The sequence below is a fragment of the Hemiscyllium ocellatum genome, chromosome 10 (genome assembly GCF_020745735.1).
Source record: "Hemiscyllium ocellatum isolate sHemOce1 chromosome 10, sHemOce1.pat.X.cur, whole genome shotgun sequence".
In the NCBI taxonomy this organism is placed as follows: Eukaryota; Metazoa; Chordata; class Chondrichthyes; order Orectolobiformes; family Hemiscylliidae; genus Hemiscyllium; species Hemiscyllium ocellatum.
This window is the reverse complement of record NC_083410.1, coordinates 4996996-5141174: the sequence shown is the minus strand read 5'-3', so window position 1 is coordinate 5141174 and position 144179 is coordinate 4996996. Positions and strand designations below refer to the sequence as shown.

At 44.0% G+C, this 144179-nt stretch overlaps 2 protein-coding genes across 2 annotated transcripts; one reads left to right on the top strand and one right to left on the bottom strand.

Moving 5' to 3' along the window:
- Positions 1–41086: 41086 nt before the first annotated feature.
- On the bottom strand, positions 41087–94491 carry LOC132819619 (butyrophilin-like protein 2). Its single transcript, XM_060831201.1, has 6 exons — positions 94361–94491; positions 75086–75144; positions 55503–55850; positions 49939–50220; positions 47396–47519; positions 41087–44892 (listed from the first exon to the last, which is right to left on the bottom strand). Exons 2-5 carry the CDS (start codon positions 75141–75143, stop codon positions 47425–47427), a joined length of 783 nt encoding a protein of 260 aa, XP_060687184.1. The 5' UTR covers position 75144; positions 94361–94491; the 3' UTR covers positions 41087–44892; positions 47396–47424.
- An 80-nt stretch (positions 94492–94571) lies between these two features.
- Positions 94572–127867, top strand: LOC132819618 (V-set domain-containing T-cell activation inhibitor 1-like). The gene is made up of 6 exons (XM_060831200.1): positions 94572–94673; positions 121772–121842; positions 123090–123437; positions 124824–125108; positions 125756–125869; positions 126803–127867. The coding sequence occupies exons 2-5, from the start codon at positions 121773–121775 to the stop codon at positions 125845–125847; spliced, it is 795 nt and encodes a 264-aa protein (XP_060687183.1). The 5' UTR covers positions 94572–94673; position 121772; the 3' UTR covers positions 125848–125869; positions 126803–127867.
- Positions 127868–144179: the final 16312 nt, after the last annotated feature.

Genomic DNA, 144179 nt, shown 5'->3' with positions numbered 1-144179 from the left:
ACCCTGCGGACTCCCTCAGTGATGTTGTCAGGGACAGTGTGTCTCTAGGACCCTGCGGACTCCCTCAGTGATGTTGACTGGGACAGTGTGTCTCTAGGACCCTGCGGACTCCCTCAGTGATGTTGTCAGGGACAGTGTGTCTCTAGGACCCTGCGGACTCCCTCAGTGATGTTGTCAGGGACAGTGTGTCTCTAGGACCCTGCGGACTTCTCGCCCGTTCACCGCGATATTTCCCAGGATCCTTCGCGTGTTTACCGGAAGTGATGTCACAGCACGAGGCAGCAGCGGGTGAGTTTATTTGAAAATAACGAACGATCAGATTTAAACTTGGACAGTTTTAACTTGAACAAGTTGATCAGAAACTCCGACACTGACCGATCCCCGGGAACTGTTGGCGGTTTGTGATAGTCTTGACCCTTCCCCATCAGTGAGGGAGGGGCGCCATTCCTGCTCAGCTTCTGGAAGTTTCCCTGGGCCTTGACCAATCAGGAGACACCGAGTTAGTTGGTTTGCTCACCTTGATGGTGTGGATGGTCTCTTCACAGTCACCCCTCCCCTGCTTTCTCCCCCCCTCCTCTCTCTCTTCCCCCTCTCTCCCCTCCCTCCCCTACTCCCCTTCCCCCCTCTTTTTCCCCCCCCCTCTTTCCCCCCTCTTTTCCCCCCCTCTCTTCTCCCTCTTTCCCCCCTCTCTTCCCCCTTCTCTTTCCCCCCTCTCTTTCCCTCACTCTTCCCCCCTCTCTTTCCCCCCTCTCTTTCCCTCCCTCTTCCCCCCTCTCTTTCCCCCCTCTCTTTTCCCCCCCTCTTCCCCCCTCTCTTTCCCCCCTCTCTTTCCCCCCTCTCTTCCCCCCCCTCTCTTCCCCCCTCTCTTTTCCCTCCCTCTTCCCCCCTCTCTTTCCCCCTCTCTTTCCCCCCCTCTCTTTCCCCCCTCTCTTTTCCCCCCCCTCTTCCCCCCTCTCTTTCCCCCCCTCTCTTCCCCCCCTCTCTTCCCCCCTTCTCCCTCTTCCCCCCCTCTCTTTCCCCCCTCTCTTTCCCCCCCTCTCTTTTCTCCCCCCTCTCTTTTCTCCCCCCTCTCTTTTCCCCCCCTCTCTTTTCCCCCCCTCTTTTCCCCCCCTCTTTTCCCCCCCTCTTTTCCCCCCCTCTCTTCCCCCCCTCTTTCCCCCCCTCTCTTTTCCCCCCCCTCTCTTTTCCCCCCCCTCTCTTTTCCCCCCCTCTCTTTCCCCCCCTCTCTTTTCCCCCTCTCTTTCCCCCCCTCTTCCCCCCCCTTTCTCTCTCTCTCTCCTTCCACCCCCCCCTGCTCTCTTTCCACCCCCCCTCTCTTTCTCCCTCTCTCCCCTCCCTGTGATGGGGCTGCTCTGGGAGGTGGGTTACTGAGGTACCTCTGCCCTATGTCTCCTGTTAGCTTTGTAAGAAATGGGGAAGTGTGTTTTTTTTTGTAGAAATAGAAAAACAAGAGAATGTATGTGCAGAAAAGGAGTACAAGAAAATTATCAGCTAAGCGAGCATTAGGGAAGTGTGTCTTTATCGTTAATGATAATTAAATACTCACTTTAGTGCAGAATTATTAGGGTAAATAATTAAATAATAGTCTCAGCAAAATAGCTGAGACAACTGAAACGTATAAACCAAGCAAGAAAAGATTCATTATTAAAACGTATGTTCAAGAATGGAATGTACTTATGAACAATGGAAGATGTTCCAAGCAAAGTAAAAGAACATCAAGATACAAGTTTAGCCTTATGTCAGCACTTAGAGGGAAAGATTGCCAATTTGGAAAGAAGGGGGCAATAAGGGTGGAGCATGGATGGACAGTGGCAGAATACTAAGAAAGGTTGGGTAACATAAGAGTCGGGAGAGGTGACCTCACGCAACTCAAAAGTATAACTGTGTACTAGTTTGAATGTTCATTGCTCATTTGCTTATGCAACTCAAGCCCTTACTTGCAAGTTGTAATAAATTGTCTTGTTACCAGATTTGTTGGTCTCATCTAAATTTTATTAAGTTTGTTTCTTACAGCTTTGTGACCTGAGCTCCCAGGAAAATTACTGACACAGCCCAGTGTACCAAGTAATCAAGAAAGCTGATGGAATATTGGCCTTTATATCAACAGGACTGGAATACAAGGACACTGACGTTACCCTGCGGTTATACAAAGGGAGAAAGTGGGTACTGCAGATGCTAGGGTCATGAGCTGTGGTTCCTCCAGTGCTGAGTTCACAGTTCTTCCACCTGCCTCACTGGTAGCCTCACACTTCCCCCATCCCTGACCACTGATGAAAGTCAAGGTATTTAATTAAAGGGATGGGACTACCTCCTGATATCCAGGTAACTCTTTCCCTTCCTGATGAGTTAGTGTTTGGAACTCAGCAACTCTGAGTCGGAGTTCCTTAAAGCATCCAATACTTACTGCAGATTGGTCAGTATGAACCATAATGGCGTCCACCAGCTCCTACCACCTGGCCCTCCAGCTCGGTTTTTGTTGTGAGTATATATGTTGGTATTCCCATTGAGTTGGTATTTCTTGTGAATTGTCCTGATGAATGTAAGGTTAAAAAGCTTCAACAAAATGCCTCTTTTATTCAGCAGTACTGAAGTTTGTTAACTTGTATCCTGTCTCCTTTCAAAGGGAGATGCCTCATTTTGGAACATCTCGGAGACAATGGAACGGATTACTTTGCTTAATGAGACATGTGAATTGTCCTGATTGTGGCAGAAACACAATCAGTTCACAGAATGAGAATGAGGATACTGTATCCCAGTTCAAGAATACAACAGGATTTCTAAACAGAAGCATTCCTCTCAGTACTGCTTCACACTTGACACAGCGTGTTGGTGAAAGAGAGGTTGTCACTTCCAGCAGCTTTACTTTCCTTTGAAAAGCCTTTCATCCAGGCATTCCATCCTGAAATATTCCTGTGGATATGGGTTGTGAGACAGGAATGTGTCTAGACAGGAAAAGCTCTCAAATACCCAACATGTGCTTCAATGACCAGCTTTATTGGCCAGAAACAATAGACAGTTGAGCAAGAGCAGGAACAGCCTTTTGTATTGTGTAGATTGTTAAAATCATGATAAGCATTCTTGTGTTACAATTCAATGATAACAAGTACAAAAAAAATCCCAAAATGTTATTGCTGGAGCAGCAGGCTGAGGGGCTGAATGGCTTCCTCCTACTTGCCCATATGTTTGTACAAATTTCATTCCAAATCGATCCTGGACTGAGTCATTATTCATGAGGAACAGTACTGGGAACGTTCAGTGAGTTGTTCTCCATTGTCCCTCTGTATGTTCAGTATCAACAAAACGTACGTATTGAAGAATCCATGATTGAAAGGATGGCTTAGGACCAGATAAATCCTGGAGAAGATTTCAAATCCTGAAGAGCTGAGTGAATGAGCAAAGACCTGCTGCATAATCAGTTGCCTGTCATGTGGGTGTGATCTCCCCCTCCCTCAGGGCTTGTGGTGAGAACAGGAAACAGTGGGGTGAGTGGATGTTGGAGAGCAATTCCGTCTCTTCTGATCATACCCAGTCTCATTACATTCTGGGCAGGAAGATCCATGAGCCACTGTCTCAGCCTGGCCCAATGGAGGTGCTGATGTACTCGTTCTATCACCACTCAGAGACCTCAACCCACCATGTCCCTGACCACCATGTCCCTGGCTTGCTGGGTGAGAAATGTAGCTCTGGTTGGGAAAGGGGAGGTGCCAGGGTGACCAGCCTGCCAGGCAAATGATGAGGGGCTGAATTTACCCAAATCTCAGGACGTTGAGTGGAATGGATGGGAGAAGCAAGGGGTTTGTCCCTGGAAGCTACCTCATTGCCCACTCCCCCAAATCGCTCATAACCCCCTTCTCTCTCCATAATCTCCACGACAGTTGGATGGCAGGCTCTGGCAGCTGGAAACACCAGTGTTGAGGTCTGTGATTGGATAAGGTAGGTCATCCACAGGCACCTGTCAGTTTTTAATAAACTGATTGACAGGTGCTGAGGGGACTCATCATATTGGGAGGAGTTAATATTCTCTGTGCTAGCAACCGCACTTCCCTTCCCGCTCAGATTTAAATTGAGACAGGACAATTTTGCCAATGGTCTCAGGGCCAAGAAGAGAAAGGTCGGGTTTGTATTCTCCCTGTCAGCACTGTCTACAAGATCGCAATTCCATGAGGCATTTTACAGAGGCAATTGTACGGTGCCTATGGGACAGTGTGTGTTATCACCCCCCCCCCCCCCCCCCCCCCCCCCCCCCCCCCCGCCCCCCCCTCCATCAGCTAGATTTAGCAAAGTCTTATCCAGTTACAAGGATGTTTTTGGTGTTTTGATTGACAAATCCTGAAAAGTTTAAGTCCACTATTTTGGCTTTCTGTATTTCTGCCAATAGCAGACCACAGCGATTTCCCCCAAACAATAGGTCAGATCTAAACTCTGCAGTACTGCCACATCCAGTTGTGAATGGTGCTGGACAATTAAACAACTCTCTGGAGGAGGAAGCTCCACAACTATCCCCATCCTCAATGATGGAAGAGCCCAGCACATCAGCTAAAGATACACCTGAAGCATTCGCAGCAATCTTTAGCCAGAAGTGCTGAGTGGGTGATCCATTTCTGCCTCCAGTGGTCCCCAGCATCACAGATATCAGTCTTCATTCAACTTGATTGACTCCATGTGACAGCAAGAAACTGGAAATGTTGAGGCATTGAATACAACACCATCTTGGTTCAAACATGAACAAAAGAACTGAATTCCAGAGGGTGAGGTGAGAGTGACGGCCCTTCACATCATGGCTGCATTCCATAGCGTGTGGCATCAAGGACCCTGTTAAAAACTGGAATGAATGGGAATTGAGGGAAAGGTCTGTGCTGGTTGGAATCATAGATGACTCATGGGTAGGTGATTGGAGGTCAATCATCTCCGCTCCAAAGCATCTCTGTAGGGGTTCAGGACCATTTGTGATTCCTTAGATACTGAAGCAGCCCATGTTGAAATGCAATAAGATCTGGACAATATTTGGAGTTGGGCTGAAAGGTGACAAATAATGTTTATGCCACACAAATACGAGGAAATGACCATCTCCAATCAAAGACAATGTAACCACTGCCCCATGACATTCAATGGCATTCCCATCACTGAATTCCTCGGGATCAAAATGCTTGGGGGTTGCCATTGATTGGAATCTGAACCAGGCCAATATAATTTTGGGCGGCACAATGGTTAGCACTGCTGCCTCACAGCACCTGAGACCCGGGTTCAATTCCCGCCTCAGGCGACTGACTGTGTGGAGTTTGCACGTTCTTCCCCCTGTCTGCGTGGGTTTCCTCCGGGTGCTCTGGTTTCCTCCCACGGTCCAAAGATGTGTGGGTTAGGTGAATTGGCCATGCTAAATTGCCCGTAGTGTTAGGTAAGGGGTAAATGTAGGGGTATGGGTGGGTTGCGCTTCGGCGGGTCGGTGTGGACTTGTTGGGCTGAAGGGCCTGTTTCCACACTAAGTAATCTAATCTAATCTATAAATGCAATTGTTACATGAGCTGGTCAGAGGCAGGGAATCCCGACTCCCCACAGGCTGTCCATCATCGACAAGGTACAAGTCAGGAGTGTGATGGAATACTCCCCACTTGCCTGGGTGGGTGCAGCTCCAACACTCGAGACACTTGACACCATCTGGAACAAAGCAGCCCACTTGATTGGCACCACATCCACAAATATTCCACTCCCCCCAGCACCATCGCTATTCAGTAGCAGCAGTGTGTAATATCTACAGGATGCATTGCAGAAATTCAACAAAGCTCCTCACACAGCACCTTCTAAACTCACAACCATTTCCATCTAGAAGGACAAGGACAGCAGATACATGAGAACACCACCCCCTGCAAGTTCCTGTCAACTCACCATCCTGACTTGGAAGTATATTGCAGTTCTTTCAGAGACACAGGGTCAAAATCCTGGATTTCCCTCCTTAAGGGCATTGTGGGTCAACCTACAGCAGGTGGACAGCAACAATTCAAGAAGGCAGCTTACCAACATCTTCTCAAGGGCAACTAGGGACGGGCAGTAAGTGTGACCCAGCCAGCGACACTCACATCCCACAAGTAAATTGAAAAACGATTGACGGACGTGCACTTGTAAGCATATGCAATCCGGGAAAGAAACAGTGATAGGGCAAAAAAGACTAAGACACCCTTCGATCCACTAAGTAAAAATTAGAAACATGTAAACTTTTGGGACTGATTTTACACACAAGCACATTTTTGTCTCCTTTTTCCGTCTCTTTCTTTATGATATAATGCAACCTGATTCCCTGATTCCCTTCTCATCGTTGCATGCTCTAGCTTTTGTTTGTGTTGAGTAACTTCCATTAGTTTCATTTGGGATTCAGTTTGTTCTTCATCATTTGCATGAGTTGTTCCATTTTTTAAAATTATTTTGTGTCACACTTGGCATGATGTCTTTCATTGTTTGCATCTGTTGCTCCATTGCAGCCTTCTGGAGCTCTGTCTGGGCCTTTCTGTCTTCCTCAGCTGCAAAGGCTTGAAAACTTAATCACTTGGACGTTTTTAACAACATTGTCTGCAGCGACTGTAATTCAATTTCAAATTTGTTTTAAAATGAAGAAATAAAAAGGGAGGAAGAGGGGATAAGGGAGAATAAGATTGGAAGGGAGAGGAGGACGGAAGAGAGAGAGGGAGGAATGGGATGAATACGGAGGGGGTGATTGGCAATGGGGTGGGGGGCTAGGGGAGAGAGTGTGATGGGAAAGGGAGAGGAGGAGAGAGCAGAAGGTGGAAGAAGAGGAATGAGGATGTGAGTTGGGGCATGGGGAGGCTGGGGAGGGGACAGGGAAAGGAATGGTGAGGTAGGAAGGAGAGGACATTGTTAGGAACAAGGAGGGGAGAGAAGGAGGCTGGAGGATCAAAGAGGGAGGGAGGAGAAGCTGTGCTGCAGAGCTACCTGCCAGTTTGACAAGACTGGCAGGGCTGGGGGATGGAGTGTGTACGGGGGGAGAGGACTGAGTATGTATGTGGCGGGAGGAAGGACGGGATGGAGGGAGGGAGGATGAGGGAGGGAACAAAGGAGGACAGGGGAGGGAGAGGACTAAGGGGAGAGAGGGAGAGGACTAAGGGGAGAGAGGGGGAGGACAAAGGGGAAGGATGGCAGGGGAGGGAGGGATGCAGGAGTAGGATGAAGTGGAGGGAAGGGAGGACTGAGGAGGTGGGAGAAGAGAGGGGATGAGGAAGGGGTTAGGAGCGAGGGGGAGTATGGGGGAGGGAGGAGTGGCATCACAGTAGAGAGAGGGGTGGAGGGAGGGGGAGGATGGCGGGGGGAGTATGGTGAAGTAGGGGTGGGAGATGGGGAGGGGAGTACAGGGGAGCATGGTGTGGGGAGAGACATGGGAGTACGGAGGAGGGGAATCAGGGAAATATGGGTGGGTGAGAGAGGGGTGTTTGGGGGAGAGTAGAGATAGGAGAGTACAGGAATGGGGTGGGAGGATAGGGGCAGAACTCCACTGGCTGACATCCCATCACCAATCACACTTTATTTACAAATGCACAGCCTTTGACAATAGCACAGCCTCCAACAGAGTCAGGCATTGCAATATTCCAATCTCCCTGACTCTGGCTCTTTTATGTCAGTCACCATTCTCCATCTTCCACTTCCTATACCACATTAAACACTGATACAAAATACTCAAATTGTAAATCACCCATTTCCTGCTGTCTGCATCTGATACATGCTTCCTTCTTTTTCTTTACCAGAACCTCAGTTTCTCTCGTGATCCAGCATTCTCTATACCTACCCAGCCTTGCCTTTCACCCTAACAGGAATATTCTGTCTCTGGATTTTTGTTATCTGCATTTTGATGGCTTCTCATTTTCTAGCTGTTTCTTTATTTACAAATAGCTGTCCCCAGTCAACTTTTGAAAGTTCATGCCTAATACTGTCAAAATTGGCCTTCCTGCAAATTGGAAATTTAATTTCTCAATCAGGTCTATCCTTTTCCATCACTATTTTGAAACCAATGGAATTATGATCACAGGCCCCAAAATTATCCCTCACTGACACCTCAGGCACTTGCCCTGCCTTATTTCCCAAGAGATGGTCAAATTTTGCTTCTTCGCCAATAGCTGCACCCACAACCTGAAAAAGAATAGTTTCCTTTACACACTTAATAAATTCCTTTCTATTTTCCACCTTAACACTATGGCAGGCCCAGTCTATGTTGGGAAAGTGAAAATCCCCTACCGTTAACCACCCAATTGAAATGTTTTTTCCGTGAGGAGTGTTAGGAAGTCAAAAACATATATGTTCACTTTAAAAGTGAGAGTGTTTTCTAAATATTGAAGTAACCTTAAAGTGCAGGCTCAGCTGTCTGAATGAAAAGGTAGGAGACAGGCTGTTTCTGAATAGATACATGTATCCATTGGCTGTTAAAAGGATACCTGAGTTTTGGTTGTTGTTTTGACAACAATTCAAATTTAACCAATTCATTTAAATCATGCCCAGGATACGAGAAGTCAATGGAATTTGAATTTTATTGTATTAACACCTGGAAATCAGTCAAATTATAAGAATTTAATGTGTCAAGTGGGATATATAAACCCGGCATTTGGAAAATTAGGGAGAGAGCAATTGCCATCCATCAGCCGATAACTGCCATAGAACTGGAGAGCTAGCTGCTCTCAAACAATTTAGAAGATGCTCTTTCAAAGGTACCTTTTCCTGTAAAACACATTCACAGTAAAAAGGGAAGATGACCCAGGGAGATCAGCAGATGGAAGGTTGAAGATCGCAGAGAAGACAAAGGCTGTGTGATCTTGAGATTATTTAAATATAATGTTTAACAAGTGTGTTATTGGAACAGTATATTTTTAATAGAATTGGGGTCAGATAGTAAATAATTAAGAAAAAGGGGGGCTTGGACTTGTTAATAATTATTATTTAGTCTTCACTATTAGAATTAGGAAAATAAATAGTTTTTTTTCTTTGAATAGTGAAAATTAGGAGTTCTCTGACACTCATATTTTAACAGATTACGAGGCAAGGTAAGCTTTTCTGGGTGTTTGGTTTTAATTAACAGAGGGGTTCACCCTCTATGTCGTAACATGTCATTAGGATTTGCAAATCTGTTTGAGAGCAAAGCATTCAAGTGGGAAATTCTATGATGATGATGATTCTGTGATGATGATGAATATGGGAAATAGTGGAAAATGTAATGATACAGATTGCGTTTTGGAAGGACATGCACTAATTTGAACTGAATGTGAGTATGATAAAAGAGCTTATGTTAATGACATGATGATGTAGCACTGAGACAAGCAGTGACACACCATCGATCCCTGAGATTTGAGAATGGAATAATTTGTACTGGAGACTGTAGTCAATGTTCTGTGTAATGGTGCAGAAATAAGGCGTTGTCAGGACAACTGTGCGTCAGACGATGGCTGTTGTAAATAAAACAAAGACCTTGATGTTTCAGACTTAGTGAAGACCGTATAGTTTAATGGAGCAGTGCCTTAGCAGCGTAGGATTGAACTCAGAGTCCCATTTATTGGTGCCTTGATCATGGCTAATATCATGTGATTCAAAACCATACTGCTCCTTGGGTGTAGGAGATGGAGTTGTTGGTTTTGAATTCACTTGGTATATATTTCCTATAACTCACCCCCCCCACTCCTGTGCTGGCGGGTTGCATCCTCACACATTTCCCTTAGAAGTCATGTGAGGTGATGCATTTTGGAAGATCCAATTCAAGTATGAACTATACAGTAAATGGTAAAGTCCTGGGGAAAGCTGATGTACAGAGACATCTGGATGTTCAGGTCAACTGTACCCTGAAGGTGGCATTGCAGATCAGTAAAGTGGCATGCTTTCCTTCATCGTATGGGGTATTGAGTACAGAGTTGGCAGGACTTTGTTTTGGCCATGTTTAGAATACCATATACCGTTCTGGTCATCACATTACCAAAAGGATGTGGCTGCTTTGGAGAGGGTGCAGAGGAGGTTCACCAGGATGTTGTCTCGTATGGATCACGCTAGCTGTGAAGAGAGGTTGAGTAGATTCGGATTATTTTCATTAGAAAGACAGAGGTTGGGGGGGACCTGATTGAGGTCTACAAAATCATGAGAGGTATAGACAGCGTGGATAGGAAGAAGCTTTTTCTCAGAGTAGGGGCTCAATTACTAGGGGTCATGAGTTCAAAGTGAGAGGGGAAAAGTTTAGGGGAAATATGTGTGGAAAGTTCTTTATGCAGAGGGTGGTGGAGGCCTGGAACGCTTTGGCAGCGCAGGTGGTCGATAGCATCACTTAAGATGTATCTAGACAGGTCCATGAATGGACAGGGAGCAAAGGGATACAGACACATAGAAAATAAGTGACAGGTTTACATAGAGGATCTGGATCAGCACAGGGTCCATCCTGTGCTGTAATTTCCTTTGTTCTTTATTCTATTCATCTCTCTTTTGAAAGTCTCCCACGTTTCATAGAACATAGAACAATACAGCACAGAACAGGCCCTTCGGCCCACGATGTTGTGCCGAACATTTGTCCTAGATTAAGTACCTATCCAATTGCCACTTAAAGGTCACCAATGGTTCTGACTCTGCCACTCCCACAGGCAGCGCATTCCATACTCCCACCACTCTCTGGGTAAAGAATCTACCCCTGACATTCCCCCTATACCTTCCACCCTTCACCTTCAATTTATGTCCCCAGATTACCCACCAAAATCATTTCCAATCAACATGCTGCAGTTCAACTTTCAGAACCCTGAACTCTGCCCTAGTCCTGTCTGGTATTTCATCCTTCCCTGATTTTTATCCTTTTCCAACTTGATATTGAACCTTCTTATATCACGTCTGCTATTTCCCAAATGCTCCCCCACGCAGACGTTGTCCACTCAGCCTGCCTCATTTCCTTCGACCAGACCCAGCTCCCTCCCTGGAAGGACAAGAAATATACTGTTCCAGAAAGTTCTCCACACATTGCAGAGGTTTCTTCCATTTTGTACCCCCACACTCTACCCTTTACCCCAGTCTGTCTGACGGTAACTGAAATCACCAACTATCACAATCTACCTGACAATAATCTGCTGATAAATGCTCTCTACTTCCTCCCCATGATTTGGAACTCTATAATAAAGACTTAACAAGGTCACTGCTCCTTTCCTGTTTCTCACCTCCTACCATGTAGATTCTAATTCAGAAACTGTATCTCACTCAAGGGCAATGATACTGTCTTTGACCAAGCCCACTACACCTCCTCAGCATTGACCCATCCTATATAAACAGGGATGTTCAGTTTCTAGTTTTGTTCTGGCATGAGCTATGCATGTGTCAATGCTTCAGATTGGTTTCACAGTTCAGCGTGGCATGTACTGCTCTGTGATATTCTACGTTCTATGTACTAAAACTAGGCCCAATAGTAAACCTAACCCCTGCCTTACAAATTTAAATCTGTTCCCATTGCAATATTTACTCTCATACTAATGCCTTGGAGGAAGAAAGTGAATGTACTGTCACCAAATTTACAGCCAACACTAAAATAAGTGGAAAGGCCGATTGTGTGGAATACAGCAGCTCACCCAGAGATATGAATAGGTTAAGTAAGTAGACAAAAAATTGGCAAATGGTGTATGACATGGTAAAATACAAAGTTATTCATTTTGGAAAAGGGAATAAACGAACAAAAAGAAAAACTGCAGAAAGCTGCAACTCAAAGGAACATGGGGGCACTTATGCAAGAAATACATAAAGCTAGCACACAGGGGCAGCAGGTAATCAGAAAAGTTAATGGAATGTTGGCCCTTATTTCAAGGGGTTTGGAGCATAAGAGTAGGGATGTCTTAATGCAACTGGACACGGTGCTGGGGAGCCCACAGCTGGAGTACTGTGAGAAGGTCTGGTTCCTTTTGAGAATTTCATTCGAGGCAATTCAGAGAAGGTTCACAAGGATAATCCCCTAGTTTGGAGGAATTATCTTAAGAGCAAAGACCAAACAGGTTGGGAATCTACTCTGTTGATATTCAATATGATCATAGCGGATCATCCTCTGTCCCTGCTTTCTCCCTCTACCCTTTGATCTATCGCCAGAATATCTTTCCTCAGAAAAGGAGATGAGAACCCCAGACAATATTCCAGGTGCGATCTCATCAAATCCCTGTATAACTGCAGCATGACATTATTGTTTCTGTAATCGAGCCCTCTCACTGGGAAGGACAACATACCCTTTACCTTTCTCCCTGTCTGTTGTACCTGCAGGCTTACCTTCAGTGACAGGTGTACAAGGACTCCCAGCTCCCAACATTCTCCAAGCTATCACCATTCAAACAGTAATCTGTACCAACCAGGATCCCCAGGACATTGCCTGAGTTTCTGGATTAACAGACCAGCAATAATTCCACTAGGCCATCGCCTCTTCCCCCCCCCCCCCCCCCCCCCCATCCCCCATGGCGGGGTGGGTGGTCACCATGCCAGGCTGGGAGGTAAACAGCCCTGGAAGTTGCCAGGCTGGGAGGCTGCCACACCAGGCCAGGAGGTCACCACACCAGGCCGGGAGGTCACCACATCAGGCCGGGAGGCTGCTACACCAGGCCAGGAGGTCACCACGCATGGCCAGGAGGCTGCTACACCAGGCCAGGAGGTCACCACGCCAGGCCGGGAGGCTGCTACACCAGGCCAGGAGGTCACCACTCCAGGCTGGGAGGCTGCTACACTAGGCCAGGAGGTCACCACACCAGGCTGGGAGGTCACCACGCCAGGCTGGGAGGCTGCTACACCAGGCCAGGAGGTCACCACGCCAGGCCAGGAGGTCACCATGCTAGACCGGTTGGCTGCTACACCAGGCCAGGAGGCTGTTACACCAGGCCAGGAGGTCACCACGCCATGCTGGGAGGCTGTTACAGCAGGCCAGGAGGTCACCACGCCAGGCTGGGAGGCTGTTACGCCAGGCCAGGAGGTCACCACGCCAGGCTGGGAGGCTGTTACGCCAGGCCAGGAGGTCACCATGCCAGGCTGGGAGGCTGCTACGCCAGGCCAGGAGGTCACCACGCCAGGCTGGGAGGCTGCTACGCCAGGCTGGGAGGCTGTTACGCCAGGCCAGGAGGTCACATCGCCAGGCTGGGAGGCTGCTACACCAGGCCAGGAGGTCACCATGCCAGGTTGGGAGGCTGTTACACCAGGCCAGGAGGTCACCACGCCATGCTGGGAGGCTGTTATGCCAGGCCAGGAGGTCACCACGCCAGGCTGGGAGGCTGTTACGCCAGGCCAGGAGGTCACCATGCCAGGCTGGGAGGCTGCTACACCAGGCCAGGAGGTCACCACGCCAGGCTGGGAGGCTGCTACACCAGGCCTGGAGGTCACCATGCCAGGCCAGGAGGCTGCTACCTACCAGGCCTGGAGGTCACCATGCAGGCTGGGTGACTCGGAGAAAGTGAGCACTGCAGATGCTGGAGAGCCAGAGTCAAAAAGGGTGGCGCTGGGTAAGCACTTTTCGGTCATCAGCCCTTCATCAGGAATCAGGACGGGAGGACCCTCTGTCATTTCTGCGCTGAGGCCAGGAGAGAAGATGGGAAAGAAAACATCAAAAGGGAAGAAAACAAAAGAGAAGGAAAAAGATGAATGGATAAAAAGGATGAGCTATGGCTGAGATGCCCTACCCGTTGGCATTTCAGATCAAATCAGAATATTGAATCAAAGGGGTTTTCAAGACAATTGATGGTAGTTTCATGGAACTATCACTAACAGCAGCTCGATATTGCATGTTTGCAAAATTAAATTCCACCATCTACTACAGTAGGATTTGAAGCCAGATCCTCAGGGCATTAGCCTGACACTCTGGAGTGTTCGTCATGTACTACAGCACGTCTTCCCTTTGAAAATTATTAACTGATAAAGTAGGTTTTTCCTGGACTCTGATAAATGCCATTTTAACTGTTTCTCATTTTCATTCTACATTGCTGTTTGCAATCTCTTCTGTCCATTTTACTTTTCCCTGTTGTGCTCACTCCTCAAAAATGTCGCTAATTAATTGACAGCACATCCACACACACCCACTCCCTCCACCACCAATGCTCAGTTGCAGCAGTGTGTGCCATCTACAAGATGCACTGCAGAAATTTACCAAAGATCCTTAGCACCTTCCAAATCCATCACCACTTCCATCTCGAAGGACAAGGGCAGCAGAGAAATGGGAACACCGCCATGTGTAAGTTTTCTTCCAAGCCACTCACCATCCTGACTTGGAAATACATCACCGTTCCTTCACTGTCGCTGGGTAAAAACCCTGGAAATCCATCCCATTGCTCAAATTATTCCTTGTTATGTGCTTTAGTTTACAACAATACAAGAGGAAGTAGCATCAAAAACGGTGCCAGATATTTACTGTCATTTCGAATGAACACCATATTGAAGGATACTTGATGTCCCAGTAGAGCCTGTTGGTCGATAGTTCCTTTGCTGTTGTACACAAACATGCTCCTCAGCAGAACTGCAAGTTCGAATATCTTATTATCATTGCTTTCATTTCCCTGCAAAACAGAGAAAACTAAGATGAATGTAAACTATCATGCCACATTTCATGCATTACAATTGAATGTTTCATGTTGAACTCTCAAGTAATAAAAGGCACCTGCGAGAGGAGAGTTTCCAATGAACTGACTGAAACAATGAACTGACTGAAACTGAATAAAATAAATTGGTGTGTATGTTTCTGAAAGCCGAGGCAGAGAGAAACAGGCTGAATTCTTTCATCTCTTCATCCTGTCTCTGTAACTGAGTAGTATGTTGAAAAAGTAGTGGTGTGTTCCCCAACCTCTGATTGTGGGTTCAATTTTAACATCACATGTAGCAACCTTTAACCGTATGCTTGAGAGTGTGGTGCTGGAAAAGGACAGCGGTTCAGGCAGCACCCAAGGAGCAGGAGAATCGACATTTCAGGCATAAGCCCTTCATCAGGAATGTGATGCTGTTGTTTTGGGAGTCTCGGTTAGCTGATGAGTGGAGTATAATCCACAGTGACTCTGACAGCACAGGTTCAATTCCCATACCAGCTGAGGTCCCCATGAAAGACCCACCTTCTCAAACCTGCCCCTCCCCTGAAATTGGGGGATGATCCTCAGCACCAGTTGTCTCAGAACATGAGTAGGCCATTCAGCCCCTCAAGCCTATTCTGCCATTCCACAACATCATGGCCTATTCAATGGACCTGCTTTTGCCCATATTCCTTTACACTTCCTTCAGAAGTGATTGTAGCTCGGAGAGGGTTGGTTCATTTGGTGGAGAAGAGGTGGGGAAAGTGTGGTGATGGAGCCCAGATTAAATAAAGAAGTTGAGCAGACAAAGGAATGGGTAACTGTCAGCCTGGGAGAATGAGTAGTTGTGAATGGGGACAGTTTGTGGCTGACAATGGGGAGTGTGTAGTAGCAGGACACATGATGACAAGGCCTGGTGTGTGGGTTCGGATAAGGACATAGGAGAAAGTGCTCAGGTTCTAAGATTACTGAACTCAATATTGAGTCCAGAGGAACAAGATAACTTTAATATGGGACTTCTCACTCTCAAACTGAACATTAAATTATGTCATATCACGATCACTACTTATCTTTCCTATTCATCTACTTATCCAAATGTGTTTTAAACATTACAATGGTACCCACACCCACCACTTCCTCAGGAAGGTCATTCCACACACGAACCACCTTGTGTAAAAGGTTTGCCCCTCATGTCTTTTTTAAATGTCTCTCCCCTCACCTTGGAGATATGCCCCAGACTCTTGAAATCCCCCATCCTAGGGAAAACACAATTACCATTAACTATCTATACCCCTCATTATTTTATAAAATTGTCCAAGGTCACCTCTCAACCTCATATGTTCCAGTGTAAAAGTCTCAGCCTTCCCAGCTTTGCTCTACCTCAAACCTTCTATCCTTGGGGATCTTTACTCCGCAGTCCTTTATTAAACCTGTCTCTTTACCCATTACCAGACCCAGCATTGCCTGCTCCCTGGTTGGCACCATGACATACTGCTCTCAGAAACGATTCCCAATGTACCCTGTGAGTTTTTTGCTGCAACCACCATTTCCAACTTGTTTGGGCTAATCAGCTAGAAGCTTAAAGTCACCCTTAATGACTACCCTGTTCATTTGATCAGCTCCTATTACCTATTGACTTATACCCTTTCCAACAGTGTAGTTACATTACAGTCCTGATGAATCACATAACTAGGGCTGCAGATAGAGCTTTAAACTAAGTTGTGTGGTAATGGTTCGTTTACGTGGAAAAATTGAAAGGATGAGAAGGTTCAGCAGAGGTTATTAAGGTTTCTGGAGCTTGCAATAGGACAGCAGAGAAGGGACAACTATTAAAAGTCTGGCTGTTAAATGCAGGACTGAGGGTTCTACTTAAATACCACAGCATGTGAAACAAGGTAAACGAGTTTGTAGTGACAATGAAATTGGTGAGTATGATGTTGTGTACAAAGGCTGAACCGAAATCTTCAATAACAAATGTATGTGTATAAAGATGAATGACTACTATGAATAAAGCATACATTTAAAACCAGAAAAGTTATGTGTATTACAGAGATATGGCTGCAAGGGATCAGAACTGGAAACTAAATATCCAAGGCTGCATGTCCTATTGAAAAGACAGGCAGAGGGAGCAAGAATGTCTTGTTCATAAGAAATGAAATTAAATCGATAAGAAGAAGAACAAATCAAAAGGCATAGAATCAGTGTGGGTGGAGTTGAGGAAAGGCAAAAGAAAGATGACCCTGATGGGAGTTATGTACAGGCCTCTGAGGAGTAATCAGGATGTGAGGAAGAAAATAAATCAGGAGATAAAAAAAAGGCAATTACAAAAGGCAGTATTACAGTCACCGTAGGGTCTTCAACAATAAGGTGGACTGAGAAAATCAGTTTGATATTGGATCTCAGAAAAGGAAACCTAGCAAAGGATAACGAAGAAACTAATAAAGGTAAAATATGAAATATAAGAACATTGGAACAGATAGCATAAAAGTATATTGCAAAAGACTTTTGTAGATTCCTAAAAGATAAAACATAGAGACAAGAGTAGACATGGGAATGCTGGAGAAGTGGCAATGGGGACCAAAGAATTGTGGCGGGACTGAATGGACACTTTGCATCAGTTTCCACAGTGGAAGATACCAGCAGAATATCAGAACATGAAGAGGGTCCGGGGTCAAAGGGGAGTGCAGTGGCCATCACGAAGGAGAAGGGACTGAGGAAGCTGAACGATCTGAAGGTGGATAAATTACCCAGACCAGATGGACTATCTCAGGGATCGAGAGGAGATAGCTGAGGAGATCACAGAGGCATTGGTGGGGAACTTTCAGGAGTCACAGAAGGGCCCAGAGGACTGAAAAATGGTTAATGTAACAATCCTGTCGAAGAAGTGGGGGAGGCAGAATGTAGGAAACTATTGGCCAGTTATGGTAAAATAGGGTGAAGTCAGCACAGCTTTGTCAAGAGTGGTGATGTTTGACAAATATGTTGAAATTCTTTGAGGAGGTAACTAGGGAGGTGAGAGCCTAGTGATCTTATCACTGAACTATTAATCCAGGGACCCAGGTGCTGTTCTGGGAACCCTGGTTGAAGTCCACATTGGCATTCAGTGAAATTTGAATGCAATGAGAATCTGGAATTGGGAGTTTAATGATGGTAATTATCTGTTATTATAGTGTCATGGAGATATACAGCACAAAAACAGACCCTTCAGTCCAACTCATCCATGCTGCCCAGTAACGCAAATCTAATCTAGTCCCATTTGCCAGCACTTGGCCCATATCCCTCTAAACCCTTCATCTTCATATACCCATCCAAATGCCTTTTAAATGCTGTAATTGCACTAGCCTCCACCACTTCATCTGGCAGCTCATTTCATTCATACACCACACTCTGCCCCTTAGGTATCTTCTATATCTTTTCCCTCTCACCCTAAACCTATGACTTCTCGTTCTGGTCTCCCCAACCCCAGGGAAAAGACTTTCTCTATTTACTCTATCTATGCCTCTCATGATTTTATAAACCTCTATAAGGTCACCCCTCAGCTTTCGATGCTCCAGGGAAAACAGTCCCAGCCTATACATTCTCTCCCTATAGTTCAAATCCTCCAATTCTGGCAACATCCTTGTAAATCTTTTCTGAACCATTTCAAGTTTCACAACATCCTTCCAGTAGGGAGGAGACCAGAACTGCATGCAATATTTCAAAAGCAGCCTAACCAACGTCCTGTGCAGACCAATGTGACCTCCCAACTCCTTTAGTCAATGCTCTGACCAATAAAGGAAAGCATACCAAACACCTTCTTCACTATCCTATCTACCTGCGACTCTACTTCCAAGGAACAATGAACCTGCATTCCAAGGTCTCTGTTCAGCTCAGACCTTACCATTAAGGGTAGGAGTCCTGCTCTAATTTGCCTTTCCAGAATGCAACACCTCACATTTATCTAAATTAAACTCTATCTGCCACTCCTCAGCCCATTGGCTCTTCTGATTAAGATGCCATTGTAATCTGAGGTAACCTTCTTCGCTGTCTACTACACCTCCAATTTTGGTGTTATCTACAAACTTACTAACTATACCTCCTATGTTCACATCCAAAATCATTTATATAAATGATGAAAAGCAGTGGACCCAGCACCGATCCTTGTGGTACACCACTCCCCATGGACCTCCAATCCGAAAAGCAACTTGCCACCATCACCCTCTGTCTTCTACATTCGAGCCACTCCCTGTATTCTATGAGATCTAACCTGTTGTTGATTGTTGGAAAAATCCATCTGGTTCCTTCAGGGAAGGAAACTGCCATCCATATCTGGTCTGGCTTACATGTGATTCCAGACCCACAGCAATGTGGTTGACTCTTAACTGCTCTCTGGGCAATAAATACTGGCCTAGCCAATGCCACCTTCATCCAATGAATGAAAAATACTAAGTTAGCTAAAGAAGAGCCAGTAGGTGTGTTTTGTTTGGATTTCCAGAAGGCCTTTGACAAAGTGTCACATAGGCAGCTGCAAAGTAAAGATAACAGCCCGTGGTATTAGACCGTGTGGGACTGGCATGGAGACAGGGTTAGCTGTCTGGCAGAAGGCAGTGAGTCAGGACAAAGGGGCCTTTTTCACAACAGCAGCTGGTGACTAGTGGAGTTCTGTAGGGTTCAGTACTGGGACCACATCTATTCACATTACATATTCATGATCTGGAAAAAGGAACTGAAGCAATTGTTGCTAAGTTTTCAGGTGACACAAAAATTGCTGGAGAGACAAATCATGTTGAGGACACCAGAGGCTGCAGAAGGACTTGGACAGGCTCGGAGATGGGGCAAAGACATGGCAGATGGAATACAATGTGGGAAAATGTGAGGTTACACAATTTGGTATGAAGATTAGAGGTGCAGACTATTTTCTAAATGGGGAAAGGCTTTGGAAATCTGAACTATAAAGGAACTTGGAAGTCTTAGATTCATAGAGACGTACAGCACAGAAACAGACCCTTCGGTCCAACCCGTCTATGCCGACCAGATATTCCAACCCAAACTAGTCCCACCTGCCAGCACCCGGCCCATATCCGTCCAAACCCTTCCTATTCATATACCCATCCAATGCCTCTCAAATGTTGCAATTGTACTAGCCTCCACAACTTCCTCTGGCAGCTCATTCAATACACATACCACCCTCTATGTGAAAAAGTTGCCCTTTAGGTCTCTTTTATATCTATCCCACCTCACCCTGAACCTATGCACTCTAGTTCTAGACTCCCCCACTCCAGCGGCTTAGTTCAGAATTCTCTTCAGGTTAAGATGTGGTTCAGTTGGTAGCTGGGAAGGGAAATGAAACGAGAACATTCATTTCAAGAGAACTGGAATACAAGAGCAGAGATGTACTGCTGAGGCTAGACAAGGCTCTGGTAAGACTATTGGAATTTGGAATATTGTGAGCAGTTTTTGGCCCCATATCTATAGCAGTATGTGCTAATGTTGGAGGGGGTTCAGCGGAAGCTGTGTCTGTACTCAATGGCGTTTGGAAGGTTGAGAGGGGAATATCATTTAAATTCACAGGATACTGAGAGACCTGGATACAGTGTTTCCACTGGTAGGAGAAACTAGGACCAAGGGTGCAGCCTCAGGGTGAAGAGATGACCATCTAGAACCGAAATAAGGAGGAATTTCTTCAGCCAGAAGGTAGTGAATCTGTGGAACTCATGGCCACAGAAAGCTGTGGGGGCCAAGTTATTGAGTGTGTTTAAGACAGAGATAAATAGGCTCTTGATGAGTAAGGGGATCAAGCGTTGTGGGGAGAAAGCAGGAGAATGGAATTGAGAAACGTATCAGCCATGGTTGAATAGAAGAGCAGAATTGATGGGCTGAATGGTCTAATTCTGCTGCTACATCCTATGAACTTGTGGTTATTGTTTGAGGCTCCATACATATGTCAACAAATGTCTTCTTGTTCTTAGTGTTATTTACCTCCATCCAAATGGACTCTATATTACCTGCGGCTCAATCATCTCTCATAGCTATCCTCATTTCATCCTTCACCAATAGTGCTATCCCACAAGCATTTCCATCTCTCATGTCTTTCCAAAAGATCAAACATCCCTAAATGTTCAGATCTCAGCCTGATCTCCTTGTAATCATGTCTCCATAAGGGCTATGACTGGTAGGGGTATGGGTGGGTTGCGCTTCGGCGGGTCGGTGTGGACTTGTTGGGCTGAAGGGCCTGTTTCCACACTGTAAGTAATCTAATCTAACCTAATCATATCCTTTTACTACAAGTTGTATCATTAGTTCATCGATCATATTCCTAATGTTTCATGCATTCAGACAGATAGTCTTTAAGCTTGTTTTTATCCCAGTTTTAATCATTGTATTTTTTTCCTTGGACTGTGGCCCTGTTTGCTTCTTGCCCTTGAATAACCAGTCTACGTTGTTGCATTTTACCACAGCCTTTTCCTTTTCTGATTTCTTTTCCTCTTTTTGTCCTAAGTGGCAAGTAACATTCACGCCATATAATTCCAGGCAATAACCATCTCAAACAAGATACAATCTTACCATCACCGACAACATTCAATGGGACTGAATCCTCCACAATCAACATCCTGGGGGTTACCATTTCTCTGATAAGAAACTGGATTAGCCGTATGTCCTGTCTCTGCAAGATCAGTTCAGAGAATGGGAATATTGCAATGAATAACTCACCTTCTGACTTCCCAAAGCCTATCCACTATCCACAAGGCACAAGTCAGGAGTGTGATGGAATACTCCTCACTCACCTGGATGGGGGCAGTTACAACAACACTCAAGAAGCTTGACATCATCCAGGACAAACAGTCAGAGGCTGAGGAATGACCTTACCGAAGTTTATAAAATCATGAGGGACATGGATAGAGTGAACAGCCAAGTTTTTTTCCCCGGGTAGGGGAGTCCAAAACTCGAAGGCATCGGCTTCAGGTGGGAGGGGAAAGATTTGAAGGGATCTAATAGATACGTTTTTTTTCGCAGAAGGTGATGCATGTTTGGAATGAACTCCAGAGGTAGTGGTGAAGACTGGTATAATTACAACATTTAAGAGGCTTCTGGATGAGTGTATGTGTAGGAAGGGTTTGGCAATGGAACTAGATTAATTTAGGATCGATGGTTGGCATGGACAAATTGGACTAAAGGATCTGTTCCATGCTGTATATCTCTTATTATTCTATCCAGCCTCCCTAGTACTGACACTCAGTGATAGCAGAGTGTATTATTCTCAAGATACATTTCAGAAATTCAGCAAAGATCCTCAGGTAGCACCTTCCAAACCCGTGACCAATCCCATCTAGAAGGAGCAGATACATGGGAACTCCACCTCCTTCAAGTTCCCCTCCAAGCTACTCACCATCCTGACTTGGAAATATATCGCTGTTCCATCAGTGTGACTGGATCAAACCCTGGAATTCCCTCCCTCAGGGCATTGTGGAACTATCTCCAGCAGCTGGACTGCAGGAATTCAAGATGGCAGCTCAAGGAGCAACTAAGGACAAGCAGCAGATGCTGGCCCAGCCAACGATGTCCACATGACTTGAGTGAACAAAACTATTTGCCAGAGATCACAGCAGGTCAGGCAGCATCCACAGAGGGACAGCAGAACTTTGATGAAGCATTGTCCATACTCACAACTTCAGCTTGCTCTTTCCATGGAGTCACCCAAATGTAATCTCCAAATTTACAGATGATAAAGCTGGGTGGGAGGGTGAGCTGCGAGGACGATGTAGAGATTCAAGTGATTTGGACAGGCTGAGGGAGTGGCGAATACATTATAATGGGGATAAATATGAGGATATCCATTTTGGGAACAAAAACAGAAAGGCAGCTTATTACCTGAATGACTACAAACTGAGGCAGGGGAATGTGCAGAGAGTCCTGGATGTCCTTGTACATCATTCACTGAAAGAAAGCACATGGGTGCAGCAGGTAGCGAAGGAGGCAAGTGGTATATTGGCCTTCCAAGTGAGAGGATTCGAGTACAGGAGCAGAGGCACCTCGCTGCATCTATCCAGGGGACCTGGATTCTGGATTCTGGATTCTGAGGAACGATGATCTGGTCATGGAGAGAGTACCAACAAATGTTTCCCAGGAACAGGGAGGTATGGGGTATCTCAGCACAGATCGTGAATAGAACCCTATAAAAAGGGGTATTATACACAGCTTTGGCAATACACAATATCTTTAATTCAATAAGAGCCCTGTACAATCCTGTTATCCAGAGGCATTCACTGTGTTGATGAAGAATTACATTGAAACTGTGAATGTCTGACTTGCTTTTGATCAATTCCATGAAGGAATCACACTTTTCAAAATTACCTGATCACTTTTCCTCACCTTACCCAGAGTCAGGCATCCTCCAGTGTTTGCAATGACATGGCTGTCCACCCAGAGTATTTAAATAGCCTTTAGTCCGAGCAATGGAATGGGAATAACAGAGCAAATTCAGGTGCACTGTCCTCATTGTCTGAACATAGTGAATACAGGCCCTGACTGATCGTATTCCTGCCCAGGGAATGGGTGACCATTCATTAATAGGACATTCCATGTGTTAATGCTATTCTTCATGTGGCTGTGAAAGGAAACAGTTTTACCTTTTCCACATCCTCCCCTGTAAACCCCTCTCCCACTGCTGCTCCCTCCTCTGTAGCCCCCTCTTCCAGTGCCACTCCTTCCCCTGTAGACCCCTCTCCCAGTGCCATACTCTCCCCTGTAAACCCCTCTCCCAGTGCTGATTTCTCCCCTGTAGACCCCTCTCCCAGTGCCATACTCTCCCCTGTAAACCCCTCTCCCAGTGCTGATTTCTCCCCTGTAGACCCCTCTCCCAGTGCCACACCCTCCCCTGTAAACCCCTATCCCACTGCTGCTCCCTCCTCTGTAGCCCCCTCTTCCAGTGCCACTTACTTCCCTAGAACGACAAACAAAAATCAAAGAACATGACAGCACAGGAACAGGTCCTTCGACCCTCCAAGCCTAGGCCGATCCAGATCTTCTATCTAAATCTGTCACCTATTTTCTAAGGACCTGTGTCTCTCTGCTCCCTGCCCATTCATGTATCTGTCTAGATACATCTTAAATCACACTATACTGCCTGCCTCTACCACCTCCACTGGCAACACGTTCCAGGCCCCCACCACCCTCCGCATAAAAACTTTCTGCACATATCTCCCCTGAACGTTTCCCCTCTCACTTTGAACTCGTGACCTCTAATAATTCAGTACCCCACTCTGGGAGAAAAGCTTCTTGCTATTCACGCTGTCTATACCTCTCATAGTTTTGTAGACCTCAATAAGGTCCCCCTTAATCTCTGTCTTTCTAATGAAAATGATCCCAATGTATTCAACCTCTCTTCATAGCTCTCGCCCTCCATACCAGGCAACATCCTGGTGAACCTTCTCTGCACCCTCTTCAAAGCACCCACTTTCTTCTGGTCATGTGGAGGGAGTGGCACTGGGAGAGGGATCTACAGGGGAGGAATTGGCACTGGGAGAGGGGTCTACAGGGGAGGGAGTGGCACTGGGAGAGGGGTCTACAGGGGAGGGAATGGCACTGGGAGAGGGGTCTACAGGGGAGGGAGTGGCACTGGGAGAGGGGTCTACAGGGGAGGGAGTGGCACTGGGAGAGGGGTCTATAGGGGAGGAATTGGCACTGGGAGAAGGGTCTACAGGGGAGGGAGTGGCAATGGGAGATGGGTCTACAGGGGAGGGAGTGGCACTGGGAGAAGGGTCTACAGGGGAGGGAGTGGCACTGGGAGAAGGGTCTACAGGGGAGGGAGTGGCAATGGGAGATGGGTCTACAGGGGAGAAATCGTCACTCAGAATACGGAGTATTCCAAATTGGCCGAACCAAATGTTTATACAACTTAGATTAGATTAGATTAGATTACTTACAGTGTGGAAACAGGCCCTTCAGCCCAACAAGTCCACACCGACCCGCCGCAGCGCAACCCACCCATACCCCTACCAGTCATAGCCCTTATGGAGACATGATTACAAGGAATCAGGCTGAGATCTGAACATTCAGGGATGTTTGATCTTTTGGAAAGACATGAGAGATGGAAATGCTTGTGGGATAGCACTATTGGTGAAGGATGAAATGAGGATAGCTATGAGAGATGATTGAGCTGTCACATGACCTACCAACTCTTGTACTCAATATCCCATCCGATGAAGGCAAGCATGCCGTATACCTTCGAGACCACTCCATCGACGTGCGTTGCCAACTGCAGGGAACAATGTACCTGAATATCCAGATCTCTCTGTACTCAATTTCCCAAGGACTTTTCCATTTATTGTATAGTTCAGTCATAATTAGATCTTCCAAATGCATCACCTCACATTTGGCTGGGTTGAAGCCCATCAGCCATTTCTCTGCCAACTCTCCAATCAATCTATATTCTGCTGCATTCTCTGATAGTCCCCTTCACTGTCTGGTGGTCCACCAATCTCAGTGTCATCCGCAAATGTGCTTATCAGGCCCCCTATACCTTCTTCCAAGGCTGTACAGGACATTGGTTAGACCAGTGTTGGAATTTTGTGTGCAATTCTGGTCTCCTCCCTATCGGAAAGATGTTGTGAAACTTAAAAGGGTTCAGAAAAGATTTACAAGGATGTTGTCAGAGTTGGAGGAATTGAGCTATAGGGACAGGCTGAATAGGCTGGGCTGTCGCTGTCGGAGGCTGAGGGTGACCTTATAGAGGATAAATAATTATGAGGGGCTTGGATAGGATAAATAGCCAAAGTCTTTTCCCTGGGGTTGGGGAGTCCAGAACGAGAGGGCATAGGTTTAGGGTGAGAGGGCAAAGACATAAAAGAAACCTAAAGGGCAGCTTTTTCGCGCAGAGGGTGGTATGTGTATGGAATGAGCTGCCAGAGGAAGTGGTGGAGGCTGGTACAATTGCAACATTTAAAAGGCGTTTGGATGGGTATATGAACAGGAGGGGTTTGGAGGGATATGGGCCGGGTGCTGGCAGGTGGGACTAGATTGGGTTAGGATATTTGGTCAGCATGGACGGGTTGGACCCAAGGGTCTGTTTCCGTGCTGTACATCTTGATGACTCTATGACTCTAAATCATTTATATACATCACAAACAACAATGGACCGAACACTGATTCGTGGGGAACATCACTGGTCACAGGTCTCCATTTTGAGAAACTCCCTTCCATTATTACTCTCTATCTCCTGTCGCCCAGCCTGTTCTCTATCTATCCAGCTAGGACACCCTGGACCCTATGTGACTTCACCTTTTCCATCAGCATACCATGGGGAACGTTATCAAACGCCTTACTAAAGCCCATGTGTATGACTTCAAGAATCCTTCCCACATCTATCAACTTTGTCACTTCCTCAATGAATTCTATCAGGTTTGTAAGACATGCACTTCCCTGCACAAAACCATGTTACCTACAGCTGATAATCCCATTTCATTCCAAATGTAAACCCCTCTCCCAATGCCACTCCCTCCCCTGTAGACCCCTCTCCCAGTGCCACTCCCTCCCCTGTAGACCCCTCTCCCAGTGCCATTCCCTCCCCTGTAGACCCCTCTCCCAGTGCCACTCCCTCCCCTGTAGACCCCTCTCCCAGTGCCATGCACTGCCCTGTTGACCCCTCTCCCAGTGCCACTCCCTCCCCTGTAGACCCCTCTCCCAGTGCAACTCCCTCCCCTGTTGACCCGTCTCCCAGTGCCACTCCCTCCCCTGTATACCCCTCTCCCAGTGCCACTCCCTCCCCTGTAGACCCCCCTCCCAGTGCCACTCCCTCCCCTGTAGACCCCCCTCCCAGTGCCACTCCCTCCCCTGTAGACCCCTCTCCCAGTGCCACTCCCTCCCCTGTAGACCCCCCTCCCAGTGCCACTCCCTCCCCTGTAGACCCCTCTCCCAGTGCCATGCACTGCCCTGTTGACCCCTCTCCCAGTGCCACTCCCTCCCCTGTAGACCCCTCTCCCAGTGCCACTCCCTCCCCTGTAGACCCCCCTCCCAGTGCCACTCCCTCCCCTGTAGACCCCTCTCCCAGTGCCACTCCCTCCCTTGTAGACCCCTCTCCCAGTGCCACTCCCTCCCCTGTTGACCCGTCTCCCAGTGCCACACCCTCCCCTGTAGACCCCCCTCCCAGTGCCACTCCCTCCCCTGTAGACCCCTCTCCCAGTGCCACTCCCTCCCCTGTAGACCCCTCTCCCAGTGCCATGCACTGCCCTGTTGACCCCTCTCCCAGTGCCACTCCCTCCCCTGTAGTCCCCTCTCCCAGTGCCACTCCCTCCCCTGTAGACCCCTCTCCCAGTGCCACTCCCTCCCCTGTTGACCCGTCTCCCAGTGCCACTCCCTCCCCTGTATACCCCTCTCCCAGTGCCACTCCCTCCCCTGTAAACCCCCCTCCCAGTGCCACTCCCTCCCCTGTAGACCCCTCTCCCAGTGCCACTCCCTCCCCTGTAGACCCCCCTCCCAGTGCCACTCCCTCCCCTGTAGACCCCTCTCCCAGTGCCACTCCCTCCCCTGTAGACCCCTCTCCCAGCGCCTCTCCCTCCCCTGTTGACCCCTCTCACAGTGTCACTCCCTCCCCTGTAGACCCCTCTCCCAGTGCCACTCCCTCCCCTGTAGCCCCCTCTCCCAGTGCCACTCCCTCCCCTGCAGACCCCTCTCCCAGTGCCACTCCCTCCCCTGCAGACCCCTCTCCCAGTGCCACTCCCTCCCCTGCAGACCCCTCTCCCAGTGCCACTCCCTCCCCTGTAGACCCCTCTCCCAGTGCCAGGCACTACCCTGTAGACCCCTCTCCCAGTGCCAGGCACTACCCTGCAGATCTCTCTGGCAATGCTGCTCCTTTAAATGTTGATTGTTTTGTCCAAGTCCTGTTGGCTCTTTACTCAGTTTCACTCTGACTGTGTTGAGTAAAGAAATTTTTGTCCACAGTGAATTTCCAGGAAAAACCTGTTTTCCCAGCAATCCCGTTGTTTTCAGTGCAGCGTTCACCGGGTCTCTGCTTCCCCCTGCAGGCATGAGTTGCACTGAAATAAATGCATGCTTAAAAACTGTTGAGTAAAAAATGAGGTCTGCAGATGCTGGAGATCACAGCTGAAAATGTGTTGCTGGTTAAAGCACAGCAGGTTAGGCAGCATCTCAGGAATAGGGAATTCGACGTTTCGAGCATAAGCCCTTCATCAGGAACCGACACCAGCATTGAAAATAGTTGGACAGAAGACTTGCCTGGTGAAGGATGAGGTTTCAGAGACTATTTTAAATGAAGAAAGTGAGGGTGAGAGGTTCAGAGAAGGATTTCCAGAGAGTAAGGTCCAGGCAGCTAAAGGTACAGACACCAGCGTGAGAGAGATTACAAAGTGACAGTTTGCTGTTGTAGCCTTAAGAATACTCTTAGTAGTTAGTGGAAACATGTTGCAGTTATTCTTAGAAAACTATTTTATTTAGAAGTGAAAATCACCAACATTTCAAAGTTTCTTTTCTGAAAGGTAACACAATCTGAATTTCCATGCTCATTTTTCCCACACTATTTAATATCCACAATTAGATTTTCAACCCCTACATAACACTGAAATAGCCCATAAAGACAAGCCATAGACAACATCCTTTGACTTCAACCCTGCTGTGTTATCCAACCCTTTCCACTCCTTTTACAACCCTTCACAATATTCCAACTTACCATCCTTTTCTCTGTTGCCCAGTTTGTTGCGATAATCACATTAATTATTGGAACAGCAGCTTAACTATTATTAAAGATTAATACTTAAAAACCTTCTTTAAAAAGAGCAGACTGGATATTCCACGCGATTAGCCCATAAATAAGCTGAAATATAAGGGTTTAATTATTTCTCTAATCACTTTGCTTATCATGAGTACCTCATTATATTGCTCATACCAGTCCTATAGATAGTGGAATGAATTGATAATGTTGGACTTTTAGCTCTGTTAAATGTACAGCAACAATCATTTTCTTGCAGGTTTAAATGTCAGCTGTTTTTGGTGTGAGCTAGTCTTAAAATTAACAGGTCCAAAGCTTTTGTCAAGGGGAGAACACTGTATTGTTAAAATGATTAATTTCAACACCCATCCTCTCCATTATCAACACAATTTATGACTCAAGGGATTGTGTTATCGAGCAGCAAAAGTTCATATCAACAGTTCTAAACGTGGAATGATATTAGCCCTAAAACATCAGGCCACGAAATTTGTCCCTGAGTGTTCCTATGGAGCAGTAACATAAACACAGGAAAGAAGGTAATATAACATGCAAAAAAACCCAGAAAAACCCAAATGTGAATGAAGTGGGTATGATCTGACAGCACAGGGAGTCTGCACTCGTACAAAAGCACCACGCAATTCATGGTCAACCCCAGTGATGAATGGAGAGTCAGGACTAGAATATCTTAGATCGAATTCCAATCAATACAATCATTCTTTTCTCGAATGGTAATTAATAGAAAATAAAAGATAATATTTAACAAAAGCACTGATGGATTAATTTTAGAAATGCATCAACACATCTGAATTAAATATTCTTTAAAAATAACTGTCATACTAAATTACATTCGAATTGTTGTTACAATTACAATTCCCATTCCATCAACCGAGCATTGAAGACAAAGGAAAAAAAGACAAAAGCCCCTTTGCACTCCCAGAATAATTTACATTGGAATAGAATGTCAATGTAAACTCCTGCATTGTCGGCTCAGTTAGGACAGGTTTATTTTTCCTGCTTTTTAACAAATTTAACCAGAGAAATGTATTGAACTTATTGTAACTAAATCCTTCTTCAGAGACACAAGGAGGGAATCAACGAAGTGATATCTCTGTGTCAAGGAGCTACACTCTATCTCAGAAGCTTCTAAAAAGGGAACCTGGTGAAGTTCTTGCTTTACATCATCAGTCAGTTGGAAACCTGCTTCTCACATCACACCTTCCATTCACACAGCCCATTCTGTTTTCTATTTTACTAACTTGGTACAATATATAACATTTCTCAAATAGAAAGGTTTTCTATACTTTTAAACATGTTGTGAATATACACTGTCCTTTTGTTCAATATTTAGTGTCACAGTATCCATAATCATTCATAATCTAAAACAGAAATTGATCAATTCCCCCTATAGATGATTTTTACATTCAGGACATTAATTGTTTATACCATCCAGACTTTGTAATAAAACACTTCCTCACAAACATCATTTAGCCTTTTTATTTGGAAAAGGCGAGCTCAGTTTGGCAGGCATAAACGATAGATGTTAGGATGGAAAGTTTTGTTGCAAAAGGGAAAGTTTCCCTCAAGCTGCTTCACATTACTGATGGTAGGCAACAAGGTTTACCTCAGACACGCTCCGAATTTAAACCAAAATCTCCATACCATCTACAATTACCAATTATTCCTCCGGCTACTGACAACTGGGAGTCTGAATCAATCATTTGTAGGTAATCTATAAGACACAAGAAGTGACAACTTTCAGATTAAAGAATCCAAAAGTAATTCACAAAGGCTTCCGGAAGAAATGTGAATGCTGTGCCAAAGATGTGACATTAGGAGTAAGAAAAGCAAAGTTTCTTGCGGGAGAGTGAGACATTTCAAGAATATCGCACCCAGGTGAATGAAGGGATGAGGGCAGCAGAGGATGACCCAAGCAGAGGAAGGGAGTCTGTTGGCTGAGAGCGAGGTTGAGGGAAATAAGGGTTTTGGGAAATCACCGAGACTGGAAAGGCTGGGCCATGAAGGGGATAAAAGTCAGCATGGATGAGCTTTGAAGGAAAACAATTAAGCAAGAGATGACATGGAGATTGGCTTCAGGCAGCAATAATTGTGTTTGAGCTGAAACTGAAGGATGACAAACCAGTTTGCAATAGTAAAGACCAGAAGAGGTAGCAAGAAGTTTTCCATAACAGAGAGAATAAGGGAGAAGGTGGTCATATGATACCCAGAATTATATACTCAGTCAGAACTGATGAATTCTGTTGAAGATGCAATCTATGGGATTAAGTAAATTGCCACAGAATTTACAGATCCTGTTAATTTTTTTGTCGGAATGTCATTATTTATTTCTTTTTGGTTTGAATAATTTATGTTTGCAAACTAAAGAACATCCAATGAGGTCAGTAACTTTCTGCTGGTACCACAACTTTCCAAGCAACTCAAATAAATCCAGCCAAGTAAATATTCACCATTCAATCCAATATTCTGACAAAAAGCATTGTATTTAGTAGTGAAATTCAGATTTGATAATCCCAAAATAAACATTAACAAACTTGTATGAGCCCAGATTTGACACCACAGACCCCAATGTGAGAATGATTACAAAGTGACAGGAATTTCTTGAGACAAACATTTATGAAAATACTGTACAATGTTGTTAAGTTGCCATAAACTGGAACCATTTTAATGACATGTTATAAAAAGAAATAAATCATACAAAGTTAGGACAAAGTTCAATTTTTATCTCATCCACAGCTTTATGGGTCAATTTATTGTCATGTGTATCTTGTCACAAAATATAGTGTGAGGTGTTGTATAATGTTGTCACTCTCCAATGCCATTTTAAAACCCAGAAAAGTAAACCAAAACAAAGCAGAAAAATTAGAAAATGAAATGTCCAACTTTACAGTGCTCTTAATTGTCTTCTCGATTTCCTAAGTGCCCCTAGGAATCCCCCAGAGTCTACAGCTGACAGACCGTTCCTTTCCCTTGGGTCACAACAGCATGAGGAGTCACGCTGAAACAAGCCCAGCCACATCAGAGATGGATAGGAGACCGGAATTAGAGGGATTCAGATCTCAGGAGAGTCTTTCCAGGATGATTCCAGAGAAAAGAGTGAGAATGAGAATGTGATGGGATTGGAATATGGGAGTGTTAAATTGGAGTCTTGCCAAGTCAGAGCCAGAGTAAGAGACATTCATCATCAGAGAATGTGAGGTACCAGCAGAACTTTGACTTTTGACTCTTCAGTCAGAGTCCAGCCAGGCTCCCTCCTGCTGATGCAGAGGATGAGAAGCATCAGGAGGGTTTGAGAGTGAGGTCAGTGGGGGCCCATTGGGAAGAGATTCATCAATGACAGTTTCATTGTGGAGACTCTCAGAAGTTTGAACAGGCCGATGGAGGGCAGTGGCAGGAAGAGAGGAGACATTTCGAGGGGACACAGGGCTGCTTACAGAGACAGGTTAGAAAACACTCTGGGAAAGTCCCTTTGTCACTTTAACCCCTGAGCTCACTGATTTACTTTAGCGCCTGGTAAAGCAGGGTGTTCATCATTGTATTCCCAATCTGGTTTTCAGATCCCTAAATGGCCTTACTCCTTATTTCCTCCGTAATCTCCTAAACCCCCCACAGCCCTCAGAGCTCTCTGCAATCTTTTACTCCGGCCTCCATTACACCGCTCCCACCCCCCTGATGTTATTTATTTCACCAAGAGTTCACTTACCTCATCCTTAAATTCAAAAATTCACTCCTTATCTCTTTCCCTCTCTTACTTTCCTGTTTTGTATCCCTTTGATCAAACCTTGTATGTATCAAACCTATTATCTCCTGACATGGCTCGGTCTCATGTTAGATCGTGTTCCTGTGAAGCAGCTTGGGAAGAGTGATTGTGTTAATTGTGCATTGACATAGCGCTATGTTGTTGTTGCTGTTGCTCACTCCCTCTCGAACCCTCTCCCAGTGTTGGTGTTTTCCCTGCTGCTTTCTCCCTCTCAGTGCTGCTGTCTTCTTTATCAGCTTCACCCTTTTCTGTTTGAAGCAAGTAACATGTTTCTGAGCACAGTAAGAATTTCCGATTCCCCTCTGTATTCCAGGAAACCACATGATATTTTCTCAGTGCCTTTCTCCTGCTCTCTGGTTCCCTCTGTGGGTTGGAGCCCTGAGTCAAGCTGAATTGTGAAAAACCCACATTCAGCGAAAGTGTAGAAGGGCTTTGGATTTTCTATCCCATCTCAAATAGCTTCTCTCTAACAACACAACCCTCCCTCAGTGCTGTCCTGGATTGTGAGCTCCAGACTCTGGAGTGGGTCTTGTTCTCTCAGCAGCTGAGTCAGAGCTCAGAGAGCTCCCCCTCAGAGCTGAGCTGCAGCTCACTGGGACACACTAGCATGGCAGGGTCAAGTAGTTGTGTGTTCAAGAGCTACTCTGAGATCTGAAACACAGGAATCAAAAACACTGACAGTTCAGTGCGACACTGTCGGAGGTGCCAGTAGTTGGACATGTTATGAAACTGAGGGCCCATCTTCCCTGACAGCTTCCAGGTCCTGGGGCTATAATTTGAAGAAGGCCTGTAGGGTTTTCTGTCGTGTCCTGGACAATATTTGTCAATGAATCAATGCAATAGAACATAGAAAAGTACACTCCAGAACAGGCCCTTTGGCCCACGATGTTGTGCCAAGATTTAATCCTACTGTAAAATATAGTAACAATCTATGCACCCCTCAACGCACTGCTATCCATGTGCATGTCCAGCAGTCGCTTCAATGTCCCCAATGACTCTGCTTCCACCACCACAGCTGGCAATGCATTCCATGCATTCACAACTCTCTGTGTAAAGAACCTACCTTTAGCGTCTCCTTTATACCTTCCTCCTAATATCTTCAAACTATGACTTCTTGTACCAATCAATCCTGCCCTGGGGAAAAGTCTCTGGCTATTGACTCTATCTATTCCTCTCATTATTTTGTTCGCCTCGATCCAGAGAGAAAAGTCCGACCTTATTCAACCTTTCTTCATATGGCAAGCTCTCCAGTCCAGGCAGCATCCTGGTAAACCTTGTTTGCACCCTCTCCAAAATCTCTGTATCTTTCCTATAGTAGGGCAACCAGAACTGGGCACAATATTCCAAGTGTGGTCTCACCAGGGACTTGTAGAGCTGCAGCAAAACCTTGCAGCTCTTAAACTCGATACCCCTGTTAGTGAAAGCCAAAACACCATATATTTTTTTAACAATCCTATCCACTTGGGTGGCAACTTTGAGGGATCAGTGTACTTGCACACCCAGATCCCTCTGTTCCTCCACACTGCCAAGAATCCTGTCTTTAATCCTATATTCAGCATTCGAGTTCGACCTTCCAAAATGCATCACTTCGCATTTATCCAGGTTGAACTCCCTCTGCGATTTCTCAGCCCAGCTCTGCATCCTGTCTATGTCACGCTGCAGCCTGCAGTAGCCCTCGATACTATCAAAGACACCTCCAAACTTTGTGTCATCTGCAAATTTATTAACCCACACCTCAACCTCCTCACCCAAGTCATTTATGAAAACTACAAAGAGCAGAGGCCCCAGAAGAGAGCTCTGCGGGACTCCACTCAACACTGACCTCCAGGCAGAATACTTTCCATCTACAACCACTCTCTGCCTTCTGTCAGCCAGCCAATTCTGAATCCAGATAGCCAAACCTCCCTGTATCCCATACTTCCTGACTTTATGAATGAGCCTACCATGGGGAACCCTATCAAGTGCCTTGCTAAAGTCCATATACACCACATCCACTGCTTGACTGTCGTCGACCTGTCTTGACACCTCCTCAAAGAACTCAATAAGATTTGTGAGGCATGACCTGCCCCTCACAAAGCCCATGCTGACTGCCTTTAATCACACTATGATTTGCCATATAGTCATAAATCCTATCCCTCAGAATTCTTTCTACAACTTTGCTGACCACAGACCTAAGACTGACTTGTCTGTAATTGCCTGGGATTTCCCTATTACCCTTCTTGAAAAGTGGAACAACATTCATCTCCTTCCAATCCTCCGGTACGACCCCCGTGGAGAGTGAGGAGGCAAATATCCTCGCCAGCAGCTTAGCAACCTCCTTTCTCATTTCCCGGAGCAGCCTAGGATAAATCTGGTCTGGCCCAGGGGACTTATCAATCTTAATGTTTTCCAAACTTTCTAGCACATCAACTTCATCAATCTTGATCTGGTCAGGACTGTATCCCAGCTTCTTAAGTTTTCATTTACAAAAAGTTCCCTTTCCTTGGTGAAAACAGAAGTAAAAAACTCATTTAGGGGCTTCCCCTATCTGCTCAGACTCCATGCACAAGTTCCCTCCACTATCCCTGATCGGCCCTACCTTCTCCCTGAGCATTCTCTTACTCCTCACGTATGAGTAAAATGCGTTCTGGGTTCTCCCTAATCTGTCTTGTCAAGCTGTTTTCATGCCCCCCTCCTGGCTCTCTGCAGTCCATTCTGAGCTCCTTTCTAGCAAGCCTATAATCCTCTAAAGCTGTGCTCGATATTTGCTTCCTCCACCTTACGTAAGCTACCTTCTTCCTTTTGATGAGACGTTCCTCTGTACTCGTCATCCAAGGTTCCTTAATCTTACCCCTTCTTACCTGTCTCAGAGGAACAAATTTGTGCATCACTCACAACAACTCACCCACTTAAAAACTTCCCACAAGTCCTTCACTCCTCCCTTGCAACTCTCGGCAAATAGAAAGATATTATTATCTGGTCATGATCCCATCACTGTTTGTGGGATCTTTCTGTGCACAGACGGCCTGCTGCTTTTCCTTAACAGCAGTGAGTCAAAGACTGTCACTGTTTGTGAAGCAGTTTGGGATGATCTGTGGTGAAAGGTGCTGTCATAAGCTGAGTATGTGTAACACTCACTGAGCCCCAGCGCAGAGAATGGGAAAAGGGAGCACAGTGTGGGACGGGGATCCCAATTCCCCCTTCATCCCTCCTTTTCTCTTCATTATGAAGATGGCCAGAAGCTTTATTTTTACAATTTGGCCACAATAGTCAGTCAGACACTGAACATGTCCACAAGAGGGTGCCAATATGTTTTTAACCTTCAGAACACTGACATTTATTTCAGTCAGGTGCAAACAGCACATTGCAGTGTCAACAATCCAAACACTAGGTGGGAGAATCTGATGACCAGTCTCAGGAATAAAGCTTGAACATTTTTACTGTCAACGTGTTGAGTTAGTAAATTTGCAGATAACACAAAGTTTGGTAGTGTGGATAGTAAGGAGGACAGTTTCAGTCAACAGTCTGATATTGATCACTTGTAAATTGGGCAGAGCAATGGCAGATGGAGTTCATATTCGATACTCTGAGGTGATGCATTCTGGGAGGTCCAATAAGGGAACGATATACACAATGAATAGTATGTCCTTCAGGAGTTCTGAGAACAAAAGGACCTTAGTGTACACGTCCAGGTATCCTTGAAGGTGTCAGCACAGGTGGACAGGGTGGGGAAGAAGGCACATGGGCTGTTTGCCTTCATTAACCGGCACGTAGAATGTTGGAGTAGGGAATTCCTATTGGAACTTTATCAAACATTGGTTGATCCACAGATGGAGGTCTGTGTGTTGTTCAGGTCCCCAGGTTATCAGAAGGATGTGATTGCGATGGAGACAAGTGTAGAACGTTCCAGGAGAAATGTGGTAATATTCCTGATGAAGGGCATATGCCCGAAACATCGACTCTCCTGCTCCTCATATGCTGCCTGACCTGCTGTGCTTTTCGAGTGCCACACTTTTCAATTTTAAATGTAACACCAACACAGGTTCAGTTCCTGATCCAGCTGATTTTAACACCAAAGTCTCACCTTCTCAACTTTTCCCCTTGACTGAAGTGGAGCAATGCTTGATTAAACCACCACCAGTCATCTTTCTCTCACGAGAAAGCAGTTCCGTGGACCTCTTTGGATGACTTTACTTCGGTATCAGTTGGTATTGTGACAAATGAGAAATGATTAGAGAGCACTTTCTGGAAGAGTGATATAATCTGGTTTGTATGAGAGAGCAGGTGAGTGCAAACCCATTGGATTTATTGGAAGACACTTTATACGGTGGGGTCTGGAACAGAGGCACTGAAAGCATTGGCTTGCTTTTGGATTAGACTAATCTAGGATTGATTTTGCTTATAAAACATGGAGGTTGAAAACTTTTGGAGCAGTTTTTGAAGAAAGCTGACTTGAAATCAGGAGCAAATACTGATGGAAAGGAATACAGGGGCATCCATGAGAAAGTGCACCTCTGTATTTACACATGCTTAGTTTGAAATCTGCACATTTCTAATACACTGAGAAAATTCTAAGGTTTCCTTTTAGTCTAATTAAATTATGGACTTAAATAAAAAAAGAGCTGTTTTATAACCGAGGACTGCTGCATGACTGGACAGCAAGCAAGCTGACACTCACTGTGAACAATTACGACCAAGTCAGGATTGCAGCTGCTGGCGATCAGAGTCGAGTGTGGTGCTGGAAAAGCACAGCCAGTCAGGCTGAAGGGCTTTTGCCCAAAACATCGATTCTCCTGCTCCTCGGATGCTGCCCGACCTGCCAGCACCACACTCTCAACTCTTTGTCAACAATGTTTACATTGCTGCTGGTTCCAGCATAAGTGTAGTTTGCAGATGAGGTGGAGCCAAAGGTTTGTGTACAAATGGAGCTTTGATCAGTAACAGTACCTTAGAGGTCTGTGAACTAGGGACCAGATAATGATGGCAAAAGCCTTCTGCCTGCCAACAACTTTTATGATTGGTTTTCAGATCGCTGAACAGCTTGGGACTGTGAACTAGACGGAGAAAAGGTTTTAGATTTCAAGTAGCTCAGGTGCTCTCTGTGTTCCCTGCTTTCTTCAGGCTTAAATGAGCTTTTACTGCAAGATTATTTTTCCTCCAGCAGTTGCTGTAAGCTGTGATTTTTAATAAGTCGTAGCCCTTTTAAGGGTGAACCAGCCACTGCATGTCCTACAAACCCGTGAAAACATCTGCAGAATAAACACAGATATGCAGCATTATGATCAGCGCAAGAACCATATCAGCAGATCATGTGAACAGAAATCATTGAAATGCTTTCCCAGTTTTCCCTCCCATGACATCCACGTTTTATTTTGTGTGTGTGCACATGTGTAATTGGTTATTTATAATGGGATTAGAGATTTAACTAGCAGTTTTGTGCAAACTTTCTATATTTATTTCAAAATTTCCAACATCCACAGTATTTCACCTTTACTTGAGACTCATATTAATGTCGCCTGAAGCCTGACCTCCTCTGTTTGGCTGTCCTATTATATCAGGAAACAAATTAACCACTGCAAATCACCAAACAGTTATTAGAATAAATTTAAACACCGTCTCTTTAAGTTACAATAAAAAATAAACTATATTTTACATTATTAACATTGTTTGAATAGTGTCAAAAATGATGCATACTAAATGTTCCTCTTTTAATCAAGTGCACTTGCAGGTCATCTTTTACCTGATAATATTCCTGTGAATCATCTTTGGATAGTTCACTCGTTTGAAGAGTTTAATTAAAATTAGAATTATAGAAGCAAATGTGTTGCTGGTCAAAGCACAGCAGGCCAGGCAGCATCTCAGGAATAGAGAATTCGACGTTTCGAGCATAAGCCCTATTCCTGATGAAGGGCTTATGCTCGAAACGTCGAATTCTCTATTCCTGAGATGCTGCCTGGCCTGCTGTGCTTTGACCAGCAACACATTTGCAGCTGTGATCTCCAGCATCTGCAGACCTCATTTTTTACTAGAATTATAGAAACTCACAAGAAGCCATTCGACCTATTTTCCTATGCCAGGTCTTTGAAAGAACCATGGTGTTTAGACTCACACCCTCATTGTTATTTCCTGTGAGACCCTCATCTTCAAATGTCTGTACAATTCATTTTCAGAACTTATTTATGGAGTCTGCTTCCGACATATTTTCAGATAGAGTGTTCCATTCCCAATAACTCTGAGTGAAAACATTTCAATTCCATCTCCGTGCTTTCCTCAATGATCTTGGTTCTTGACCCACTTACCAGAGATAGTAATTATTCTCCATCATAACCTTTCATCATATCAAAGACCTCAACTCAGTCAATTTTTAACCTTCTTCATTCCAAGAACAGGACTAATGTTTCCATAATCTCCTCAACCTGTACTATTTCTACAACTTCTTTCCCAAAGTAGTGCCCGCAACTGTCCACAATACTCTGGTTAACACTTAACCAGTGTTTTAGAAGATTCCATTCCTCACTTCCCAAACAGAAATGATTCAAGTGTTTTTTATATTATTTTTCTTCCCAAGTGTTTTTAATCATATAACCACCCAATCAACTTAAAGTGCCACTGTTTTAAGGCTTTGTGTAAATGGAGGTCAAGATGTTTCTGGTCAACACTTTTCAAAGTCAAGTCACTTTTAGTGTCCTGTATTTCTAATTAACCCTAATTTGCCTAATTTACCAATTGATCTAGGCTACTGATGTCTGTGACTAGCCTTATCAACTATTTCACTTCTGTATTGTCTTTAAACTTTATTTTGCTGCCCCTTACACTGGAGTCTAGGATAAACAGACGATTTTTCCTGGGGTGGGGGAACTCCAGAACTAGAGGGTATAGGTTCAGGGTGAGAGGGTAATGATATAAAAGTGACCTTAGGAGCAACTTCTTCATGCAGAGGGTGGTTTGTGTGTGTGTGTGGAATAAGCTGCCAGATGAAGTGGTGGAAGCTGGTACAATAACAGTATTTAAAAAGCATCTGGATGGGTATATGAATAAAAAGGTTTTAGAAGGACAGGGGCCAAATGCTGGCAAATGGGACTAGATTAGGTTAGGATATCTGGTCAGTGTGCACAAGTTGGATCAAATGGTCTGTTTCCATGCTGTATCTCTCTATGACTCGATATCAGCTTAGTGTCAGATTTGGAACTTTTTGTATTCCGACACATTCACTGCCCATGCCCTTCTGGCTGGCTGGGATTGTAGATCTGGACCATTGTCGAAGGCAGCTTGATGAGCTGTTGCAGTGTGTCTTATAAATCACACACACACTGCTGCCATTGTGCATCTGTTTGGTGTGGATGGGCTGAGTGTGCAATGTGTTCAATAAACTGTGATGCTTGATCCGAAAAAGGTGTCAAATTAAAGCTGCATCCATCCAGGCAACGAGGGGTATTCTATCACTATTCTCTCTGGTGTCTTGTTGGTTTTGGACAGGCTTTGGGGAGTCAGGTGGTGAGTTACCTGCAGCAGAATTCCCAATTTCAGATCTGCTCTTGGAGCCATTGTGTTTATGAGGCTGGATCAGTTGCAGATCTGGTCATTGCCAGCGATGACAGGAAGGTTACATGTCATCTAACAGCTGAAGCCTGGCTATTAGCCATATCTTGTTACACAGCCAAACTTAATTGCTCCAGCATCTTAGAAACTGCAAATTGTCCTGAACATTGTGCCAATTCTACCATACCAATAGAGGGAAGTGTAACTGAAAAGCAGCTGAAGATGGTTGGCCTACAACACTAACCTTAGGAACTCCTGCAGAGGCATCATGGAACTAAGATGACTGACCTCCAGCAACCCCATCCATCTTCTTAGGTACCAGGTATGATGCCAACCACAGAGTTTGCCCTCTGATTTCCATTGTGTCCAGTTTTTCTATGGTTCCTTGATGCCACACTGGCTGAAATATTCCCTTGATATCACTCTAAGATATGACTCAAGTTCAGCTTATTTGTGTTTTGAAAAAGGCTGTCGTGAGGTCTGATATCAAGTGATTCAGATGGAAACCAAACTGACTGTGACCTACAGCTTACTGATGATTTAATGTTGCTTGGTAGCACTGTCACTGTCATTGGGAACATTTCTAGAATCTCTAGTGTGGAAGCAGGCCATTTGGCCCATCATGTCCACATTGACACTCCCACCCATACATATACTGCAATGCTATCCCTGTAACCATGTATTTCCCATGGCTAACCCACCTAGTTTACGTATCCCTGGACACTATGGGCAAGTTAGCATGGCCAATCCACCATCATTGTGGTGGGGAAACCAGAGCATCCAGAGGAAACCCATGCAGATACAGGGAAAATGTGCAAAGTCTACACAGACTGATAGTGGAATTGAACCAGGTCCCTGGTATTGTGAGGCAGCAGTGCTAACCATTGAGCCACCGTACTGCCCGATGATCAAGACTGGCTGAACTGGATATTCTCCTGCTTTGCTGAGGACCCACCTGAGCAATTTTCACTTGGTCAATGCTGTTGCGCTTGGGTAGAGCTCAGCCTGTCCTGGAGCACGCTCTGAATAGTACAGCTGACATAATGTCAGAGACCTCTGCCTGAGCATCACGTTGAGTGAACTGGCTGACAATTGCCATCTGTGTTAATGGAAACCTCAGCAGGAGCTGCAGAACCAATGACAGCACATGGCAAACACAGGGACCAGGGTAAGGTGACCACAGCAGATTTTCTTTTTTGGGGATTAAAGATTTCCAGCAGAACACCACAAGCAAAACCCAGGAAAATCACAGGCACTTTTTTCCAAAAAAAAATACCGTTTGTTTGGAATGCTCATGAATAGTTAAAGAGAGAGAGAGATATGGCTTAAGAAGTTGTTTGAATGATTTTTGACTGTCATTCAATTTTGAGAGTTTGATTATTTTCCAATTGAATGGTGAAAGATGAGCCAAACTGAGAATCAGCAAAACATATCTCAATGATGGAACAGTAGGGCACAGGATGGCTGGAGGAGGAAGGTATCAGAATGGAACCTTCCAGAATGTGCCTTTCCAGTTAGCAACCCGATCAGGTACACAGGGTCAATCACAGTGAGAATATTCCAGTCACTTCAGGCTTTTGCAGAATTTTTCATTTTTATAGACGTTATAATGAGCATTAACAACGGACATTTAAAACAAGTAAGTACAATAATGAAGGTCAATATCAGACATTTTCCTGATAGCTTCACCTGAGCAAACAACCAAATGACCAGGCGCCTGAGGTCTCCTAACTGATAACTTTTGTTTGCAGCTTGAACCACTTGACCTGGGAAACTGACAATGTCTGGGCTTTGGTGACTAAACTAAAAAGCGTTAAGTTTGAAGCTTGAACTGAGCCGAAGCAATTAGTAAACTATCAAGTGTAAAAACACAATGAGTCAGTCATAGAAATTTTGGCCAGGGTGCGTTTCTTTTTAAAAAGGGATTGAAGGGCAAGTTTGCATTCAACTGGAAGCTGCTGATGAAATGCGTGCAGTCTTCCATTGGGTAAATTCTGCAAGGAGCAACTCCCTGTCTGAAGCTCAGTGTATCCTGTTTGTTACACTCCCAATGTTCTGCTGCTGTTCCCAGCTGTAAGATATACCCCCACTTAACACAACAATAAGAGTTATCAGCCACTCACTCCCTATAAAAATAAGATCAAGTGGAATTGAGTGGTTAAATTTAAATTGTAAACATGATTCATGAACTCAACCTTTAAGCAATGAAGAAAGATCCATGTTATTGCATTGACCTTTAGTAGATGTTGGATTGAAAGTGGTACACCAACCAGTCAGTGCTGAGTTCACCTGTTTTCCTCAAAAAACTGCATTTGTATAGTGCTATTAAGGGCCCATAACATCCCAAATTACTTCATAGCCAATTACATTCTTTCAATGTGTAATCAATATTATCAATCTTATACCTCCAGAGGGAATTTAGGGCTTCAGTTTAATAAATATCTTAAAAATTAGCACCTTTGACCATACAGTGCTCCCTCAGTACTGCACTCCAGCATTAGCTTCAGAGATATCCTCATCATTGGATTTGAAGCTAAAATCTTTCTCTCTCTCTCTCTCTCTCTCTCTCACAGGGAACAGGCTACCCACTGAGCCATGGCCAACAGCTGTAAATGTAAGATCATACTTTATGCAGGTGATTATTTGGATGACAGTGTGGAACCTCACCTCAAAATTCAGTGATGGCACAAAAGTAAGAGGCTTGTTAAAAACAGCGAGGTAGGCTATAGAAGATTTCAGGAAGACATGGAATGGGAAGACATATACAGAAGTGCAGAGGCATGAGGGAATATACCATTGTGTGATCTAAGTATTGAGTGAGAGGGAACACAAGATAACAGCAGTAGGAGTGGCACAAAGAGATACGGATGCAGAAATGCTTAAGGTGCTGAAAGGGTTAGGGCTGATAGATAAGGCAGAATAGGAGGCAACAAAATCTGGGACTATAAAATTAGCAGTGTGGTTAGGTATTGGACTGCTAACGCAGAAAACAAAAGCTGAAATCCCAACACGGAAAGATGATTTTATTTTCAAATTAAATCAATAAATAAAAAGGAGATATAGCAGTAAAAGTGATGTTGAAACTTTAGATCATCAGAAAAGCTGATCAATCTATTTGTGCGCTTTAGAGAAGGAAACCTGGCATCCTTTCACAATCTGCCCATCCGCAGTTGACTCAAACTGCCATCTGAAATAGGTTGGCAAACTGTTCCGATGTTCTGAACTGTCCAAGTACTCTAATACCATCACCACTACCTTGAGATAATAGGGGATGGCAGTAACTAGCTGCCCTGTCAGTCACACCCACATCTCAAGAATTAATACTGAATTTTCTTAACCTGGTGAGAAATTTGATAGGTCACAGCACAAACCCAGTCTTTGGTCTTGGGGGATGTCATTGCAGATTATTAAAGTGGTGGGGAGTGTCATTCCCCAGAAACCACAGGCAATCATTGCTGTGGGGAGAGACTTCAGGTACACATTTTTCACTCAGTTTAAAAAAGACTATATAATTTTCTCATTCTTGTTCATCAGATACATTAAGGGATGTGGACAATGGCAAGTAAATGTAGTTAGGGCACAGACTGACCATCACCAAATCATCCAGGCAAACAGACATCAGATACCTCAATGGCACATTCCTGATCCTTTATTCCTAATGCAATTCTCACTGAGCTGTATCTTAATGTCAGCTGACCACCTTGTTTCTGGAAACCATAACAACAAACCTGAAATTTTGAACTGACTCTAAGCTTCAGAGTGTTTTGAGAAGATGCTCCAGGTTTCCAACAACCAATGTGTGAAGACGTGCTTCTTACAATCAGCCTTGAACAACTTCACTCTAATCTTAACCTGCTGATATTTTGCTCTGGACCTCTTTATGAGGAAATAGGATTTATCTGTCTACGCACTATAACTTTTAATAATCTTGAGCAGTCAATCAGATCACAATTTAATCTTTTAAACTGAAGGAACACCAAATTTAACTTGTTTTTATCATTACTGATCAACCAGGACCGTCTCGATTAATGGAATAGCTCAAGGGGATAAATGGCCTACTCCTGTTCCTATACACACACTGCTTTCAATGAAGTGTTAACAGATAAATGTTTTAAAAATTATTTTAAAAAGGCAACAAGGGAAAGATAGTTTCTGTTGGCTGGAGCGCCAGTGATTAATTATATTAATCATAGATGGTGGAAAAGGTTAGTTGTTTCAGGAGTTGGTACAGTGTTATAGGGAATAACTTTTTTTTAAATAAAAAGGAGATCTGGATAAATATTAGAAGCAAGGTTAGGTACAGGGGTATGTGGATAGAGAGGAGGGCAGTTGGATTTAGTTTTACAATGGGCTACAAAACTGACTCTAAATAGCATGGGATAAATGGCCTCCTCCTGTCTAGAAATCTCCAAGCAATTAAGCTCATCACAACATGAGAGGGACTGATGTCGTGGTGCTTGCAGCTTGTGTGACGTAATCTGTGAATGCGGAGTCAGATAATACCCGTATGAAGAAAGTTCACAAGAATTCTCACTCCCAAATGGTTGCAAAATAAAAGGTGAGGCAGATCAACCAGGAAAAACTACAGGCTGCCTGACAATTAAACTCCAAAAATACAAACACTCTGCAGATGGGATTGAAGTGAGATTGATGGAAAGTGTAACAATTGCAAGGAGAAGTGATCACCCCACAACTGCTTTCTTGCTGGCATCATGGGACCTGCCCATCTCCACAATATAGACTTGAACAAAACAGCAATGTCTTAATGGATTTGCTTGGATTAGTTCTAAAGATTTATCATCGTACCAGTTTAACCTTCCTCAGGGCATGAATTAATCTGACCGGAATCCAGTGAAATCTGTTCATGGCTCCTTGGAAGTGGGTTACTCAATGCTATAAAACAGACTTTCATCAGTGTACTTAACAACTGTTGCTTAAAAGGAAAAAAGTAAAGCCATTGCTATACAACATGCTAGATAGAAAGTGAGAATTGACCGGTTAAATTATACTCTCGACCTGCAAAATCCCTGATTGTAAAAGTCAGTTTTTTTTTCTTTTGCAGCAATACATCATTGAACTCTTGACACACAGCGCAAGGACCACACTGTAAAGTGCAAAAAAATAAACCCATTAAAATAGCACCAGTCTTTTTGTTCCTTTCTGACTGCATGACAGCCTGTGTGGAGCAGAACGCTGTAACACCTGCACTCAGGAAGGTTGAACACTGGAACTCAGTTGGTTCTGGTATCTTCTAATAGGAAAGAAGAGGAGTCCTTATTTGGTACAGGGTGGAAACAAAGTCCTTTTCACCCAGTCCAGCTTGTCTTGTATTCACACCTTTAAACCAACAGAGTCTTCAGTGGTAGTTACACAGGGGGAACCTGGCAAAGAAAACACAATTTAATAGTCACTCCATTTCATGCACGGACAACATCCGGGGGTTAACTGGCATCAATGTTCTTTTTAGGTTGCACAGAAATTGGGAAACTATCACACAGGGAACAAACAGCCTGAACCATGGAACTGATTGGCGGACTGGCAGAGGCAAAGAGTGGGGGTAAAGTGGTCTTTTTCTGGATGGCAACCGAAGACTAAGACAGTTCCGCAAGAGTCAGTGTTGGGACCACAACTATTCGTGCTATATGTTAATGATTTGGATGAAGGAACCGAGGGCATTGTTGCTAAGTTTGTAGAGGATACAGAGATAGGTGGAGGGGCAGATAGTGTTTAAGAAGTGGGCAGGATGCAAAAGGACTTGGACAAGTTAGGAGAGTGGGTAAACAAGTAGCAGATGGAATACAGTGTGGGAAAGTGTGAGGTTATGCACTTTGATAGAAAGAATATAAGCATAGACTACTTTCTAAACAGGGAAAGGCTTTGGAAATCTTAAGTACAGAGGCACTTGGGAGTCCTAGTTCAGGATTCTTTTAAGGTTAACATCGAGATTCAGGTGGCAATTAGAAAAGCAAATGCAATGTTAGCACTTATTTAAAGGAGGCTAGAATACAAGAGCAGAGATGGACAGCTGAGGCTGTATAAGGCTCTGGTCAGACTGCATCAGGCATATTGTGAGCAGTTTTGGGCCCATGTCTAAGGATGATACCTCTGGCCTTGTAAATATCCTCTGGACTGCCTCAAAGAACAATCCCAAGGATATGGCAAGTAGGTAAGAACTCTGGGTCTATGCTCAATGGAATTTAGAAATATGAGGGAGGATTTGACTGAAACTTACAGAACACTGAGCAGCCTGGATGCAGTAGATATGGAGAAGATGTTTCCACTAGCAGGAAATTGATGGAGGCGTGGATAGAAAGGAAGGATATTGAAAGACATAGCAGGATATAAATCAACTGGGAAGTTGGGTGGAGTTATGGCAGATGGAATTTAATCCAGACAAGTGTGAGGTGATGCATTTTCTAAGGTCAAATGCAAGAGGAAAACAAACAGTAAATCTCCAGACCCTTTGGAGCACTGATGTGCAGAGGGATCTTCGGGTGCAGATTCTTACCTGCCTGAAAGTGGCAACACAAGGGGGTAAGGTGGTGAAGAAGGCATATTGCATGCTTGTCTTCATCACTGGGGCATTGAGTATAAAAGTTGGCATGTCATGTTGCAACTGTATAAGGCTTTGGTCAGGCCATGCTTGGAGTATTGCATGCAGTTCGGGTCATTACGCTATAGGAAGGATGTGGAGGTTTTGAAGAGGATGCAAAGAGGTTTACCAGGATATTGTCTGCCTTGGAGAGTATTAGCTATACGGGAGAGGATGGACAAACTCGGAGAGTCAGAGACTGAATGGGTGACTTGATGGAAGTAAATAAAATTATGAAGTGGTTGGTTCGGGTCTAGGAAGTTTAGGGTTGGTGGGGGGGGAAGAGTGTAAACAAAATGTGTGAGGAACGCTATTGTAAACACGGAAGCTGCCAGGGGAGATGGTGGAAGCAGATAGCAGCGTTGAACAGACAGAGACATGAGCAGACAGGGTATAGAGGGGTATAGACGCATGGGCAGGCAGATCGGATTAGACTAGAATAGCATCATAGTCGGCATAATGGGCTTGTCCCTGCATGTACAGTTCAATGCTTTAGGAGGGCACAACCACAGAGTGAAGGGACAACCCTTTAGAACGGAGATGAGGAGGGATTGCTTCAGGCAGAGGGATAGTAAATCTGTGGAAATGATTGCTGCAGAGGGCTGTAGAGTCTCTTTTAGACAGAGATAAATAGATCTTGATTCATAAGGGGATCAAGAAGTACACAGAGAATTACATGCAGACTGAGGCTGAGAAACATATCAGACATGATCAAATGGCAGAGCAGTGACCTAATTCTGCTCCTATATCTTGTGGTTCACTTTCCAATGTATGGGCGATAAAATAGCAGTAATCTCACTGAATCAGTAATTCAGAGGCTCAGCTGAATGCCCTGGTGACGTGGACGCCAAATCCTACCACAGGAGCTGCTTGGAATTTAAATTTCATCAATCAATTAATAAATACAAGTTAGTATTGCTGGACAAAGAGCATGTGACATAGGTTTTCACTTTGCATTCATCAGGACAACTCGTAAGAATACTGACAGTAAAATGGGAACAACATTTACATGAGAGTGCCGATTGATTGACAAGTGGATTCTGATTGGTAAAACTGCTACCTTGGATAATAAGGATCGAAAGTCAACTGCCAGGCTCTGTTTAAATTTTAAACCAGGCAGTTTGACGCTGATCATTAAAAGCATTGCTCACAGATTCTTTTTTTCTGGACAATTACACTGCCATGAAATATCACAGAAAAGAGATCAACCAAATAGACACAGATTGGAAAGATCATATCTGTTGCTTCAGCTTTTCAGTTTGCACTGCACTGGGTGTGTATCAGATACTTACCACAAAATCCCAATCGTATCACTTGCTTGTTACCACCAGCTCCAACAGACAGCGACAATCAGAATGAAAGCACAAACGCTTGCACCAGTCGCACCGATGACTGTACCCAATGGTACCCTGTGAACTGTAAAACATTCAGACATTGCTGTGATATTCACGTCTACTCTTAGTCCCACAATGCAAGAATCTCAGAGCTGCTTTCTGACCACTGCATTTAAAACATTTACCTCTTAAATCAGCCACTATCTATTCTATGGAATCTCAGTAACAAGGATTCTTAACCTTGTTATGAAATGCCTCCAAGATCCTTGCTCCTTCTTGTGATCTCCTCCAGACCTATAACAAAGTTCTCTGGCATCATGTGCACCCCTGAGTTTCACTGCTCCTGTGTTGTTGGCAAAGCTTTCAAACTGCTTAGGCTTTAACCTCCAGAAATTCCTGGCTCTGCCCCCCACTTCCCTGATGTACTTCCTTGTCCCTTTGACCAAGTTTCCATATGTGGCTCTATGCTGCAAATGTGTTGCTGGTCAAAGCACAGCAGGTTAGGCAGCATCTCAGGAATAGAGAATTCGACGTTTCGAGCATAAGCCCATGCTCGAAACGTCGAATTCTCTATTCCTGAGATGCTGCCTAACCTGCTGTGCTTTGACCAGCAACACATTTGCAGCTGTGATCTCCAGCATCTGCAGACCTCATTTTTTACACTACTATATGTGGCTCTATGTCATCCTTTGCTGGATGACTCTCCTGTGAAGCCCCTTGGATGTTAAAGGTGCTACAGAGATGCAGGCTGCAGGTGAACTATCACAGAATTCCTACTCTGCAGAGCAGGCCATTTGGCCCCTCGAGAAATATCGACCCACCAAAGACCATCCCATCCAGACCCTCTTCATCCCTGTAACCCAGCCTTTCCCAAGGCTAACCTACTTAGTCTGCAAATCCCTGGACACTTTGGGCAATTTATCTAGTCTGCAGATCTTTGAACTGTGCGAGGAAACCTACGCAGACACAGGGAGAATATGCAAACTCTACACAGACAGACAGTCACCTGAGGCTGGAATCAAATCCAGATCCTTGGTGCTGTGAGACAGCAGTGCTAACCACTGTGCCACTGGAGTCTGTCTCCTCGAGTTCAAGGCTGGGGCTGTGTCAGTCTTTCAGACTTCCTCACTGCCACTAAAGTGGGCCCACTGAAGTCTGTGACCTGGCTATAAGGTGCAAGCTCTCAAGTGGAAATCAAAGTTCACTAGAGGACAGCATTCCTTAATCTGCCTTAGAGCTGGTCACCAGTCCAAGTTAGTTGTCAGAAGGAACTGGAAATATCACATGTCCTTTTAAAATGTTGCTGACAGCAATGTAAAACTACAAGTTCAATACACTTCAGGGAAGGGACTAGTGTTAAATGGAGCCTATATCCCAGAAACAGCATTAAAAGATGGTTGCTGCCATCCTCCACTCCTCCCAGAGCAAACCGGCTCAGAGACTCCCCAAATGGCTGAAGCGAAGCAGGGCAGGGATTGTGAAGAGGTCACTCCATGGAAAGTTGAGATAGGTTCGGGGTTAATTTCTTTCATCAAGTCTCTGGCTTCCAACTCTCACAACCATCAGAGGCAGTTCCAAATGATAAGAGTTGCTCAAATCAACGATGGTTTAGTTCAACTTCCATTCTCAAAGAATATGATTACAGTTACTGCTGGAAGCTAGGCTTACTCCAGACACCTCCCTAAAGAGACGTGTTGATATCCGAGACTGCCAAATGAACAATGAGACCAGGAGACTAACACCCAGGGGCACAGCCTCAGAGTGAAGGAATAACCCTTTAGAACTGATATGAGGAGGAATGTTTTCATCAAGATGATTCTTAATCTGTGTAACTCATTGTCGTAGAGGGCTGTGGAGACCAAGTCATTAAATGTTTTTAACACAGTGATAAGTAGGCTCTTGATTAGTAAGTGGGTCAAGGATTACAGGGAGAAGGCTGGTGAATGGGATTGAGAAACATATCAGCTACAATCAAATGGCAAAGCAGACTCAATGGGCTGAATGGCCTAATCCTGCTCCTATATTTTATGGATTGGGGGGGGGGGGGGGGTGCGGCGTGGACTTTAAATAGAAAACATTTCATTGGGCAGAAATTCAGAACAAAAGAAGCCACTCTGCCCATTGCACTGGTGCTAGCCCTTGGAAAGTGCTGTCCAATTGGTTCCACTCCTCTGTCCTCTCCCTCTAGACTTGTGAACGCCTCCTTTTCAAGTATTTATCCAACTCACTGCACCACCACCACTGGGGCAGGCTGTGTACCCTAGATCATCATAACTCAGTGTAAATTAAACCTCTGATCTCGCCCCATCCTTATTACCAACTGTCTTGCAAGCTTTGAGCACAGACCCCCCCCCAGAAAACAAAAAGAAAAATCAAAACAGAACAAACTGCCGAATTGAATTGGGTTTAATTTTTCAGGCCACGTTAGACAGTTTCACGGACATTATCCATTTCACACAACTTTACTGCAATATTGCAGCAATATTGCTCGCCATACTCACTCAGAGTGAAAGTAGACGACACTCCCTCATCCAATTCCTGGTCCCACATCGTGCACGTGTAGTTGCCGGTGGGCCAGTTATCCATTTCTAGAGTGCTCTTCACACAGACACTGCCACCCTTGCAGTTAGTTAGCTGTGTGTGCGAGTAGCTGGTCAGATTCTCGCCGAGTCCATTTTCCCAGGTCACGCTAGGAGCCGGGTACCACCCTGAGGACTCACAGACCAGCATCAACAGGCCCAGCTCATCGGAAGGTGAATGAATGACAGGCTGCGTGCCAAGAGCTGCAAAGCAAAAAGTAAACAATCTGAACTGAGTCAGCAAGGCAGATGAAACCTTACCTCATTGAGTCTTCTTTAAAACACCAGCACTGCTGTCCACTGGGGCTCTCACAGGACAACTGCTTGAGAATCGATGACCCTCTTTATGGCTACAGTTATGAGGTGGGAATAGGGCAGGGAAGACCAGAAGAGAAGGGGACGGAAGCAGAGTCTTGTTGAAGTTGAACCGGCTTCAGTAATTGCCTTTAACAACAAGTTGACGTGCCATGTGATCCTGGGGCTTTACGAACAGGGACAAAAGAAAGGAAATGATGGTTAACCTTCAAAAAAATAACAGTTAGGCCTCGACTAGGATCATGTGTCCAATTCAGGCAATTAATCTCAAGGAAGCATAAGAAGACCGTGTACGAAATGCAGAGGAGATTTATTTAAGCAAGACCACGGCTGACATATAAATAAATGCTAAATTCTGCAGATGCTGAAAATCTGGAATAAAAATAGAAAGAGCTGGAGAAACACAGCAGGTCTATCAGCATCTGTGAAGAGTGGCACCCAGTTAATGTTTTGGAGGTCAGTGTGGGTTCTGAAGAAAAGCCATTCTAGACTCAAAAAGTAAACTCTGTTTTTCTCTCTCCAAAGATGCTGCCAGGCCTGCTGAGGATTTCAAGCATCTTCTGTTGATATTCCACAGATGACACTCTTCATTTTGATAGGTGGCGGGGTTGGGGGTGTTTACCTTTGCATAGAGAAGATTAAAGGGTAGGGGGAAAAATTGACACAGATTTTAATAATTAAGAGTTTGTCGTGAAGGAGTTACTGTTCTGGAGGCAGGAGGATCAGAGACCAGAGTTAGCACATTTGGAAACAAACTGAAAAAGGAAAATTGTTTTCTTAATTGCAGCATATCATTATGATTTGGAATATGCAGCTGGAAAAGGCAATGAAATCAAATTCCATGATGACTTTCAGAAAGGAATTGGATAAACACACAAAGGGAACATAAGAAGAGATAGGGGTGACTAGGCAGGGCAGTGGGACCAATTAGGGGGTTGTTTTTCAAAGAGTTGGAACTGGTTCTAATAGGACAAATAGCATCCTCCTGTGTTGTACAATTCAACGTAATTCATGTGCATACAAAAGACAGTGACACTGGTGGGTGGGTTACATCAAATTGAACATTCTTCAGTAAACCATATCTTTATTCACTCAATGTTCCTAATACATGACACCATTTATTTGGCTGATCTCATGGTCAAATTAAATTCCAAGACATTTATAACATCAGGTAGTCTAAGGCAGAAAATGAAAAGTTCAAAAGTAAGAACCAGGTTGTTGTATTTTCCAGGGATGTCCAGCTAAAAAGATACTTGATATTAAAATTTCTGCATGTTGTTCAATCACAGATTTTTTTTTCCCAGGCCCCACCATCTTCACGGTGCCCTGAAAACTTGGCCCTTTGAATCTTTCAGTCATGGTTCAGGGATGACTCTCTCATCTCCCAAGTAAGAAAACCAGGGATCAGTGTGGAAGGTGACCTGGAGCAGAAAGCTATGTGCTCCAGTATAAATCATTGACCTCGCACAGTTAAAAATCTAAAGGGAAATAAATTTCTATAAATTCTGGTTATTTTTCCTTTATTCACCAGATTGATTGCACTGCAGAACAGACAGAAAGCAGGCATCAATTTCCCACCATCCATCTGCACCTTTAACAATCCCAGTCACTACAATAGTCCCCTCAAAAGTCTCAGAATCCCTACAGCGTGGAAGCTGGTCATTTGGCCCTTCAAGTCCACCCCAACCCACCCAGAAACACTCCCCTACTGTATCATTCTAACCCTGCATATCCCAAGAATCCACCTAACCATACATCCCTGAACACTACGGGCAATTTAAAATGGCCGATCCATCTAACTTACACATCTTTGGACTGTGGGAGGAAACAGGAGCACCCAGAAAAAACCCAAACAGACACAGGGACAATGTCTGTGTGGAATTTGCACAGTCACCAAAGGTTGGAATCGAACCTGGATCCATGGTGCTGTAAGGCAGTCGTGCTAACCACTGAGCCACCATGCCAGCCCAAAACTATAAGGTCACAATTAAAACTAAGTGTGGGAGCATAAGCTGTAGGAGCAGAAGTAAAGCATTTAGCCCATCGAATCTGTTCTATCATTCAATTAAATCATGGTTGACCCAATAATCCTTCCATTTTCCTGCCTTTTCCCTATACCCTTGATTCTCTTACTAATTAAGTGTATTCAAGGCTGTGATAGATTTTTAATGACCCAGCCTCTGCAGTAAAGAACTGCACAGATTCACTAGCCTTCAAGAAGAAATTCCTCCTCATCACTGTCTGAAAATGGTCGATCCTTGTTCTGAAATTAGACCCTCTGGTCTAAGACCAGAGTCCTAGGGGAAACAACCTCTTCACAGCTGCCTTAGAAGTTCACTTATGCTGCTTGGGAGATGACAGTAGCTTCACTCAGTGCTCTACCTCTCCACAAGACTTCACCATCTCTTGTCACCTGAGTAATTGAATTTGTTAAGAAACATGAGGTCTTAAAGAAGTTCTCATTGCAGCGGGCATAGAGAGGAACCTCGATTATCTGAATATCAATTATCCAAATATCGGATTATCCGAAGGAGATCTCAAGATCCCAACAGAAGCATTACATCAAAAACGCATTTCCAATACTGATCGCGTCTTTCGTTTACAGTGATTAAAAGTGAACTTAGCTGACTGAAATGCTGCCAAGAACAGTCCTGGACAGATGAGAGCCCAGGCACCGTCTCCAAATGATTGACCTCCCCTGCCAACCCTCCCCCCCACCCCCAACACTTTCCCTGGAGTTCTATACAAGTGTGCACCTAACCCCCCCTTCCCCAGATAATCTTCTAATATTGTCCTATTCAGGACAAAAGGTGGAACATATCAAAAAGTTGCAGTAAAAGGTGTGTGTGTGTGTGTGTGTGTGTGTGTGCGCTCACGTTCTATTTGGAGACTTGGCCAGAACATGACACTTGCTGTTATCAATTACTACTTGTGAAAGCTTGCTGAATGTCAATTTGCTGCTGCACTTTCCATGATACAACAGCAACTACAAATCAAAAATATCTTATTATTCTGTAAATTGTTCTGGATATAATAAAAGATGCTGTATAAATTCTCGCTCCCTGCTCCAAAGGGATTTGGAAATTGAACTCCCTCCAGATGCCGTTATTCAGCTATCTCACTAAGATAGCTTGTCTCAACCCTGCACCTGACCCAGCACTGAAAACTCATTGGAGAAGCTCAGTACTTCCAAGTAACTATGTGGTCCTCAGCCAGTATGTTTCCAGTGAGGATGCTGTGGCTTTAAGAGGTGTGTTTTGTCCTGGTTTCTTTGAGAGAGATTGGGGGACAACCACCGAGCAGTCTATGAGAAGATAAACAACCAGTGAAGCCTTGGGGTTTTTTCTTAAGAAGTTGGTACAATAGAAGCAGCCTGAATGGGTGTAGTCAAGCTTCCACCCACCTAACCAAGATTTTTAGTTTTCAGTAGCAGTTGTTGGTGAGGTCTTGAAGAAGTGAAAGCCATTTGTTCCTCTCTCAAATTACAGCTAAAAGTTGGGTATTCTCTTCCTAGGCATGGGAGACAAATCAGTTTGTCTAAATTTGCCTTTTTACTAAAGGGTGTGTTTATCAATGTTACTATGCTGGAACAGTTAATCAGTAATAGTTACTGTATTTATTCTGTTAGGTTTTCCAATAGAGTTAAGCTATTCCAAATTTTTCTTTCTTTTGTTGTATTTTAACTATGGTGTTTGAATAAATTGTGTTTTGTTTAGCATCGAGTACTTTGATCAACTGAATTGCATCTGAAACATGGAACTTGATGTAAGAACAAGTTGGGTCAAGGCTACTTTAATATATTTTAAGGGGGGTTGTTCTGGTCTATAACAGTACTCTGGCTTAGTGCCTCTGATCAGTATCCCAGGCTATAAAAGAGGCAGATCCGGTAGAGCTACTGTTTTATATTTTCAGTAACTGGCAAAGACTTGAAACTTTACTCCATTGCAGAGAAGGAACTAACACCATTACTAGAATGAGAAAGGCAAGATAAGTTAGCTGCACAGATCCGACCCCAACCTGAGCTGCTCACCCCAAATCCCTCATGAAGACCCAAGATGCCTACTTCTGCTCCTCCATAATATAAACCATCTCCACACTTCAGTTCAATTGGCTACACGGCCAGAGCTCGATGTAGCATGGCTTTTAATGTGGAAATCAGAGTCCACAACACGTTCTTGCTTTGTCCACAGCTTAATGTGCAGTGGTATGTAACCAACTCACTCTCTTTCTCTCTCCCTCAAACCGGGGCAGATGCCTGTGGGATTTCTTGTGAACGATGCAGTTACCACACAACTCAGCCCATTTGCTGGGGAAACGTGCCCATGGTTGTGTTATCTATCTTAGCATGTGGAAAACTGTACTGCCCAAATCAAAATTCCCATTCTTTGATTACCCTTCCAGGAATTAAATCTGGGTGTCTGAGAGACTTCAACATGTTTGATCCTCAACAGACTCACTTCAGACCGTATTTATTTCATAGGACAACTACGGGGATGGAAAACAGAAGTCCACCTTGCCAGAAACTCCTCCATTGCACAAAACAGGATGATAATTATCATTATTAAAGACTCTAGTCAGAGAGGGGTCATCACCCATTAATATTCAGCAGATCAAATGTGCACCTTATAACAACGAATGAGACGATTACGGTATATACGTTACTTTTATCAGCCCAACGAGATGACAGACAATGCATTCCAAGGCAGAGGCATCATACACGTTTTAAATTACCTTGTCCAGATGGGAGCAGCAGTACTTCCAGTTGAAAGTACTCCTCTCCAGATCCCTTCTGCTTTTAAAAAGCACTGATGAATAAGGAGGCAGCAATGTGGCACATTGTGTTAGAGCTCTGACATACGACCACAAGTAATAGCAAATGTCTCAAGCCATGATCCCAATCCCACACACGATGATTTCCTGGACTCGCTTGAGCTGCTGTGGAAAGATGCTGGGCGCAGATTGAGGGAAGGAACACAAACAAAGCCCAGGACAGGATTTAATTTTGATTTTTAAAAAATATATATATCTGTATAATAAATGCTTTTAGTATCCAAGTTTAAATACTGCTTTTCTCCAATCATGATCAGACTGACACCTGTACAAGAGTTTCTGAAAGAAGCAATGAATCCATTTTTGTTTTGGTCAACAAGACGAGAGTTGCCTATTCTTACCTCTTATACTGAGCAAGACCTGTGTCTCAGTGGTTTGGGATCGGGTGGCAACGGAGAGTTTGTAGATACCAGAGTCAGAGAGAGTCACGTTCTTCAATCTAAGGGACACATTCCCTTTCGGAATTTCATTGTCAAAAACCTCGGCTCTGTCTTGGTAGCTGGGTTCCTGTTCCTCCAGGCTGCTGTGGCTCATCGTGTAATTGTAGATAATCACTGGAGCATCCTCCTTCTTCCAAACGAAAGCCACACTGCCAACCTTGTTTCTGGAATAAAATCGGCACTGGATGATGTCATCTTCACCAGCCTTGGCTGTGATTTGCTCCTCTTTACATCTCACTTTAACATGACCTGGAGATTGAGATATTAAAGAGGGATGATTAGTTCATCACTGTGGACAATGTACCAACCGTGAACACCAACACCAAATACCTTACAACGTGCTCAGGAACCTCAACAAGAGGCCATTCGGCCCCTTGGGACTGGCCCACCATTGTCTCCAATCATAGCGGATTTGCACCTCGATTCATACAAACAAGGAGTCTGAGGCGGCCATTCGGCCTCTCGAGCTCGCTCCACCATTCAATGAAATCACGGTTAACCTGATGGCAATCACAAATCCACATTCCCACTTACCCTCCCGCAATAGCCTAACTAAAGATCTACCCTTCTCTGATGTAAAAATATTGAAAACGAACTCCATTGACATACCTCTGCTTCCCACCCAATTGAGAAAAGCCTCTTTCGGAGAGCAGGATGACAGTGGATTGGACAGTGCCCTTTCAAGCCTCTGGTACACAAACCTGGATTTACAGCTGAAACGTCACTGCAGGTGAAAGGATCCAATCTGGCTAGTGTGAGCCCCAGGTAAAGAAAGCTAATTAGCATCTCAAAGAAAAACACACACCAATGGATGTGTTTCATTCTCAACATTGGGTTCAAGCGATTTTACTTTGTATCGAAATGCAAGAAAATTGATTCACTGAAGCTCTGAAGGTTAGGGAAGAATTTTAGTTAGCATCACATTCACAAACACTGACACTCTCCAATACCAACACTCAATCGCAGCAGTGTGTACCATCTACAAGATGAGCTGCAGAAATTCACCAAAGATCCTCACACAGCATAACCACCTCGACCTAGAAGGACATGGGCAACAGATACAAGGGAACACTACCCCCTGCATGTTCCCCTTCAAGATACTTGGAAATATATTGCTACTCCTTCAGTGTCACTGGGTCAAAATCCTAGAATTCCCTCCCTAAGGGCATTGTGGGTCTATGTACCGCACATGGACTGCAACAGTTCAAGAAGGCAGCTCATCCCCACCTTCTCAAGGCGGCAACTAGGGACGGGCAATAAATGCTGGGCCCAGTCAGTCCCACGTCCGAAGAGTAAATAAAAACTGTTGCATAAATAACCTTGGAGACTCCTCTTGCACAGAGTGGCAGACCATCAGTAACCATCTTCACTTCCCCCAACACTGACCATCAGCCCTTAACCTTTACATCTGACCTCACCCCAAAATCTCTACACTTAATACCCCGATGAAGAGCTTACACTCAAAATGTCGACTCTCTTGCTCCTCAGATGCTGCCTGACCGGCTGTGCTTTTCCAACACCACATTTAAAAACTGAAAATCAATGTATTTCAGTCAGTACAAGGAACTTCGGCTATCTCTCACTTCGAGTGGTTCAGATTATCAGAAGAGGGTGAGCTGTCATGTTCTGAGTGATTCAGTCAGCAATGATTCAGGTAGCTGTTTCACTACAGTACATGTTTTGCCGAATGTCAGTTTGCTATGGCTGCTTTATGATGCAGAGTGAAGCCCAACAGGGTGGGTTCAATTCCTGCAGCACCAGAGTTAACATTTGGGTTGGCAGCGGCTCAGTGGTTAGCACTGTTGCCACACAGCACCAGGGACCCAGTTCGACTATCTGTGTGGAGTTTATACATTCTCCCAGTGTCTGTGTGGGTTTCCTCTGCGTGCTCTGCTTTCCTCACATAACCCAAAGATGTGCAGGTTAGGTGGATTGGCTATGCTAAATTGCCATAGTGTTCAGGAATGCATAGGTTAGGTGCATAAGTCAGGGGAAATGTCGAGTAATAGGAGAATGAGTCTGGATGGGTTACTCTTTGGAAGGTCGATATGGGCTTGTTGGGCCGAAGGACCTGTTTCCAAACTGTAGGGATTCTTTGAGTCTATGATGAAGATCCTACCTTCCCAACCTTGTCCAAAGCATGGTGACCCTCAGCTTAAACTCACCATCAGTCATCCCTCTCAAACAGTCCTGTAGGACTTTGGTGATTTTACCCTTACATACTCCATCATCAGGCAGCACAAGGTGCTAAGACAGACTGTCCAATGAACATTTAAGTGTAACCACCTCTAGAAGGCGTTCAAAGACAAAATCCTGTCTTCCAATTTGATTCACATGATTCCCCCAAACATCCACCCAAATTCCCAACTAGAAATCAGAGAGCAGGTCAGGGGGGCCTCAGGATAGATTGTGATATTTAAACCAAGACTTGTGTCACCTTCCCCAATAAGGCCTTTCATGGCTTAATGTCAATTTTTTGATTATCCTCCTATGGAATGTCCCACAAAGTTTTGTGCTACAATTAAAAGTTGCTACATAAATGTAAGTTATTATTGTTGCATGACACGTCTTTCAAGCCAAAGTTTGAAACCAAAAAAAGTCTGACTCATCCAGCACTGACTGGTTAAAAGGGGAATGCTAAGAGCATTCAGAGTTAGAGCCAAAAATCATGGTATCACAGCAAAGCAGCTGATTAGGAAATCACTGTTTATCTTGTTTGCAAAATATAGCATTTTACACACACAAGGTCATTCTACTCATTGTGTCAGCGCCAACTCCCAAACAACCACGTACTTCAGCTGCCCTTCCAGCTCACAGCCTTCATAACTTCTACTCAAAAGTATCACTTTTTACACGCTAGTTCTGAATTCTGGTTACTTCTGTTTTCCTCCCATCAGCTGTAGGTCAAAAAGTGTGTGTGTGTGTATACACACACACACATAGAAACTGTTCAGAAATGAAATCAATAAACCATGATACAAGCTTCTTTTCTGGAAAAATAGCATTCACATTATTCTCCGGATTATTTGATGCAGCCCACTCCTCAGCTATTGGAGGCGTATTGTGGTGGGGAGAGTGAACAAAGAATGGAAAATGGAAGTGTTGATTTCCCAGCAGACTCTTATAAGAATCCCAGGTCCACCAGACTGCTTCAGGCTGCTCAAAAAGCCCAACTTCCAACCAGAGAGAAAGAGAGAGACAAGTGGATGCCAAGACCAATAGACAGGAAATGACAAAGGGGAAAGAGAAATAAAACATGCCAGGCAGCCAGTACTGGTTATTTTTCATGTGTATTATATTACAATCTTATCCATTATCCAACATCCTGTGCTTTCCTAACAGACAGTGCTCATTCTTGGTACCATAAACAACAGTGGTTGATGTCTCTTGATACAATGACGAGATCCTTATCTATGTACTATTGGTGCTATGATGGTGCCCAGACCAGCGGGTTGTCTAGCTGCACGATTTCCATATGAAGCAGGGTAGCAAGCTGTCCATTTGAGACAGGACTGGGCAGGTACCAGCCATCAAGCTGCAAGTAGGACTTGCAGCTGAGTCACAAGTTCAGGGGCTCAGTAACTGCAGAGGCTGGAGCAAAGTCCAGGCTGACACTCCCATGGTGTTAGAGAGAGAGGACAGCACAGTCAGAGATGCCAACTTAAGGTCAGGAAGTTAAACCCAGCTTCACATATTTGCTCAGGAAGAGGAGAGGAGCATCCCTCGCTCCAGAGTGTCTGGACCAATATCTACCCTTATCCGACATCACCCAAATCAGACCATCTGACATTATAGCATGACCACTGTATGTTACTCTTGTGAGAAAGTTCACTACCTGCACTTCCTTTGGTTAGAAAAGCAACCTCATTACAAAAGCATTTTATTGGCTGTGAAACACTGGGATATCCAGAGCTTTTTAAAAAATTTATGGGCATGTGAATGTTGCTGGTTAGGGCAGCAATTACTCCTAGAGTGTGACCAGCAACAGGGGGATATTGTTGGGAGCTAAGCTCAAGTCGGGGGGGGGGGGGGGGGGGGGGGGTTTGAGAGTATAATCCTAATCTTTTGCATTCTTAAAATCTAAACCCGTGGACAAGGGACGGGCAGACACTTTACAGATTGTATTTTATTTCTTTCAGGCCTAAGGAAAGCTTAAACAACCTCTCCTAGTGTGGTAGCTAATTAATCTAGATAAGTAAACTGGTTAGATCTGGGTTTTGCGGGCCTTATACTATAAAAGCAAGGCCTAGACCACACAGTCTGACCAACAAGAGCATGCAATCCCTGGGAACTGAGTTAAAGTGTGGGAGTTCAGGCATGTGGGGGAGGGAGGCATTGATGTGTCTTGTTCCAGGACTTTTTTGTAAGGGGCTGCTTTGTGGTTGAGGTGCTGCTGGTTAGACCAAAGAGTGGGCCTGGGTGAAAATCAGGTTTTGCTGAGGAGGTCGAGCCAAAACATATCCATCTGTTGCTAAAGGGGCAGAGGTGGCAGTCAGTGGCTGTTTGCTCCTCTTGTCAGATGCAGGAGTTCAGGGAGCAGTCATGTGTTCCTGGTGACTCTGTCTGCAGGAAGTGGGATTGGCTTGGATCGATTGGAGCAGCAGTCAGACACACTGAGGAGCATACAGAACGCACGGAGTGTGATTGTCTGTAGCTGCAGGGAGGTGGTCATACTGCAGGTAGATGAGTCACTCTCAGGAGAGGTAGGCAGTAGTTCAGATATCCTGTGCCTATCTTCCTCTCAAACAGTAAACCATTTTGGATACTGTTGTCAAGGGAGGGGGTTGACCTCTCAGGGAAAATAGCAGCAACAGCCAGGTTTTTGGCACTGCAACTGGCTCTGTTGTAAAGCAGGGCATAGCAAAGTCCAAGCGAACACATTGTGATCGGGGCCTCTCCAGTCAGGGGCAGAGACCGGTTTTTCAGAGGTGACAAGTGAGACTCCAAGATGGTGTCTTGGTTCCCTGGTGCCAGTTTCAAGGACATCTTGGAGTGGCTACAGCAGATTCTCAAAGGGGACAATGAGCAGTAACAAGGGGTCGTTGTACAGATTGGTATCAAATGACACAGGTCGAAAAAGGGTTGACATCCTGCAGAGTGAATATGGGGGAGTTAGGCAGGAGGTTTAAAAGCAGAACCGGAAGGGTAGTAATCTCTGGATGACTCCCACTGCCACGTACTAGTGGGAGTGGGAAGTAGGAGGATAGGGCAGATGAATGTGTGGCTGTCGCAGGGGCAGGGATTCAGATCTTTAGAATCTCTTCTAGGGCATAAATGACCTATAGAGAGATACGAGTTGCACCTGAACTGAAGGAGGAATAATATTATACCAGGGAGATTTGCTCGAGCCACCTGTGAGGGTTTAAATGAATCTGGCAGGGGTGGGATCCTAAACAGTACTGAGATAAGAGAGAACGTTTAGATTTGTACAGAAATTAAAGACAAGTTAAATAGACAGGGCAGAAAAGAGCACAACCGAGATTAAAGGAAGACTGAAGAATTAAACTGCTTCTATTTCAATGCAAGAGGCCTGACAGGTAAGGCAGATGACCTCAGGGCATGGATGCGAAAATGGGACTGGGACATCATAGAAATTGCAGAAACATGGCTCAGGGAGGGATAGGACTGGCAACTCAAGGTTCCAGGGGGCAGATACTAAAGGAAGGATAGAAGGGGACATAAGAGACGAGGGGGAGTGGCATAAAATATCACTGCTGTACTTAGGGATATTCCTGGAGGATCACCCAGTGAAGCAATATGGTGAACAGAGAAATAAGAAGGGAGTGGTCACTTTGATGGAATTGTACTCCAGGACCCAGCAGGAAATTTAAGATCAAATATGAAAGGAGATCTCATCAGTAAGAATAATAGGGTTGCAATAGTAGGGGATTTTAATGTTCCAAACATCGACTGGGACTGCCATAATGTTCAGGGCCTGGATGGAGATGAACTTGTTAAGCTGGCCCTACTAGTGAAGGGACAGAACTCAATCTCCTCTTGGGAAATAAGGCAAGGCAAGTATCTGAGGTATTAGTGAGGTAGCACTTTGAGACTAATGATCATAATTCTATTAGATTTAAAATAGTTATGGAAAAGGATAGGCCTTGTCCACAAGTTAAAGTTATAAATTGGGGCAAGGCCAATTTTGATGGTATTAGACAGGAATTTTCAAAAATTGAAACTAAAACAAAAACTAGCATCTGTGGAGAGAAATCAGAATTAATGTTGTGGGCCAAGTGACCCTTCTTCAGACCTTTCAAAAGTTAATTGGGGGAGGCTGTTCACAGGTAAAGGATGCCTGGCAAGTGGGAGGCATTCCAAAGCAAGGTATTGCGAATTCAGGGACAGCATGTTCCCGTTAGTGTGGTAGGAGGCAAGGCAAGGCTGGTAGGAGTAAGAAACACTGGATGACTACAGAAATTAAGGCTCCAGACATGAAAAAGGAGGCATGTGTCAGGTCCAGACGTTGGGATCAGATTAATCGCTTGAAGAGTATAAGGGGTGAAGGAGTACATTTAAGAGGAATATCAAGAGGGCAAAAAGGGGACACATGATAGCTTCGGCACAGGAGGTTAAGGAGAATCCAAAGAAATTCTATAAGAATTTAATGAGTTTTCAGAAGATTTGTAGCTCAGGTCAAGGTTCTGGAAGTAGGTTTGCTCGCTGAGTTGGAAAGTTTATGTGTATTAAGGGCAAAACTAGGGAAAGAATAGGGCCCCTTAAAGATCAATGAGGTCATTTATATGTGGAACCACAGCAGATGGGCAAGATTGTAAGTAAATATTTTGTGTCAGTCTTTACTGTGGAGAAAGATATGGCAGCTCGGTATCATAGGGAAATAGTGATGTCTTGAAAAGAGTCCTCATTACAGAAGAGGTGGTTACAAGTCTTTAGATTAGATTACTTAGTGTGGAAACAAGCCCTTCAGCCCAACAAGTCCACGCCGACCCGTCGAAGCATAACCCACCCAGACCCATTCTCCTACATTTACCCCTTCATCTAATACTACGGGCAATTTAGTACGGCTAATTCACTTAACCTGCACATTTTTGGATTGTGGGAGGAAACCGGAGCACCCGGAGAAAACCCACGCAGACACGGGGAGAATGTGCAAACTCCACACAGAGAGTAGCCTGATGCGGGAAATGAACCCGGGTCTCTGGCACTGTGAGGCAGCAGTGCTGACCACAAAGTCTTAAAACAAGAAGATAGATAAGTCACAGGATCTGATCAAATGTATCCCAAGACACTGTGGAAAGTTAGAGAAGAAATTGTAGGGCCCCTAGCAGAAATATTTGTATCATCAACAGCCATAGATGAGATGCTAGAGACTGGAGGGTGGTTAGTGTTTTATGAAAAGCTACTTGGAAAAGTTCAGACCAGCGAGACTGAATTCAGTGGCGGTAAATTATTGGAGGGATTCTGAGAGTCAGGATGCATATGCATCTGGTAAGGCCAGGACTGATTCGGGATCGTCAGCTTGGCTTTGTGCATGGGAAATTATGTCTCACAAACTTGATTGATTTTTTTTTGAGGACGTGACCAAGAAAATAGATTAAGGCAGAACGGTAGACATTGACTACATGGACATTAGCAAGGGCTTCGACAAGGTTCAACATTGTACACTAGTTAGTAAGATTAGATCACATGGAATCCAGGGAGAGCAAGCTAATTGGATACAAGGTTGGCCTGATTCAAGGAGACAGAGGGTGGTGATAGAGGGTTGTTGTTTGGCCTGGAGTCCTGTGACTAGTGGTGTGCTGCAAAGATTAGTGCTGGGTCCACTGTTGTTCATCGTTATATCAATGATAGGATGAGAATATATGAGGTGTGGTTTGCAAGTCGTGGATGACACCAAACTTGGTAGTACAATGGTTAGTGAAGGTGGTTATCTAACAGTACAATGGGATCCTGATCCACTGAGCCAATGGGCTGAAGAGTGGTAGATGGGAATTTAATTTAGATAAATGCAAGGTGTTGCATCTTGGCAAGACAAACCAGGGCTGGACTCACACAGTTAATGGTCGGGCCCTAGGTAATGTTATCGAACAGAGGGGTTTAGGTATGCAGGAACACATTCCTTAACATTGGCATCACTGGGAAACAAGGTGGTGAAGGCAGTATTTGGTACGCCTGCTGTCAGAGCAATAAGTACAGGAGTTGGGTAAATGTGTTGTGGGTGTATAAGACATTGGCAAGGTCAGATTTGGAGTACTCCGTATAGTTCTAATTGCACTGCAAAGAATGCTATTAAACTGAAAAGGACCCAAAAAAGATTTACAAGGAAGTTAGTGAGACTGGAGGGGGTGAGTTATAAGGAGAGGCTGGAGAGACATATTTTCCCCCTTAAGTCTAAGAGGCTGAGGGGTGACCTTATAGAGGTTTATAAAATCATAAGGGGCATGGCTAGGGTGAATAGCCAAGGTCTTTCTCCAAGGATAGAGAAATCCAAAACTCAAGGGCATAGGTTTAATGTGAGAGGGAATTATTTAAAAGGGACCTGATAAGCAACTCTTTCACACAGATGGTGGTGTGTGTATGGAATGAGCTGCCAGAGGCTGGTACAATTACAATATCTAAAAGACATTTGGAAGGTACATGGATAGGAAAGTTTCAGAGAGATATGGACCAAATGCAGGCAAATCAGATTAGTTCAGTTTAGGAAACCTGGTAGGCATGGATGAGTTGGGCTGAAGGGTCTGTTTCCATGACTCCATGCTTAATTGACCTATTGAGCAGCAAAGAGTTAACCTCACTGCTGAGGCTCTGAAGCCACGTGTAGGCCAGCCAGTAGATTCCCTTCCCTGAGCCTGTGTATATATTTAAGGCTGAGATGGATGGATTGTTAAACAGTCTGGTAATCAAAGATTAAAGTGAACAATGCAGGAACGTGGTCCTGAGAAGCAGATCAGCCATGATGGCAGAGCTTGCTTGAGGGGCTGAATGGCCTACTTCTGTCCCCAATTCTTAACAGTACACCATTGCCTATGTATGAAAAGTGTGACAAGGATAATCTCCATCCTATTTTTACATTTCTGTTTTAGGCTGGAACTACTCCGTTCCCCACAGCATAGTGAGAGATGCTAGCAGACACATGATCACTCACTTTCAATGTGGAAAATCTATCCTCCAGTGCATGACAACCCATACTCAAATGAAAGTCACTGATGGTAATGCAATTTACTTTAAATATTGCTCTTTACAGATTATACTTGGTTATCTGGGAGATAGTTCGTTACATCTGTGCTTTACAGGTCACAATTACTCTGCATCTTGATGATGTTATTTTGCATCTGAAAAAAATTTGAATGCAGTGCTCAGAATAAACCTCCATTTACACTGCTGTATAAGTTGCAGTCAGCAATCTCTCTCTTAAGAACATGGATCTAATCTTTGTGACTATTTCTGAACAGCTCACAATCTACTATTACAGTTACTCAACATGCACCTCCCAACCATGACTGCAAGGGGAAGTACTGCAAACAGAAATCATAAAATAATTGACGTCGCCGTTAAAGGGAAGCAAGATTTGCAAACCAACATTTGAAAACTTGTAAAAAGGTGGGTGGTGAGAAATAAATTGTCCACATTAAAGCTGGTGGCTGAGTAACCGAGAACTCCAGGCCAACATTTTAGGGTCACAGGTTCAAATCCTACCATGGCAGATTATTAAATTTGAATATAATAGAAAGATTTGCAAGTAAAAGCTGGTCAAATAGTGATCGTGTAACCATTGTCGATTGCCATGAACCTTATCTGGTTCACCGATGTCCTTTAGGGAAGGAAATCTGCTTTACTTGGCTTGGTACCAGCCACCAATGGCTCCACTTGTGCCTTTAAATAACTCCGGTCAACGAACAAGGTCAGAGTCAGCATTGAGAGAAAATAAACAGCTAACACAAATCTAAGGACGTGGAAATCCTGTGAACTGGGAGAGCTTGAGTTACGGTACTACAGCTACAAAGAAAACAACAGAACATAATAAAAATCGCAATAAAAGAGATACAAATAGCTGAATAAAGACATGCAAAAGAGTGGGAGAAAGAGTAAATAGAATACTCAACAGAGAGATGTAAGCAAAATCAGAATGATCTCTAACAGTGGACATAAAGAAATGGCAGTCTAGGGAACCTTAAATAAATTTGTTTAAATAATACAAAGTATAATACAGGAACTATCGGATCTTGTTGTGTGTTCGGTAGGGAGAAGTGAGACTCGTGAATTTACTCCTACACAGAGACAGTGTTGGCACTACAGGCTGAATGGCTTCCTGGAAAGCTGCAACCATTCTATCATTCCAACTGAATTTCCATAATCAACGTTCCCACACCCCAGGGCATTTTCAAAATTGGCAATGAAATTCTAGATGCAATAGTCTTGAAAAACTGCCAAAACTCATTCAATTTAGGAATGGTGTCTGGGATTGGAAAGTTGCACACGTAGATCTGGAGAGAACAGTGGCACTGTAATCAGCCCACTCCCTGGAGGGTGGAGGAACAATGCACAAGGTTAACATGCGTCAACCTTGAAAAATGTGCAAATTTAACAAAGACACACAGTAAAACTGAAGGAGTAAGGTCAGGAAATCAGAGCAAATGCTCAGGTTCTACCAGGGCAACAAGTTCAAGAGTAAGCTCAGAACCATATTTTCGGATAGGCACTTGGTGTACCTGATATGACTGAAGAAAATCATTTGAGAAGTTCCCCTTGAGAAGGTGTAGTGAGCTGACCTCTTGATAGGCAGCAGTCCACTTCATCTAGAAAGAACCACAATATCATTCGGGACAGAATTTCAGATTTTGACCCAGTCGCACTGAAGGAACGGTGATATATTTCTAAGTCAGGATGGGGAATTTGCAGATGAAGTTCCTTGACCTTCTAGATGGAAGTGGTCACAGGTTTGGAAGGATCTTTGGTGAACTTCGGCAGTGCATCTCGTAGACAGTACAGCACTGCTCCTGAGTGTCGGTGGTGAAGGGAGTGAATGCTTGTGGATGTGATACCAGTCAAGCAGGTTGTTGGATAGCGTCAAGTTTTTCTGAGTTTTGAGAAGATTTGTGGCTCAGGTTGAGGTTTTGGATGTAGGTTTGCTCGCTAAGCTGGGAGGTTCATTTCCAGATGTTTTGTCACCCTACTAGGTAACATCTTCAGTGGGCCTCAGGCGAAGCAATGCTGAAAATTCCTGCTTTCTACTTATGTTTGGGTTTCCTTGGGTTGATTATGTCATTTCCTGTGGTGATGTTATTTCCTGTGGTGAAGTCACTTCCTGTTCCTTTTCTCAGGGGATGGTAGATGGGGTCTAACTCGATGTGTTTGTTGATAATGAGTTCCGGTTGGAATGTCATGCTTCTAGAAATTCTCATGGGTATCATTGTGTGGCCTAGGATCAAGTGTCAAGTTTGAGTACTGTAGGAGTTACGCTTATTTAGACAAATGGGAAGTATTCCATCACACTCCTGACTTTTCCCTTGTAGCTTCTGAGGAGTCAGGATGTGAAATAATTGCTGCAGGACTACTTGGCTCTGACATGCTATTGTAACCACAGTATTTATATAGAGACAAAAATGCTGCAGATGTTGGAATCCAAGATAGACAACCAAGAGACTGGAGAAAAACAGCAAGCCAGGCAGCATCAGGGAGGTGGAGAAGTCGACATTTCGGGTGTAGCCCTTCTTCAGGATTTATTTGGCAAATCTAGTTCAGCTTCTGGTCAATGGTAACTTCCAGGACACTGATTGTGGGGGTTAGAGTGATGGTAATTCTACTGAATGTCAAGGGGCGATGGTTGGATTCTCTCTTTTTGGAGAAAGTGTTTCACACCACACAACTGGAGCAATGTTACATGACACTTGTCAAGCCATGCCTGGATATTGTCCAAGTCTTGCTGCATTTTCTTACATGGACAGCTACAGTTACTGAAGAATAATGAATGGTGCTCAACTTCTCCTCTTCTGACCTAATGATGGAGGGAAGGTTGTTGATGAAGCAGCTGAAGATGGTTGGGCCTTGGACACTCCCCTTAGGAACTCCTGTAGAGATATCCTGGAGGAGTGACGTGTCAGATACAACTCCAGTCACTGCCAGATTCCTATTCATTCTGGTTTTTCTCGTGCTACCTGATGCCACACACAGTGAAATGTAATCTTGATGTCAAGGGCTGACTCTCTCACCTCACCTCAGGAATTCAGCTTCTTTGTCCATCTCTGAACCAAGATTGTAATGAGGTCAAAAACCGAGTGGCCCTAGTGGAACCCAAACTGGGCGTCACTGAACAGGTTGTTGCTGAGCAACAGTGCTATCAAGCAGCATCTGATGACACTTTCCATCACTTTACTGATGACTGAGAGTAAATGATGGGACAGTAATTGGCTGGTTTGGATTTGTCCCACTTTGTGTGTGCAGGAAATGACTGGGCAATTTTCTACATTGTTGGGTAGATGCCAGTGTTGTAATTGTGCTGGAACAGCTTGGCGAGGGGAGCGGGAAGTTCTGGAGCACAATTCTTCTGTACATTTGCTGGAGTATTGTCAGGGACCATAGCCTTTGCAGTATCCAGTAGCCCCAACCATTTCATGATATCATGTGGCATGAATTGAATTAGCTAAAAACTTGTATCTGCAATGCAGCAGACCATTGGAGTAGGCCGAGATGGATCATCCATATGGCACTTCTGGCTTGAGTTTGTAGTCCTGCATTGTAGCTTGGCACAGGTTGACCCCTCACCTTCAGGTGTCTGCTGCTGATCATGGCATGCCTTCCTGCACTCCCCAGTGAACCAGGGTTGATCCCCTGGCTTGATGGTCATGGTTGAATGGAGGATATGCAGATTCATGAGGTTACAGATTGTGCTGGAGTACAGTTCTGCTGCTGTTGATGGCCCACAACGCCTCATGGATGCCTAATCTGGAGTTGCTATTTTGAGCCAAATCTGTCCCATTTAGCATGGTGATAGTGCCACATAACACAATAGAGGTATCTCTTATTGTGAAGGGAGAACTTTGTCTACACAAGGACTGCGTGGTGGTCACTCTTACCGATACTGTCATGGACAGATACATTTGCAGCCAGCAGGTTGGGAAGGATGAGGTCATGTATGCTTTTCCCTCAGGTCCCTCAACAGCTGCCGCAAACCCAGTCTTGCAACTGTGTCCTTTAGGACCCAAACAGCTCAATCAACAGTACTGCCACCAAGGCATTGAAATCCTCCACCCAGAGGGCATTTTGTACTCTTGCATTGAGGAATCCCGATTCACCACCTGAAGGAGGACAGCGTGGTATTGAGCAGGTTTCCTTGCCCATGTTTGTCCTGAAGCATGGGGATTTCATGGGGTCCAGCACAAATGTTGCAGACTCTTAAAGCAACTCCCTCCTGACTCTATGCCACTGTTCTGCCACCTCAGCTGGGTCTGCACTGCTAATGAGACAGGACATATCCAGGAATGGTGATTGTGGTGTCTGGGACATTGTCTATAAAGGCATAATTCCAAAAGTATAACTGTCTTAGGCTGTTGTTTGACTAATTGATGAGAAACTTCTCCCAATTCTGGCACTACTCCCCAGATGGCAGGGCGAACTTTGCAGGGTCAGTAGAGCTATTATCAGTCTGTCATTTCCAGTGCTTTAAAAACGCCAGAGTCACATAGCACAGAATCAGATCCTTCAGTCCAACTCGTCCATGCTGACCAGGTTTCTCAAACTTAACTAATCCCACCTGCCTACATTTGGGCCATATCTTTCCAAACCTTTCCGATTCATGTACCTGTCCAAATGTTCTTTGAATGTTGTATTTCTACCTACCTCTACTACCTCCTCAGGCAGCTCGTTCCACGCATGCACCTCCCTCTGTGTGAAAATGTTGCCCTCAGGTCCCTTTTAAGTCAGTGTCAGGTGATCCATCCAATTTCAGAACATCTTGCTGTATATTCTGTGAGACACAGAGATAGCCTACCCCTCCCATATTCTCAAAGCTGGGTTTTACTCTAACATACACATTTGGAGCAGGCTATCCAAGCACTCACGGCTGCTCTGCTATTCAGCATGATAAGTCTTGCCAAATAAATAAAACTATTTGTGGACATCTTTCTTTGTCCTTTCCACTACACCTAATCTGGTCCTATCCAGTGAACCATTTCAGTTTGTGTTAAAGCTATTTCCCATCAGTTGCATGGCCCACAATTACTCTTCAATATGTGGCTGTGATGACAAGGTCAACTCAAGAAAGGGATGAGGCAAGTAACAAAGAAATAAAAAGGTGCAAACTTATTTGAAGTTTTTCCTAAAAATATTTCACACCATCTCCACCCGGATGAAACAATTCTAGGCTTCCCATTGGAATTGCAGTTAAACTATTACAAGGAGGTTTTCACAAATTCTTAGAATTATGTAACTCATCAATTAATCAACTCGGAACAGGCTGAGGCATATTTTTCACTCATTACGACACCTAATGCAACATTGGCACAAGAAGTTGAAACAACTCAATTAATTTTAGTGATTAATGCAATTTCTGCAGAATTATTTTAGGTTAACTCACGGAAGTGGCCATTGGTGGCTTGGCCAGCATTTACTGTGCATTCCTAGTTGCCTGACAAGGTTGTATTGAACTGGCTTCTTGAACCGCTGCAGTCCATGTGTGTTGATAGACCCACAAGGCTGTTATGGAGCTTCTATGGAGGGAATTCTAGGATTTTGACTCAGTGACAGAGAGAAAACCGTCATATTTGCAAGTCGGAATGATGAGCGGCTTGGAGGGGAACTTGTAGCTGATATTCTCCAAATAAGTTTTATTAGAATTATGTAACTCATCAATTAATCAACTCGGAACAGGCTGAGGCATATTTTTCACTCATTACGACACCTAATGCAACATTGGCACAAGAAGTTGAAACAACTCAATTAATTTTAGTGATTAATGCAAATTATGTCATTGCAATTGGTATGTTTCACTGCACTGATCCCTCACCCTTACAGGTGGCTACCAGTTTAATGAATAGGCACAACTTGTGTGAGCAGAAAGGGAAATATCTGTTTGAGGGTGTGGAACAAAACGCTTTCTCTGCACTCACAGACAATGACTATGTGAAATGCGGGATGACGGTACACTGTGAGGAGAGTTAACTACATAACATGCGATCCCACAATCAACAGGCGTGTCCTTTACAGATGATCAATCTGTTAATTCACGTACAATGGTCTAGTTCACAAACTCAGAACCCGCAATGTTTTGCCTTGGTGGCTCCTGACATTTGTAACCACTTAATCATAAGGACAAGTTGGTAGAGACTTTTGAGGCATCCAGGGTCAATAAAGAGAATCCGTTTCCTCTGGTGAGTGGTGTGCAGATTTGAGTTGCTGGGGTGGGGCGGTGACAGAACAGAACATTAAGATTACAGCCAGGCCATTCAAGACTTAGATTGGAAGCACTTCTTCACACAAAAGGGAGTGAAAAATCTGGAACTCCAAAACAAAGGCATCAAGGATAGGAGTCAACTGAAAGTTTCAGAACAGAGATTGATAGATGCTTCTTGGCTGACAATATTGAGGGATATACAGCCAAAGCACCTAACTGCGGTCAAAACACAGAAACAAAATAAATAAATGCAAATGCTGGAAATCTGAAACAAAAACAGAAATTACTGCTGGAGAAAGTCAGCAGCATCTGCCAAGAATGAAGCAGAATTAATGTTGACTTCAATAACACTTCCTCAGAACTATAGAGATGGCCGATGCTACCATTCCCACTGAGTTTCTGCAGTAATTTCTGTTTCTATTGCAATCAAAACAGACTCAGTGGTGATCTCTTCTTGTTCCTATGTGTGGGATGTGATCGTGCTGTTATTCCATGTGTTTTAATTGTGAGTCATACCTTGTCCTTCAGGAGGCCTGGCTGATGATAGAGGACTGGACCATCAGTCCTCACAAGTCTGGCATGTGCAGGTTGCTAATGTTCCAGTACAGCAATGACTGGTCACACAGCCTGTCCAATTACAGACTCTGAAGGTATTTATTCCCAACCACCCAACCATGTTCTGCAGGCCAGCAAGGGCAGCATGGAGTGGGAATAGCATTATTCTCGCCAACACATTTGCTGATTTATTTTCATCACAATATAGAAATTAGCTGGAAACCAGTTCATATGAAGAGAATCGGATTCGGTTAGGGCTATATTCACCCGAGTTTAGAAGGAGATGGGAATTCCAGAGAAATCCCTACAAAATTCAAACACAGGGTAAATGCAGGAAGGATATTCTCGATGACAGATGAACAATGTTTCCTCAAAGTAGGTTCTTTGCATGGTAATTGGTGCTGATACGTCAATTCGGGGGAAGGCCATAGCCTAGCAGTATTATCACTAGACTGTTAATCCAGAGACCCAGATAATGTTCTGGGGAGCCAGGTTCAAATCCTGCCACAGTAAACAGTGGAATTTGAATTCAATAACTATCTGGAATTAAGAATCTAATGATGACCACGAATCCATTGTCAATCGTCATAAAGCCCATCTGGGTCACTAGTGTCCTTTCGGGAAGGAAACTGCCATCCTTACCTGGTATAGCCTTCATGTCATTCCAGACCCACAAAGTGGCTAACCCCTAACTGCCCTCTGGGTAATTCAGGATGGGCCAATAAATGCTGCCTTAGCCAGCAACTCCCTCATCCCATAAATAAATAAAGACAAAAAAAACCAGCACTGACTTCCAGTTCCTGAAGTGCTGCCAGTGAGTTCAGAACCTGGGGTTACAGTCCAGGGATATGCAGAGGGCCACTCAGGATTGGGATGAGGAGAGATTTCTTCATCCAGAGAAAAGGGAGCAAGTGCAACTCTCTGCCACAGAAAGTGGTTGAAGCCGAAATACTGAGTATTTTCAACAAGGAGATTGATAAAGTTCTTTGGGCTAAATAATTCACAGGATATGGGGAGAAAGCAGGAACAAGGGACTAAGTTGGATGATCAGCGATGATTATGTTGAATCACAGAGCAGGTTTGAAGGGCTGAGTGTGCTACCCCTGCTCTAAATTTTATGGAAGTCTAAAGGCCATCTGTTACAGGTTCTACTATCGGAGTAGTGTCGTGACTAACCAACAAGGAGCCCAGAATAAAGCTCTCCACTGCATGGTTGGGTCTAAGTGACTTTCTCTCTGGTATCTCACACTGTCTTTTTGTCCTCCTGAATTCCCAAGCACTTTGAGCTCAGGTATAGTTTGAACACACAAAAACAAAACTAACTGGTTACTGGCTGAAACATTAACTCTGTTCTTCTGTCTCCACAGATGCTACACAGCCTTTTCTCCTTTTTGTTCAGGTTTCGATAGTCCGTGGAGTGTTGCATTTGAATCATAAAACATCCCCCTTCAATCCCAGTGTGTGACTTTCTCAGCACTTTGGAGTGTCTCCTTAGCATTCAATGTATGTCTAACCAAAAGGAGATCCTGGTTGTTACAAAGTGGCTCCTTCCAGTTGGTTGGAGCTAGATCAATAGTTCAGGGAAGGGTATTGAATTGGTTATCTTCCCTCTCTAGCCTGGGATAGAAAGGAAAGCAATAACACTTTCCGAGTCAGCTGCCAATGTCATGTATAAATTTACACTCTCAGTCCCTTTGCAGGCATATCTCATAATTAACTCCAAAAATGCTCTCGAGGTTTTAAAACAGGACTTTTTTCACAGATGAAACAACATTCATAACTGTTCCTAAATTTCACACACCCAGAAACATTAAAGAGGACAAACCAGAAAGTCAGAAACACATCAGAAATAAATCTGTGGAGGAATGGATTGAGTGTTGTCAAGTTTTTTTTGGGAGGGGGGCGTGGTGATGGTGGTTTAACAACTTGAACGCCTGCCAGATTTCTGCTAACCCGATGCAGATCAGGTGAAATATCCAGGTGTTACAGGATTTGTACACTTGCCTCTGATTACCGAGGTGTTCCTTTATATTGTGTGCAATACAAAATGAACTTGTACTGTGACCACAACTACAAGCTTAATTATCTTTGCTTTTTCACTCACAGACTAATCAAGTGACAGATGCATGAGTTACATACATTTACTTTTGGGGGTGGGGTTGGTGTGAAGGCACATTTATTTGATCAGGGCTGCCTACCTCTCTCTGAAACTCACTGGCATTTAGATAAGAGAGGAGAAAGTGAGGACTGCAGATGCTGGAGATCAGAGCTGAAAATGTGTTGCTGGAAAAGTGCAGCAGGTCAGGCAGCATCCAAGGAGCAGGAGAATCGACGTTTCGGGCATGAGCCATTCTTCAGGATTTAGATAAGTGAACCTGGTACAGACCAGGACAGGAAAACATGTGACAAAGTTAATCCAATTTAGCTCAGTCGACTGAATGGCTGGTTTAAGACGCAGTGTGTGCCAACAGCGTGGGTTCAATTCCTGCACTATCTGAAGTCACCATGAAGGACTCTCCTTCTCAGACTCTCCTCTTGCCTTGGGCATGTGATCCTCAGGATAAACTACCACAATCATCTCTCTGAGAGAACAGCCTGTGGACTGTGGCAACTAACACTGCTCAGAGTAAAGATCAAGTGAAGGAGGGTAAACAAAAAATACAAGGTCAGCCTTCAATTATAGTGGCAAGGGAAGCAAACAATGAGCAATTCATTCAATTAATAAAGTATCCAGCAATGCCAGTGTCCCACAAGAGAACAGGGGGAAAAAACATCCCTCCCACCAGGGGTGTTTATGGTGAATAGAATGGGTACAGCAATCCAGAGAAAGGATTAAAGCTATGTTGGTAAGGTAAGATGAAGTAAAACTCGTGTCTATTCCACTGTTCACACTTGACAAGATGGGTCATCTGGTCCGTTTCTGTGCTGAAAAGGTTTTCTGTCAAATTGTGCAGCACAGGAGCAGCCGTTTGTCCCATTCTGCTTCTGCTGTTCAATTAGTTCCCTTCTTTCTCTGAGCCCTTACCAGCATTTCAATATTTTTAACGTATTTCTAACCATGTTATTGGGTGCTATTGTCGCAAGGTGCTATCATATCCACATGTACACAACATCACATGTACCTATGTTTTTTCATTACCTTTCACTTAATATGGGCACTGCTGTCAAGACTAGCATTTGTTGGCCATCCCTAATTGTCCTTGAATTGAGTGGCTTCCTCATCCATTTCAGAAGGCAGCCAGGAGCCAATCACGCTATTGTGAACGTGGAGTCACATGTAAATTAAACTGGGTAAGGATGACAAATTTCCTTCCCTAAAGGGCTGTTTATGTTTCGTGGTCACCAACAGAGATTAGCTTTCAAATCCAGATTTCATAAATTGGAGCTGTCGTGATTAGGTTTGAATTTCTGTTCCCAAAGTAATAGGCAGGGACTCTGGATTACATTACCACTTCACCATTATCTCCCTTTCTGACATATGTCTTCCACCTGTGCACCAGAGTTCCCAATTAACCACTGGGCACACTGGGAGAGGTGGCACATGGTAGAGCCTTGCAAACAAAAACACAAATCCCCTTACCTGCTTGGGTCAGTTCAGCAGCAGCCAGTAGAATGAGTGCATGGAAGAGATAATTCATCCTAAAGGAAGATATATATATATGTTAAAACATGAACTTTAAGGAAATGAAATTAAACTGTCCACCAGCAGGTAATTCCTCACTTTTCATGACAGCAAATTCTCAAATACGGCACACATTATTTTAATATATCTAAATTTGCATGCCTCACCTGACATATCCCAGACCATGAACAATTCCCCCTTCTCCAGTCAGGGGACAGTAAGGGGCCAGTGACAGAAACAGGGAGTCAATATCTCTGGGCATTTACTCCATGCTCCAAATCCTTGGCACCAAATCTCTACCCTTCAGTTAACCCACATATCTGCAGATGTGAGTACGCAAAGGATATATGAGATGGTGAGGGCATGTTCACAACTACCTCTGTATAACATCCCAGATTCCAAGAGAGGAGCATGGTCTACCTGATCTCCTCCACTGGTTTTAATCACACCAGAGGGCACGAAAGAAATTTTCACCCATTCAAGCACTCAGCCTAACCTTTCCACATTAATAAGCTTTTATGTACAGTACAGAGTCAGACTACACAATCACACCCTAATAGATTCCAGCTCGTTTTAAGACAAATTGCTATAGAGAAACTCAGCAGGTCAGGCAGCATTTATAGAAAGAGAAACAAAGTCAACATTTTGGCTTCTCAGAGCTAGCTTGATTTAACATGTTTGTCATCTACATCCTTACCTCAATATCCACTGACTTTATGGACAGAGAGAGAGAGAGAGAGAGAGACAGAGAGAGAACTCAGATCTTGCTTGGTCAAGAAGTATTTCCCGACTTCCGTTGAACAGAAAAAAAAATTGAAAGACTGCGCCGGATTCCTGAAGTTAAACTCTTTTTATCTTTCTAAAGACCTGGACAAGGTGAGATGAGCCTGAATTTACTGGGACAAACATCCAGAGAACGAGGACTCGGGTCTGTGCAGAGTAAAACGGAGACAGGACGCGAAGAAAAACACAATGGAAAATGCCGGAGAGTTTTTGTTTAGAAAAGATGGGAAAACAATCAATCCATACAATCCCAATGAAGTGAGTCAGCACAGGCACACCCTGTTGCCAACGAGCCTGGAGTACAACGTTCAAATAAGAGAGGCCAGGACAGAGATGGGCTTGGGAGAGGGAACAGGACAAATACACAGAAACCCGGGCCTCTCACTAACTCACCCGCTGCTGTGGCCGGGCTGTCGGATACACTGTAGCCGCTGATGAACACACTATCTCCGGACTTTCGGATACACTGTATCTGCCGCTGGCTCAGCTACATTTATATCGCGGGGTGTATCCAATTCCGCCATTAAGCCACTATACTGTCAATCACAGGCAACTTAATGATAACTGGTGAACGCGGATGTCAATCAGGCGCCAGCAGCGCAGACCGCTCCCTAAGATAAAATACCGCGGACTGTGCAAATCGGAAATAATAGAAAAACAGAAAAATCACAGGTACTGTGGCACTGTAGGGAGAGGAACTCCGTCCTGTAGAAGAGTGTTTGGACTCGAAACATTAACTCTGTTCTCTGTCCACACACGCTGAGTTCTCCAATACTTTATGATATTTTCCTTATTCCTGGTCACAGACAAGGCCCCCGCAACAACGAGAAACCGGCAGGGATCCGGTAAAAATGCCCTTGAATGGGCGCCGTGCCTAACGCTGCAGTTATTGAAAAGAAACGGGCTGTGGGGATGACGGAACCATTCTCGCTGCTAACCGAGTGGTAGTGCTGGTTCCCTCAGTCATTCATTGTTGCAGTACAAGCTGGAGTGAATGGTTAAAATGTGTCATTGAAATTGCCTGCTCACACCCTCTCGTCCCCACTCGTTGTTATTCCCCCAGTTAAACTTTCACACGCCGCTTGTCTCAACGAGCAGTTTACGGAAAAGTTGTTTTTGCTAACAAGCAGATAATGCCGGCGCCTGTTGGTATGAGCCGACTTCAGACAGACCCAAATTCACATTACTCCAGCAGAGTCTGGAGTACACATTACAAAATATTCAGCAGTAACAAAAGGGAAAATCAAATTGCACCCCAAAAACAATTTTCATAAAAGTGCATTTGATTGGATTAGATTAGATCTATTCTAATCTAATCCAACAGATTCAATTTTCAATTAGCAATACTTTGAGAAAAGCTAGAAGGGCAAGGGCAGCAAATACATGGGGAACCCCACCACCTGGAAGTTCCCCTCCAAGCCACTCACCATCCTGACTTGGAAATCTATTACTGTTCCTTCACTTGTCACTGGGTAGAAATCCTAGAATACCCACCTTATGGGGCACCGAAGGTCAAACTGGACTGAAATATTTAGCCTAAGCTCCCTTTGAAGAAATAAGGCTGGTTTGAACCCTTTAATGTATCCAAGAAATCTACCTGGTCAACAACTGTGGCTTGGGCAGCAGCAGTTTAAGACGACGTACCAAAACTACTTTCCCAAACAGCAACTAGGAATGGACAATGAACATCCCATAAGTAAATAAAGCAAAACAAAAAGTTAGGAATATTACCCACTGAGTGCATTTAAAAAATACCACACCTCACATCAAGGGTAAGGTACTGAGGGCTCTCTAATCCACCAAACTGGTGGGGAAGTTGACTCCCTAATACCTGTTCACCGACTGAAAGAAGTAGAGTTTTACAAAACCTTTTGGTACAGAAGGCACTTTGCACCACGGAAAATACCAAATTTAGAAATATTAACATCAGAAACAGGACGTGGAAGTGCCAGAGTTGGACTGAGGTGGTCAAAACTGAAGATCACGCACCAAGTTATAGTCTAACAGGTTTATTTGGAAGCACTACCTTTCAGAGCATTATCTGATGAAGGAGCAGTGTTCCAAAAGCTTGTACTTCCAAATAAACCTGTTGGGCTATAACCTGGTGTTGTGGAATTTTTAACTTTATCAGAAATGTGGCAGCCAATTTACACACAGTAAGCTCCCACAAACAGCAACTTGATAGATATTATAGGGTTGAACACAGGAGGTCACTCTCAGACCCTTACAATCACCCATTAATACACCAAATTATTTCATGGTCGATTCCATTGTTTTTACCATCCCAGTGTGTCTGAAAGGGAGCTCCCTGATCTTAGATCAAAACATGTCTTACTGATAAAGCAGAACTTATAACGGTGAGTAACCTTTTCCATTTCATTTGGGTTCTCTCTCTTTTGACGGATGTGATAACTGATTATATGCTAATAATTCTAGAGCATGGGAGTTCAAATCCACATCTCCACAATGGTCACATTTTGAATGTTTGGTTAATTTAACATCATCTCACTGAATCAGTATTACCAGTACATTTGGAAACCTGTGGAGTTGATTAACAGCAATTTCATAACTTTGTTTATTTGTTTTCTAATTAGTCTTGTGATATCAACTGAGAGATAAATGTTCACCAGAGGAATTACCCTACTCTTGTCTGAAAGAGTATAGAAATCTTATTAGAGTGGTGCTGCACTGGGACAGACAATTTGGATTATGTGCTCCAGTCTGAAATAAGGCTTTATGCTACAACCTTCTAACTCAGAGATGTGAGTGCTACTTAGTAAGCCATGGCTGACAACCCAAGCCACAGTTGTTAGACATAGTAGATTTCCTGGATATAATGAAGGAGTCAAACCAGCCTCATTTCTACAAAGAAGTGATTCGATACAGGGGGTCAGACCAAATATTTAAACTCTCCAACAGTAAGGTACTCTGATAGGTCTGGCTTTCAGAGAACCAATACACATATTTCCTCAAGATGGGACTTCGTTTATCCCAAAAATGTAAATCTGGTATGGGAAGACTCAATGTTAAAAATCCTACTGTACTGCATTACTGAGGGAGTGCAGTATTTTCAGAGCTGCCAGTTTTGTGAAGAGAAGTTAAACAGACAGCCTAGCTACCTTGATAAAAGCAAAATATTGCAGCTGCTGGAAATTTGAAACAAACAATAAATGCTGCACAAAGTAACAGATTTAACGTTCAGACTGGCAACACTTCCTAGAACTATCCTAACAATAGGTCATCAACCTGAAACATTAACTCTGTTCTAAGAAGACTTGCTGAGTATGTACTGTTTGTTCCTGTCTTTTGCAATCCCCTCAGTGCATTGTGAATATAGTCCCATTTACAAACAACTGGAGAGAGAGAGATTAAAGTTTGATACAATTGTGTGACCTTCTGTATATTGCTTGACTGTTCCTTGACTGCAGCTTATCTGTTACTTTTAATAAATTTGTTGCTTGATTTAAACTCTAAAACACAGTTTGATAAAGGTGTTATTCTTCCATTATCTGAAAGTTTGTTGATCATGCAAGTGTATTCTCATGCAGACGGTGGATTTAATAATTCAGCCTCTCTTCGATGTGAACAGATTTTCAGATTCTGAGAGAGCTCCTGTTTATCCTAATGCAGCAATTACTCAAAGTTAAAACTCTCAGCCTTGCCTTCAGATCCTTTGCCTAACCCCTCTCTCCTCTGTAACTACTTCCAGATCTCTGCACTCTTCCAATTCTGACCTCTTGCACTTTCTCAATCCCTTTATTTTCACTACTGGGGGCCATTCATATTAGCTGTAACATTTCTTCAATTGTCTCCAAGCAGTTTGTCCTCTCCTCTGGAAAGAAAAACTCCTTTGAAACTTATCTCAAGCTTAGATCACCTACTTTAAGATTAACTGATATGTCATGGTGTAACATATTGCCTGATAACAGGTCCTTCATAGGAGCGTTACCACATTAGAGGCACCATAAAGTTGTAATGTGTTATTGTTGAAAAGCCTAATGAGATCAGGTTGTTTACAATTCAAGGATATAAAACGGAAATAAAACATATCCTTTTACAGACTCTTAATCTCTCCCATTATTGCACCCAATTGCTTCTTGCAATTTTCCCATCCCTCATTCATGCAGACCCTGTCCCTACTTCAGGTATTAATCAGTGTGCACAAAAAGTGGCTTCATGCTCTCAGTTCAGATTATGGTCTAACTTACAACTGTGATTAATCTTTTCTCTTCCATTTGGTTTCTCTCCCACTTGCTGGATACAGCAGACCAGTGAACAGTAATCAAAACCACCACCCATCCACAGTTTGAGAATGATGGCTTTTATGCAGTTGACAGAGGAAGGAGGAGTTAGTGGAACAGATGGTGAGCATTCTCACAGCACATACAAAGGGAGGGTTAATGGTAACAGAAGAACAAAATAGATATTAATGGTTAAATAAAATAAAGACCTGCAGATGTTGGTGATGTGAAACAAAGACAGACATTATAGCAGAAAACCAGCAGGTTCTGGCAGAATCAGAGGAGAAAAACGTAGGTTTAAAAATTCAAGTCCAATGACTCTTGTTCAGAATTTGTGGACAGTGAAGGGTCACTGGACCCGAATCGTTAATGCTGTTTTCTCTTCACAGATGCTGCCAGACTTTCCGAATTTTTTCAGTCGGTGCGATAGGGGTGAATAGTAAAAACTGGCTATGCTGAGAGCAATTTCATATAAATAACACAGTGCATGTCTGTGTGTGTGATGGGGAAAACTCAGAATGGAGAATAGTGTTCATGCACTAAAGTTGCTGAGTCCAGGAGACTGCAAAGAGCCGGAGCTGAAAACAAGGTGCTGATCCTTTGGATTCCATTAGGTTTTGCTGGAATGTTTCAGCAAATCTAGGACGCACATTATAGCAAATGGTGCATTGGTGTAATGTAGGCATTAAAACACGTTTGCATTTTCCGGCTCCCATGTGTTCCAAAGAAGAATTATTGGACTTAAAAGAGTTAGTTCTGTTTCTCCTCTTCCCTCCAGATGTTCCCACATCTGCTGTACTTCTTCAGCATTTCTTGCTATCTCAGATCTCCAGTATCAACAGTACAGTGGTGACTCCGGAATACAAATGCCCTATTGTTCGAACACAACAATTATTTCGAGAAAATTTTGCCCTAAAATCCAAATACAGTTTCAGAATCCAAACACCACATACCGTTCAGGTTGCATATTGTTTGTTCTGTTCATCGTGAAAGCATCTCTCACTAGTGTCCATCACTAGTTTACCTTGTGTTTTCACCTTGATTTGTGCTGTGTTTTTTTTAATTATCACCCTTGTGCATTCACCATGGCACCCAAGAAGAGCAGTGAAGCAAATAAGTGCATTCACCATTAGCACTCCTCACTAAGGTAAATGAAGTTATTTTCATGTTAGTACATTTATTTCTTGCTTTTATTATTATTACTTGATACTTAGGTCATTTACTCATCTTATGTTACCTTAACCATGTATATTTGCAGTTAAAAGTGTCTTGAAAATGTTTTTTTGGGGTCCAGAAACAGATTAGTTCACTTTCCATTATTTCCTATGGGGAAAATAGTTTCGGAATCTGAACTTGTTGCAATCTGATCAGCCTCCTAGAATGAATTAAATTCGGATTCCAAGGCACCACTGTACTTTGTTTTCATTTCGATCTTGCACCATTTCTCCTCCATTCTTGCAACAAAATACATTACTTTAGACTCTTCTCTGTTTCATCTTGCCTTGTATTTTCCCAACTCAATCCTGCCATCTGCCATTACGTTTATTCAAAAGCAAGAAGCCAAACTCACACCCAGACATGTACATGTATGTACATGCACATACATCTGCAGGAGCAATAATATCCATTAAACCTGAAAAAATAAGGAGAAACTCTTTATCCCTTGCAACGAGAAACTATTATCTGAACCCCCACCTTTCAGAGTCACTTTTAGACTGAACAAATAAACCTTTATACCTTTCTGTAGGTGTATATAATTAAAGAAAAATTGGCAATATATAGCAGGTGACTCAGTGTCTACGAAGAGATGTGGCCTATTACTAACATTCAGGGTGTGCAGCTCTTTACCAGAACTGAAAATTAAAGATGAACATTTCTGCTAGCAAGTTTGGAAAGACAGGAGGTCAGGCCAGGAAGACAGGAGGCCAGGAAGACAGGAGGCCAGGAAGACAGGAGGCCAGGCCAGGAAGAACCCTGGTGAAAGGAGACAATTCAAATATTGCTGTGGGTCTGAAATTGTATCTAGGTCAGTGCCAATAAGACATGATTTCCTTCCTGAAAGGACATTTGTGTACCAAAACGTGTAGTTTTAAATGACAATCTGGAAGTTTCATGGTCACAATTACTGAACCTAATTGTTACCTGAGAAGGTAGTTCTGAACAGGAGTCATATTTGAACAAAATGTCAACTCTGTTTCTCTCTACATACGTTGCCAGCCAAGCAGAATTTCTCCAAGACTTTCTGCTTTTATATCCAGGAAGGTAGTCAGTGGCCTTACTCTTATAGTGCTGGATTTTATTACAATTGAATGTTTTTCTGGCACACACTACAGGGAGACAAGAGTCAACACTTAGCAGGCTCAAGGGACGGAATGGCCTGCTCCTAACCCAATTCCCATTTTCACATATAGGTTGAAGTACATAGATTGGACAATGACAACAGGTTTGGTTCACTTAAGGTCATTCATGTTGATCTGTTATTTTGTTCTGATTTGATAGATCCATACATTTCCCCGTCTTCACCTCGCTTTCTTGACATTTTTTTGAAAAATTGCAATTTTAGCTGTCTAGTTTTAAAATGCCATGTCTAGATTTTCAACTTGCAGCCCTAATGAGAGAGTTTAATACTCAAAAACTATATTCCTTCCATTTTGCTACAAACATTGACGCACATGCATGGTACACCTATTTTAATTTCAGAGCCTTGGTATCTTCAACTCTTTATATGTAATGCCAATCATCTTCATTAAAGACAGACAACAGTACCTCCTGCACAGTAACCCTCAACAATGGTGCCCCATGTGGATGCATTCTCAGTCCCCTCCTGTACTCCCTGTACACCCACAACTGTGTAGCCAAATTCCGAATCAAAGTCACCTAGAAGTTTGCTGATATCACCACTGTAGGAGGATGGCTTTCAAATGTTGCAAAGTTGGGTAAAGTACTTTTGGGTTGGGGGGGGGCAAGTGATTAGAATTTGGTGTTTGTAAAATCCTGGTGGTGTCGGGGGGGGGGGGGGGAAGTAGGAGGAATGTTGCATGGTCCTTTTAAAAAATCATGTGCTTTTTCTGTGTTAAGAGCTTTAAAATGGATGTCTGTGAACATCTGCTTGGAAGTTTGCAAGTGCACACAGAGCACCCGAATTGAAACATTTCTATCAAAAGACTGTATTTTGAGCAGACCAAGCAGCAGCTTTTACCAAGGTAACAGGCTGTGTCATCACAGGTATAAAAGGAGGAGGCAGTTTGAAAATAACCCCAGAACTAGCTGCCATCTGCTAGAGCTAACAGCCCTGAGCCCTCGAGAGAGAGAGAGAGAGAGAGAGAGAGAAAATCGCTGGCTCTCACAGCCTCATCTATGTCTGAGAGAAAGCACCATCTAAGTAACAATGGTACTAACAGCACAAGTTAATATTGCTGACAGAAGAAATCGAAAGAGAAGACACAGAACGTTCTGGAAGACACATATAACCTGGCTGTAATTTTGAGAGACCTAATTCTACTTTTTTTTTCCAAAATGAGTGGGACTCATATTTATTGGAACAGCCTACCATTAGAATCTTAATTTATTTGGGAATAGTTAGTAGTTAGAAGGGATTTATTTGGTTTGTTAACAGTTTAGTTAATTTGTTCACTGCTAGAAATAGATAAATAAATTATTATTGGTTGATTTTAAAGTGAGTGTCAGGGATTTAATTCATTTCACCACTAGAAGGTTGCTAAAAAGCAAGTTATCCCCACTTTCCACCCTCCTTTTACAGATTATAGGGTGAGATGCTCCTCTTTGGGTGTTTCGGTTTTAGTTCGTGGTGGCGGGGGGGGCGGGGTCAACCTCTGCTTCATAACAAACGATGATCAGTCAGAATACAGGAAGGAAATAGAGGGCTTAGTGTCATGGTGCAATGATAACAAGGTCTCTCTCAATGTCAGAAAAACAAAAGAACTGATCATTGACTTCAGGTAGAAAAAAGGAGGACGTGCTCCTATCTACATCAATGGAGCTGAGGTTGAGAGTGTCAAATTCCTAGAAGAGATGATAACCGACCTGTCCTGAACCTCCCACTTAGATGCTACAGTTAAGAAGAAGACACAACAACTCCTTTTCTTCTTCAGGCAGGTCAGCAAAGTCAGCATGTCCATAAGGACCCTCAACAACATTTACAGGTGCAACACAAAAAGCGTTCTATCCAGGTAAATAACGGCCCCTGGTACGGCAACTGCTCTGCCCAGGACCAAAAGAAATTATAGGAAGTTGTGTGTATAGCCCAGACTATCTTTGGGAGCAGCAAGAGGGAGGACCGGGGGCTACTGGGAGGGTAAATTAATCCTTTAAAAACATACTTCATGAAGAGGTGGAGCACACACTGTGCAGGAGCAGATATAGACAGCTGAGTCAGTGAGGTAATATTTTGGGAGGTTGCTTTACCCAAAACACTACTTTGGTGGTGTCTCCCTCCCATCCTCCTCCTCGAACCAAAAAAAAGGTTCTATGTGCCCGATTGGTAAGCTTACTGGGCTATTTTAAAAATAAAGTCTGTTTGGGAATTCAGAACAGTGGAATGGACAGTAGGGCATGCTCCTCCTGTAGAATGTGGGAAGTAAAGGTCACCACTAGTGTCCCCACTGACTTCAACAAGTGCACCCAACTCCAGCTCCTCCGAAATCACAACAGGGAATTGGAGCTGGTTGAACTTTGGATCATATGGGAGGTTGACAGGATAATTGAGGGGAGTTACAGGGAGGTAGTCACACCTCAGGCAGAGGAAAAAGGGCAGATGGGTTACCTTCAGGGGATGGAAGGGAAACCAGCAGATGGTGCAGGGACCCCCAGTGGCCGTTCCCCACAATAGCAGGTATACCATTTTGGATACTGTGGGGGGAGGGGGATGGCACGTACGAGGGGTTAGCCATGGGGTACAGCTCTTTGGCACAGAGTCTGTCCATGTTGCTCAGAAGGGAAGTGGGGAGAGGAACATTAGTCAATGGGGACTCCATAGTTAGGGGGACCACATGGGAGGTTCTGTGGGAATGAGAGAGACTCACAGTTGGTATGTTGCCTCCCAGGTGCCAGGGTTCATGATGTCTTGTGTTGTGTTTTGGGGATCCTTGGCTGGGGGGGGAGCTCCAAGTCATGGTCTACATAGGCACAAACAACATTGATAGGAAAAAAGGGACAGGGATGTAAGGCAGAAATTCAAGGAGCTAGGGTAGAAGCTTAGAGCTACAATAAAGAGTTATCATCTTTGGTTTGTTACTTGTGCCACGTGCTAGCAAGGCAAGGAATAATGGAGAGAGGAGTTGAACATGCGGCTATAGGGATGGTGCAGGAGGGAGGGTTTTGGATTTCTGGATAATTGGGGCTCTCTCTGGGGTAGGTGGGACCTCTACAAACAGGATGGTCTTCACCTGAACCAGAGGGGACATTTGCTAATGCTCTTCGGAGGGTTTAAACTAATTCAGCAAGGGAATGGGAAACTGAATTGTAGCTCCTCTTCCTGTAGACTGGAGGATAACAGGAGGTTGAGAGTAGTGAGGTCAGAAATAAGGTTTCAAGATTGCGAGAATGCAATAGCAGGCAGGAAGGTGGTTTGAAGTGTGTCTACTTCAATGCCAGCAGCATTCGAAATAAGGTGGGTGAACCTGCAGCATGGGTTGGTACCTGGGACTTTGATGTAGTGGCCATTTCGGAGACATGGATAGAGCAGGGTCAGGAATGGTTGTTGCAGTTCCAGGATTTAGATGTTTCAGTAAGAACAGAGAAGGTGATAAAAGAGGGGAAAGTGTGGCATTGTTAGTCAAGGACGGTATTAGGACAACGGCAAGGACATCTGATGAGAGCTCATCCACTGAGATAGCATGGGCTGAGGTTAGAAACAGGAAAGGAGAGGTCACCCAGTTGGAAGTTTTCTATAGGCCTCTGTAAAGTTCCAGAGATGTAGAGGAAAGGATTGCAAAGATGATTCTGGATAGGAGTGAAAGAGGGTAGTTGTTATGTGGGACTTTAACTTTCCAAATGTTGACTAGAAATGCTATAATTTGAGTACTATAGATATGTCAATGTTTGTCCAATGTGTGTAGAAGAGTTTCCAGACACAGTATGAAGTTAGGTCAAAAACAGGTGAAGCCACATTGGATTTGGTACGGGTAATGAACGTGTTGTTAGGCTTGGAGATAGATGAGCACTTTGGTGATAGTGACCACAATTTGGTTATGTTTATTTTAGCGATGGAAAGGGATAAATATATACCACAAGGCAAGTTATAGCTGGGGGAAAGGCAATTATGATGCCATTAGGCAAGATTTAAGATGCATAGGATGGGGAAGGCAACTTCAGGGGATGGGCACAATTAAAATGTGGAGCTTGTTCAAGGAACAGCTACTGCATGTCCTTCATCAGGCAGGGAAGAAGTGGTTGAGTGAGGGAGCCATGGTTTACTAAAGAAGTTGAATCTTTTGTCAAGAGGAAGAAGGAGGCTTACATAAAGCAGAAACGTGCGGCTCACTCAGGGGCTTGAGAGTTACAAGTTAGCCTGGAAAGACCTAAAGAAAGAGCTAAAGAGACAGGAGGGGACATGAGAAGTCTTTGACAGATAGGATCAAGGAAAACTCTAAAGCTTTCTATAGCTATGTCAGGAATAAAGGAATGAGGAGAGTAAGATTAGGGCCAGTCATGGATAGTAGTGGGAAGTTGTTCGTGGAGTCCAAGGAGAAAGGGGAAGCACTAAATGAATATGTTTCATCAGAATTTACACAGGAAAAAGACAACTTTGTCGAGGAGAATACTGAGGTACAGGCTATTAGACTAGATGGGATTGAGGTTCATAAGGAGGAGGTGTCAGCAATTATGGAAAATGTGAAAATAGACAAGTCTCCTGGGCCGGATGGAATTTATCCTAGAATCCTCTGTGAAGCTAGAGAGGAGATTGAAGAACCTTTGGCTTTGATCTTTATGTCATCCTTGTCTTCTGGCATTCTTGCTGTAGACTGGAGAATAGCAAATGTTCTCCCCTTGTTCAAGAAGTGAAGTAGAGACAACCCTGGAAATTATAGACCTGTGAGCCTTACTTCAGTTGTGGGTAGTGTCGGAAAGGGTTATAAGAGCTAGGATTTATAATCATCTGGAAAGGAATAACTTGATTAGGGATAGTCAACATGGTTTTGTGAAGGGTAGATTGCGCCTCACAAACCTTAATGACTTCTTTGATTTGGCAACAAACACGTAGATGAGGGTAAAGCGGTTGATGTGGTGTATATAGATTTTGGTAAGGCGTTTGATAAGTTCCCTGTGGTAGGCTATTGCTGAAAATACAGAGGGTGTTTTAGCCATTTGGATCAGAAATTGGCTAGCTAAAGAAGACAGAGAGTGTTGGTTGATGGGAAAATGTTCAACCTGGAGTTCAGATACTAGTGGGGCACCGCAAGGATCTGTTTTGAATCCACTGCTGTTTGTCATTTTTATAAATGACTTGGATGAGGGCGTAGAAGATAGATTTGTAAATTTCAGGATGACACTAAGGTTGGTAGAGTTGTGGACAGTGTGGAAAGATGTTACAGGGTGCAGAGGGACATGGATAAGCTACAGATCTGGGCTGAGAGGTGCCAAATGGAGCTTATTGTGGAAAAGTGCGAGGTGATTCACTTTGGAAGGAGAAACAGGAATATAAAATACTGGGCTAATGGTAAGATTCTTGGTAGTGTGGATGAGCAGAGAGATCTCAGTGTTCATGAACATAGATCCCTGAAAGTTGCCAGCCAGGTTGATAGGGTTGCAAGGTGGCATACGGTGTTAGCTTTTATTGGTAATGGGATCATGTTTCGGAGCCATGAGTTTTGCAGCTGTACAAAACTCTGGTGCAGCCGCACTTGGGAGTACTGCATACAGTTCTGGTCGCTGCATTATAGAAAGGAAGTGGAGGCATTGGAAAGGGTGCAGAGGAGATTTACGAGGATGTTGCCTGCTATGGAAGGAAGATCTAATGAGGAAAGGCTGAGGAACTTGAGGCTGTTTTTGTTAGACTGGAGAAAGTTAAAATGTGACTTAATAGAGATATGCAAGATGATTAGATAAATTAGATAAGATTCCCTACAGTGTGGAAACAGGCCTTTCGGCCCAACAAGTCCACACCGACCCTCTGAAGGGTAACCCACCCACCTCTCTAATGCACCTAACACTATGGGACAATTTAGCATGGCCAATTCACCTGACCTGCACATCTTTGGATTGTGGGAGGAAACTGGAGTACCCAGAGAAAACCCACACCGACACAGGGAGAATGTGCAAACTCCACACAGACAGTTGCCCGAGGCTGGAATTGACCCTGGGACCCTGGTGCTGTGAGGCAGCAGTGCTAACCACTGAGACAGTGAGAGCCTTTTCACTCAGATGATAATGGCAAGCATGAGGGGACATGGCTTCAGATTAGTTTCACAAATCAGTACAACATTGAGGGCTGAAGGGCCTGTACTGCACTGTAATGTTCCTTTTCTATCACAGAAGCCAGCTTCCTATCCATGAACTCCATTTACACGGCCATGGAAAGACTGCCAACATCATCAAAGACCTCTCCCATCCTGGTAATGTTCTCTTCTAATCTCCTCCATTAGGCAGAAGATACAATAGCTTTAATACATGCACCAACAAGTTCAAAAACAGCTTCTTCCATGCCATTATTAGACTGCTGAATGAACCTTTAAAACTTCAAATAATGTTGATCTTGCTTTGTGCACCTCCTGTGCAGTTATTCCTTTGTTCAAGAAGGGGAGTAGAGACAACCCTGGAAATTATAAACCTGTGAGCCTTACTTTAGTTGTGGGTAAAGTGTTAGAAAAGGTTACAAGAGATAGGAATTATAATTATTATAGGAAAGGAATAACTTGATTGGGGATGGTCAACACAGATTTGTGAAGGGTAGGTCATGCTTCACAAACCTTATTGAGTTCTTTGAGAAGGTGACCAAACAGGTGGATGAGGGTAAAGCAGTTGATGTGGTGTATATGGATTTCAGTCAGGCATTCGATAAAGGTTGCTGCTGAAAATGTGTTGCTGGAAAAGTGCAGGTCTGGCAGCATCAGCTGAAAATGTGTTGCTGGAAAAGCGCAGGTCAGGCAGCATCAGCTGAAAATGTGTTGCTGGAAAAGCGCAGCAGGTCAGGCAGCAGCTGAAAATGTGTTGCTGGAAAAGCGCAGCAGGTCAGGCAGCAGCTGAAAATGCGTTGCTGGAAAGGTCTCCAGCATATGCAGACCTCACTTTCTCCTCGAAGATTTTAACCTACTGCGAATCCTCTTGCAAGAATGCCTTCCTTGAAGAAGGTCTCTCTGATCTCCAGCATCTGCAGACCTCGCTTTCTCCATTCGATAAAGGTTCCCCACAGTAGGATATTGCAGGAAATACAGAGGCATGAGTTTGATTTCGCGGTTTAGATCAGATCATGTTGCAGCTATACAAAACTCTGGTGTGGTCACATTGTCACTTTTGGAGTACTGCATACAGTTCTGATCTCCGCATTATAGAAAAGATGTGGAAGTTTTGGAAAGGGTTCAGAGGAGATTTACGAGGGTGTTGCTTGGTAGGGGGAGAAGGTCTTGCAAGGAAAGGCTGAGGGACTGACTTGAGACTGTTTTCGTCAGAAAGAAGGTTGAGAGGTGACTTAATTGAGACATATTAGATAATCAGAGGGTTAGATAAGTTGGATGGTGAGTCTTTTTCCTTCAATGGTGATGGCTAGCACGAGAGGACATAGCTTTAAATTAAGGAGTGAAAGATATAGGACAGATGTCAGAGGTGGTTTCTTTACTTAGAGAGTAAAGGGGCGTAGAACACACTGCCTGCAACAGTTGTAGACTTGCCATTTAAGAACATTTAAATGATCACTGGATAGACACATGGACGAGAATGAAATAGTGGATGTTAGATGGGCATCAGATTGGTTTCACATGTTGACACAACATCAAGGGCCGAAGGGCCTGTACTGAGCTGCAACGTTCTTTGTTCTATGTCTTTCTGTGTCCAAACATCCTATATCTGTATGTGATTTATGCTATGCTCTGCCTGTACTGCTCTCAAAATAAAGCTTTTCACTGTACTTAGGTATATGTGACTAAAATAATTCAATATAGGTGCAAAGTATTCACTGAGCTCACATGCAGTCTGTGCTGAGTTTGTGTAAAGACGTTAAATTTTGTTTTACCACCTTGACTTTCCAGATAAACAGGACTCCACTGGGTTATATTATCGTATACAAAGTTCCCCATTACACAGCAACATAAATGTAGAGGAATAAGGAAATGCCTTTTATGGCAAAATATCCCAGAATGTCAGGAGGCAAATATTAACACGGTGCTTAAAAAGTGATTGTTACCACAGATAGCTAAATTCTAGTGTTAGTTTAAGCTATAGTTTTAAGTTAGTGACTTAGAGTCATAGTGATGTATAGCATGGAAACATACCCTTCGGTCCAACTTGTCCATGCCGACCAGATATCCCAACCCAATCCAGTCCCACCTGCCAGCACCCGGCCCATATCCCTCCAAACCCTTCCTATTCATATACCCATCCAGATGCCTTTTAAATGTTGCAATTGTACCAGCCTTCACCATTTCCTCTGGCATCTCAATCCATACACGTACCATCCCCTGCGTGAAACAGTTGCCCCTCAGGTCTTTTTTATATTTTTCCCGTCTCACCCTAAACCTATGCCCTCCCGTTCTGGACTCCCCCATCCCAGGGAAGAGACTTTGTCTATTTAACCTATCCATGCCGTCCATTTAAGGGCGGCACGGTGGCACAGTGGTTAACACTGCTGCCTCACAGCGCCAGCGACCTGGGTTCAATTCCCGACTCAGGTGACTGACTGTGTGGAGTTTGCACGTTCTCCCCGTGTCTGCGTGGGTTTCCTCCGGGTGCTCCGGTTTCCTCCCACATTTCAAAGATGTGCGATTCAGGTGAATTGGCCATGCTAAGTTGCCCGTAGTGTTAGGTAAGGGGTAAATGTAGGGGTATGGGTGGGTTGCGCTTCGGCGGGTCGGTGTGGACTTGTTGGGCCGAAGGGCCTGTTTCCACACTGTAAGTAATCTAATCTAATCTAATGCCCCTCATGTTTTAATAAACCTCTATAAGGCAACCTCTCAGCCTCTGACGCTCTAGAGAAAACAGCCCCAGCCTAGTCAACCTCTCCCTGTAGCTCAAATCCTCCAACTCTGGCAACATCCTTGTAAATCTTTTCTGAACCCTTTCAGGTTTCACCACATCTTTCCGAGAGGAAGGAGACAAGAATTGCACGCAATATTCTAACAATGGCTTAACCAATGTTCTGTAGTTTGAGAGGCAGCGAGGGTTCAGAGATGGATTACCAGTGCTTTGGGTCAAGTTAGTTGAAAACATGGTTGCCAATGGCAAGGGAGCACTGAGTCAGAAAGGGAAGAAGAGATCTCAGAAGCTCACGCCACGCTGAAGGCGGTTACAGAGATAATGAGGGAACAGGTGATGGGAGGAAATTGAAAGCAAGGATGAGATGTTTAAAATAAAGACAATGCTTGGACTGGTATCCAGTACAGGTTAGCAAGCTAGGACTCCGGGGTCAACAGGATTGGGTGCATATCAGATGGCACGCAACAGAATTTTGGATGTCCTCAAATATATGGAGTATCGAATATGAGAGGCAATCCAGGCAGGCATTGCAATGTTTAAATCTGGACGTATGGATTAAGGTTTCAGCAGAGGATGACTTTTGGAAAGGACCGAATTAGATGATCTTATTGAGATGGAGATTGGACAATGAAATGAGTATGTAGTTGAAACATGCTTACATCTTTGATCAGACTTGCAAATAATTTAGTTCAGCCTCAGAAATCTACCTGGGAGGGGATGAGAAACAATGATGGGAACTGGGTTCATGATGGGGACCAAAGACAAAAGTTCCGCTCATCCCAATACCTAAAACCGAGGAAATTTCTGTCCCTTGGTTCTGGATATTGAATAAAATAGTTTTAACAGATTATAAGGGGTTGGAAGTGGGATGTCAAAAGTGGTGCTGGTAGAGGTGGTATCATCAACATCTATGTATAAATGAACACTGTTGCTTTCAATGACATCATCAAGAGGCAACACATACATGAGAAGTAGGAGAGACAAAGATAGTCTGTCCACGGGATGATACCAGAGGAAACTATTTCAGGTAATTCACATATGAGTGGAAATAGATGAGGGTAATCCCACCAGCTGGAAGACAGTAGAGAGGCATGCGAAGATGATGTGGCAAACCATATTTAAAAAAGACATTGCAAGAAAAAAAAATAAGATGGGATAATTTACTCTTGTCACAGTCCTGGAGAATGGCAGTTGTAAATTTGATGAGAGTAGTTTTGGTGGTGTGATGGGCTGATACTACAAGGAAGAAAGGAATATGGGGATTGTTCAAAAAGATGGATTTGAGGTAGAAGATCAGCATTAATTGCATTGAATGGTGGGATAGGTTTGAGCAGCAGAACAGCCTCCTCCAATTTTAACCATTGGTGTTAGTCATAAAAGGAAATACAAATTACAGAATTATCATTTATGCAAGAAAAAAAGAGGGTTATGTTTTGAAATTGTTGAACTCAATGTTTGTCTAAAAAAAAATCTGAGATAGATGAAGTATTCTTCCTCAAGCTTGTGTTGATCACATTGGAAAAAGTGCAGGTCATGAAGGTGAGAGTGGAACTGGGTAGTGAATTAAACTGACAGGAGACCAGGAGGTCAGGATCACACAGAGGTGGTCTATAATGCAATCACCTATTTTGTCTCTCCAATGTAGAGCGTGCATTACGTTAAATTGCCTAAGCTCTACCGTTCCTGACCTGCTCAGTCTCTCTACCAACAGAGAATGCCGGACAAACCCAGCAGGTCTGGGAGCATCTGTGGAAAGAGAAACAGAGTTAATGTTTCAAACCAGGGATGACTTCTCCTACATGGAAAAGTGTTGGCATTTTTAAAAGAAAACTTGAGGCAGACCCAGTGAGAAAGATAAAGGGATCGTCAATGGTGATGACAAAGAAAGAGAGATGTAAAATGGGTGTAAATTAATGTGATGGGTAAGAGTGGATCCTCTCTACTAAGAGTAAACAAGACATTAACAAGATAAAGTGGATGGGTGGGGAACAGGAAGAGAAGGTAAGAAAATGGGAAAACAGGCATAAGGTAGTCGGTTTCAAATGCTACTGAGTTCAACATTGTACCCGTGAAGTGCCTAAGCAGAAAATTTAAGCTGTTGGTTTCTTGAGCTTCTCTGTAAAAGTGCAGCAGTCGCAGAACAGAAATATTAACATTTTTTTCTATCACCTCATTTAAGGCTTTTCTTAAAACCTCCCTCTTTGATCATTTTTACTCATCTTCCCTATCGTAGCTCAGTGTTAGATTTCATGACATTCCTGTGAAACACTTTGGGGTTATATTTACGAAATAAGTGCCAGCTACTGCATCCACCAATCCACTGATCTCAGTTTATACATTTCTATCCTATTTTAATTTGTACTGTTATCCCTTTGGCATTTATTCTGCTTTCCACAGTAACCCACCCCATGTAATTAACTAAAAGCCCTGAAACATCACGACACTTTTCAGCTCTGGTGGGGAAAAAAAATTGAGATATTGAGCGAATGCGGCGGAGTTGGAGGTAGCACACCGTTTACATTATTGACGGCTTTAAACACGGCACCATCTTTCCCTCCCAACCATTTCGAAGCAGCATCACAGAAAACCAAACACAACAGCCCTTCTGCTAGCAACATCACAAAACAACAGCAAAAAAATAATAAAACGCTTATTGCGTCTGGACCAATCTCGCTTGTTTTTTTTCTCTGCATTCCAGTTCAAAGAGGCTGCAGAGCTCTTTGGGTCATTCTGTGGTCAGAAAAGGGTGTTGTTTTTATATATATATACACACACACAAGAGAAAATGCAAGTTCTTTCCGATTTCTTTTTAAAAGAAGCAAATGCCTCGCTCAGAGATTGTTTGGTACAGGGTGTGGGGGATTAAAGTCGGTGGATTTTCGGATCTGGGTTCCCCAGGTTTTGCTGACACACAGCAACCAGAGTGAACAGGCTAGAACCAGTTAGAGGCAGGTTCGAGTCCTCCCAACAGTCTTTATCTGCAAAACTCTACAATCTCCCCACAAAAGCAGCACCCAGCCTTCCTCCTCCTCCGCAAACCCCAGGGAAGATGCAGATCGTTTACCTGATGGTGGAAGGACCAAAAGCAGCTAAAGGACACAAGAGACAGCGGGATGGAGAAACCAATCCTTGGGGCACACAGAGACAACCATCCAGAAGGAGAGATGAAGCTACACGAATCCGCCCTGCTATTGGTCCATCCCATTCCGACTGACGTCAACCCCGACCAATGAGGTTTGGGGAGCTGAAGGATGACGCGTCACAAAGAGAAAAAGGGGGCGGCTCGCCGCTCGCAGAAAGTGGGAGAGAGACGCTGTTCCCGCGGGATGCGCGTTCCCGGCCCAGCGGCTGCGCGAGCACAAGGGACCGGCTTCCAGGTGAGTGGAGGCGCGTGCTGGAGGCTCCTCACTTTGCTGCTGCTGCTGGTGGTGGCGGGGGTGGGGAGGATCGTGGCGGGTAAGTGCCAGCTGGTGGTGCATTGCGTTTGTATATCGACGGGGTTCATCCACCTCCCCCGCCCCCCTCCTCACCAGTTACCCGCGCTGCTCGCAGGGCGCTGCCTAGGCACTGGGGACTGTCTTCCACTGCAGTTACGCTCAGTGTCAATGTGGGTCCATGACCAGCACCGTTTACGGGCTCCATATCCGTGAAATTGTTTCTGTGCAAACAAACATAATAGTAAACTCCTCAAGGACAGGGCGTTATTGGGCTGAGGTCAGGCTTGTGTCAGATGTATTATATATGTGTTTGTGAAGATGGAAGGCAACATTCACATCTCATTTTGCATCAATTAGGTTCGCAGTGTGATCGAGACTCTGGCTTGGAACAAGTTCCCCTTGCCCCCTGCCCATGACTTTTAAAAGGAGTTGACCTGCCTTTGGAGGGTCAGGTATTGGGCTCAGGGTGGTGGTTTGTACCAAGTGCTAGGTTCTGTGTTCTCTTCTGATTGCTGGTTAAGAGGCCCATAAGATATAGGAGCAGAAATTAGACTGTTCAGCCCATTGAGTCTGCTCTGCTGTTCAATCATGGCTGGTAAGTTCCTCAAACCTATTCTCCCTGTAACTCCTGATCCTGTTGACAATCAAGAACCTACCTATGTCTGTCTTAAATATACTAATTTCTGTATTTCCTCAAACCTCTCCTTCAAAATGTTGAAAAATTTGAGACCTTTTGGGAAGGTTTCAGCTGTGGCTTAGTCTCCACAGTAAGGGAATAGTATCAGCTGCCCACAGGTCTTTGAAGGTGAGAAGGGAGGCCAAGGACACTGGAATAGGGGTAGGCTGTTCAGCCCCTCTATCTGTGTGTGAGTGAGAGAGTTTGTTGTGTATGGGATTGATAGTTTAACAATGCAGTTTGAGAGTTCCAGGCTTTTTGACCCATTGAGTAAAAAATGAGGTCTGCAGATGCTGGAGATCACAGCTGCAAATGTGTTGCTGGTCAAAGCACAGCAGGTTAGGCAGCATCTCAGGAATAGAGAATTCGACGTTTCGAGCATAAGCCCTTCATCAGGAATAAGAGAGAGAGAGCCAAGCCGGCTGAGATAAAAGGTAGGGAGGAGGGACTAGGGGGAGGGGCGATGGAGGTGGGATAGGTGGAAGGAGGTCAAGGTGAGGGTGATAGGCCGGAGTGGGGTGGGGGCGGAGAGGTCAGGAAGAGGATTGCAGGTTAGGAGGGCGGTGCTGAGTTGAGGGAACCGACTGAGACAAGGTGGGGGGAGGGGAAATGAGGAAGCTGGAGAAATCTGAATTCATACCTTGTGGTTGGAGGGTTCCCAGGCGGAAGATGAGGCGCTCCTCCTCCAGCCGTCGTGTAGTTGTGTTCTGCCGGTGGAGGAGTCCAAGGACCTGCATGTCCTCGGTGGAGTGGGAGGGGGAGTTAAAGTGTTGAGCCACGGGGTGATTGGGTTGGTTGGTTCGGGCGGCCCAGAGGTGTTCTCTGAAGCGTTCCGCAAGTAAGCGGCCTGTCTCACCAATATAGAGGAGGCCACATCGGGTGCAGCGGATGCAATAGATGATGTGTGTGGAGGTACAGGTGAACTTGTGGCGGATATGGAAGGATCCCTTGGGGCCTTGGAGGGAAGTGAGTGTGGAGGTGTGGGCGCAAGTTTTACATTTCCTGCGGTTGCAGGGGAAGGTGCCGGGGGTGGAGGTTGGGTTGGTGGGGGGTGTGGATCTGACAAGGGAGTCACGAAGGGAGTGGTCCTTGCGGAACGCTGATAGGGGAGGGGAGGGAAATATATCCTTGGTGGTGGGGTCCGTTTGGAGGTGGCGGAAATGGCGGCGGATAATACGTTGTATGCGCAGGTTGGTGGGGTGGTAGGTGAGAACTTGCGCCCACACCTCCACACTCACTTCCCTCCAAGGCCCCAAGGGATCCTTCCATATCCGCCACAAGTTCACCTGTACCTCCACACACATCATCTATTGCATCCGCTGCACCCGATGTGGCCTCCTCTATATTGGTGAGACAGGCCGCTTACTTGCGGAACGCTTCAGAGAACACCTCTGGGCCGCCCGAACCAACCAACCCAATCACCCCGTGGCTCAACACTTTAACTCCCCCTCCCACTCCACCGAGGACATGCAGGTCCTTGGACTCCTCCACTGGCAGAACACAACTACACGACGGCTGGAGGAGGAGCGCCTCATCTTCCGCCTGGGAACCCTCCAACCACAAGGTATGAATTCAGATTTCTCCAGCTTCCTCATTTCCCCTCCCCCCACCTTGTCTCAGTCGGTTCCCTCAACTCAGCACCGCCCTCCTAACCTGCAATCCTCTTCCTGACCTCTCCGCCCCCACCCCACTCCGGCCTATCACCCTCACCTTGACCTCCTTCCACCTATCCCACCTCCATCGCCCCTCCCCCTAGTCCCTCCTCCCTACCTTTTATCTCAGCCGGCTTGGCTCTCTCTCTCTTATTCCTGATGAAGGGCTTATGCTCGAAACGTCGAATTCTCTATTCCTGAGATGCTGCCTAACCTGCTGTGCTTTGACCAGCAACACATTTGCAGCAGTTTTTGACCCATTGACAATGAAGGAAAGGCAATATAATCCAAGGATGTTGTGTAGGGGAACAGTGTTCCTTTGTGTTTGTTGATCTTGTCTTCCTTGCTGGTAGAAGTCATAGTTTTGGAAGGTACTGTCAAAGGAGGCCTGGCATGTTGCTATGGTCCATCTTGAAGATGGTGCATATTGCTGCCACTCTACATTCATGGGGTGGAGGAAGTGTTGGCAACAATAGATGTGGTGCCAGTCAAGTAGGCTACTTTCTCCTGGATGATGTTGCGATTCTTGATTGTTGTTGAAGTTGCACTCATCCAGACAAGTGGAGGTTATTCCATTACACTCCTGACTTGTGCCTTTGGGGAGTCGGAGGTGAATTACTCACTGCAGGATTCCTAGCCTCTGACCTGCTGTTGTAGCCCATCATTCAATGTGATCGCAACTAATCTCCAACTGAATTTCACCACATCATAGAATCTGTACAATGCAGGAAGAGGCTATTCAGCCAAACCCCTGATCTAGCCCCAGAGCAGGTACATTTCTCTGGACATTATGAGACAAATTAGCATGGCCAATCCACCTAACTTGCACATTGTTGGACTGTGGGAGGAAACAGGAGCGCATAGAGGAAATCTATGCAGACATTGGGAGAATGTACAAACTTCAGTGGCTGGGACCAAGGCTGGGTCCCTGGTACTGTGAGGCAGCAGTGCTAGCCACTGAGCCATTGTGCTGTCCAACTAAACAAGACTTTGTACAGCTGAAGTATGACATGTACTCACTTGTATTCTGGTGCCCTAGATTGTAAAAACCAACATTTCATTAGCTATTTTGAATATTTGAGAATATGGTATCTTCCCATTTTAAAAATGAAGAGGAGTTTTCTGTCTGGGGGATTGTTAATGTTTGGTAACTCTTGAGCCCACAGAGCAGTGGAAGCTGAGTTGTAGAATATTTTCATTACACTTTTTTTAATCCTTCATGGAATCAAGGGTTATGGGTGACAGACAGAGTCTGGAGTTGGTGTTGTGCCCATAAACATCAGCCATGGTTATATTGGTCTGTGGGACCAACTGCAAAATTCCCTGTAATTTTCTTTCTGCTTCATGGACCTCCAAGGTGTGGGGCAATGGCTTCTGAAGTGGAAGTTGTTCACCCACACACCGTTCAACATGTCCCGAGCTTCCCTGTGGCTGCACAACCCAGAGGCAGTATGAGCTGAGTGGCAGCCTCTGATTCTTGTTAGTTACGTTCTTGAGCTTCTGTGCGTTTTTGTACTTGTTCAGACCTAAGTATCTAGACTTGATTTTCACCACCTAAAAAAAAAAAGGTCCTGTCCTATTGTTTTTGAGGGGAGGTAATGGTGTGGTGGTGACATCACTGGACTATTGATTCCAAGCACCAGGCTAATGTTTTTGGGTCATGGGTTTGAACCCTACCATTGCAGGCATTAAATTTGAATTCAATTTTTAAACATTACCTAATGACAGCCCTCATCTAATTTGTTGCTGAATAAGAAAGCACTTATCCAAATTTGCAGATGGCACAAACAGAGAGCTTTTTCATCTGTGTGAATGTACGTATAATATTTCAGTGATTGTTGTTAACCCATATAAGTTCACTAATAGGAAGGAAATCCTGGTCACTTCCCTGCTCTGACCTACATAATGCTGACTCTGCAGTTACATGTCTGACTCTCTGGGCCTTGTATTCACTTGCTGCAGTTTTGCCCATTAATTCCATCTGTATGTTATGTTCACATTCACACAATTTATAAGACTCTGTATTTTTATACCAGTTGCAAGTTTGGATATTTCCTTTCTATTTCTCATCTACTTTGTTGGTAAATACCTTTTTAAATAGTAAAAAGGTATTGACCTCCTTCCACCTATCACATCTCCATCGCCCCTCCCCCAAGTCCCTCCTCCCTACCTTTTATCTTAGCCTGCCAGGCACACATTTCCTCATTCCTGATGAAGGGCTCTGGCCCGAAACATCGAATTTCCTGTTCCTTGGATGCTGCCTGACCTGCTGTGCTTTAACCAGCAACACATTTTCAGCAATACCTTTAAATAGTTGAAGCTCCAGCTCAGATTTTCGTGAGATTCCACTATGTACATTGTGCCATTTTAGGTCCCTCTCCAATATTCCTACTGTCTCCAGCTGCTCAGCCTATTTCCCTGTGCTGATCAATAAATTGTTCCCATTACTCAGAACCTCACAGCTAACAGTCTGTTAGGAGGAATTTTATTAAGTGTTTCTGGAAATCTATATAAAAATATCTAAAGGCATTCTGTGCCAGTGATACAATAGAATTTATTTGGCATGACCTATTCTTTACAAGTTAGACTCTGTCTGATCAGCTGAAAATGTTGGAGCTGTTCAGTCAGCCTACTCTTAATTATAGACTCTTGTACTTTCCTGACAACCAAGCTTAACTGGTCTATAATTTCTGCTCTCATTTTTCTCAGCAAAATGTCTTGATCACGTTTACTCTTTCCAGGAAGATAGACATTGTATCAGAGTGCCTAGAATACAGAAAGATTTACTGGTACTGGAGGGAATCCAGTGGAAGAGGTTGAGTAGGTTGGGCCTTTGTAGTCATTGAAGTTTAGAAGAATGAGTGAAGACCTTATCGAAACAAATAAGATTCTATCAAAAGGGTGTGAATTCATAGAATTCGCTACCTCAGAGTGTGGTAGATGCTGGAGCATTGAGTATATTTAGGGAGATAGACACAGGTTTTTAATTAGTAATGATTTGAAAGGTTATAGCGAGCAGGCAGGAAAGTGGAGATGAGGTTGAGACGAGAGTGTATTAAATGTGGTAGGGTGGATTTGAGGGGTTGAATGGCCTCTTCTTATATCTAGTCCTTTTATTCCTTTGTGTAAATGTGCTGTTCATTGGAGTGGTTCGTAAGGTTCTGAGCAGACTTTTCTCACGCACCGTTTGTGTTGGGACTACAGCAGTGTGAGATGTCAATTGAGTGAGGTCTGACTGACTTTTGTTGGAAATTTTAAAGTGGGAACAGCTGGAATATCCTTTCCAAATTTACCCTTTGTTGTTATAATCAGATTAGGTAAGTATATTTTTCCGATTAAAGTTGACTGATTCTGGTTGTTAGAATTCAAATACTTGAGTTCCTTTATTTCAAATAAGGTTTTGATTGGGGTAACTAAACAAGTTCCTTGTGCAGACCTGAAGACCTGACCTTTGTAAGAATGATTTTTGATGGACTGGCGTTGAACTGGGATAAGGTTTAAAAGTTACATGACACCAGGTTGTAGACCAACAGGTTTATTTGGAAGCACTAGCTTTTGAAGTGCTGCTTCCTCATCAGGTGGTTGTAAGAAAGAGATGACTCTAGGCACAGGTTACAAGGCACATAGTTTGTGTTGGAACAGCAGCTGTGGGGTCTCAGCTCAATCAGATCCAGGCTGAGTGAGTTCTGACTGACTACACTTGAAACTTTGTGAAATGGAAATTCAGGCCAAAGTGAGGAAGAGGTGTTCTAACTATGGTTTACTGTGATAAGTAAATGTTGCGGAGCAAGGTGAGAGGGAGACAACAGAGGATGTGGGTTGTGAGGCTGATCTGCAGTGAGACAGTGACAGAGACACAACACAAACCATAGATGGTAAAAGGGTGGGGAAAGCAGCTGACAGGGAAGTAGGACCAATGAATGTTTCTAGTCATGAAAGTAAACATCAGGTTTTTGGTTTATGTTTAGGTCTGCACTGTTTTCTTCCTTCTGAAAGAAAAATTCTTCCATATTGGATTGATACTGATGGTTTCTTTCTCTTTTTGGTTTATAAACACAATATATTGGGACAGTAAAGTGTAAACACTTGACTAATTAATCTAAAACGGCATGGGGTACAGTGGTTAGCACTGCTGCCTCACAGCGCCAGAGACCCGGGTTCAATTCCCATCTCAGGCGACTGACTGTGTGTGTAGAGTTTGCACATTCTCTCCGTGTCTGCGTGGGTTTCCTACGGGTGCTCCGGTTTCCTCCCACAGTCCAAAGATGTGCAGGTCAGGTGAATTGGCTATGCTAAATTGGCCGTAGTGTTAGGTGAAGGGGTAAATGTAGGGGTATTGGGTGGGTTGCGCTTCGGCAGGTCCGTGTGGACTTGTTGGGTCGAAGGGCCTGTTTCCACACTGTAAGTAATCCAATGCAATCTAAAAGTTAAATTGGTGCTGCAACATGTGGGAGCTGCAGCACACCAATGGGATCAGTATCAAGATGAATCGAACAACTAAGGTTGTAGAGAGGTCTTTTAAATTAGCTAGGGGGCTGGGTTTGGGAGAGGGAAATGAAGGCTTATACAGCAAAGGGATTTGACAAAATTACGGGATATCTATTTGAATAATACTGGGAATGGAACAGGAAGACACAAAGGAGGCAGTTCACTTGGCTGATAAGACAGTTACCCATACCTGTTATGAGGATAGGTTGAGCAGGTTGGACCTATACTTGTTGGAGTTTAGAAAAATTTGAGGAAACCATATTGAAACATACAAGATTCTTTGAGGAGTTAACAGGGTAGATGCACACCAGTCGTTTCCACTTGTGGGATAATCTAGGCCTGGAGGATATAATCTCAGAATGAAAGATTGCACATTTAAGACAGAGATGAGAAGGAATTTCTTCTGTGGCAATGAATCTGTGGAATTCTTTACAACAGAGACCTGTCGAGGCTGGGTCATTTAATATATTCAAGGCTGAGGTGGACAGATTTTTAATCAGTAAGGGAATCAAGAGCTACGGGGAAAAGGCAGAAAAATCTAGTGGCGGAATATTAGATCCATTTAATAATTGAGAAATGTAATGGCCCAGTGATATTATTGGTGGGCTGTTAATCCAGAGACCCAGGGAATGCTTTGGGGACCTAGGTTCGAATCCTGCAATGGCAGATAGTGGAACTTGAATTTGCAAATGTGGAATTTAAAAGTTTAGTAGATGACTATGGATCCGTTGCTGATTGTTGAGAAAAACCTAACTGGTTCACTACCTTGAATTTGGTCACTTTCTTAAACCACGATCCAACTGCTCCCACTTTAAAGATCTTATCACCTAATACATGCAGATTCTGGGGTCCTGTGACCCTTGTTACATTGCCTGAGGAAGCAAGAAACCACATAGTTTATTTTTAGGAAACAAGGTTGCGCTGAAATGTATAATTGCAGCCCAGTTAACATAGCATCTGTAATAGGAGAAACCTCAGCCTTGAAGAATGACATTAACGCACAGCAGCCTAAAGAGGATCTAAGGAGATCTGGCAGCATCTTTTGGGAGTGTATCAGAATTAAGTTTTGGGTCCAGTAACACATCTCTTGTTTGGATTTCTGGAGAACTGTTTCACTCCCCGGTCTTCAGCGGTTTTTCTGTTTTTTTTCCCTGAGTTGAATGCCTAGTATTTTGCTTTTTTTAATGTAAAGAGGAAATTGTTTTCAAAAAGGACAGCGTGCTTTGTGAAACCTGTTGGATTTCCTTTTGATGGTGTAGGTTGAGATTTAGCGAATTGGGTAATAGGAAAGCATGTGGCAAGTTGTCACACGGGAGATAACTATGACAGATTAAAGAAGAATTAAATTAGCGGCTGAGTAACATATTCTATTTAAAACTTGGTTAGTGGGAAGAAATGAAGGTCATTTTATTTAATGGTTGGAAGTGACGGTGTAGAATTAGATTTTAGAATTTGGTTTTACTGTCACATATACTCAACTACAGGAATAAAAGAGTGCAGTGTAAAGTGTACAAAGTTGCCTCTTACTGCACCGAAGGTGCCTGGGTACTAAATCTTAGTTATAAATTAGAAAATTTAAAGAAAAAAAGTGTAAGTTCTGTATTATAGTCCTTCCAAAGCAAAGAAAGAGAGGAAAAAAGAAGCAGGGTTGAGTTTTGGGAACATTTTCTACTGAGCTGGCTATCAGGTTTTTGGGAGTGGCTCTGATTAGTAAACATCATTTTTTAAAAAAGTCTATGTAATTTAAAAATTAAATAAGCAGTAGCAGGGATAGGTCCTTGGCCCCTTGAGTGGTGCCTTGTAATTCACGAAGATAACGGCTGGTCCGCTGTTGGATTCAACTCCACTCTCCTGCCTATTCCATACAACCCTCGACTCTTCAATTGTTTAGAAGTCTGTCTATAATCTTTTTTTTGTTTTGGAAAGTCCAAAGGAACATACATTGAGTTCTCAACAATATGGGACAAGACACTGAAATGTTTAAGGTGTTTTTTAAAGAGGCATGACATGATTAGATAGAAACTTAGTGTGGAAACAGGCCTTTCAGCCCAACAAGTCCACAATGACCCTCTGAAGAGCAACTCACCCAGACCCATTTCCCTACATTTACCCCTTCACCTAATACTACGGGCAATTTAACATGGCCAATTCACCTAACCTGCACATTTTTGGGACTGTGGGAGGAAACCGGAGCACCCGGAGGAAACCCACACAGACACGGACAGAATGCACAAACTCCACACAGACAGTTGTCTGAGGTGGGAATTGAACCCGGGTCTCTGGCTCTGTGAGAGGCCACCCAGTAGTTATTATGAATGGGAGTTGGCTGTTGGTGGGAGTTTATTGTGTGTTTGATGGGGGCAGGTTTTCAGAATATGAAAAGCTGGAATGGAAGAAAGTTTACTCTTTTCTGAGAAAAACCAACCTAAGTTATGGGTTTTCTTTCACCATCTGAACATGTTTTTATCACAATCTGAAAATCAGTGAGTCTGTGTAAAATATTAGGGAGGTACACACGAATAGCTTGTGTGGCAGTGAGCTCTACTGTAAAAAGTGTATTGAGGCTTTAGTGAGGGTACGGTGCACATTTGCTGGGATGCTGTATCCCAGCACACTCATATAAAAGGACACTCATGCAAAAAGAAATTTGAAAAATCTGAGATGCTTTAAAACAAAAAAATGGTTACGAGAATTGTTTGAAATTATTAAAAGATGGGGTAGGAGAGAATTGACAGTTTTTTTAAATTTCTGTAATTGAGATATCATGGGTACAAGATGCAATGTAAATGGCTTTGAGCTAAGGGCACAGAAAGTTGTAAACCCTGCAGGTTTCACTTGTGAGATTTGTTCCTGTCTCTCCCACTATGTCAGCACATAAGTTTGGACTGGCTAGATGAATGTGGGGTATTTGGGAATGGGATAGGTTAATATACAGGGGGTTGTTTGCTCGAAAGGAGGTCAAAAATGTCACTCTTTGCATGGTTCATTGTGCAGGGATAGAGGTGCCTGCAGGTTCATGTGCGTTGGTCTTGTTCATGTAGCAGGACTTATTGGGATAATGACTAACAAAGCTTTTGCGATCTTGGCCTTCATAATTGAAGGTATTGAGTCCAGAAGCAGGGAAGTTATACTGAATGCCTCTGAGCCTCTGCTGAGGCCACATCAAGAGCGTTGTGCTATTATTATTCCAGTCACCACACTTTAGGAAGGGGGCTTGGGTCCCTGAAAGGCTTTGACAAGAATGCTTCCAGCGTTGGATGAGGTTTTAGCTGAAAGATCAAACTGGAAACATTGAAATTATTCTCCTTTTTTTTTGGAGTAAACGAGATTGAGGGGAGTTTTTGAACAAGATGTCAAAAAAATGACAGGCTTCAATGAAGCACTAGTTTCTGTTAGTTCATGGTTCAAGGATTTAAGATCCTGGGTAAGAGATTCAGGGGAATGTGATGAAGAGTCAGTGAGTGGTTATGGCCTGGAATGTGCTGCCATTGAGAAGCAAGGTCAACGAATGATTCTAAGAGGAAATTGGATTATACTTGTGGAATAAATATTAATGCATAAAAGACAAAATTTGTAAAGGTTATAATAAATATTAACGGGAAAGCAGAAGTAAAGCACTTAAACGCCAAATAATGCAGATGCTAGAAATCTAAAACGAGCACCGAGAATGTTGGAGAAACTCAGCACATCTGGCAGCATTTGTGGAAAGAAAAACAAAGTTAATGACTTGAGTCTGGTATGACTGTTAGGAGATGAAGACACGAAGGTGTGTGGTCAAAACTGGAACACAATTTAAATACTTGGAGAGGATTTTGTGGTGAAGAAATCATTGTGTAATCACAGTAATATCTGCAAGCTCTAAGCTTAAAGAATTATGCATTGCATCTGTGCAGAGATGTTAAGAATAGAATGATCAAGACATGGTTCAGAGTCACTTGTTGTATGGACCTGAAATATGAACTTTGATAATGATGGACATCTAAAGAGTAGGAAGTTGTGAAATGTGGTTCTGGGAAAGGATGGAGCAGGTTAGTTGGAGAGATCACAAACACATTGAAGAACATGCCTAGAATGATGATGGAGGGGCAGATCGGTCGTGATTATCATGAAGAGGCAACAAGGCTGGGTTGCCACATTCTAAACAGGAGAGCTTGCTGATGGATGTGATTGTCTACATCATCTAATCTCATTTCAAAGAAAGAGAATGATGATATTAGACAACTTGGAATTGAAAATGAGGATTCCTACAGGCCAATATAGAAATTGCTGGAAAAGTTCAGCAGGTCTGGCAGCATCTGTGGAGAGAAGTTAAAAAGTGAGGTCTGCAGATGCTGGAGATCAGAGCTGAAAATGTGTTGCAGGTTAAAGCACAGCAGGTCAGGCAGCATCCAAGGAACAGGAAAAGGGTGATGAAGGGCTCTGGCCCGAAACGTCGAATTTGCTGTTCCTTGGATGCTGCCTGACCTGCTGTGCTTTAACCAGCAACACATCTGTGGAGAGAAATCAGGGTTAGTGTTTCTGGTTGAGTGACCCTTCCTTACAACTGCTATGAACAACTGACGAAGAAAGCACAAGAACATGACATGTAGGGGACCTGGATCACTACAAAAAATAAATTGACTGCTTTTGGGGAAACAGTTGGTGGGTTGGGGTAAAATGGATAATGAGACTGATCAACAGAGAGCCAGCATGGATCTATGAACTGAATAAAATCTTCCCATGTTGTAATCTTTGTTTAATGCCATACAAAAAGGGATAATTGCAATTTTCTTTGAATCATACAGCACAGAAACAGACTCTGCCGCCCAACTTGTTCATGCTGACTAGGCTTCCCAAACTGAACTCGTCCCATTTACCTGTATTTGTCCCTTTTCCCTTTCCTATCCAAGTGTCTTTTAAACGTTGTAATTGTACTCACCTCTACCATTTCCTCTGGCAGCCCATACATGCACTACTCTTTGTACAGAAAAGGTTGCCCCTCCGTTCCACTTTGACTCCCCTAACCTTGAGGAAAGACCTCAGATGTTCACCTTATCTATGGTCTTTTGATTTTATTAACCTCTATAAGGCCACCCCATCACCCTCCGATACTCTGGGAGAAAATAGTTCCAGCCTCTGATTCGTCAACAAACTTGGATATGTATACTGCATTTTATTTGTAATCATTAATGTTGTAAAATACCGCAAGCTGCTTTATCGGGCAAGGTTTGACAGCAAATTACAAAAGGAGATAGCAGGACTGGTGACCAAATGCTGAGGATGAGAGGTCAAGGTATGGAGCAGTGTTAAGTGGAGGGAATGTGAGAGCTTAGGCCTGAGGCAGCTTAGGGCATGGCTGCCAATGGAGTGGTGAAGGCAATCGTCATCTCTTGCTTTGAGGATGGAGTCTACTCAGGTCTTGCGTTCCTGCCCATGGGAAGGAGCGAGCAGGCAAGAGGCCAGTTTTAAACATTGTGAAATTTCTCTCTGATCGCTAAGGATACAAACGTTGCTCTGTTTTGTTTCTGTTCTTTTGGATGGGTGCCCTGGCCACTACACCATCTGTAATCCAGTAACTCAGCAAATATTAAATCTAGGATCGTTCTCCCCCAAACATCTCCATTCCTTTGCCATGGCGGTGTTCTCTCCAATACTAACTTTGACTTTTACATTTCTTAGATGAAGTTAACTGTGAATCAAGCAGCTTTAAAACAACATAACTCCCTGGAGGGTTTTTTTTTAATTTTACGTTTTGCAGCATTTCCATCTCCAGTGAATAAATCTTCTTTTTAAAACGGTGCCAAACAGCACACGACTAAATCTGAACCAGTTGGGCAAATGGGAGAAAGGAAAGTTATTTAGATGGGTTTGTTTTGTTCTTGCCTGGTTACACTGAGATGCATGTAATGAAACATCTCTCTACAGATGGTGGGTTACTTGTGGTTTGGTTAGGCAAGTGTGATTTATGGTATTATCTTGTTCTGCTGTTCAATGTTTACAGTTTCCTTAGACAAGTCTTGCTGTTACACCAGAGGTTAGAGGGAGGGGAGGAAGTTCCGATGACGCTTGTTCTTTCTTGACTGGTGTTTTCAGAGAACTGAAATTGCTAGACAAAAGAGCCGGAGGTCTCATTAGTTTACCTTTCAGCATCCTGGCAGTGCAACAATTGATAGAATTGTTTGGAGGAGTATGGTTTAGCATTTTAAAAATTTGCTGGCATGTCACACAAGTACTAGATTTACGGGTTAATCTCTTAGGACTGCATGTGCATTTTACTGTGCTCTGAATAGGTTGTTTTGTTTGGTGAGTGTTAGGCTATGCTTAAGGACCAGCAATGATTATGCACTGACTTATGATATTATTTTCATGCACTTTCAGTCCAGTTCATTGGTAAAAATCCTTTCCTGACCTGGATTATTTTCAGTTGAAGGTTTTTATGTCACTAAGCTGTACATTTTGTCCTAGTGATATGTGACTGTCGGTTCAGAGAAGCAGCTTTAATATGTTTTAGGAATTAGAACTCTTCTCGAGTATATGCAGAAGAGATCTTTCCACAGGCTGTTGCTCAGGAATCAGGGGGTGGAACCACGGGATAAGGGGATTTTCATTTAAAACTGAGAAAAAGTAGAAATTTCTTTACTTGGAGGGTGGTGAATCTTTGGAATTCCCCACTCTCAGTGAGCTGTGGAATTTCATTTCAGTTCAGACAGATTTCTGGAGAGTAATGACATCAAGCAATATGGGAACAGTGCAGGAAAGTGGTGCTGAGGTGGTAACTAGCCATGATCATATTGAACAATAGACCGGCTCCATGGGCAGAAAGGTCTACTCAAATTTCTAAATTTTAGGTGGCTGCAAAGATGTGGTTGCCTTTTTTCCAATTGTCCTCAGGATGTGGCATCACTGATTTGATATATTATTGTCGTATGTACTGAGATACGGTGAAAAGTATTGTTTTGCAAGCTATCCAGACAAACTGTACTTTTATATAAGTATATAAGTAACAGAACAGAATGTAGAATATATGGATATGATGGACCAAATGTTGTCCACCCATTACCCCGGCCTGCCCTTCCTGCTGCCTTGGGAAAGGTACATGTGACAACAGCAAATCAAATCAAATTGGAAATCTTCAAGTGCTGCACTCCATGCTCTGTAGGTAGACCAGCAATGCCCTTAGGAAGGGAGTTCCAGGATTTTGACCCAGCAACAGTGAAGGAAAAGCGACATAATTCCAAGTCAGGGTGGTGAGTCGCTCAGAACTTGCAGGGGGTGGTGTTCCCATATACCACTTGCCCTTGTCCTTCTACAGAGTTAAGCTGCATGCACCAATTTGAGATGATCATTTGTGAAATCTGAACTACCCTGCTTCATCTCATTTTAGTAATTCCCAAATAAATATTTTGATTTCTTTTATCATATGTGCTCAAGTATTGGTTGATCTTGCAGATAAGTTGACTTGTGGCCAAAAATCCAAACTTTCTGTACTTGCAACCTTTTCATTGATGAATCAAACTTGTCCTGGTACAATCCTACATTTGTAGAAATGGACAATTTCCTTTGAGGCAAACTGTTTAGCTCCTCATCACAGAATCACAACAATGTAAAGGCACAGGAAGAGGCCATTTGGTCCATCATGCCTACGTGTTTTCAAATGAGTATCAATTTCCTTATACCCTTCGACACTGTTTCTATCCAAATAATCAGGCCTGTTGTGTATGTGAATACATGAGACCAAGGCACCACCTGTAGGAGCAAGAGTATGCCATTCTGACCATCAAGTCTGCTGTGTCATTCAATAAAATCAAAGTTGATCTGACAATCTTCACAATACTAATCTGGAGGAGCCCAATGACAACCACATAACCACAGCCATAAAAACCCATCCTGGTTCAGTAATGCCCTTACCTGGTCTGACCTACATGTGATTCCGGACCAGCGGCAGTGTCTGAACGTCCTCGGGGCAGTAACTGCTGGCCTGACCGGCGATCCTAAAGAATACAGAAACATGGTGAGTGATGTCACAATGACAACAATGTTGATGGTCTGTGATGCAACTCAAGAAACCGTTTGGGATGGGAGTGATTCTTCAGATGAAGAAAGTAGTTGTTTTTCTTTAATGGAGTTTTGGTACCTATTCGGTGCATTGTCCTATTTCTACATTGTATGTTGCTGTGGGGGAGAAAAACTGAAATTTGATTTTCACTTTTGTTTTGGAATTTGGTTAACTTCTCCACTTAAAAAAAAATTTATGTCCATCATGGTAGAACTTTTACTTCATTTGAAATATTTTGGTTTCTTTGTAGCTACTTTCAGGGGTGTGTTGGTCTTGACCCTCAAACTTTACAATTCTTTTTCCTTTATTGATGGGTAGGTTGCTCACTTTTATGTGAGCAATTCTATGATGGTGAGATAGCCTCTTTCCATGCTGTAGGGATTCTGTTCAGCCCATTGAACCTGCACCGATGCTATCCTAGCCCTGAAACCCTGCATTTTCCACAGCAAATCCACCTGATCTGCACAACTTTGGACTGTGGGAGGAAACCAGAGTACCCAGAGGCAACCTCCACAGACCCAGGGAGAAGGTGCAGAGAGTTGCCTGAAGGTGTAATCGAGCCCGGGTCCTTGGTGCTGTGAGACAACAGTGCTAACCACTGAGTCCCCCCCCCCCCCCCCCCCCCCCCCCCCCCCCCCCGCCCCCTCCCAAACTTAGAAAAATAGGAGAAGGTGGATTTGAACTGTCAGAGTCATAGAAATGTACAGCATGGAAACAGAGGAGAAAGTGAGGTCTGCAGATGCTGGAGATCAGAGCTGAAAATGTGTTGCTGGAAAAGCACAGCAGGTCAGGCAGCATCCAAGGAACAGGAGAATCGATGTTTCGGGCATGAGCCCTTCAGGAATGGATTCCTAAAGAAGGGCTCATGCCTGAAACATCGATTCTCCTGCTCCTTGGATGCTGCCTGACCAGCATGGAAACAGACCCTTGCATGGATGGAGTTGCTTGTGCTTAGGTGATGATCTGCGCTATCTTGTGAACACGACTGATGAATCTGGCATTAGTACATGTCCTGACGGCTTGAGTGTACATATCATGCCTCAGGCAGCAGCTTTCTAGAGGGGTCCTATTTGACTCTTTCTTCTTTAGTCACTGCACCACGGATCTGTCTGTCAACTGTTCCGGTTTGTTGGTTATCTCATTGGGTTCGTTGTTGACACTTTGGTTTAATGGAAGAATTCACGGACCCTCGTTCGCCTGATGAATTCCTCTGTGTCTGTTAAGAGACCAATGGAGTCCATTCTGGGATTAGGGCAGAAATTGAGCCCTCTGCTGAGAACTTCAATTTTGTCCAGTCGAAGGGTTTAGTCAGACACCCTTCGACCGGGTGATGGGTTTCCCTCTGATAGTACCGGTTTGGTGACTGCTGTTGGTGATGCTGAATTTCTCCAGTTTCCTCTTCTTCTTGGTTATGTGCTTAGTATGCATTGCCTCATCTGCTTGGCAGTGTCTTCTAGCAGGTCCACTGTAGCACAAGCTGAGAATATGAACTCTATCTGGATTTTAAGCGTGTGGTGTCTGCTATAGAGCTGGTGTGTGAGATGATTAAGGACTGTGCGAGACCACCCCATTCCAACACAGCACCTCCACATCATGACTCAAGATTCAGTCTTTGTAATACACATTCAATGAGTAAATACAATGGTTTTTGATTGGAATGTAGTCTTTTTTTGGTCTCTGTATTTTACAGTGGTGGTATTTGTTTAAAGTCATCTTTGTTTTTTTTACCAGTGCCATTTGTGAATTGGTGTATAGTTGAATTGACTGTATCTGTGCAATGATCCCTGAACTGGTGAGCCTGTCCTGTTAAGGAATGCTGAGCATACAGAAATAGCCAAAGTAACATATGCCCTTTTTCAGTGACTTTGTTCTCCTGGGTTGATCCTGTGATTGCATTTTCCACCTCCACCCACCCCTACCCCGGGGGTGGTTATGAATGTTAGTTTATTAGGCACATTGCCAACATCTAGCCCAAGACCTTCTGTACAGTGAAGTGGCCTACAAGGTGTCACAAAGCTTTTTTTTTCTAAAAGCTGTTCCGTGGCTCAAGGAGACTGATTTTTATTTTTCTTCAGAGGATAAATAAAGCAGGCTGGGCTCCAATCAGTCTGGTTTGGGACAGAGATGTAAAGGATATTGAGGCTTTTTTTATTTATGTATAAACAAATGAGACTTCAGGCCAAAGTGGTCACATCTTAGAAGTGACCTGTACAATGAAAAGGTCAGTTCTCTAGCTGAGCAGTTTAATTCAATTCAGAACTGGCTGGGAGTTCAACAGTGAGCTGTGTGGAAACTCTCTGTCCTGCCCTTCTAATTTCAACCTGCAAGCATCTAACTCTTTTTTGTACTGTGTTTTAAAGGGGGGTTGCTTATGGGACTGTTGTGTATATTCAGAACAGCATACTTAAGTCTAGTTTGGATATACTGAGTTTTGTAGAGGTCCTTTTTTTATTCTGTTTTTCATGTCTCATTTGTAATTATGTGAATATTTTTTTTCTATTTTAAACCTGGTAGTCAACCTTGCTAACTTACTCAAGGTAATTTTCACTGTACACTTAGCAAAACAAATGACAAAGTTCTGGTCTGGTTTGCCTGTTCAAGAATGTTTTGAATGGTCTGACCTAATCCATAACTGATTGGGAGCTCTTGCGGGATTTTAAATAGTGAGTGGTAGGTGCTCGTGTCTTTATTTTGGGTGTTGGTTTGGTTGGGTAGACAAAGCTTGGGATAGTAATGGCTTTCAGTCACTAAACGTTTTCTGGAAGTGGATGCGGTGACTTTGGAACCTTTTTGCAAAAGGTGAATAAGACCAAGCTGCAGGAATTAGCTGACCAGTTGGGATTGGACCTGCCTGCTTCTGTGAGGATAGGAGAGATAATTACAGCAGTAGCTCAGCATTTAAACTTGCTGGAGAAACCATCAGAATCTGGATATAGGTTTGCTCGCTGAGCTGGAAGGTTTGTTCTCAGATGTTTCATCACCATACTAGGTAACAGCATTAGTGAGCCTCCAGATGAAGCATTGGTGGTGTGGTCTGCTTTCTATTTGTGTTTAGGTTTCCTTGGGTTGCTGATGTAATTTCCAGTGGTGATGTCATTTCCTATTTCTGGATTAGTGGTGCTGGAAGAGCATGGCAGTTCAGGCAGCATCCGAGGAGCAGTAAAATCGACATTTCGGGCAAAAGCCCTTCATGAAGGGCTTTTGCTCGAAACATTGATTTTACTGCTCCTCAGATGGTGCCTGAACTGGTGTCCTCTTCCAGCATCACTAATCCAGAATCTAGTTTCCAGCATCTGCAGTCATTGTTTTTACCACATCATTTCCTATGGTAATGTCATTGCCTTTTTTTTCTCGGGGTGTGGTAAATGGGATCCAAGTCAATGTGTTTGTTGATAGAGTGCTGGTTGGAATGCCATGCTTCTAGGAATTCTCATGTGTGTCTCTGTTTGGTTTGTCCTAGGATGGATGTGATGTCCCAGTCAAAGTGGTATCCTTCCTCCCTGTATGTAAGGATACTAGTGAAAGTGGGTCTTGTCTCTTTCTGGCTAGTTGATGTTCATGTATCCTGGTGACTAGATTTCTGTCTGTTTGTCCAATGTAGTGTTTGTTACAGTTTTTGCAAGGTATATTGTAAATGACATTAGTTTTGCTTGTTATCTGTTTAGGATATTGCGAGTTCATTAGCTGTACACACTGCAGCAAAGAGGAACTAAGAGCAGAGGGAAATCACCACCAGTACAGTGTATTCAAAAAGAACAAGTACCCAATGAACACAATCCGTCGTTTGTTTTGTTTTTCCTCTCTCTCAGCAACAAACCCAAACAAGCAGACAAACCACGTCCAGAAACCTTATCCTCTCTCCCCTACATCAAATACATCTCGGAAATGACTGCCAGGCTACTCGGACCCCTTGGCATCATGGTAGCCCACAAACCTATCAACACAGTAAAACAGCAGATAATGAACTTTAAAGACTGTACAGACAACAAGCAAAACTAATGTCATTTACAGGATCCCTTGCAAGAACTGTAACAAATACTACATTGGACAAACAGGCGGGAAGACGTGACCCATTTTCACTAGTATCCTTGTGAGTGAGTCACCAGGATATGCTTGAGGGGGACAAAGGAGTTAAAATGTCCAATGTTTTCGTTGTAATAAAGTAGGCCACACAAAATCAGTGTTGGTGGCCTAGGAGAAAGCCAGATGTAGGAAAACTGGACAAGCCTGGAAGTTTTGTTGGACTAGTAACAGAAAGTACAAGGAAAGGTAGACAACTGCCTTGGTGTTCAGAGGTTGATTTAAGGAGGAAGTGCCAGATCTGCTTAAAATATACAGGATCCTGTCAGTCTGTAATGCTGAAGGATTATGAGGTGTGTGCTGCTGAGGGACTATTGCAGGAAAGGTACTGATAACAGGCATTCATGGTGAGACCGAGTGCTCAATTATGTAAAGTGAGGCTAGAGCGTCCAGAGAAGAGTATTTTAGCCTGTGGATCCTCACCCCTAAATGATCTCCAAGTGGTAGCTCATGCGCCACTCTCAGCACTTCCTTTCTATGCCTTTTGATACAACTGTTTTAACTTCTCATCTTTCTGCTGTAATTCAATCAGCTTAGCAGAGCTAAAGATACTGGCATGTTTAGTCTATTTGCTCTTTTTTCTGTTCCACTTATCTGATCAAAAAAGTCTCTAATAACACTGTCAGCTTCTTTATTTATTCCTATTGATCCCTCCTGCATCAGCTTGTGCCTGTGATCTTGTGATCACATATTCAGGGAAAATTCCTGAGAAAAAAAATGTCACTACTTCAGTTGTGTCTCAACTGCCTTTTCAACTAGAGTAGGTAGCATGCCTAACGGTGAATCAGCTGTATCATTTGCAAGGACAAATTGTGTTCCTGGAGCTAAGAGTTTGTCCAGTACTCCTACCACAAATCCTCACAAAAAAGGCATTTCCAGAGAAGGAAATTGAATGCATTCCTGTGTTTTATTACTTAACAAATTATGCCTTAATGAGGAAATGGAGACCATCACCCATTTGGGCAGAGATTCACCAAATTGTTTTGCCAGTAAGGTAGAAAAAGGACATGTTGCGAGTGACGCATGACCTACCACTAGGGGGTCATTTAGGAGTGAGGAAAACACAGGCTAAAATACAAAGACTTTTTTTTACCAGCGTTGACTACACAAGGATGTAGTTGACTTTTGCCAGACGTGTCATACATAGCAGCTATTTGGAATACCCCACGCAATAATAAACCCTGCACCTTTCATACCTATTCCAGCATTTGAGGATCCTTTTCACAAGCGTCTTGATTGATTGCATAGTCCCCTACCTCAAACAAGAAGTGGGAATGAGTGTTTCTTAACAATAATGGATGTGTCAACTAGATTTCCAGAGGCAATCACTTTATGCAACATCACAGCTAAAAGGGTTGTAGAAGAATTACTTAAATGTTTTACTAGATACAAATTACCAATAGAGAACCCAGTCAGACAAAAGATTTGAACTTCACATCCAAGCTATTCAAGGAGGAAATGAATAACTTGGGAATAAAGCCATTCAAATCTACTCCATATCATCTGGAATCGCAGGGTATCCTAGAGAGATGGCATCAAACACTGAAGACCATGTTGAGGGCTTATGGTCCAGATTATCCAGATGATTGAGCTAAGGGAATTCCTTTTGTCCTTTTTGTGATCAGAGGCGCATTGAATGAATTGACCAAATTCAGTCCATTTGAATTAATTATTGGGCATGAAGTAAGAGGATCATTAAAATTAAGGAGAAATTAATCATTCAGAGATCACCCATTTGGACTCTCATTTTAGATAACAATTAAATAGAGCTAGTGAGTTGGCTAGACAGCATTTAAAAGTATCACAGCATAAAATGAAACCAGCAGATAAGAAATCACAAACGTGCAATCTTGCAATTGGGGATAAGGAATTGGTGCTACTTCCAGTGACCGGTGAGCCTTTAAAAGCAAGGTTTAGTGGACCTTATCAAATTGAGAAGAAATTGTGAGTGAACTACTTACTAAAGATTTGAGACAGGAAGAAATCTGTGTCATGTGAATACACTCCAGGTATTTTGATAAGGAAAGCAAGAGGAGAAGGAAGAACCAAGTTCAGAATTCTGAATTGGACATTCCTCAAATCAAAGTGGACAATGAGGAAGTTGCCAAAATTTGGGAGAAATTGAGTTCCCTTCCACAAGAAAGCTGAAATGACCTGAAAGAACTTATACTGTCAGATGGGGAGATATGCAGAAATAAACTGGGAAGTACTAACCTAATTTGCATGATGTAGGTGTAGGAGATGCTGTTCCGATTAAGCAACATCCCATTGGCATAATGCTGTAAAGTTGGCACAGGTTCAGAAGGAAATATAGCGCCTGCTTCAGGATGTCATAATCAAAGTGAGTTAGTGACTGGAGCTCACCCGTAAGCCAATTAGTACCCAACTGTTATGTGTGGACTATCGCAAAGTCAATGCCATACGAAGACTGATGCATATCCAATTCCACAGTTGGAGGACTGTATCCAAAATGTGGGATTTCTAAGTTGGACTTGCTCAGAAGCTACTGACAAGTACCTATGTCAGAGAGAGCAAAGGTGATTTTGACTTTCATAACAGCAAATGGACTGTATCAGTTCAAAGTCATGCCATTTGGTATGAAAAATGCTCCAGCCACATTTGAGAGACTGACTAATTGCCGGATTACCCAACTGTGTGGTGTAGATTGATGGCCTGGTGATTTTTAGTCACTCATCGAAGGAACATTTAAAGCATTTATCGGACTTGGTCAATCGCCTTCAGAAGGTGGTAAATGTGGCTAAAAGTAAATTTGCCAAAGCCCAAGTCACCTTCCTGGGCCATGTTATTGGACATGGAAAATAGTCCCAAGGGATGCAAAAATGAAAGTAATTGGGGAATTATCCACGCTGCTGACAGAAAAAGCAGTACTATGGGATTGAGTGGATTTTACCGAAGATTTATGCTAAACTTCAGCAGTGTGGCTGCTCCACTTACCGAATTTTTATAAAAGGGCAAGAACTTTCCGTGGACAGCGGACTATCAAAAGGCATTTGACAGCTGAAAACGGTGTTAACCACTGCCCCAGTATTAGCCATGCTGGGTTACATGAAGCCTTTCAAGGTGGCTATCGCTGCCAGTGATGTGGGTGTCGGTGTGGTGCTCCTGCAGGAGGATGACTAGAAAGACCAATCAGGTATTTTTCCAGGAAGTTGAATGGTCATCAACAGAAATATACACCGGTCGAGAAAGAGACTTTAAACATTGTGTTGCCATTACAACATTAGTGTTTATATTACCCACAATGCATCTGAGACAATCATATACACTGAGCGTAACCTACTGACGTTTGTGGAAAAATTCAAGGACAAAAATGCCAGTGTGTTCAGATTGAGCTTGTTGTTGCAGCCATTCAGTTTGACAACTGTGCATGTGGCTGGTCGTGAAAACTTGATTACCGATGCGTTATCAAGACTCTAATGAGATATGGAGGCATTCGGTGGTGGGTGTACCGTGGCCTGAATTTGTGTGTGGTTGTACATGTTTGCATGTTTACAGTTAGTATAGTGTATATGTGAGTTGCAACTATAAACTAGGTTTTTGAAGGATTAAAAATGAAGCCATATTTTTTGATATTGATTTTTCTTTTTCTTTTTGGGGGGAAGGGAGATGTCACATGCTGGGTTCTGATCAATCTGATTTGGTATAGAGATTAAAGGGATTGAGAGGCCTTTTTGTTTATGTGTAAACAGATGAGACTTCAGGCCAAAGTGGTCATGTTTTAGAAGTGACTGGTGTAATGAAAGGAGAGTGGTCAGCTCTCTAGCTTAGCTTAGATTAGAGTGGTGGTGGAAATGCACAGCAGGTCAGGGAGCATCGAGGAGCAGGAAAATTGACGTTTCAGGATGGGGCCCGATTTTCCAGTCCCTCTGCTGCTCGACCTACTGTGCATTTCCAGCACCATTCAAACCTTGACTCTAGTCTCCAGCATCTGCAGTCCTCACTTTCGCCTCGCTCTGTAGCTTAGCTGCGCAGCTCAGTTCAGTTCAGAACTGGTTGGAGTTCAATAGTGAACTGTGTGGAATCTCTCTCGCGCTCTCTCTCTCTCGCGCTCTCTCTCTCTCGCGCTCTCTCTCTCTCGCGCTCTCTCTCTCTCGCGCTCTCTCTCTCTCGCGCTCTCTCTCTCTCGCTCTCTCTCTCTCGCTCTCTCTCTCTCTCTCGCGCTCTCTCTCTCTCTCTCGCGCTCTCTCTCTCTCTCTCGCGCTCTCTCTCTCTCTCTCGCGCTCTCTCTCTCTCTCTCGCGCGCTCTCTCTCTCTCTCTCTCGCGCGCTCTCTCTCTCTCTCTCTCTCGCGCGCTCTCTCTCTCTCTCTCTCGCGCTCTCTCTCTCTCTCTCTCTCGCGCTCTCTCTCTCTCTCTCTCTCGCGCTCTCTCTCTCTCTCTCTCTCTCTCGCGCTCTCTCTCTCTCTCTCTCTCTCGCGCTCTCTCTCTCTCTCTCTCTCTCGCGCTCTCTCTCTCTCTCTCTCTCGCTCTCTCTCGCTCTCTCTCTCTCTCTCCTGCCTTCTAACTTCAACCTGTAAGCATCTGACCCTTTTTTGTACTATGTTTAAAAAGGGGTTTGATTATTGGGACTGTTGTGTAGATTAAGTCTAATTTGGATAGACTGAGTTCTGTAGGGGGTTCTTTATTCTGTTCTTTGTGTTCCATTGTGTAATTTTGTGAATAAATTCTTTTTTTGTCAGTTTTTAAACCTTGGTAACTCACCCTCTGGGTAATTTTCACTGTACACTTAACGAAACAAATTGCAAAGTTATGGTCTGGAGCTGCCTGCTCAAGAATGTTTTGAGTGGTCTGGCCTAGTCCATAGCAAAGGACCAGTGCAAGTGAGGTATGAAGACATTGAACTTTGAGCCAACATTGGCTATTGGTTGTCACCTTTTTTTTGAGTTTGACATTTAGAAGGGGATTGGAAGAGGTGGGCAGAAATGTAACCAGAGACTCCCGTGCCATAGGGGCTGCTGTGGAACTCCAGGCAATGTTTACCAGAGTGGAGCAGCAAAATCCAACCCACCCTTTTCCCAGGTTGTTAGTGTGCCAGGAGAAACCACTAGTGAGTGGTATGTTTGTACACTTCCATTTGCACTCCTGTTTCTATCTGATCAGTTGAATTACGCATATCAAGAGAGAATTACATATGTCAAGAGTAAATCAAAAATTAAAATCTCTGCAATCCAGGGACACATGTCATCACAGAGAGGAACTTGAAACTGCGATTTTTTTTTCCACCTAGGGGATCAATTAGGGGTTCCAAAACTGAGAGCTATGATTTTGGTTGGGTAGAGGTACAGGAGTCAAATTTCTTGAGTGCCTCTCAATGTTCTTGAAGGTTTTGTTTTTCATTTTCAGGGACTACTTTTCATTTCACGTTAGAAAGTGGACACGTTTTGTTGAAGATTCTCATTTTCCTTCCATCAAGCCAATTCACAAGAATACAAAAGTAATGGGAAAACGATGCTGTGTGAGAGAGTGCTGGTTGGTTGACTCGGGTAGAGGTGTTATTACAGGTGTGCATCAGTTAACATTTTTAGAGCAGATGTAGATGGATTCTTGTTCGGTAAGGGATCGAAGATTCATCAGGGACAGAAGGAATGTGGAACACAAGTTCAGCCAGGACCTTAATGAATGGAGGTGTGGGCTTGAACGGGCATATCTCTGTCCCTAATTTGAATGTTTATGATGATCATGTCACCCACAAGATGTGAGGTATATGGTACAATGAGTTGGTCTCCGAGAGAGAGAGAGAGAGATTAGAAGAGGTTTTGGGACTGGTACAGAACTTGAGCACCAGTCTGAAACAAAATAAAGAGTTGTGGATGCTGGGGATACGAAACAAAAACAGAAATTGCTGGGAATCTTGCCAGATCTAGCAGCATCTGTGAAGTGAGAAAAATTGAGTTAACATTGACACTGGTGACAGTTTCGCTGGCATTATGAATCATTGACAAGCAAATGGCAGTTGTGCCTGGGAATCCAATATTTATCATTGCAAAAGATGCTCAGATATGAAGTGAAAAGTCTTGACCAATAATGAATAGTTAATGATTAACTGGTAATGAGACAAGTTGACTTGTGGACTGGGATAATTATTAACTAAGCAGCACTCTCCTCTCATAGTGTAAATACTCTTGTGAATTGCTCTGATCAGTGCCAGAGGGAAAGTTTCAACAATTTTTTTTTTCGCAATACTGAAGTCTGTACTACCAAATGTACTTGGTGTATTAAGAATTCTAGCCTCACATAAAAGCTGAGTTAGAAGAATTCAACAATATTCTCAATAATTATCATCAGACCATCAAACATACAGCTACAACTGACCAGGAAAGCATTCATTTCCTAAACTGCATATGAAACAGGCAGAAGGTAGCAACAAAAGTTAAATCTGACACACTTTTTTAAAAAGCCATTGCAATAAACATGTTCTCAATTTACTGTCAAAGTCAGAGCTCAATAGTGATGGATTTCAGGACTAGGAGCATATTTTAAGGTGAAAGGAGAGAGATTTTTAAAAAGGGCATAAGAGAATGGTTTGTGTGTGGAATGAACTTCCAGAGGAAGTGATGGATGTGGGTACAGTTACAATGTTTGAGACATTCGGGTAAGTACATGAATTAGAAATATTTGGAGGGCTATGGGCCAAGTGCAGGCAGATGGGACTAGTTTAGTTTTGGATTGTGGTTGGCATGGATTGGTTGGACTGAAGGGTCTGTATGTGCTGTACAATTCTGATATTCATAGTTTGTGTGATGCTTTGAGATGTGACAGGACAGAAATAGAAATGTTGCACAGTTTTATTTAGTTGACAACGTTCATCACAGTAGTGCCTACTGGTTACTTTGCAGTAAGGTTAAAACCCCCTCATGCCTCGTTTTCAGCCTCACTCCCTGGACCCAGCCTCCTTGTCTCATTATTGGGCCAGACTCTGCACCTTGTACCTAAGCATCATTTGCAAAGTCAAATATTGTGTCTGATGTTTACCTGTTTAATGATTCATAATGCTAGTCAAAGTCTCAGACTGCCACTCAGGCTCTGTACCTATTGCACATGGACACACTCTTTCAATTTCTGTCTCTCTCTGACTCACTTACTGTGCTGCACACCTTGAATCATGTGGGTGATCTTGAATATTTTTCAAAAAAATTCACTGTTACTGTTTTGTGTTGTAATATTTGCTGTTTAATTGTGTTTGACTTCATGAATTTTCAGAGTTTTTTTATCGTTTTCCATTATTTCATTTGTATGGAGGCATGTGTTCCTGAACAGGATTAGCTACTGATTACCTCTGAGTTTTGATTCGGTGACCACTGGTGTCTGGAACTGAGTAATTTTTAATAAACAGGTGTGAGCTCATTATCCAGTCTGTGATGAACTGATTTATCTGAGCTGGGTTGTCCTCTTGCCTCCTGAAAGTACAGATTGTTTATGTCCACAGACATAGTCCTTGTGTGCTTAAACTATTGCCTTAAGTGAAGAGACAAAAGCGCTCTGCTTCCAGTAGCTATGTCGGTTATTGCAAACATCATCATGGACAGTCATTGGTCCAGTCAGCTAGTGTGGGTTCTCTGACTGGGACTAGTCCATGCCACAATAGGACGTGGTTAATTTTTTCACTTTTGGGATTAGTAATGTCAAAGGCACAGATTGGTATTCCTTACTTGTCCCTCCATTTATGTTAAGGAACTAATGGGAGGTCACCACCTTTATACTTCTGGAGGCTTTATGCAATTGAGACTCCTTCCAAAGAGGGGAGAGTAATGTGGAAATGGTTGTTGCAAGGAAATATCAAGGCTGGTTGAGAAATGAGATTGCCAGAAGGCTGGGAGAACACAGTGTCAACGGTGCTTCAATGTTTTACCTAAAATTAAATTAATTTAGTCTTTGCCATGATATGAGAAATTGGTCTGTTTTAGTTTGCTCCACCATCTGTCCCCCTGTCGTCTATTTAATGAAAGTGATTCTTGCTCCTTTCTGCTAGGGACCCTCAAAAGGAGAATGGAACTCTCTCTGTAGCAGGAGAAGGAATGCTAGTCTCATGGTGACTCTGAACAAATATTTTCTGTTGTTTTGATAACTTTTTTTGTCTCTTTTTAACAGAATGAGTCGTCTCTTTGTTTCACTCGTTGCTTTCATCATAAAGCTGGCAGCTGCTCAGGGCTTTTCAGATGGTGAGTGTGGGGCTTTTTGTCCATCTGACTGTAGCTTTAATTATCTCTGTCTGTCTGTCTGCTACTCCATAGCCCTTCTCCCCTCAACCCTGGCTATTTCATTCCTCCTTGGATGGTTCATGCTAAGTCTCCAGTGCGATAGGTTCTGAGACGGCTCATCATTCAATGACTGGAGGGTTTGAGTTGTAGCGAAATGCCAAGTAGGCTGGAGCTCTTCACCCTGAGGCTGAAGGGTGACTTTATTGAGGTTCATAAAGTAATGAGGAGCATGGTTAGAGTGAAAGCCAAGGACTTTTTATTTCTCCACAGGGTAGAAGAATCCAAAACTAGCAGGCATAGGTTTAAGTTGAGAGGGGAAAAATTTAAAAGGGGTAATATTTTGGGCAGAAGGTGGTACGTGTATGGAATGAGCTGCCAAAGGAAGTGGAGGAGGCTTGTACAATTACAACATTTTAAGAGTCATCTGAATGGGTATATGAATCGAAAGGGCTTAGAGGGATATGGGTGGCACAGTGGTTAGCACTGCTGCCTCACAGCGCCAGAGATGTGGGTTCAATTCCCACCTCAGACGACTGCGGAGTTTGCACATTCTCCCCGTGTCTGCATGGGTTTCTTCCCACAGTCCAAAATTGTGCAGTTTAGGTGAATTGGCCATGCTAAATTGCCCATAGGGTTAGGTGCAGGCGCAGGTGCGCTTCGGTGGGTCGGTGTGGACTTGTTGGGCCGAAGGGCCTGTTTCTGCACTGAAAGTAATCTAATCTAAATGCTGACAAATGGAACTAGGTAAAATTGGGATATCTGCATGAGTTAGACCAAAGGGTCTGTGTGCTGTGATCTGATCTCTCTACCATATTATGGAGAGGATGCTGCTTAAAGAGGCTGAGTAGATAGGATGCTTAATATGTTTTACCCGATGCCGCAACTTTGTCTCTAACTGTTCTGAAAGTTGCTTCTCAAAGAAGCCTTCTCCATTTTGATCGATCATGAGCCAGGGACTCAAGTCCATGAGGATGATTGAGCTCTCCCTAAATTGGTTCTGCTATCTAGGCAATCTTCTGCAATGACTAAACTCTGTATACAGCACCTGCTTAGGGAGTCTGATCTCTTGCATACCAAATCCGTTAGGTTGTCCAAATTGCAATTCTATAGGACACCAGGATCTCTACTGATGTTAATTCAGCTCCCTCACACCTGTCAGTATCTCAGTGAGAACAGTGCAGTGATCCCCTGTTCCATGTTTGTTGCAGGTGGTTTGAAGATTAAATGTGTGGAGAATCAAATCACTGTCAAATTTGGAGAAGACCTTGTTATCCCCTGCTGCCTTCATTTTGTGAATGAACCCAGTGCCATTGCTTTCACTTGGATGAAGATGGAAACTATGGGAATTATCTACAATTACACAACGAGCCACAGCAGCCTGGAGGAGCAAGAACCCAGCTACCAAGACAGAGTTGATGTCTTTGGCAACGAGATTCCGAAAGGGAATGTGTCCCTGAGATTGAGGAATGTGACAATCTCTGACTCTGGTATCTACAAGCTCTCAGTTGCTACCCAATCCCAAAGCACTGAGACGACGGTTGCCGTGGGAGTAAGAGGTAGGGGTCAGTTAAATTTATTATATGCACTGGTCTGAATCTCAATGGTACATTGACACTTGACCAGTCTAACAACTCAGTGTGTAACTCGTACTGAATTTCCCTGTTGTTATCTTTAAGACTTTAATCACATCATTCTTTAACCTTCCAAATCGTAGAGAAAAAAGACCTAATTTGAATAATCTCCACTCAAACATAACCCCTGAAGGGCAGGTATCATTCTTGTGAACCAGCATTGTACTCCCTCCAAGGCCAGTATACTCCTGAGGTGTGGGGTCCAGATCTGCTCACAGTACTCCCAGTGGGATCTAACCAGGTTTTATGTAACTGTAATGTAAATTGTGCATCTTTATACTCCAGTTCACTCAAAGGCCAGCATTCTATTAGCTTGTTTGATTATTTTCTGCTGTTTATGATATTTTAAATTTTTTTGCACCTGAACCACGGTGGCATAGTGGTTAGCACTGCTGTCTCACAGTGCCAGAGACCTGGGTTCAATTCCCGCCTCAGGTAACTGTCTGTGTAGAGTTTGTACATTCTCCCCGTGTCTGTGTGGGTTTCCTCCGGGTGCTCCGGTTTCCTCCCACAGTCCAAAGATGTGTGGGTCAGGTGAATTGGCCATGCTAAATTGCCCACAGTGTTAGGTAAAGGGGTAAATGTAGGGGTATGGGTGGGTTGCGCTTCGGTGGGTCAGTGTGGACTTGTTGGGCTGAAGGGCCTGTTTCCACACTGTAAGTAATCTAATCTAATCTAACCCCCCAAGTCTGTTTAGACAACCTGTTTAATATTTTACTTCATACTCTTTCGAAAGTATCCTGATCGATTCTTTTTCAGTCCAAAATGATATCCTCAACTTGCTTACATTAGCTGAGTCGAGGCTTTGTGTAATAATAAAGTAGTAAATAGGAATCGAAAAGAGTGGTCTCCCTGCAGACCTCCACTCTTTGACTATAACAAAAAACCCTATCTTTTGACACCTCCAGAAGCAATTTAATGGGTTGGGTCCGTTCACAAGTGTCAATTAGATTCAAATAATCATGATTACAAATTGGAAAATTAGGAATAAGATCTAGGAAACATTCCAGTGTAATACTGAGGGAGTGCTGCACCATCAGAGGGTGGGCACTGAGGGCTTTGAAAGATGGTACCAGTGCTAAAGATGTCAGGGGTATTTATATTTTAAAAGTCACAAGGACATGATCTCAGAGTTACCACAGAATAGTGGCCATGTCCAAGCTTAAGACAGGGTAGAGAATGTTCGGAGGTGTTGAAGCAGTGTTCAGGGGCCCCTGGGGTTTGGATGGGCTATAATTGAAAGGATCACTTGGCACAAAGCCGCCATATGAAACAGAAGAAACATGGTGGATGTTTTCTCTTCCCTCATAGCTGTAGGTGCCCAGCCGGTCATCCACTCATATATTTCTGATCAGGGCTACTCCAAACTGGTGTGCGAGTCATCCGGATGGTTCCCAGCGCCGACTGTGATCTGGGAGAATGGCCTGGGGGTGCAGCTCACACAGTACGCGCACACAGAGACAATCAATGGCACCGGTGGGATCCTCCACATGAGAAGCACGATTGGACTAGACCATGGGCCGATCAGCAATTACACCTGCACCATGATTGACCAGCACCTGAATGAGGCCGTCTCGTTTGTGTTTGTTGTTCTGAGTGAGTATGGAACCTGAGATGGTCAAACTAAAGGCATGTCCGAGAAGCTGCAATAAGAACATCAGAACTCAGAGCAGGAGTAGGCCATTCAGCCCCTCAAGCTTCTCCCACCATTCCTAGCCTCTGACCTGATCTTGAAGCCACTGTACTTATATGGTTAGCCCAATTCAGACTCTGGCTAATAAAACACACTAAGATTTTGATAGTGGAAGAGTCAGTGATGGTAAAACCATTGAATGTCGTCATTTAGACTGTCTGTCTGTCTCTTATTGGCGATGGTCATTGCCTGGTTTAATTGCACTCTGCCTGTCTGACTGCCTAGCTGATGCTCATTTAATCTTGAAAAGTGTGTTGCTGGAAAAGCACAGCCAGTCAGGCAGCATCTGAGGAGCAGGAGAGTCGACGTTTTGAGCGTGCTCATTTTATCAGGAATGAGCACATTCTTGAAGACCTCATGCTCAAAACATTGACTCTCCTGCTCCTCAGATGCTGTCTGACCGGCAGTGCTTTTCCAGCAACACACTTTTTTTGACTCTGACTCTGACTCTGATCTCAGCATCTGCAGTCCTCGCCTACTCCCGATTCTGATTAATCCTGAACTAACATGAGACTACTTTCCTCTACTTCCTGCCCCTGATCTCTCCCAGTTGCAGGATCGCCTTGGAATATCGTAGTTGGCACGGCTGGGACCATTGTTTTCTCTGTGATTTTGGCTGTTTCCGTTTACTGGAGTTGGTAGCAGGATAGAAAATCAGCACAGGGTAGGTGCTATGCGTATTTCAACCCCTATCGGTCAGCTGTCCAGTTACATGCAGTCATTTCATAGCAGCCAGATGAGGCCATTCAGCCCCTCAATTGCATTCCACCACTCCGATTGTGACCTCCGAATTTCTTTTTCTGCTGTGGTTCCATCATCCTTGATATACCAAAGCAACAAAAAATAAATCAATGCAGCTCAATGTTTGGAAAGGTTTGCAGCCCCTTCAGTCCACGTCCTTTTTTGTTGGAAGGAGTTGAGGTACCCCCTTCCCTTGGTGTCAGGAAGCACTTCCTGGTACAAGCCCTGAATGGCCTGCCTCCAATTTTGTGTTTTTTTTTCCCCTCCCTTGTTCTGGAGTTACCTTTCCCCAAACCCAGCAGAGAAAATCACCCCTTCCCGCTCTTCCCCCTTCCCGCTCTCCTCTTTCTCTCCTTCCCATGAAATTCAAAAGAACGCAGGATTAGTCCATGCACTGGAGGCTTTCAGCCCTTCCGCCGTTGACCCAAGCCTGTGCTGCACAGTTATCCTTTTCTGTGGTGTGAAGCCTGAAGCTGAAAGCACAGATTTATTCATTGTGCACAAATCTTAACATTAGTCAGTGATATTAAGTTTTAATGTGTTTGCCTATGGGGCATCCTGCAGTATTTGAGGAGGGAGATACCCATGAAGATATTGAACTGGTGGATGAAGTCCTCTATTCAGTTTGGGGTTAGAGCTTTGTTAGTCAGCACGGTGTTTTCATTTGCATTGTTTACGGTTACCAATGGATTCGTTTTCCTGTATGTTTTACACATTAAACTACAGTTTAAATATTGAGAGTTTTGTGGCAGACATAATAGTATAGACTTAATATAACTGGAACAATTCACATCACAGTTTCCCACGTTAGCATGCTGCATGCAGAATGAATATTAATCCCTGTTTTCATTGCCAGGTTTCCCTTGTGTGACCGTCACTGAAGACCTGTTGGTTTAAAGGACATACCTGGTATGAACACAAGATGAGCTGCCCTGGGTGGAAGGAAATTATTTCTGCCCTGTACATAAGAACAAGTTCTGTTTCTTCCTGGAAGACACCAGAGTCAACAGAGCTTCAGCAGACTCTACTTCCTGAGTGCAGTTCTTCTGCAAAATTAGTGCCTTTTTAAAGAAAATAAGTTTTTATTTTTGCACTTTACAGTGTGGCCTCAGCACTGTGTGTGTCTGTGTGTGTAAAGTTTTAACACGAACAATGCTTACCACAGTGATATTGACAAACCTAACCCACTTATAATCAGGAATTCTGCAACTCGGAATGATGTGATTTGTACTACTTGGTGATCATCCCTGTTGAGGATTTGAGGCTCCAACATTCATTGTGTTTATCATGTTAAAAACTGTATTTAACTCATCCCAGTTCACGTAGGTTTTGCTAAGTTATGGACTCTACGCAACTGCTTCCCTTTCCTCTGAGCATAAGCTAAAGAAAACATGGAAGTAAATTCTTCCCTACCCAGGTAACTCTGGTGAGCTCTGGGATAGAGGATCGACATTAACAACCTGAGCTTACTTGCCAGTCTCACAAGAACCATGGTGCTTAATTCTGTAAATGTTACATCCTTCAGACTGTGGGAATTGCTGCTAAGGATTTATAATATAGGAAATGCTAGTATATGCTATGCAAAGCCAGATCCCACTGTCTTGCTGTCTCCCTAAAATCCTGAGTATCCTGTACGACAGCTCTACCATTCTCCAGAAAGGTACAATCGTCTTGATGCATAACACTCTAACTGTCTCTTCCAGATGCTGCTTCTTGTTCTTAATGATCATTGAGGCTGCACAAGTTATTTTAATCCAGTTCAGCTGCCAGAATGTTTTTCAATCCTTACTACATTAACTCTGGGGGTAGTCGCTGCTGTAGTTGTATTGTCATTGGGTGAGTAATCCTGAGCAGCAGGTTAACGCTGTCAGAATGTGGCAGATGGTGAAACTTTAATGAATAAATCTGGAATTAATAGCAAGTCTGTTGGTGACTATGTAGCTATTCTCAATTGTCTATCTGGCTCATCAGCTTTGTTTTAGGGAAGGAACTCCGCCATCCTCATTTGCTCTGGCCTGCACGTAACTCCAGACCTACAGCAAAGTGGTTGCCTCTTCAGTAAAGCCAGACGAGCCAGTCAGAAACCGAGAATTGACAGGAAATAGGAATTTCACACATAGCAAAGTTCTCATTGCTAAAGTCTCAGACAACACGATCACCATTATCCCACAGCCTGAACAAGCCCAGCAGAGGTGATGACACAGTGACATATGGGCAGGAGGGAGTTGACTGCAGACCTGATGAGGTATTTGAAAACTCCTGTCACTGTCTCCCTATCCCCACAGGTCACTAGTGGTTGATGAGGGATGGATATACATGATCAATCTGTTCCCAACAGCCCCTCAGTAACAGTAATTACTGTAGAATACTTGTCGGGGTGACATCCCACTTTCAAACTGAGCAAAGTATCTATCATATTTTGTAGCACTACTATAGTCTTCGTTGGGACAGACCTCAAACATATCTCATGATTCAACTCTGGCCATCCATGAGGCTGTGGGCATCCGTATAAACTCATGGTCTATTATTATCAGGATTAACCCTGGTACCATGGAGAGTGCAGCAAGGCATGCCAGTGGCAGCAGGAGGCAGACCTGAAGATGAGGTGTCAATTTGGTGAAGCTACCAAACAGGACTACTTGCACACCAAACAGCAGAAGCAGCAAGTGATAGAGCTAAGAGATCCAGTCATAAATAATGATGGACAATTGAAGAATTCACTGGAGAAGGAGGATCCACAGATAATCCCATTCTCAATGATGGAAAAGCCCACCACATCAATGCAAAAGCTAAGGCTGAAGCTTTTGCAGCAATCTTCAGGCAGAGGTGCCAAGTAGGTGATCCATCTCTGCCTCCTCCAGAGGTTGAATCGTTCAGCCAATTCGATTCACTCCATGTGATGTCCAGAAAAGGTTGGAGGCACTGAATTCTGCACATGAGCTCTGACAACATTCTAGCAATAGTGCTGATAACTTGTGCTCCAGAAAACGCCGCTCCCCTAGCCAAGCTGTTCCAGTAGTTACCACACTGGTATTTACCTCACAATGTGGAAATTTGTCCAGGTATGTCCTGTACATAAAAAGCAGAACAAATCCAACCTGGCCAACCAGTCTACTCTCAATCATCAGTAAGGTGATGGAAGGTGTCAGCAATAACCTGCTCGGTGACACCTAGTTTGGGTTCCACCAGGCCACTCAGCTCCTGACCTCATTATGACCTTGGTTCAAACATGGACTAAAGAGCTGAATTCCAGAGGGGAGAGTGACAGCCCTTGGCATCAAGGGTGCATTTGATGGAGTGTGGTATAAAGGAGCCCTGGCAAAACTAGGATCAATGGGTGTCAGGGGGCAAACTCTCCAGTGGTTGGAGTCATATCTGGTACAGAGGAAGATGGTTATGGGGGACAGTCATCTCTGCAGTTCCGCAGGATAGTGTCCTAGACCTTCAATTGATTCATCAGTGACGTGTCCATCATCAAACAGTCTGAAGTGGGAAGGTATTGCATAGTGTTCAGCACCATTTATGATTCCTCAAGCACTGAAACTGTCCACATTCAACGTTCAAATGCAACATGACCTGGATAAAATTCAGGATTGGTCTGAAAAGTGGTAAGTGATGTTCTTGCCACACAAATGACAGGATATGACCATCTCCAATAAGAGACAACCTAATCACCACTCTGACATTTAATGGCATTACCATCTCTGAATCCCCCACTATCAGCATCCTGGTGGTTATCATTGATCAGAAACTCAACTGGACTCTCCACATCAACACAGTGGCTATAAGAGCAGGTCACTGTAGAAAGACTGCAGAAAGTAACTCACCACCTGACTCCCAAACATCTGTCCACCATCTGCAAGGCACAAGTCAGGAGTGTGATGGAATACTCCCAACTTGCCTGGATGGATGCAGATCCAACAACAAACTCGATATATTCCAGAGCAAACAAAACTCAATGGAAACCATTCAGCCCCTTCAAAACTGATACTCTTTACAACCACCACTCAGTTGCAGCAGTGTGTACCTCAATGACTTAGACAAAATGCATTGGAAAAGCACAACCTGCAAGTTCCCATCAAGCCAGCCAGCATTCTGACTTGGAAATGCATCGCCATTACTTCAGTGTCACTGGGTCGAAAGCCTGAAATTCCACCTTTTAATGGCATTGTGGGTGCACCCACGGCAGGTGGACTGCAGCAGTTCAAGAAGGCAGCTCATCACCACCTTCTCAAGGGGCAACTAGGGATGGGCAATAAATACTGGAGCATTGATCTAGATGGGTCCCAGTGCCCCAGCAGTGGTTGTACCTTTACATAAAATGATAACTGAATGCAGAAGAACCGTCTTTCACATCTCTTCCACCTACTGGGACTCTGGCTTCATCTCCAGGTCTGATCATGCTGACATTGCTCAGTGCTGTTGGTTTTTTTTTTCTTTTATTCTTTTTTTCTCCCCCACACTACCGCCTAACTGCAGTAGTGCTTATTTTTTCCCCAGCACCCATGTTGTGTGTGTGCAGGTGTGAGACACAGTGAGAGACACAAGGTGCACGAATCTTTATTCATTTTCCACCACCAGGAAGATAGGAAAACACTCGAGTGGCCAGTGACAAGTAGTGCCCTTCACATCAAAGGGTAATGCTGTGTGATCAAACAGTGAAGGGGAGGGCAGGGATTAAATCAAAATAGATTTGGAGGGGGAAATAATGCACTCCACTCCCTGCGGCACCCACCTCTCCCTGAACAACTCCAGGGTGTTGGTGGACACTGCATGCTCCTTCTCCAAAGACACCCGGACTCTAACGTAACTGCGGAAGAGGGGCAGGCAGTCGGCCCCAGTGACCCCTTCCACGGCCCGCTGCCTGGACCTGTTTATGGCCAGTTTGGCCAGGCCCAGGAGCAGACCTGCCCTCCCTCCTCCGTACTGGGTGGCCAAAGATCAGGAGCGTGGGACTGAAGTGCAACCAAAAGCAGAGGAGGTTTTTAAGAAAATCAGAAAGGGAGTGCAAACGCCCACATGCAAAAGTGCTGTTGGTTTTGATGAGTTACCTATTAATATACCACATGCTATTCTTAAACTTGTCCATCAGAGCTGTTTCGTTGATATTATTGCCTTGCCTAGTCTCATTAACTTGCCTTATCGAGCACATGTAAATCTTGGACTTCATACAAATCCCAGTCTTCACGTACATCTGATAGCATAATCCTAAACCATTTGGTGAAGTATAGAACTAGACACTAGTTGTATTTACCCAATACTGTATGAAGTATATTTGCTGCGTACCAACCACCTGTCAGTGCTGTAGGTACTTAACTAAAGCATGCCCCTTATTAATATAATTAGCATCCTATTAACAACTTCTCGGTGACTGATCGGTGTCAATGAAATACAAAGCAACAGGCCTTAAAATGGGAGGGAAATCACGTGTGAGACTTTGTGATTGACACTGGTTGAAGAGGTGGGGAGGGGGAATATTGTGCAGATTGCGAAACATCCCTGAGTCACTGCCCTGTGTTTGTGTTTGTCGTAACCATCATGTCAGAAATGGAGGCTTCATTCTTCCAAGCTGCTGTAACAGCCCAATGTTTGGAAATGAGGAACAGGGAATGATAAACACTGCTGTAAATATCCTAATATCTTGAACATGAGAAACATGAGCAGAAATAGGACCCCCTTGTCCAATCCACCTCCTCAACTATTTGCTAAAAAATCACGCAGTATCTCCATCACTTTCAATTCCCTTACTTTCTCAAACTGTCAATCTCCAATTTGAAGAAATGAAGCAGCTGAGCAGCACAGCTCCGGGGAGTAGAGATTTCCAAAAATTCACAATGCTAATAAATGATCGTGTGCCCTTGTCTTCTAGGCTTTTGAGATTGGGAATAATTGACTGTCTTGGCCTTAAAGCCTTATTCTGCAGCTCCTTTTAACTTGTTTCTGTGTCCTGTTCTGTTCCATTGACGCTTCTATCTGTTCTTTCAGTTGTACTTTTCATTCCCCACTAAATAAGCATTTGGTTTATTTGCATTTATTGTGTAAGAATCTTTAACAGCCTAAAGTTCACTAACTTGTCCTGTGCTACTGCATGCTGTTGGTTTGACCCTGTGTCCTTAGTGATTTGCATGCTGCAAATTGTCAGGTCTGCATCTGTAACTGTGCTATGGGGCTGCCTCACTGCACTCGCACGGGCATTCTGAATGTCGTACTGATTTATTTGTTGTTAACTGTGAGGCTGTTCAGTTTTCATTCTTTCTCCCTGTTGTATTCTCTAATCCCGGTGTTCGGTAGCTGCTTACGTGCTGAAGTAACCCTTCCCTGTTCACACTGTAAATAGCTGGACCCAAGGTTTACACAGTGACTGGAGAATAGCACACCAGAGGCATGATCTCGTGTTAGGTACGGGACAGATACTTAACCCTTAAATGTTCTGTTTACAGACTTCCAACGGGCATTTAAAAATCCTGTGAAAGACTGTCAGCTAAAGTTGTAGCTTATGCAATTGTTGGCTGGTCATTCAGCTTAAAGCACACCAGGTTAGAGTCCAACAGGTTTATTTGCAATCATAAGCTTGTGGAGTGCTGCTGCTTTGTCAGGTGATTTCAAATAAACCTGGTTTACTATCACCTGGTATCATGTGACTGCTGATTTAGTTCACCCCAATCCAACACCGGCACCTCCATATCAGGTCATTCAGTTGGTTGCGATATTAGCTGAGCCTTGGGAAGGCAGTGGGTGAATGGACAGGGAGTTGATGAACTGAATAGGACGAGTGATGGTCCTGCAAGGACCTGTGTTGAGCCCTCAGCTGTTCACCTCTTCTTTAAACGTACAGATGATAATGTAGAAAGCTACACATCAGAATATGCCAATGTCCCAATGGTGCCATTTTAAGGATTTTCCTGGCCTTGCTTTGTCAATTCGATCACACTGGTATCTGAATTATAAATATTAAATTGCCAACAAAGAATGTACGAAGTTGCATGTTATTTGCTGTTTTTAGAAAGTTACAGGACTGTTTTATCCAAGTTATCAAGATATCAGGGTGAACAGATAAAGAGAGACACATTCTGTGCCAACTGGAAAGACTAGGAAGACAGGCACATCCTAAACTGTGAGCCAGAATCTTTAGGATTGTCACTTGGAAACATTTCTTCACATAGGGGGTGTAACTTTCTTACACAATGAAAACTGATGGTGAATCAGTTTTCATTTTAAACATGAGATTAAGTGATTTTTGTGAATCACACATTCAGAGATATGAGGCAAAGTATGAGGTGCAGTATTGGTCTCCTTATCTTTTTTCGATTTTTAGATTACTTACAGTGTGGAAACAGGCCCTTCGGCCCAACAAGTCCACACCGACCCGCCGAAGCGCAACCTACCCATACCCCTATATTTACCCCTTACCTAACACTATATGGGCAATTTAGCATGGCCAATTCACCTGACCCGCACATCTTTGGACTGTGGGAGGAAACCGGAGCACCCAGACACGGGGCGAACGTGCAAACTCCACACAGTCAGTCGCCTGAGTCGGGAATTGAACCCGGGTCTTGGGCGCTGTGAGGCAGCAGTGCTAACCACTGTGCCGCCCACTAAGGAAAGTTATCTGAGGAAAGTTTTTATTTTATTCATTCTTGGAAACGGTTATCATTGGTTGGGCAGTTAAGGGTCAACCACATTCCTGTGGGTATGGAGTCACATGTAGGCCAGACCAGGTAAGGATGGCAGATTTCCTTCTGTAAAGTATATTAGTGAACCAGATGGTGTTTTCCTGCTGACAATTGGCATTTGTTTCCATGGTCATCTTTGACTGTTATTTTGAGACTGTTGTTGAATTCAAATTCCAGTATCTGCCATATTTTGAACCCAGGTCCTCAGGACACTACTACAGTCTCTGAATTAATAGTCTAGCAATAATACCAAGTAGGCCATTGCCAATCCTGTAGGGAATGTTGAGGGAATGCAGCGAAGATTGATTCCTGGGATGGCAGGGCTGACACATGAGGAGATGTTGAATTGATAGGATTAAATTCGTTGGTGTTTGGAAGATTGGGAGAGGGGGGTGGATCTCATAGAAACCTATAGAATCCTAACAGGGCTAGACAAGTTAGATACAGGAAAGGTGTCCCCAATGACTGGGGAGCCCAGAACCAAGGGTCACAGACAGACTGAAGCTACAACGTAAGCCTGTTGGGATGAGGTGAGGAGAAATGTCTTCATTCAGAGAGTGGGGAGACTGTGGGATTCTCTGCCACAGGGAGCAGGTGAGAACAAAGCATCGAAGATATCAAGAAGGAGTTAGATATAGCACTTGGGCCTAAAGGGATTAAAGGATATGAGGGAAAGGCAGGAACAGGTTGCTGAGTTGGATGGTCAGCCATGGTCATAGTGCATGGCACAGCAGGGCTGAATGGCCTACTCGCGCTCCTATTTTCGAGGTAAGGTGGATCCACAGAATTAGATTTGGGGAACAGGCCAAAAGGTGTCAAATGTAATAAGCACTGAAAATGCAGTGAATTATTACCAGGTCAGGTAGGATCTGGAATAGAATTAATGTTTTGAAGCAGTGTGTTTACTTCAGGTGTTCAGCATCTGCAGCGTTTTACTTTTGTAAGGGTCTAACTAGTATCAGCCTGATCCTGTGTAAAGATCAAGTAATCAAACCAAGTATTGAGCATGCTATCTGAAGTTTTGAGGATGGACACCAATTTCTAAGTTTCTTCCTCATGGAGATGAGCGTGTTTCGTTAAGTATCAGAAGTCACATGACACCAGGTTATAGTCCAACAGGTTTAGGTGAAATCACAAGCTTTCAGAGTGCTGCTCCTTTGGTAGGTGAAATGGAGGGAAGCACACAGGCATGGTCTACCCCACCTGACAATGGAGCAGCGCTCCGAAAGCTTGTGATTTCAAATAAACATGTTGGACTATAACCTGGTGTCATGTGACTTCTGAGTTTGTCCACCCTGGTCCAACACTAGCTCCACCACACCATTTCTTTGCGTGCAGTTACCAGAGCAAAGCAAGGACCTCCTGTTCTCCAGGGTGTTGTGCTTGTCTTCCATTTTTTTTACATCCTTCATTATAAGCCTTTTCGAGGGCAGATATTCACCATCAAACACTGCACCCCCATCCCCCAACGATTCCTTAATCCTTTCTGCTCCTGACTGTATAGAGTCATAGGGATGTACAGCATGAAAACAGACCCTTCAGTCCAACCCATCCAGGCCGACCAGATATCCCAACCTAATCTAGTCCCATCTGCCAGTGCCCGGCCCATATCCCTCCAAACCCTTCCTATTCATATACCCATCCAAATGCCTCATAAATGTTGCAATTGTACCAGCCTCCACCACATCCTCTGGCAGCTCATTCCATACATGTACCATCCTCTCCGTGAAAAAGTTGCCCCTTCGGTCTCTTTTATATCTTCCACCTCTTACCCTAAACTATGCCCTCTAGTTCTAGACTCCCTGACTCCAGGGAAAAGACTTTGCCTATTTATCCTATCCATGCCCCTCATAATTTTGTAAACCTCCATAAGGTCACCCCTCAGCCTCCGACGCTCCAGGGAAAACAGCCTCAGGCTGTTCAGCCTCTCCCTGTAGCTCAGATCCTCCAACCCGACAACATCCTTGTAAATCTTTTCTGAACCCTTTCAGTTCGCAACATCTTTCTGATAGGAAGGAGACCAGATTTGCATGCAGTATTCCAACAGTGGCCTAACCAATGTCCTGTACAGCCGCAACATGACCTACCAACTCCTGTACATAACGCTCTGACCAATAAAGGAAAGCATACCAAACGTCTTCACTATTCTATCGACATGCGAGTCCACTTTCGACCATGTTTTTGGAACATGTGTATTTGCTAAACGTTAGCTGTGGGCCAACAGACATCTCAATGTGGTTTGGCTTTTGAGCTCAAGCTCCGTGTAAATCATAGAGCTGATGTAAACACTTCAATCATAGGACAAGATTCTCATATCCAAGGCTCTCTGGGAGGAATTTGGAGAGATAATCCAATTATTTTCATTCTTTCACCCTCTGAATTTGTTGTAGGAAACCTCCATTTGGGATTCTGTGGATTTCCGTAAAATACCAGGGTCGAACATTTTTCTTAAAAGCAATGATTGGAAGTGTTAGGGTGTGATGCACAGAAAGAGGCCAGTGATTAACAGTGGAATAGAATAGAATTATGTTGTTCCCATCCTCAGTCTAAGTTCCACTTGCTCCTGAAGTATGCAGTAAGAGCCCTGAACTAGTTAATTAGAAAATATCAAGACTGAGTTTCTCGGAGGATCACGTGATGGCTGTTTGTCCGGTTCAAAGTCCAGGGTGAGTTCCAGTTCTTAGTTTTTCTTGTTTTAAAAACTAAAAATTTAAGTTGTAAGTTCCAGTACTTAACTTTTTTTTAACTTTTTTAAACTAAAAATTTCAAAAGTTTTTTTTAAAAAAACGCCGGGTAGACCCGGAGGCTTGTGTTGCTAGGTTACCTGGGTACGGTAACCAGGCCTCTGGCACGGAGCCTGGCCCCGTTGCTCAGAAGGGAAGAGTGGAGAAAGGTAGAGCGATAGTTCTTGGGGACTCGATAGTGAGGGGTACAGACAGACGGTTTTGTGGGGGCGACAGTGACTCATGTTTGGTATGTTGCCTCCCAGGTGCAAGGGTACGTGATGTTGCTGGTCGTGTTTTCCGGGTCCTTAAGGGGGAGGGGGAGCAGCCCCAGATCGTGGTCCATGTTGGCACCAACGATATAGGTAGGAAGAGGGGTGAGGATGTCAGACAGGCTTTCAGGGAGCTAGATTGGAAGCTCAGAGTTAGAACAAACAGAGTTGTAGTCTCTGGTTTGTTACCCGTGCCACGTGATAGAGAGTCGAGGAATAGGGAGAGAGAGCAGTTAAATGCGTGGCTACAGGGATGGTGCAGGAGGGAGGGATTCCGGTTTCTGGACAACTGGGGTTCTTTCTGGGGAAGGTGGGACCTCTATAAAAAGGATGGTCTACACCTGAACCTGAGGGGCACCAGTATCCTTGGGGGGAGGTTTGCTAGTGCTCTTTGGGAGGGCTTAAACTAACTCCGCGGGGGCATGGGAACCTGGACTGTAGCTTTAGGGTACAGGACCTTGAGTGTAGGGAGGTTATGAATAATGCAGCGATCTCGAAGGAGGGTGCCTGTAAACAGAAGGGTGGATTGAAGTCTGTATACTTCAATGCCAGAAGTATAAGAAATAAGGTAGGTGAACTTGCAGCGTGGGTTGGTACCTGGGACTTCGATGTTGTGGCCATTACAGAGACGTGGGTAGAACAGGGACAAGAATGGCTGTTGCAGGTTCCAGGGTTTAAATGTTTTAGTAGGATCAGACATGGGGGTAAAAAAGGGGGAGGTGTGGCATTACTTGTCAAAGATAGTATTACAGCAGTGGAATGGACGATGGAAGAGGACTTGCCATCTGAGGTAGTTTGGGCTGAGGTTAGAAATAGGAAAGGTGAGGTCACCCTGTTAGGTGTTTTCTACAGGCCTCCTAATAGTCCTAGAGAAGTAGAGGATAATATTGTGAGGATGATTCAGGAAAAGAGTGAAGGTAGCAGGGTGGTTGTTATGGGGGACTTTAACTTCCCAGATATTGACTGGGAGAGCTATAGCTCGAGTTCATTAGATGGGTCAGTGTTTGTCCAATGTGTGCAGGAGGGTTTCCTGACACAATATGTAGACAGGCCAACAAGAGGTGAGGCTATACTGGATTTGGTTCTAGGTAATGAACCAGGCCAGGTGTTAGACTTGGAGGTAGGTGAGCACTTCGGGGACAGTGACCACAACTCGGTGACTTTTACTTTAGTGATGGAGAGGGATAAGTGTGCACTGCAGGGCAAGAGCTATAGCTGGGGGCAGGGAAATTATGATGCAGTGAGGCATGACTTAGGATGTGTGGATTGGAAAAACAGGCTTCAAGAGAAGAACACTAATGAGATGTGGGGATTGTTCAAGGAGCAGCTACTATGTGTCCTCGATAAGTATGTACCAGTCAGGCATGGTGTAAAGGGTCTTGTGAGGCAGCCGTGGTTTAGTAAGGAATTGGAATCCCTTGTGAAAGGGAAGAAGGCGGCATATGTAAAGATGAGGCTTGAAGGTTCAGTTGGGGCGATAGAGAGTTTTAAGGTAGCCAGGAAGGATCTAAAGAGAGAGCTAAGAGAAGCGAGAAGGGGACATGAAAAGTCTTTAGCTGGTAGGATTAGGGAAAACCCAAAGGCTTTCTATAGGTATGTCAGGAATAAAAGGATGACTAGGGTAGGTATCGGTCCAGTCAAGGATAGTAGTGGGAAGTTGTGTGTGGAGGCGGAGGAGATTGGAGAGACACTAAATCAATACTTTTCATCAGTATTCAGTCAGGAACAGGACACTGTTGCTGATGTGAATATGGAGTCACAAATGATTAGAATGGATGGCCTGGAAATATGCAGGGAAGAGGTTCTGGGAATATTGGAGAGGATGAAAATAGATAAGTCTCTTGGGCCTGATGGCATTTACCCTAGGATCCTATGGGAAGCTAGGGAGGAGATAGCAGAGCCATTGGCCTGGAATTTTATGTCGTCATTGTCAACGGGAATAGTACCAGAGGACTGGAGGATAGCGAATGTGGTCCCCTTGTTCAAGAAAGGGAGTAGGGATAGCCCTAGTAACTATAGGCCAGTGAGTCTGACTTCAGTGGTGGGCAAAGTCTTAGAGAGAATGGTAAGGGATAAGATTTATGAACATCTGGATAGGAATAACGTGATCAAGGATAGCCAGCATGGTTTTGTGAAGGGCAGGTCGTGCCTCACAAACCTCATTGAGTTCTTTGAGAAGGTGACTAAGGAAGTGGACGAGGGTAAAGCAGTAGATGTTGTGTATATGGATTTTAGTAAGGCGTTCGATAAGGTTCCCCATGGTAGGCTAATGCTAAAACTACGGAGGTATGGCATTGAGGATACATTAGAGGTTTGGATTAGGAATTGGCTGGCTGGAAGGAGACAGAGGGTAGTAGTTGATGGACTATGTTCATCTTGGAGTGCAGTTACTAGCGGTGTACCACAAGGATCTGTTTTGGGACCATTGCTTTTTGTTATCTTTATAAATGATCTAGAGGAAGGGCTTGAAAGCTGGGTAAGCAAGTTTGCGGATGACACAAAAGTCGGTGGAGTTGTGGATAGTGAGGAAGGAAGTGGTAGGTTACAGCGGGATATAGATAAGTTGCAGAGCTGGGCAGAAATGTGGCAAATGGAATTCAATGTAGCTAAGTGTGAAGTTATTCACTTTGGTAGGAGTAACAAGAAGATGGACTACTGGGCTAATGGTAGGCTACTTGGTAGTGTGGATGAGCAGAGGGATCTTGGTGTCCATGTACACAGATCTCTGAAAGTTGCCACCCAGGTAAATAGTGCTGTGAGGAAGGCATATGGTGTACTGGGCTTTATTGGTAGAGGAATTGAGTTCTGGAGTCCTGAGGTCATGTTGCAGTTGTATAAGACTCTGGTGCGGCCTCATCTGGAGTATTGTGTGCAGTTTTGGTCGCCATACTATAGGAAGGATGTGGAGGCATTGGAACGAGTGCAGAGGAGGTTTACCAGGATGTTGCCTGGAATGGTAGGAAAATCTTATGAGGAAAGGCTGAGGCACTTGGGGCTGTTCTCATTGGAGAAGAGAAGGTTTAGGGGAGATTTGATAGAGGTGTATAAGATGATTAGGGGTTTAGATAGGGTCGACACTGAGAACCTTTTACCGCTAATGGAGTCAGGTGTTACTAGGGGACACAGCTTTAAATTAAGGGGTGGTAGGTATAGGACAGATGTTAGGGGTAGATTCTTTACACAGTGGGTTGTGAGTTCATGGAATGCCCTGCCAGTAGCAGTGGTGAACTGTCCTTCTTTATGGTCATTTAAGCGGGCATTGGATAGGCATTTGGAAGTTATTGGGCTAGTGTAGGTTAGGTAGGATTCGGTCGGCGCAACATCGAGGGCCGAAGGGCCTGTACTGCGCTGTATCTTTCTATGTTCTATGTTCTATGAAAGGTGTCCCCAGTGACTGGCGATGAACGCAATTAAGCAGTTAATGTTGATCGGATCAGTGCTTTAGTGACAGACTGGCCAGTGGATTATTTTTGGATGGATTCATGAGAGCAATGAATTAGATGAGGCAGTCTAACAAAATCAGGCCAGTTATATTCTGATCAAATAAAATAATTCCTAATTGAATGTTATGAAAACCAGAGAGTGAACAGCCTGACCATTTCCAACCCAGTTCCAGGATATTCCACAGGAACTAGCTTTGTTTTATTTTTCTCCAATACACAGCTTCATCTTGACATTTGTCCTTCTACGCTGTGAGAGGATGTGAGCTGGGGTTCAGGGATTAGACTGTCAGAGTTTGGCTGTTACACTGAATAAGCTGAACTTGATGAGCCTGGAGAGTGATATCAGGTCATTGTCTGATGGATAGTCCTCCTTGATAGCCTCTGTATGTGTCAGTGCCTGAGGGGAGGTGTCTGTCCTGCTTATTCTCTGCTGCCATCGATGGCCTGGTGATTGTCACTGGCCCTGACCTCTGCTGGTCATCCAAGTTCCTCATGTGGACCAGGAGCAGCAGCTAAATGACCTTCGGCAGCTCCCGACTGAGCAACAGAAGATCCATGCTGTGTTGTGATCCACACTTTAAAGGTGGAACATGGTGTTCTGTGCAATCGTCAATGAGAGTGCCAGGTGGGCTGGGGGCTTGGTTCCAAAGTAGAACAGGACAAGTCCTGATCAGAGAAGCTACAAAATAAGAAAGTTGGATCACCGGACATGAAGCAACTCTGAAAGGTTTGCACCTGTCTGAATTTGTAGTTTATTTGCAGAGCTGTCTCATCTGGAGATTGTTGAGACCAGAGCCAAGAGATTGAATTACAGAGAGGGGGTGAGGATAGTTCACCCTGTACTGGAGATCACTTGTAACTGAACAACCCTTTCTCTGTGATTACTGAGTTGCACCTTTTCAGTGTTCTCAGCCAATGTGGCTAGATTTGCTCATTGTCTTTCGGTCTCACCTATTGTGCCTTGAACTGAATTTTAAATGACCAGTTGTTGAATGTAATCAAACCAATTTAGCCTGTAAAAATCAAACTCTTCAATTATTTATGAAACAAATAAAATACTCTCACTCACTACCTGGTCCCAGCTGGTGCTTTGGTCTGAGCGTCTGCTTGCAGAGGTTTTATGCATTCCCATCATTTTTTTTTTGTTTGTTCATCCCTGTTCTCTAGTCTCCATTGCTGTACTGTGTAGACAGCTGTCATCTAACCTGAGTTTATCTAGCGATGGTCTGGAATCAGCAAAGTCTTACAGGGCTGTGTGACTTGGTAAAGCATCCTGCGCATTGCTCTGTCGAACACTCACACATGATGGGGATAAATCTGCTCGAGCTGCTGCGATGTTCTGCTGGTTAGTTGGTACAGCATGCAGACTAGCCATCCACATATCAGCTTGATGTTGGCATTTGATTGGACTGGGCAGAGGAACAGGAATAGGCCATTCAGCCCCTTGAACCTACTGCAACATTCTACTCCATGATAATCTCTTCCTCCATGCCAAATTCAAGTGCTATCTCATACCCTTTGATGTCACTGGTAACTGAAAACCTACCCCTGTAACCTTACATTTACCATCGCAAATCCACCTAGCCTGCATGTACCTGGACACATATGGCAATTTAGAATGAGCAATCCACCTACCCTTCGCGTCTTTGGACTATGGGAGGAAGCTGGAGCCCCCAGTTTGAGGTCCATTGACCATTCTTCAGAACCCCTGAAGAGTCACTGGGACCTGGAACAGTAACTCTACTTTCTCTCTGCAGATGCTGTCAGACCTGCTGGATTTCTCCAGCAATTTCTGTTTTGTTTCCAATTTCCAACATCTGCAGTTTTAGAGTCATATAGCATGGAAACAGACCTTTCAGTCTAACCAGTCCCTGCCAAACATTAATCCCAAACTAAACTACTGCCACCTGCCCACTTCTGGCCCATATCCCTCCAAACCTTTTCATGAACTTATCCAAGTGTCTATTAAACATTGTAACTGTGCCTGCGTCTGCCACTTCCTCCAGAAGGCATTGCACATATGAGCCATTCTCTGTGTAAAATATTGGCCCTCATGTCTTCTTTTAAAACTTTCTCCTCTCACCTTCAAAATATGCCCCTAATCTTGAAGTTCCCCCACCCAAGGGAATAGACTCCTGCCATTCACCTTATCTGTACCCCTCCTGATTTTATACACCTCTATACGGTCACCTCTTGACCTCCTACGCTCTGGTGAAAAAGTCCCAGCCTCTCCTTAGAACTCAATCCCTCCTGTCCAAGCAATATCCTGATAAATCTCTTCTGGAACCTTCTCCAGCTTAATAGTATCCTTCATGTAACAGGGAGACCAGAAATGGACAAAGTGTTGCAGAATAGGCCTAACCAACGTCATTGAGTCAGACCGGGCCTTTGGTCCAACCAGACCATGCCACAATATTCCAAAACCAACCTAGCTCCACCTGCCCACTCCTGATCCATATTCTTCCAAACCTTTCCTAATCATGATCTTATCTCAGTGTCTTTTAAATGTTGTAACTGTGCTCACATCTACCACTTCCTGACAAAGTTCGTTCCAAATGCGTACGACTTTCTGTGTAAAAAATGTGCCCCTCACATCCTTTTAAAATTTCTCTCATCTCACCTTAAAAATATATGCCCCTCAGACTTGATATGCTCCACCCTGTGGTACAGACACCTATCATCAACCCTATCTGTAACCTCATGATACCTTGCAACCTCCTCCACCCCACTGAATAAAGTACCAGTCTCTCTTTATAATTCAAAACCTTCCATACCTGGCAGCATCCTATTATATCGTTTCTGATTCTTTTCCAGCTTAATAATATCCTTCCTAAGACCAGGACACATTACAACAGCAAGGGCCTTCTTAACGTTCTGAACAATCTCAACATGATGTCCCAACTCCTACACTCAAAGGACTAAGCAATGAAGGCAAGCATGCCAAACACCTTATCTTTTTTAGATTCCTACAGTGTGGAAGCAGGCCATTTGGCCCAACAAATCCACACTGATTCTCCGAAGAGTAACCCACCCAGCCCCTCTATTTACCCCTGACTAATGCACCTAACTTTATGGGTAATTTAGCATAGCCAACTCACCTGACCTGTACATCGTAGGAGGGAACTGGAGCACCCAAAGGGGACCCACACAGACACAGGGGTATGTGCAAACTACACACAGACAGTCAGCCCCGAGGTGGGAATCGAACCCGGGTCTCTGGTGCTGTGAGGCAGCAGTGCTAACCACTGACCCACCATGCTGCCATGTCTACCAGTGACACAAACTTCAACTAATTATGTCCTTGAATTTCTTTGGTTTTCAGGTTTACCAGGATGTTTCCTGTATTGGAGTGTACTAATCTATAAGGAGGGGTTAGAGAAACTTGGATTGTTTTTGCTGGAGCATCAGAGGCTTGAGTGGTGACCTGATAGAAGTATATAAAATTCCGGGAGGCGTGGATAGTCAGATTGTTTTTCCCAGGATGGAAACATCAAATAGTAAAGAGTATAGGTTTAGGGTGAGAGGGAGAAGTGTTTAAGGGTAATGTGGGAGGTAGGTGTTTTACACACGGTGGTCGGTGCCTGGAATTCCCTGCTGGGGGAGATGGTAGAAACAGATATAATAGCAAGGTCGAAGAGGATTTGGATAGATATGTGGACAGGTTGGGAATAAAGTGATACTGGCCATGTGCAGGCAGATGGGATTAGTTTCATGATCGGCACACACATGATGGGCCGAAGGGCCTATTCCTGTCTTATTCCATGTTCTGTGTTCAGTATTGTGACCATCCATATGTTGGATCTTGCTGAGAGGCCAACATACTATCTATTGGCAGAGACCTGTGCTCTATGACCAGAATCTCACATCCAGGGGATAGAAGCATTGTGGCATGGACCAGGTCAGACTGCCTCATAACATTGCATGGAAGTAACCCAGACCTTAACTTTGACAGTTGTTTTCAGCAGCTGTACAGTAGATATTCCAGGAAGGATGCAGTTGGTCAAACCACATTGTTTTAAGCAAAACTGAATTTATTTACACGATTATCAGATGAAAGACAAAACTGAATAACGGAAAACTTGCTGATGAAGGGCTTTTGCCCGAAACGTGGATTTTACT

Coding starts and splice junctions, on each gene's coding strand:
- LOC132819618 (XM_060831200.1), top strand. CDS start 121,773: ATGAGTCGTCTCTTTGTTTCACTCGTTGCTTTCATCATAAAGCTGGCA. Junction 121,843..123,089: donor TGCTCAGGGCTTTTCAGATG/GTGAGTGTGGGG, acceptor TGTTTGTTGCAG/GTGGTTTGAAGATTAAATGT. Junction 123,438..124,823: donor GGTTGCCGTGGGAGTAAGAG/GTAGGGGTCAGT, acceptor CTTCCCTCATAG/CTGTAGGTGCCCAGCCGGTC.
- LOC132819619 (XM_060831201.1), bottom strand. CDS start 75,143: ATGAATTATCTCTTCCATGCACTCATTCTACTGGCTGCTGCTGAACTG. Junction 55,851..75,085: donor TGCTGAACTGACCCAAGCAG/GTAAGGGGATTT, acceptor CTCAATCTCCAG/GTCATGTTAAAGTGAGATGT. Junction 47,520..49,938: donor GTCGTCTACTTTCACTCTGA/GTGAGTATGGCG, acceptor AATGTTTTACAG/TTCACAGGGTACCATTGGGT.